Source organism: Balaenoptera musculus, chromosome 3 (genome assembly GCF_009873245.2).
Source record: "Balaenoptera musculus isolate JJ_BM4_2016_0621 chromosome 3, mBalMus1.pri.v3, whole genome shotgun sequence".
In the NCBI taxonomy this organism is placed as follows: Eukaryota; Metazoa; Chordata; class Mammalia; order Artiodactyla; family Balaenopteridae; genus Balaenoptera; species Balaenoptera musculus.
Window position 1 is genome coordinate 163,104,863 of NC_045787.1, and position 124,837 is coordinate 163,229,699.

At 54.7% G+C, this 124,837-nt stretch overlaps 8 protein-coding genes and 1 long non-coding RNA gene across 33 annotated transcripts; 6 read left to right on the forward strand and 3 right to left on the reverse strand.

Annotated features, from left to right (window-relative positions):
* Positions 1–5,151: 5,151 nt before the first annotated feature.
* ELOF1 (elongation factor 1 homolog) lies at positions 5,152–10,111 on the forward strand. Of its 4 annotated transcripts, none has more exons than XM_036848163.1 (4): positions 5,152–5,203; positions 7,685–7,818; positions 8,010–8,080; positions 8,343–9,007. In XM_036848163.1, exons 2-4 carry the CDS (start codon positions 7,703–7,705, stop codon positions 8,405–8,407), a joined length of 252 nt encoding a protein of 83 aa, XP_036704058.1. In that variant the 5' UTR covers positions 5,152–5,203; positions 7,685–7,702; the 3' UTR covers positions 8,408–9,007. The 4 variants fall into 4 exon arrangements, with proteins under 4 accessions (XP_036704058.1, XP_036704060.1, XP_036704061.1 ...); XM_036848165.1 differs by having other exon boundaries at positions 5,164–5,213; XM_036848166.1 differs by lacking the exon at positions 5,152–5,203 and adding an exon at positions 5,272–5,429.
* Positions 10,112–12,149: 2,038 nt separating this feature from the next.
* On the reverse strand, positions 12,150–19,280 carry CNN1 (calponin 1). The gene is made up of 7 exons (XM_036848161.1): positions 19,124–19,280; positions 17,013–17,134; positions 14,163–14,229; positions 13,915–14,052; positions 13,609–13,719; positions 12,978–13,124; positions 12,150–12,897 (listed from the first exon to the last, which is right to left on the reverse strand). Exons 1-7 carry the CDS (start codon positions 19,184–19,186, stop codon positions 12,652–12,654), a joined length of 894 nt encoding a protein of 297 aa, XP_036704056.1. The 5' UTR covers positions 19,187–19,280; the 3' UTR covers positions 12,150–12,651.
* Positions 19,281–31,818: 12,538 nt separating this feature from the next.
* Positions 31,819–47,881, forward strand: ECSIT (ECSIT signaling integrator). 3 transcript variants are annotated; one of them, XM_036847684.1, is made up of 9 exons: positions 31,825–31,904; positions 32,110–32,250; positions 37,176–37,294; positions 41,573–41,990; positions 42,204–42,427; positions 46,383–46,440; positions 46,569–46,717; positions 46,905–47,010; positions 47,538–47,881. In XM_036847684.1, exons 3-9 carry the CDS (start codon positions 37,199–37,201, stop codon positions 47,786–47,788), a joined length of 1,302 nt encoding a protein of 433 aa, XP_036703579.1. In that variant the 5' UTR covers positions 31,825–31,904; positions 32,110–32,250; positions 37,176–37,198; the 3' UTR covers positions 47,789–47,881. The 3 variants fall into 3 exon arrangements, with proteins under 3 accessions (XP_036703578.1, XP_036703580.1, XP_036703579.1); XM_036847683.1 differs by lacking the exon at positions 32,110–32,250 and having other exon boundaries at positions 31,819–31,904; XM_036847685.1 differs by lacking the exon at positions 32,110–32,250 and having other exon boundaries at positions 31,819–31,904; positions 46,953–47,010.
* On the reverse strand, positions 44,107–47,525 carry LOC118892774. The gene is made up of 3 exons (XR_005019342.1): positions 47,186–47,525; positions 46,218–46,448; positions 44,107–44,298 (listed from the first exon to the last, which is right to left on the reverse strand). It is a non-coding gene; the product is annotated as an uncharacterized LOC118892774 (long non-coding RNA).
* Positions 47,882–48,011: 130 nt separating the features above from the next.
* ZNF653 (zinc finger protein 653) lies at positions 48,012–63,223 on the forward strand. 4 transcript variants are annotated; one of them, XM_036847678.1, is made up of 9 exons: positions 48,012–48,673; positions 51,969–52,012; positions 53,920–54,135; positions 59,141–59,752; positions 59,892–60,072; positions 60,177–60,288; positions 61,419–61,533; positions 62,413–62,512; positions 62,796–63,223. In XM_036847678.1, exons 1-9 carry the CDS (start codon positions 48,375–48,377, stop codon positions 62,971–62,973), a joined length of 1,857 nt encoding a protein of 618 aa, XP_036703573.1. In that variant the 5' UTR covers positions 48,012–48,374; the 3' UTR covers positions 62,974–63,223. The 4 variants fall into 4 exon arrangements, with proteins under 4 accessions (XP_036703573.1, XP_036703575.1, XP_036703576.1 ...); XM_036847680.1 differs by having other exon boundaries at positions 62,396–62,512; positions 62,796–62,989; XM_036847681.1 differs by lacking the exons at positions 61,419–61,533; positions 62,796–63,223 and having other exon boundaries at positions 62,396–62,512.
* A 2,513-nt stretch (positions 63,224–65,736) lies between these two features.
* On the forward strand, positions 65,737–81,326 carry ELAVL3 (ELAV like RNA binding protein 3). Of its 3 annotated transcripts, none has more exons than XM_036846141.1 (7): positions 65,737–66,123; positions 73,173–73,392; positions 73,678–73,781; positions 77,312–77,465; positions 77,622–77,847; positions 78,603–78,641; positions 80,408–81,326. In XM_036846141.1, the coding sequence occupies exons 1-7, from the start codon at positions 66,115–66,117 to the stop codon at positions 80,757–80,759; spliced, it is 1,104 nt and encodes a 367-aa protein (XP_036702036.1). In that variant the 5' UTR covers positions 65,737–66,114; the 3' UTR covers positions 80,760–81,326. The 3 variants fall into 3 exon arrangements, with proteins under 3 accessions (XP_036702036.1, XP_036702038.1, XP_036702037.1); XM_036846143.1 differs by having other exon boundaries at positions 80,429–81,326; XM_036846142.1 differs by having other exon boundaries at positions 73,176–73,392.
* Positions 81,327–84,484: 3,158 nt separating this feature from the next.
* On the reverse strand, positions 84,485–100,226 carry PRKCSH (protein kinase C substrate 80K-H). 8 transcript variants are annotated; one of them, XM_036846158.1, is made up of 20 exons: positions 100,128–100,226; positions 98,946–99,008; positions 98,126–98,187; positions 97,649–97,801; positions 97,328–97,444; positions 96,805–96,900; positions 96,651–96,708; positions 95,617–95,734; positions 93,967–94,096; positions 89,011–89,095; positions 88,025–88,103; positions 87,214–87,300; positions 86,756–86,938; positions 86,583–86,679; positions 86,034–86,103; positions 85,661–85,750; positions 85,394–85,468; positions 85,206–85,305; positions 84,937–85,120; positions 84,485–84,811 (listed from the first exon to the last, which is right to left on the reverse strand). In XM_036846158.1, exons 2-19 carry the CDS (start codon positions 98,948–98,950, stop codon positions 84,974–84,976), a joined length of 1,752 nt encoding a protein of 583 aa, XP_036702053.1. In that variant the 5' UTR covers positions 98,951–99,008; positions 100,128–100,226; the 3' UTR covers positions 84,485–84,811; positions 84,937–84,973. The 8 variants fall into 8 exon arrangements, with proteins under 8 accessions (XP_036702053.1, XP_036702046.1, XP_036702045.1 ...); XM_036846151.1 differs by having other exon boundaries at positions 84,485–84,816; positions 84,939–85,120; positions 100,128–100,195; XM_036846150.1 differs by having other exon boundaries at positions 84,925–85,120; positions 100,128–100,195.
* On the forward strand, positions 98,227–107,144 carry ODAD3 (outer dynein arm docking complex subunit 3). Of its 3 annotated transcripts, none has more exons than XM_036846159.1 (13): positions 98,227–99,038; positions 100,015–100,136; positions 100,244–100,321; positions 102,003–102,173; positions 102,261–102,362; positions 102,461–102,586; positions 102,811–102,933; positions 103,460–103,615; positions 104,529–104,689; positions 104,772–104,985; positions 105,595–105,750; positions 106,215–106,299; positions 106,464–107,144. In XM_036846159.1, exons 1-13 carry the CDS (start codon positions 98,798–98,800, stop codon positions 106,580–106,582), a joined length of 1,854 nt encoding a protein of 617 aa, XP_036702054.1. In that variant the 5' UTR covers positions 98,227–98,797; the 3' UTR covers positions 106,583–107,144. The 3 variants fall into 3 exon arrangements, with proteins under 3 accessions (XP_036702054.1, XP_036702055.1, XP_036702056.1); XM_036846160.1 differs by having other exon boundaries at positions 104,772–104,961; XM_036846161.1 differs by lacking the exon at positions 98,227–99,038 and having other exon boundaries at positions 99,675–100,136.
* A 183-nt stretch (positions 107,145–107,327) lies between these two features.
* Positions 107,328–120,784, forward strand: RGL3 (ral guanine nucleotide dissociation stimulator like 3). Of its 6 annotated transcripts, XM_036846145.1 has the most exons (19): positions 107,328–107,409; positions 107,894–108,007; positions 108,625–108,848; positions 109,023–109,076; positions 109,195–109,409; positions 114,027–114,169; positions 114,279–114,494; positions 115,210–115,313; positions 115,420–115,504; positions 116,120–116,164; positions 116,271–116,357; positions 116,560–116,592; positions 116,677–116,798; positions 117,507–117,602; positions 117,703–117,771; positions 117,860–117,956; positions 118,595–118,747; positions 118,836–118,950; positions 120,307–120,784. In XM_036846145.1, exons 1-19 carry the CDS (start codon positions 107,377–107,379, stop codon positions 120,423–120,425), a joined length of 2,124 nt encoding a protein of 707 aa, XP_036702040.1. In that variant the 5' UTR covers positions 107,328–107,376; the 3' UTR covers positions 120,426–120,784. The 6 variants fall into 6 exon arrangements, with proteins under 6 accessions (XP_036702040.1, XP_036702044.1, XP_036702039.1 ...); XM_036846149.1 differs by lacking the exons at positions 118,836–118,950; positions 120,307–120,784 and having other exon boundaries at positions 117,507–117,598; positions 118,595–118,687; XM_036846144.1 differs by lacking the exons at positions 118,595–118,747; positions 118,836–118,950; positions 120,307–120,784 and having other exon boundaries at positions 117,860–118,573.
* The last annotated feature ends 4,053 nt before the right edge of the window (positions 120,785–124,837 follow it).

Here is a 124,837-nt window from a genome sequence, read left to right on the forward strand (position 1 = left end):
GCCTGCGGAAATCTTTTCCAATCATTCCCTCTTACCAACATAGTTGCAGTGGACACGCCCGGACCCATGCTTTTGCACATCTGTGCAAGTACGTACGGAGGAAAACTTCCAGAAGCAGAATTATTTCAGGGCCTGTTGCTGCCGAGGAACGCTGAAAGCAGCATGCTCACCCTGAACTGAAAGCTGCAGAGAAACCCAGTTCCCCTCGGGGCTTGAGTTGACTAACACCCACCACAAACAGCCTGAGCCCGCCAGTCACAGGAACTGCTCTCTTGGCCTGCCCTCAACGGCCACTTCAGCTGCTACGGGGCCAGGGACCCAATTGTTTGGGTCCAGCTGCCTGCCCACCTAAATAGAATGAAATAGCACCCTGGGTAAAATAAGTGAGGTTACTGAGTTCTGGGCAATGGGGGTGCAGCTGTCTCCTGAATCAAGCATCCTTTGGTCACTGCCAAATAGTCAATAAAAGAATACCTGCAGGGCCTCCCTGGTGGCGCAGTGGTTGAGAGTCTGCCTGCTAATGCAGGGGACACGGGTTCGCGCCCCGGTCCGGGAAGATCCCACATGCCGCGGAGCGGCTAGGCCCGTGAGCCACAACTACTGAGCCTGCGCGTCTGGAGCCTGTGCTCCGCAACAAGAGAGGCCGCGATGGTGAGAGGCCCGCGCACCGCGATGAAGAGTGGCCCCCGCTTGCCGCAACTAGAGAAAGCCCTCGCACAGAAACGAAGACCCAACATAGCAATCAATCAATCAATCAATCAATCTTTAAAAAAAAAAAAAAAAAAGAATACCTGCAAAGCCTGAAGGTGTGTCACGAGCATCCCCCGCCTCACCTCTCTGGGGAAAGGGACTTGATGGAAGTGGCACCTTCTGTTTGCTACTTTGTAGCAGTCAACACTGCTGAATTTGTTACAAGGTAACATGTGTTACTATTAAAGTTAAGCAAAGCTGTCTTACCAGAATGCCAGCCCTGAGTTCCTTCCAGCTGACATTACCACCCACCAAGCTCTATGCCAAAAACACCCGCCATCCCTTCTAATCCTGACCCCGGAGGAAAGGGCCAGTGTCATCCTGGCTTCTCAGAGGACAGAAACTCGACAGATTAAGTCAGGTGCCCAAGGTCATATCCAGGAAGCGTCAGACCCTCAATCTTAACCACGACAGTCAAGGCAGCTCACGGCCACCCTGCCTCTTCCCACTGACTCAGAGGCTCCAGGCAGGCAGGGGTCTGAATCAGAAGTCAGCCCAGTGTCCCTGTTTGCAGGGCCCAGAGTGTGGAATTAGCCCAACATCCCAGTTCACAGGGCCCAGAGGGTGGAAAGGAGAAGTGACACATCCAAGCTGACACAGGGAACTAGTGGCAGGGAGGGGGATTGCCCCCCCCCTCCTCCACAATGGCCAAGCACGTCTACCAAGCACCAAGGACCAAGTCCTGTGCCAACTCAAGGAGCACCCAAAGGAATAAGGCAGGGTAGACACATGCCCTCCTAGAGGGCTTCCTTCCAGCTCAGGGGACAATGTCAGCCAGCACACGGCCATGGTTAGAAAGATGCCTTGTAGGAAGCAACCTAAGTGTCCATCGACAGATGAATGGATAAAGAAGATGTGGCACATATATACAATGGAATATTACTCAGCCATAAAAAGAAATGAAATTGAGTTAATTGTAATGAGGTGGATGGACCTAGAGTCTGCCATACAGAGTGAAGTAAGTCAGAAAGAGAACGTAGGGAATGGACTTGAGGACATGGGGAGGGGGAAGGGTAAGCTGGGACGAAGTGAGAGAGTAGCATTGACATATATACACTACCAAGTGTAAAACAGATAGCTAGTGGGAAGCAGCCGCATAGCACAGGGAGATCAGCTCAGTGCTTTGTGACCACCTAGAGGGGTGGGATAGGGAGGGTGGGAGGGAGTCGCAAGAGGGAGGGGATATTCGGATATATGTATGCATATAGCTGATTCACTTTGTTATACCGCAGAAACCAACACAACACTGTAAAGCAATTACACTCCAATAAAGATGTTTTTAAAAAAAAAGATGCCTTGTAAATTACAGGAGCTAAGATGGCAGAATTCCTGAAGACCAGTCACAGAGTCTCATCTCTTCCCGCTTTTCCCGAGCAACTGCATCTGATTCAACCGTCATGGATATTATCACCTCCCCACTCCCCTCCTCACACCAGGTGCTGGGCCTGACACCGGCACCCTCACTCAGCCAGGAGGTTGTCACTGGAGAGTCAGGCCACATCCACCCCCTCAACAGCCTCCAAGGCCAAGACTCATGAATAGCAAGGTGAGAAAGCTGCCTTGCCAAACAGCAAAACGCACTGTCATCAAAACAGCATGACCCTGGCTCCGGGAAAACATCCAGAGGGAATCCAGAAACAAATTCAAGAACACATGAGAACGTGATGTAGGTTAAGGTGGCATTACAACTTCCCAGGAGAGATGTTATCTGCCTTGTCGGTTAGCTCAGAACAAAACACAACCTGAACCCTACTTCAGACCGTATACAAAAATGAATTCCAGAGGAATCACATGTTTTAGTGTAGAAATAAAATACAGTAAATCAACTACCCTCCAAAATAAAATAAAAATTAAATTTAAAAAAATACAGTAGAAAACGAACATCCACACAAAGATCTGAATGAGACAGTACATAGTAGCTTTATTCATAATTGTCCCAAAATGGAAACAACCCAAATGTCCATCAGTAGGTGAAAGGATAAACAAACTGTATCCATCCATACAACGGAATACAACTCAGTGATAAAAAGGAGCAACTACTGATAAACACAACATGGACATAGGGAATTCCTTGGCGGTCCAGTGGTTAGGACTCCACGCTTTCCGAGGACATGGGTTCAATCCCTGATGGGGAACTAAGATCCCACAAGCAGTGTGGCCAAACAAAAACAAAAAAAAAAGGACACATCACAAACGTACTGAGCTGAGTAGAAGAAGCCAAATTCAAAAGGCTACGTTTTGTATGATTCTGTTTATGTGACTTCCTCAAAAACACAAAGCTATAGGAACTGAAAACAGATTAGTTGGTGTCAAGGGCTGGGGGTGGGGTAGGGATTGACTACAAAGAGACATAAGGAAACTTCTTGGGGGGATGGAAACAGTCACTATCATGATTGTGGTGATGGTTTCACAGTTGTATGTATATGTCAAAACGTGCAGTTTATTGTCTGTCAATTATATCTCAATAAAGATGTGAAGGAAGGGAGGGAGGAAGGAAGGGAGGGAGGGAAGGAGAGACAGAGAAAGAAAGAGAGGAGAGAAAGGAAGGAAGGAAGGAAGGAAGGAAAGGGAGAGAGAGAGAAGAAAGGAAAAGGGAAAGAAAAGACACAAAAAACCTATGAACCTGGCAATCATGAGTGAATATAGGATTGTCCATATATACTACGGCAGAGTCACACAATAATTATCTGTATGTGTATTGACCATTAAGTGGAAATAGCAAGGTGCAAGTAACATGTATGGTATGATCCCATCCTGTGTGTATCCAGGTTTGTACAAGCACGGAGAAGGGGTCCTCCAGAGAGGCACTGCCAAGGGTTAAGCTTGGCAGTTCCGAGAGTAACACTGCCCTCTAGAGGACTTCTTGGAGATAGGTCTATTGGAAATACATCGATAGCTCTCTTGACAAGTTACTTTCCTAAACACTCCAATGAAAGAGCTCTTATCAAGATTGCCAGGGACCAAACACTTGCCATAGTCAACGGCCAATTCTCTTTCCTCATCTTACTCAACCTCGCAGCCGCATGTGACACAGCTGATCACTCTCCTCGTCTTGAAATACCTGCCTCTGGAGGCTTCTGGGAGAGGACAACACACGTCTTTCTCCTCCCACCTCACTGTTCTGCCCAGTCTCTTGCTGGCTCCTCCTCCTCCTAACCTCTAAGGCTGGGGAGCCCTGGTGTCCTTCTTAGCCCTCTTCTTCTGCTATACTTTACCCCTTACCCCTGAAACCATGTGACCTCCTCTGGCCCCAAGACTTTAAATAACCTCCATATGCAAATGACTCTCAAAACCACATCCAGATCCTTCTCCTGAGCTCCTGGCTTCCCTTCCAAAGGCCCCTTCCAGAGCCCCTCTTGCTTGTCTCAGACTAATCACAGCGAAACACAACCCTTGACCGCTCCTCCAAATCACCTCTCTTGAGCCTTCCTCATCTGAGTAAGAGGCAGCTCCCAGGGTCTCCACCCTTGACACTCCTCTCTCCTTCACTCCCTCTTAAGTTCTATAGGTGCTACTTCTGTCTGTGTGACTTCCACTCAGGCTTTGGATTCCATCCTGAGCATCGGCCTCCCAGGGAAGCCTTCTCTAACCTCTCGTACTAGTTTGGCAGCCCCCTCCACTATCACATGCTCTGAGATCCACACACTCCCCTCTGCTGCGCTGAACAGTGTAGCAACTGATCCTTTATATGTCTGTCCAGCCTCTTCACTACATCGTGGGAATTGTGGAGCTTTGTTTTCCCCTCCCCCAGTCCCTGCCTGTCCAATCTCATGTGTTATAACTTCGACACTCAACGTGTGGTCCCACAGACCAACAGCACATATGGCACTGGGGACCTAGTTAGAAAGTCAGACTTCCAGGCCCCACTCCTGACCTAATGAACCAGAACCTGAATTATAGTAAGATCCACAGGTTCTTGTTAAAGTTTGAGAAGAGCTTCTTACAAGCTTCCCCCGTTAACTCTGATTCAGCCATACTGGTATCTGCCGTTTCTTAGCACTGAGATATTTGAATGTTCCCGACATCGGGGAGACCCAGGTGAGCTGCGAGGAGCTGGGGCTTGAAGTGGGAGAGAAGGCACGTGAAGATGCTGCAGCCAAGGGAGAGGCTGCCTTTCCAGTGCTGCTATGGCCCGGTCCACCGCTCCTGAAACGCGGGAACTGCCACCGCGGAAGCTCACTACAAGTAGCGGCCACTTGCACACCAACTGTGACATGCGGTCCAGCCCTCGCGCACGCGCACCGCTATCCCGCCTCCGGGCCCGGAATGAGAGTACAGAGAAGACTTACTTTCTGTGCGTGCGCACAAAGACGCTGGAGGAGGCGGGGCTTACTCGCTGGGAGGTCCCGGCCTCGGGTGGGTGAGACTGAAGGGAAGGGGAGGGATTTCCGCTTCCGCCGGGAGCCGGAAGTCACTGTCTCCCGGGTGAACGAGGCAGTCGCAAAGAGCGTCGGTGAGTGCAGGTGAAGGTTCGCGCGGGCGGGCTATGGGGCCGGGTGGGACTGGGCGCTCTAAGACTCCGGGGCGCTGACGGGGTCCTGGAGGAGGCACCGAGGGCCCAGGGCTTGGGGGGCGGCCCATCGGGGGACTTGACTCCCCCGGGTCCCAGCGGGTCCCAGCCCGCTGCTCGGAGGCCTGGCTTCTACCGGCGGCCGGCGGGAGGCGACGCTGAAGCCTCGGTGAGCCTGGAGGGACGGCCCACCCGCCTCCTCTTGAGTCCCGGCAGGGTCGGTGGCTGAGCCCTTTTCCAGCCCCCACCTTGGCGCGCTTTGGACTTAGATCGCCACAGAAGTACAGTCCGAGGCCCCTGGAGTTTCATGTGCAGGCCAGACTCCCTTTTCTGGAGTGTGGTTGGCGGGTGCTGTAGTCACCGGGGAAAATGAGATTCTGGGGTCCACCTGTAGCTTCTGATTCAGGAGGCTTGTTTATATTCAACAGTTATTGAGCTCTTAATGCATACCAGGTACTGTGGGTGCTGGGGATTCAGCAGTGGGCAAATCATGCTCCCACCCGAACCCGCAGAACTGACATTCTAGTGCGGGGAGATCTGGGGTTAGGTTCAGAAATCTGCATTTTTTGAGCACCCCCAGGTGATTCTGGTGCAGGTGGTAACCAGGGCCAGGCTTTGGGGAAAAAAATTCAACAGAACACTACCGCTGTACGCCCGAAGGTGAGAGCCTGGGCTGCAGAACTGGCTACGCCTTACTAAAGCCTACTGGGTCTTGTAGGGTCTAGCTGCTTCTCTTCTGTTGCATCTCACACCCATCTCCCCATTGCTCGCTGGGCTTCAGCTGTACCAGTCTTCTTTCTCTTTCTCAAGAAAAGCTTCTTCTGCCTTGGAGCCTTTGCGGTTGTTATTCCCTCTGCCTGGGCTACCATGCATGGTCGCCTTCTCTTATTCAGGCCTCAGCTTAAATGACTCTTACCCAAGGGTTCTTCCAGCTCCACCCTTAAGTAGCCCCGTCCCAGAAGTGTTCACTTAGCCCTGTTTCATTAACCTCATAGCACTTACCAATATTGGAAATTATCTCCCTTATTAGTTAGCTGAAGGGTCTGTCTTCCTCCGCTACAATATCAGTTGCACAAGAGCAGATACCTTGCCTGCCTTGATTGCAGCAGTGCTGTGGTTTACTGTAGGCCTGGCATTGGTCATTCATTCATTCAGTAAATCTTTGTTGAGAGCCAGCTCTGTGCCACGAGCTGTTCTAGGCGCTGGGGATACAAAGAAAAGACAGAAATCCCTGCCCTCGAGGAATTCACGTTTGGAGGGTGCTGGGCAGAGTTAGAGATGCAGGGAGACCAGTGAGGATGCTGTGGTGATAATACAGGCCAGAGATGACGGGGACTCAAGACTCAGACCACGGAGCTGGCCCTGGGAGTGGTGAGAAGTGGCCAGATGCTGGATGTCTTTTAAAGGTAGAACAGTAGGATCAGGATGGGACAAGGGGTGTGAGAGAGGGCGAAAGGAACTGAGGCTGAGTCTAAGGTTTTTGGAAAGATGGACTTTGCTGCCTGTGGGACAACACATTGAGGTGTTCGGAGCTCGGTTGTGGACAGGTTCTGTTTAAACGTTTGGTAGCACCGGGTAGGAGTGTGGCTGAGGCAGGTGGCCAGGGGAGCCTGCAGTTCAGAGAAGACATCGGTGTAGAGGGGGCATTTGAAACCCTGACGCTGGGTGAGATCTCCATGGAAATGAATGGCGATGGAGAGGGGAGGGGTCCAAAGACTGAGCTTATGGACTCACCATCATTAGCGAATTGACAGGGTAAGGATGGGGTTGCAGCAGCAGCAGAGACTGCAGGAAGCTGCCACTGGGGAGGGTGGGAGAGCCCTGTGAGAACGGTGGCAGGAGGAACCGGTGTGTCCAGTACCCTGAGGAGTGAGGACTGCCCCTTGGGGTGGACAGCATGGAAGGGGCTGGGGAGAGAGGGTAGGAGGGAACGCAGACAGCTCTGCTAGAAAAGCTCACGGAGAACGAAGAGGTGGTTTTTAATGATGGGAGAGGTCATAACAAGTGTGTTTGGTAATGATCCAGTAGAGAGAGAAAATGTGATGTTGGGATCCAAGGCACAAGGTAACAGATTGTTTTTGTGGGGAGCGTGGACGTGCTTCCATAGCAAAGGAGAGAAGGTCGAGGGGGTGGTCCTGGGGACTTGTGGATTGTGGATGTTGTCTGACTGCTTCTGTTTACTCAGTGAATTGGAAGCACCCTTAGTTAAGAACAAGGATGTTGCATAGAGAGTGGTCTTAAGTATAAATGAAACTCTGGTCCTTATCTGGCAGGCTGCTGACCTCCTCTGCCACGGAAGAATGATGCCAGAATCAGGGTGGGGCGGGGTTGGGGGGAGGACCACTTGACCGCTTCCTAGAGCGTCGAGCCGGAGGGACGCGTGGGTCCCACGAGTCACTGACTTCTGCCCCCATCCTCCCACAGGCTTGCCCTCCTGCAGACATGGGGCGCAGAAAGTCAAAACGGAAGCCACCCCCCAAGAAGAAGATGACAGGCACCCTAGAGACCCAGTTCACCTGCCCCTTCTGCAACCACGAGAAGTCTTGCGACGTGAAAATGTGAGCGGGGCCCGGGATCCTGCCTCACGGGTCCTGCCCTCTCCTTCCTCAGTCGGGAGGTGGCTTCCCCCCACCCCACCCCCACCCCCACTGTCCTCCATTCTGTCCCCAGCCTTCCTGGTTAGGGGGATCGTCACCCACAGACACAGGCCCCTTCGTTCACTAAGTCCCTGCATCTCCTCCCGTTCCAGGGACCGGGCCCGCAACACCGGAGTCATCTCTTGTACCGTGTGCCTGGAAGAATTCCAGACGCCCATCACTTGTATCCTTGGGAACCCGGGCTTTTCCCAGGGGATGAGGGCGGGGCGTCAGGGCTGCTCTGCCCAGAGTGGGCTGCTCAAGGGCACCCAGCCCTGCTGTGTGCCCTGGTGGTGTGGCCACCGAGAGGAACCAGTGCCACGTGCTGACTTACATGGGGTGACAGGCTTCAGGGCAGGGGTCTGGCTAACAGTAGCGTGAACAACAGAAGTGTGTATAGGAAAGGGGTCCAATGCTACCAGTTGCCCTTGACCTCAGCGGCTCAGATCTGTCGGAACCAGTGGACGTGTACAGCGATTGGATAGATGCCTGCGAGGCAGCCAATCAGTAGCAACGCAGAGGACCCACTCCCTTGGCAGCCTCACCCGCTGGGTACCAATCCAGAGACATTCCAGGGTCCAGGGTGTGGGTCCAGGGCCTCTGCAGCCCTGTGTGTGTGTGTGGAGTGGGTGTGGGCATGGGTGTGAGTGTGTGTGTGGCTGCAGGTGTGCCTGGGGGTGTGTCCTCGTGGGCATGGGGTAGAGTTGAAGGGTTGCTGGGTCCCAGGGGCCTGAACTGCCTCCCTTGGCTCCGAAAGCCTTTGACTTGCTCCCTCCTCTGGCACCTGGCCCCCTGGCTTTGGGGCCCTGGCCCCTCCAGGGACCTGTGTCCTGATATCGTAGGTGAGGGCAAGCCTAGCAGAGGCTGCCTCGGGACTGTCCAGCGTCTTCCCCCACCTCACCAGCACTTGTCCATTTGAACTGGACCGACTGCCCATCCTCCTTCCCTGCCTTCCAAGGCCTGTGGCCTGGGATTCAAGCCACAGGCCCACAGGCCTCCTGGCAGGGCAGCCTGTTTTCACGTTTGGCCACTTTTGTAGGAGGAGGGAGGGGCTGGGTTGGGGATAGCTGTCAGTCACCAGCCCTTAAATAAAGCAGCCAACGCAAAACTCCCAGCTCTCTGGTTTCCTGGGCTCTGGGTCAGACCCAGGGGCTCAACGAGGGAACGGGGGAGACAGGCATTCAGAGGTGGCCTGGCGGGCCATTGGGAGTGGTCAGTCCTTCAAACTGTCCAGCATTTTATCTACTCTACAAGCATTCAAGGTGAAACCAGGGCAGTGCTGGGCTCAGGGGACAGGGATGAACCCACAGACATCTGGCAAGGCATTTACAGTCACAGCAGAAACCGGGGCCAGCAGAGCCCAGGGTGGGGATTGGGGGGGTCAGAGAAGGCTTCCTGGGGGACAGCCTGAAGGAGCTAAGGCTCAGGGGCCACACTGTGCCAGAGGCCAATGTCAGGTTTACCTGCCTTGCCCCCATGTCGCGACAGCCGCCCTGAGGAAGATGCTCGCAGATGAGGAAACAGGCCCGAGACAGGAGGTCACCGGCCAAAGGTCCCACAGCCAGAAGACTGCACGGCCGGGCCTTGAACCCAGGAGGCCTGGTTTCACAGCCCAGCATCTTACTTCCTCCTGAGTCCAGGGTCCAGGCTAAGGGAACAGCTCCTGGCTTCCTGGGGGCTGGGGGGCGGCGGGGAGCACTGGAGAAGAGTAAGGGACCCTTGTCCTAGGGTCGCGAGGAGTCTCTCGGAAGGCTGGAGGTGGAGCCAGACGCACGTGTAAGGTGTAAGAAGAACTGTTTGGGCTTTGTCCCTGGCTCCTGGCAGGAAGCTTCTAAAACCCTTGGAATTTCCTGAGCAACTGGAGTACTTTTTGTCATCCATAAAGAGCCCCTTTTGATCACAGGTGAGATTATGCTAATGAAGTGACTTAGAGTGGGGCCCTAGATAGTCTCAGGAAGGGGCAGGATGCAGAGTAGGAACTCAGTCAGCCACACCCACCAACCTTCGGGAAGGGGAGGGGACCTACAGATGAAGCGGTTATGAGGACAAGATTTGGTGAGCTTCCACCCTTGGTGAACACAGGGAGGTGCTGGGACACTCGGGAGAGGGCACGGAAGCTCCACCCTCCTTCCCCATACCTTGCCCATGGCATCTCTTCCATCTGGCTCCTCCCGAGTTATATCCTTTTATAATAAACCAGTGATGTAATAAGTAAAATGTTTCTCCGAGTTCTGTAAGCCACTCTAGTAAATTAACCAAATCTGAGAAGGGAGTGGGGGGAACCCCCGATCTCCAGCTGGTTGCTCAGAAGCACAGGTAACAACCTGCACTTGTGATTGGCAGCTTCAGTGGGGGAGGGGCAGTCTTGGACAGAACCCTTATCCCGTGGGATCTGATGCTTTCTCCAGGTAGAGAGTGTCAGAACTGAGTTAATTGCTTGGTGGTATTGGAAAAAACACACCTTCACAAGGCTGATGGTGAGACCCCAGATGGTCTCATGGTGTGGAGGTCCTGACACTCCAGCAGTGTGGGGCAGGTCCATCTCCACCTGGCCTTGTGAGCCTGGGCAGCAAGTGACTTGTGCTTTGGCTTCCTCGTTGGTACAGTGGGAAGGATGATGGAACCTTCCTCCCAGGGCTGCGCTGAGGATGGATGCACCTATCATGATTCCTGGCACGGTTCGAACAGACTCAGACCCACCAGGGCAGCGAGGGATATGAACGGCCGAGAAGATGCTGACCAGGCCAGAAGCCCTGGCCACCAGGCCCAGCCACTGGGTCTGGCATGTGTCCCCAGGGCCCTCTCTACACTGACATACCCCTCCTTGGTGCTCCCACCTCCCCCTCCAAGGCCCCAGGTGGGGTCCCCTGGCCGAGGCAGGACCCAGTGGACACAGAGTGGTGGACAGGCACCGGGGGTGATGCCCTCTGGGGTCCAGGGAAAGGGGGCTCCTGCCAACCAGGGCCCGCCCACCCCAGTCTTACAGACCAAGTGCTAATATGGTGCTGTTTTCCCAAGAAGGCAGGGCCCTAGGCCAGGCGTGTATCCTCCTCAGCATAGCTTCCCCGAGCTGGCCCCGTGGTAGCAGGGCCTTGGGTAGCAGGACTTAGGGTAGCCAGGCCAAGAGCGCCTGGAATCCAGTTTACGAGGCCCCAGGGGCCGTGTGCGTCTGTGCGAGCGGGTCTTCTGATGTCTGTCTCTGCAGGTCCCCACATCCCAGCCTCGCCCCCTGCCCTGGGGAGGGAAGGGGAGAAGACCGCTGTGCCCCCAGCATGGCCACATCCTCTCGTTGGAACCCTGGCAGTTGATAGCTTCCGAGCAGGATAGCTGGGGCCCACATCACTGGGAGAGCAGGGTCCCCTCTGAAATGTGGGGAGGTTGGGACCTTGTCCAGACTTCTGGGATCCTGGGCTGGCAGGCCAGGCGCCTGGGCCAGCTGCATCCTGCAGTCAGCTACTTAACTGCTCTGTGCCAGGTGGTAAAGGGCCATTGCCAAAGTGCCTCCACTGTGCCCATCCAAAGTGGGCACATCTTTCCAAAGTGCCCATCTTTCCCCACTGCCCTGTCCCCTCCCACCTTCCCACAGTCTACTTCAGGGCTAAAGGGTTCTCCCTGCCCACAGGGGCCTCCAGGACCTGGCTGGTTGTCCATTCTCATGGTCAGTACCAAATGTCATCCCCTGTCTGGAGGCATCATTTCATTTAAGCTCCCTGTGACCCCACAAGTTTCCATGTCCTCATTTTCCTAATGGGAAAACAGGCCTAGGGAAGGGAAGTGACTTGCCCAAGGTCACCTAGCTGGCAAGCTGCAGAACTGTGATTTACATCCCATTTAGCCCGTCCCGGCGCTTGGCCTCAACGCAACACACAGGCCCCCAGGGAAGGTACATGGGTGCTGAGCATGTGTGTGTGTGTGTGTGTGTGTGTGTATTGTGTACCTGTGTGAGGGTTTACGTTTTATGTGCCTCGAGTAGGAGTGTGTACTGCATGTGTATCTGTGTGTGAAAGGGTGTGTGCACTAAGGCTGTAGAGAGTGTGTGAACACCATACACACGAAGTGTGCATGCGTGTGGATTTTGTGAGTGGGGGGGGCCCGTCCTGGGTCCAGCGAGCTCTGTGAGCTCTGTGTGTGTATCTTAGGGTGCATGTGAGTGTGTGTGCCTGTGCAGATGTGTGTGTGGGAGATGGGGTATATCTGAGCAAGGCCACTTATGCGTGTGCTAGAGCCACACAGCCTCTGTGACAGAGCAGCCCTGAGTCCTCAGATGACTTTACAGCCATTTATTGTGCTCCAGTGAAGTAGAAAAAGAAAGTGCTCGCGTTACAAACACCGCTGTCACATCCCTTAACGCCAGCTGCAAACCAAACCGCGTGTGTCCGCTGGGGGTCTGGGCATGCAGTTTGCTCCCACTGTGGGAATGGGGCGGGGAGGCGAGCCTGGGCTCTGGGGGCTTCGCTTGGGGGGGCTTCTTGTCCTGGGGGGACCCACCTGTGGGGAGTGGGGGACAGCGGGGTAGCTTTGCTCAGTGCGTCCTTTGGGTGCTGCTGGGAACACCCAGCTCTATGTTGGACCTGGGGAGGAGCCCCCTTTCCCCCCCACAGCCCCCCCCCAGTCTGCTCCCCCCAAACGCTAACCCTGTAGGCAGGTGCCAGCGGGCTGGAGGAACCATGCAGGGGGAGGGGGTCGGCGGGCCGGGCTGGGCCCTGCCAAGAGCAGCAGCCGGCCTCCCCGGGGGAAGGCGGGAGGCCCAGGGCCCTAGGCGGAGTTGTAGTAGTTGTGCGTGTGGTGGTTGTGGGCAGGCTCGCCCAGCTCCGGGTACTCGGGCGTCAGGCAGTACTTGGGGTCGTAGACCTGGCGGGGCAGCCCGTACACCGTCATGCCCCGCTGCGAGGCCCCCTTGTTGCTGCCCATCTGCAGGCTGACATTGAGCGTGTCGCAGTGCTCCATGCCCAGCCCCGGCTCGAAGATCTGCCGCTTGGTCCCGGGAGCGGTCATGCCGGCCTGCGGAGGGCAGTGCGGTCAGGCCGAGGGGACGGCGAGGGGCACAGCCCCACCAGCCCGCCCCATGGCCCCCCACACACCTGGCTGGCTCCCTTGTTGGTGCCCATCTGCAGGCTGATGGTGGCCTGGTCCAGGGGCTGGTCTGTGCCCAGCTTGGGGTCGTAGAGATGGCGCCGGGTGCCGTAGGCTGTCATGCCCTGCTGGCTGGCAAACTTGTTGGTGCCCATCTAGGGAGCCAGAAGGAGAATCACCCCGAGGCTTACAAATCTCACGGTGGGCCACGAGATGTAACTCATGTCAGCAGACACTTAACATGGCCCTCTAATGAGGCACTGTTTCCACCCTCAGGCTACAGACTGGAAACTGAGGTCCAGAGAAGGTGGGTCACATGACTGATAGGTGGCCTGACTTCCAGGGTTCAAGTTCCAGCCCGGCCACTCATCACGTGGCCAATCCTGGCAAGTAAGCTATCTTCTCCAGGCCTCAGTTTTCCCATCTGTATAAAGGGTATGCTGATAACAGTACCCACCCCCTAGAGCTGTCGGAGGAGTGAGTTAGGGTATGGAAAAATGCCAAGCATATAGTAAAGGCCAAATATCCTGCCACCCCCCTGCCGAAGCCTGAAGGGACCAGGGTGCCCTCCCGGCCTCCTCCACTCCCTGACCCTCTGCTCAGCTCAGCAGTGAGACCCGGGTGAAGAAGGGGTAGTACCTGCAGCCCGATGATGTTCCGCCCTTCTCTTAGCTTCCCTGGCTCAAATTTCCGTTCCTGCTTCTCTGCGTATTTCACTCCCACGTTCACCTTGTTCCCTTTCGTCTTGGCCTGGGGAGGGCGAGGGGGGGCAGGGACTGACAAGGAAGCGCCTGGGCCACACTGTCCCCTCGGAGACCCTGAGCAGCACCTGCTTTCCCCCTCCCACCCACGCGGGGCTCAGAGGGCACAAGGGGCCCCACCCGCATCCCAGCCCCGAGCGCCCGCGGCCCCCTGGCCCCATGCCCACCCTTCAGCCACGCTCACCATGCTGGCCAGGGCCAGGAGGGTGGACTGCACTTGGGTGTAGTTGGTGTTCTCGAACAGGTCGTTGGCCTCAAAGATGTCGTGGGGCTTCACCCCGTACTTGGTGATGGCCTTGATGAAGTTGCCGATATTCTCCAGCTGGAGGGGAGCCGGTGGCAGTCAGGGGTGGGAGGGGAGTTGGGGGTCTGGGTGGAGCTCTGAGGGGCTATGGGCCAGGGGTCGAAAGAGTTAAGAGAGTCTGGGCTCACCTGGTGCCAGTTCTGGGTGGACTCATTGACCTTCTTCACAGAGCCTGGCTGGAGCTTATTGATGAACCTGCAAGGTGCAGGGGAGGGCACTGAGGAAGGGGACCCCTACTGCCCCCACCCAAGCCCAGCCCAGCGGGACAAGGGGTCAGGATGACAGTCAGTGGGCGCTATGCTTTTTTCTGTTTCCCACTGCAGTCAGCCCCCAGCTGCAGCCCCACACAGACCATCCGCACACACAGGCAGGACCCAGATGGGAAACCAACCCCGGGGAGCTAGACTCCTTCAGGTCGGAAAGTCTCCCAATGGAGGGTGTAGGGGAGTCTCCTGGGTGCACCTGCCTCGTTCGTGACCATGTTTCAATCTCCTTTTCTTTTGCGAACCGCTATACCTCGGAGAGCCCGCGGCTCAGGACTGGGGCCTCTTCTCTGGCTACACTCACCCCCTTGATCTCATCCAGTCTCTTGGCATTTTATTTTTTTTTTGGCCATGCTGAGCGACATGTGGGATCTTAGTTCCCCGACCAGGGATCAAACCCGTGCCCCCTGCAGTGGAAGCGCAGAGTCTGAACCACTGGACGGCCAGGGAAGTCCTCTCTTGACTTTAAATGCCATTCATATGCCAACAACTCCCCAACATCTTCCTGCAGCCCACCTCTTACTCTCCATTCCAGCTCCCCACATGGGTGTCTCAAATCAAATGAACCGTACCTGGACTCCTGACACCTACTTCCCCCCACAGAACTCCCTCCATCCTCCCCAGCTCAGTAAACCCAGCCTTCCAGGTCTCAGAATCTAAGGAAAAAAAAAAAAAGGTCATGAAGAACCTAGTGGCAAGACGGGAGTAAAGACACAGACCTACTAGAGAATGGACTTGAGGATATGGGGAGGGAGAAGGGTAAGATGTGACAAAGTGAGAGAGTGGCATGGACATATATACACTACCAAACGTAAAATAGATAGCTAGTGGGAAGCAACCGCATAGCACAGGGAGATCAGCTCTGTGCTTTGTGACCACCTAGAGGGGTGGAATAGGGAGGCTGGGAGGGAGGGAGATGCAAGAGGGAAGAGATATGGGAACATATGTATATGTATAACTGATTCACTTTGTTATAAAGCAGAAACTAACACACCATTGTAAAGCAATTACACTCCAATAAAGATGTTAAAAATAAATAAATAAATAAATAAAAATTAAAAAAAAAAAAAAGCCCTCCGCTGCCCTTGACTCTCCTCTCCCTCTCTCTCACCCCCACATTCCATCCCTCAGCAATTCCTTTTACTCTGCCTCCTGAAGACTTCCAGAAGCCCACCTCCGCCCTGCTCTGAGCCATCAGTGTCTCTTTCCTGGGCTCTTGCCTTGACCTCCCCTTGGGCTCCCAGCTTCCACCTCATCCCCTCCAGATGCTTGTCATCCCATGGCTAAAATGGCCTTCTTAAAACAATTCCGTTATGGTTTATCATAGGATATTAAATATAGTTCTCTGTGCTACACAGTAGGACCTTGTATAACTTTGCTGTACAGCAGAAATTAACACAACTGTAAATCAACTATACTTCAGTTAAAAAAAAAAATTTCCAGTTACTCCCCAGTTCAAAGCACTCCCATGGTTTCCTATTGCCTTGAGAATAAAAGCCTAACCCCATAGCATGAAGGACGAAGAGGCCCTGTACCATCTGGCCCCCAGCTAACTCCCTCCACTTTCCCTGATCACTGAGGCATGCTCCCACCCCAGGGCCTTTGCACTGGCTGTCCCCGCTGCCTGGCCCACTCTTCCCTAAGATGTCCTGCCGGCAACTTCCCTCACTTCATCTAAGATTCTGCTTCAATATTACCTCTTCAGAAAGACCTCCCAGACCATTCTGTACAAAGCAGCAACCCTTCGCCCCCTGCCCCCCGCCCCCCCATCCTTCCCAGCTTGACTCTTCCTCATGGCACTTCCCACCACAGGCAAGTATGTGATTATTTCATCAATTCTTTGTTCAATCACCCCCACCAGGACTAAAGGTCTGTAAGCGCCCCAAGTCGAGTCTGTTTTGTTCACTATCCCCAGCGCCTAGACCTGGCTGGCACACAGCAGGTGCTCCATAAATGCACCTCCTCCATAAACGGGTGGGCGGCCCTGCACTCTTTAAGGCCTGGGACACCAGGCCGTCCCCCCATTCCTTGGATATGGTAGAACAACATCCCCCAGCCCCTCTCTTGCCAGCAGCTAGGGCTTGGTAACGCTGTGCCTTTGGGAAGCTTCCCTAGCCCAAGCTCTGGCTCTTAGGGTCACCCTGCCCTGGGTCAGACTCAGAGAAAAAGACAGGACCCCAGCTGGGCTCAGGGCCCCGCCCAGAAATAAGGTTGCAGTGAAATCTAGGAGGTGGAATCTGGAATCGGGGCTTGGGAGCTGTTGAGGGTTTTCCTCTCCCTCAGTGATTAGGTTCTGAGAGGGGGAGAAAATCAGGGCCCACTAAATTACTGTGGCACGTCCCTCAGGTCACCGAGCCAGCAGTGGACAGCTGGTGTGGCCCAGTGCCTTTCCGCCGTGACCTCCCTTTCTTGGGACTCTAGAGACCATACATGTGGCTGCCCCGTATGCGTGGCGGTTCAGACTCTAGATTCGGAAGTCATTTCTGTTGGAACAGCGTGGGACTTTGGGCGACGTGTTTTACCTGAGGCTCAGTTTTCTTTACTGTTAAATGGGCACAGTGATTATCTTTATATCTGATACCTCAAAACAAAGGTATCAGATATAAAGTGCCCAATCCAGCTCTGAGCTCTTGGTCATTTGAGGGGCTCAGGTAGTAGAGATGAGGGGTTGGGGGCAGCCCAAGGCAGAGTCTGGGCCATGAGCGCCCCACTCACTCGCAAAGAATGATGCCATCTTTGAGGCCGTCCATGAAGTTGTTGCCAATGCGGCGCCCTGTCACACCCTCGATCCACTCTCGAAGCTCCTGCTCCCGCTGGTGGTCGTACTTCTGGGCCAGCTGGCAGTGGGGGACACAGAGAAGGTGGTGAGGACGCAGTGGGGAGCAGGGTTGGCTCCCAGGCCCAATCCAAGATTCCCTAGGTCTGATCTCTTCCCTCGTCCCTTCCCAACTAAGGCAATTCTGTCCCAACGTCCAGTTGTGGGGGGGGGGGGTTGCTGAGGGCCAGTGTTGAGGTGGCACCTGCCCAGGGGGCCATTCCAGGCATTCTGAGGTTTGGCACCACAGAATGTGGATTAAGGGGTGGAGAACGAGATACTCAGAGCTGGGGGGCGGCGCCTGGCCTCTTGGTTCCCCCTCCAGACCAAACTTGGGGTTTAGCTTCCCCTGGCCCTGCCCCCGTCCTGGGAGCTTCAGGCAGGGGAGGAGGAGCCCTAAGGAGGTGCCCCTGGATGCCGCCTTGCAGGGGACTGCTCTGTCTTACATCTCTGTCTCAGTGTCTCTCCAGGTCCTCATCCCTGGGGCCCCCTCTCTGGCTCGGGGCGAGGGCCTGTCTTTGCCTTAACTCCTGGCCCCATGCATGTCTGTATTTCTCTGTCTCTCTCCCCATGGCACGATGTCCTCGGTCTCTCTCCCAGCGCTGTCTGTCTTTCCTAGGCCCTGTCATCCTGTCCCCATCTCTTCGTGTCCGGCTGGGGGTGGGGCTCATAGCTCGTCCATCTCTGCTTTCATAGGTCTCTCTCCATCTCTCCGACTCCAGGTTCCCTGCCTCGGGTGAGGATGGGGCTCAGCCGTCTCTCCGCCTCTCCATCCCTGTCTCAGTCTTATCTTGCTCCAGGCTCGCCCTCCCCCATCCGTCCCTCTCAAGTCTCAGGCTTCCAGTATCTCTGCGTCTCTCCCCCACCTCTCCTCTCCCACTTTGCCCCCCTCCGTTTCCCCAGAACTCTCTACCCCAGCCCAGACAGGCTCCGGGCCCCTGGGAGACGCGGTCGCCCCTTCTCCTGGGGGAGGGGACGGCCCCCTCACCTGGCCCCGGCCTTGCCGCCCCCCTCCCCATCAGCCCGGCTTTATAAAGCAAACCGGCCCTTATATAGCGCGGCCCCGCGGGCCGGGCTCCCGAGGCCGCCTTATATGGCGCGGCGGCTCCGCTCGGCTCCTGGGCCGGCGCTGGGGGGAGGGGGGGCGACGCTGGGATCTGTCTCCTGCCCGAGCACCCGCCCCCTCCTCCAGCCCCGAGGATCCCCCCGACTCAGGTTCCCAATCCCAGCTCCCCATTTCCTGCCTGTGGAACCCTGGGAAAAGCCACCCTGAGCCTCAGTGTTGCCCTCTGTCAAATGGGGCTGGGACTCCTCCCCGGGCAGCGCTCAAGGGATTGTTCCAGTGGGTTGGGGACTTCAGGCTCGCTGCCCTGGAGAAGCTGATCCCATGGGGGGCGTGGGCCGCAAGTTCAGGGGCCCAGTTCTGAATCTCTCTTATATAGGACCAGAGCTACTTGCCTCTTCTTTCTGAACCTCAGTTTACCCATCCATAGCATGAAGGCGATGTCCCCATGTCCTCCCACCCCCAGAATTAGGAGACCCCTGCTTTGTCCCTAATGCCCACTCTCTGCCCATCCTCAGCCTCTCCATTTCCTTCACGATCTCCAACACCTTGGGGCCTCACCTCCCAGGAACCCCAGCTCTGGAGCACGCCGCAAATTCTTTGTCAGGCTAGGGGGTGTGGGCAAAATCAAGTCCTTCCTCAGACCCCCAGAAACAAAAAGGGTTAACAGGGGACTCTAATCAAGTGGGGTTTCACAATGGACCAACCGCCTCAGTTTACCTGTGACTGCCTGCATGCCCCCCCATTTCACACCCCAACAGGAGCTGAGGGCTCTGGGATGCTCACGCCGGGAAGGAAGGCAGCCCCTTCCCCATACTCGTCCTTTTTCTCTCTCAGGTTCCAAGTCATATGGGATAGGCAGGAAGGGGGTCCAGGGAACCCCAAGTGTGGGGCCTCTGCCCTGGCAGGGCAAGTGGGCCAGGTCGGGGGGAGGCCCTCCAGCCCTACCTTGTTCTTGACCTCAGCTGACAGCCCGTAGGCGGGGCCTCGGTTGAAGTGAGCAGAGGACATGCTGGCTGACGGTGGACAGCGGTGGCAGCAGCGCTGAAGAAGGCGGCAGCAGCTGAAGCTCCGTCTGCACCCTCTTCCCTCCTCACACGTTTTTGAAGCTCGGGAGGCGGCCCGGGCCTCTTCCAAGGCCGTCCCATTGGCCATAGAGGCCTGCCAAGGGGCGGGGCGCCCCCCACCTTGGCCTGCCCCCCTTCGTGATGTCAGGGCCTTGGTATTGGGAGCTGATTGTGTCATTGTTTCCACCTAGGGGGGCGGCCTGGGTTATTCTTTTTTGGGGCGGCGGGCAGCTTGGCCAGACAGAGACCAACCTTTCCCCACTCACCACTGTTCATTAGGCCTCTGGCTGGGTCTCCTAGGCTCTTTGTGTCTGTCTCTGAGGCCATCTCCCCACACCTCTAAGGTCATCTTTCTTCGTTTCTCTCCTGTCTTGAGGCAGGACTACCACCTGTGGTAGTTTATGGAGCGCCACCCTGGTTTTAAGTCCAGACACCAATAACCTATAAATGTAGGCCAGCCCCTTCCCCTCTCTGAGCCTCTGTTGCCACATCTGTAAAATAGACTAATGATAGTGCCTGTTCATGAGGGTGTTGTGAGGATCAGAAGAAATAAGGCCTGGGACTTCCCTGGTGGTCCAATGGTTAAGACTCTGTGCTTCCACTGCAGGAAGCACGGGTTCGGTCCCTGGTCAGGGAACTAAGATTCCGCAAACCAGGTGGCACAGCCAAAAAAATAATGCCTCCAATATGCCCAGGGCAGTGCCTGGTACAGGGAAAGACAGGGAATAGCAGTATTTCTGCTGAGAATCTGGCACCCCACTTCTGTCCCCTCCATCCCCTCATAAGCACCTGGGGGAGCAGAGACCCTGGATCTCACCCTCCCCATCCACCTGTGGGTTGCCTGAACCACGGAGTGGCTGTGTTAGTGGGTTCCAGGCCATGGACACCCCCATATATTCCTGTCCCAGCCAGGCCGGCCTGGAGGGAACACCTGCAAGCAGCCCTGCCTGCCCAGATCTCACCCTTGTACCACAGGGGTGGATGACATGCCCACGTCATGCCATGTATGTTCAGGCCATGTTAGTGACACTTGGATAACATGTCAGCAACCATATCATACACTAATGATACGTCAAGGACATGCAATTTGCTGGCCACATGCTAAGGGCACAGCCGTGATGTACTGATAATGACAACAGCCCTTATGTTAGGCCCTGGTCCAAATGCTGTACACGTATCCACTCAAACCTCACAACACCCTCAGAAGTGGGTACTGCTATTATATCCACTTTACAGATGGGGAAACTGAGGCACAGGGGTGTGGAATCCCTTTCCCAGTGTCACACAGCTCACTAGTGACAGAGCAGAATTTGAACCCGGGCCTCTGCCCCTAATGCTATGAGGCTAAGGCAGGGTTTCTCAATCTTGCTACTGTTGACATCCCGGCTGGATAAGTCATCGTGGGGGCGGGGGTCTGTCCTGGGCATTGCAGAACTTTAAGCAGCATCCCCAGCCTCTACCTACTCAGTGCCAGAAGCAACGCCCCCCCCCCTCACCTTAGTCTTTATTGTTTTGTTTTGGCCGCACCGCATGGCATGCGGGATCTTAGTTCCCCGACCAGGGATCGAACCCGAACCCCCTGGGGGGTCTTAACCACTGGACCGCCAGAGAAGTCGTTCCTCCCTTCACCTCCCCCCACCTTAGCCTTAACAAACAGGAAAGTCTCCAGAGGTTGCCAAATGTCCCTGGGAAAGCTATGCGGGGGAGGGGTCGCCAGCAGATCGCTCCCATTTGAGAACGACTGGGCTAAGGCAACTACTAAGTTGATAGCGTCTAATGGTGTATTGAAGATACGCTAAAATACATAAAATGAGCAAACAATTAGCTCCTACTACGTACTGAGTGCTTTGGATCTGTTAACTCATTCCTCACAGCAGCCTTATGATGTGGGGTCTAAATGTTGCACAGAGAGGTGAAGCCGACTGCCCGGAGTCACGCAGCTCCAGGGTGGCGGAGCCAGGATTCAAACGCGTAGATTACTGGATCCTGCCCACGCTGAGCGGCCCGCAGCGGGCCACAGGTCGCTACTGCGCATGAGAAGACCCGCGCCTCGGCTGGCTCTCGGCCGGCGCCCCCTGGCGGCCCAGGAGGGCGGGGGCGGGGCCTGGCGGCATCCAGGCGGCGATGACGCAACGCGCTGACTCATTCGGCCCCGCCCCCCGGCCCGCTGTCGCTTGGCCATTTATAGAATCCGCGCTGGCTCTGAAGTCACTGCCCAGGCACGACGGGGGCGGAGTGGGGGAGCACTTGGCTTGCCCCCAGACGGGGCAGCCCGGGGTCTCCCTAGGGAGCAGCCCTTTTTGGGTCCGTTTGTCTCTCCAATTCTGGGTCGGTGTCTCTGTATCTTTTGCAATGTCTTTTGGTCGTTCTGTGCCCGTCTCTCAGCGTCGCCTAGCCTTCTTCTGTCTCAGCCTTTGTCTCTCTCTGCGTCTCTATGAATCTGCCCATCTCACTGTCTCTTTCTCTCTGTCCCCATGTCTCCTCTGTCTTTATCTCGCCGTCTCTGCGTCTCATTTTCTGTTCCGCGCCTCTTGGTCACCGTTTTTCTCAGTGTCTCTGTATTGTCTCTGTTTCTGTCTGATGGATGGAGGTAGAGGCGGAGAGAGGGGACTGATCCCATCCCGAGGCCCCAGCCCCAGGGGACTCCCCCATCACTGGCTGCCCGGTGTGCAGACCCCCCACTCAGCTCCTATTTGGCGCTTCCCAGGCCGCAGCCCCTCTGTGCCTCAGTTTGCCATCTGAATGAGAAGGATGGGCTTTAGTAAGGAATAGAGTTTCTTTTCTCGAAGAGTCCAGGACAGTCATGAAAGAAAAGCTCTGCCTTTCCTCAATCTTAGGAGATCCCCCAGAAACTTTCTGACTCTCAGAACTAACACACACACACACACACACACACACACCTCTGCGCCTGTGTCCGGGAGAGTCTCACCCCCTTCACTTGCCTATCTTGGCAGACCACGTCTGCCAGCACCCCCAAACCCACCCCCTACCTAGCTCTCCCTTCCCCGGATGGCTTCTGTTTCTGGAGGGCTCACTCCATGCCAGGCACTGTGCCAGGCACAATCTCACTTAATCCTCACCACCACCCTCTTGAGGGGGAAAGTCTTAGACCCCTTTTTTGGGGGGAGGGGGGCGGGGCGGTGGGGCATGTGGGATCTTAGTTGCCCCACCAGGGATCAACCGGAGCCCCTTGCTTTGGAAGCACAGAGTCTTAACCACTGGACTGCCAGGGAAGTCCCTTAGACCCTTTTATAGATAAAGAAAAGGTTCAGAGAAACCAAGTCACTCCCCCAGGGTCACGCTGCTCCTGGTGCTCCCACATCCTTCCACGTGTATTTCTTGAGTGCCCAAGCACGCTCTCATCTTTGTAGTCCCTTCCGCCTCGACACATGTCCACAAGATGCCTGTGAGCCCTCTCCCTCATTTCCTCTGCTCAGATGTCCCCTCTTCAGAGAGGCTCTTCCTGACCACCTGCTCTAAAATAATGTATCCCACACCCCCAGACTGTGAGAGGATGGGCAGGAGGGAGCTATTCATTTAAGTGTTTGCACCTGACAGTGGATACGTACGTCTGCCTCCATAAAAACTTCCATTTGAATAAGTGATTTTAAAAAGCCCCCTCGGACTAAGATTCCTCCTCTAGGACTTCTCTGGTGGCGCAGTGGTTAAGAATCCACCTGCCAATGCAGGGGACACGGGTTTGATCCCTAGTACGGGAAGATCCCACATGCCGCGGAGCAACTAAGCCCGTGCACCACAACAACTGAGCCTGCTCTCTAGAGCCTGCGAGCCACAACTACTGAGCCCGCGTGCCACAACTACTGAAGCCTGCGTGCCCTAGAGCCCGTGCTCTGCAACAAGAGAAGCGACTGCAATGAGAAGCTCGTGCACCACAACGAAGAGTAGCCCCCGCTCGCTGCAACCAGAGAAAGCCCACATGCAGCAAGGAAGACCCAACGCAGCCAAAAATAAATAGATTTTTTAAAATAATAATAAAATTTAAAAAATAAAAAGCCCCCTCCACAGGACTTCCCTGGTGGTCCAGTGGTTAAAAGTCCGCGCTTCCACTGCAGGAGGCGCGGGTTTGATCCCTGGTCGGGGAACTAAGATCCTGCATGCCGCATGGTGTGGCCAAAAAAATGAAAAAAATAAAAATAAAAGAGTGGCCCGGACTGGCAAAAATCAGAACACCTCATAACAACAAATGCTGGGGAGGCTTAGGGAACATCGTTGATGGGCATGGGCAGTTTGTTGATAGTTTTCAAAATGATAAGTGTCCTTCCTTTTTCTGGTGGTTACTTTTACGTGTCAAGTCAACTGGGCCAGGGGGTGCCCAGATACTTGGTCAAACATTATTCTGGGTATGTCTTCAAGGGTGTTTTTGGATGAGATTAATATTTGAATTTGCAGTCTGAGTAAAACAGATTGCCCTCCCCAGTATGGATGGGCTTCATCAGATCAGTTGGAGGCTTGAATAGAACAAAAAGGCTGATTCCCCCGTCCAGTAAGAAGGAACTCCTCCTGCCTGACTGCCTTGAGCTGGGACATGGGTCTTTTCCTGCCTTCAGACTGGAACTGAAACACCAGCTTTTCTTTGGTCTCAAGCCTGCCAACTCTTGGACTGGAACTTATACCGTTGATGCTCCTGGTTTTCAGACCTTTGTTCTTGGACTGGAACTACATCATCTACTCTCCTGGGTCCCCAGCTTGCCAACTGCAGATCTTGGACTTGGACTTCTCAGCCTCCATAATCACATAAGTCAATTCCTTATAATAAATCATCTCTCTCATATATATCAATATATATATGTATATGTACATACATTTTTTTTGTTTTTCTGGAGAACCCTACCTATGTAATACACCTTCTGAGCCAGCAAATCTCTTTTTTAGAATATTCCTAAGAAGTACAAGTGTAGGTATGAAGAATCACATTTATTGCAGTGGCCTTTTAATAACAAGTCACCCTGTAGATCTATCAACAGGGAACACGTGAGACAAAGATGACAGCAGAATATGCAGCACTTTGTTTCAATTAAATAAAGGCACTGTGGTGCTGTGGTTAAGAGTGGGGGGGGGGCCTCTGGATCCGTATTCCATGGGTTTGGGGCATACCCTGGTGCTTCCTGGCTGTGTGATCTTGGGCAGGTGTCTTAACGTCTCTGTGGTTGAGTTTCCTCCTCTGGAAAATGGGCATATTAATAGTGTCCGCTTCAGTAGGCTTGTTTCTTTTTAACTTTTTGTTTGGAGATAATTTTAGGCTTACAGAAAAGTTGCAAAAAAAATAGCACAGAGAGTTCCCAAATACCCTTCACCTTCCTGCCCCTACTGTTGACATCTTACATAACCATAGTACGCTTATCAAAACTAAGAAATTAACCTTGGCACAATACTATTAATAAACTACAGACTCCAGTTTTTTAACTCATGTCCTTTTTCTGTTCCAGGACCCAATCCAAGATCCCTCATGGCATTTAGTTGTCATGTTTTCTTAGACTCCTTGGTCTGTGACAGTCCCTTAGTCTTTCACGACCTTGACACTTTTGAAGAGCACTGGTTAGTAATTTTATAGCCTGTCTCTCAATTTGGTTTGTCTTGATTAGAGTGGGGATTTTGCTTTAGTGAGAAGGATACCAGAAAGGTGATGTTCCCTTCCCATACCAAGGGCTTATGATGTCACTATGACTTATTGCTGATGATGTTAACCTTGGCCCCTTGGTTAAAGTGATGTCTGCCAGGATCCTCCACTGTGAAGCTGCTATTTTCTTTGAGTTGTTTTGAGGACTGCGTGTTAAAGGGTCTACATCAGGGCTTCACACATACTATTGTGCTCTGTGTTTAAAAAAAAAAAATCCCCCCCCCAAAAAAAAGTGCATGTCTGTGTTTGAATCAACTACTTCTGGAAGGATAAATTAGAAAATGAGAGCCGCAACTGCCTCACTAGGAAGAGGAACAATGGGAGCTCTAAAGGCTGCGGCCAGGTTGGTGAGCCCACCACCGCCCACGCGTGCCTTCACCCAGACCCAGCTGAGCAGATCGAACTGCGCCTACTCATAGCTGGGCACGCCCAGCAGAGGGCAGTAGCACTCCCAGCAGCTGCCCACGTGGCTGTCAATGTGCTGGGGAGGGTGCGCAAGCCCTTCTGGACCGGCAGTTGATTGGCTGTAGTGCCTCTTAGATCGGCCAATCACAGGAATCTCGATGGCAGATGTGCTGCGGCTGCGCAGAGTCCTGGAGGCATCCTAAGGGTGGCTGTATCTTTCCGTCCCCCTGCCAGCACCCTGTGTCATGGAGGCCAAGGGATTGCAGAAGTGGCTTTATGGGAGCGGAGAAACGTCATCGCCTGGAGCCTCTGCCACTGCCAACCCCCCATTTTATGTGCTAATCTGTTGGGGTAATTAATAGCCTAAAACCAGGGCTTTCTGGGGGAGCCCAGGAGCCCCCCCCCAACTCCACTCTGACCTCCTCGTATTTCCCTCAGTTCACTCCACTCCAAAGGCCTTTGCAGTCGCTCCTTATGCCCAAAGTGTTCCCCAAATCTTCAGATGGTTCACTCACCTCCTTCAGGTCTTTACTCAAAGATCACCTGTTCAGTGACACCTTCTCCTAACCAGCCAGTTTCAAACTGCAAACCCCTCTTGCACCTCCTCCCTTCTTCTGCTTCACTATTGTCTGTTATCACTTATCATTTTTAAGTAGACTTTTTCAAAATTGTGGTAAAATATATAACATAAAATGTACTATTTTTAAGTGTACAGTTCTGTGATATTAAGTACATTCATGTTTTTGTGCAGCCATCACCACCATCCATCTCCAGAACTTTTTTCATCTTCCAGGACTGAAACTCTGCCCCCATTAAACAGTGATTCCCCACTCTCCCCCTCCCCCAACTCCTGGCAACCATCATTCTACTTTCTGTCTCCATGATAATTTGATTACTCTCTAGGTACCTCATATAAGTGGAATCATACAGTATTTGTCCCTTTGTGATTGGTTTATTTCATTTAGCATAAAGTCCTTAAGGTTTATCTATTTGTAGTATGTGTCAGAATTTCTTTCCTTCTTAAGGCTGAATAATATTCCATTGTATGTATATACTACATTTTGTTTATCCATTCATCTGCTGATGGACACTTGAGTTGCTTTGGCTATTGCGAATCATGCTGCTATGAACATGGGTGTGTGAGTATCTGTTCAAGTCCCTGCTTTCAGTCCTTTGGGGTATATACCCAGAAGTGGAATTACTGAATCATATGGTAATTCCATTTTTAATTTTTTTAAGGCACTGCCATACTGTTTTCCATGGTGGCTGAACCAGTTTACATTCCCACCAGGAGTGTACAAGAGTTTCACTTTCTTCACTTGTTAGATTCTATTTTTTTGATAATGGCCACCCTAATGGTTGTGAAGTGTTTACATAGACTTTACAAGTATATCATACATATAGAAAAGTGTACAAATTATAGCTCAATGAATCAATTATCACTTTTAAAGTATTTTTAATTGAGATATTACTTAAAGTAAAATGCACACATCTTAATCGAGGGCTCAGTGAATTTTTATATACATATACACCCATGTAATCACCATGCACAGCTCAAGCTATAAAATATTTCTTTTTAAACAATTCTTAATCTGTTTATTAATATCAGCCCTTTTGTTAATTACACGTAGCATTTTACATTTTTACTTCATGAAAATATACCCTTTCTTGGAAACAGACTCTAAATACTTGGAGAACTTAAATTTCTTTTCCTTTTTCAAATCAATTTCATATTTCCTTCTGGATCTAGCACACAACACGTATTTGTTTTAAGTAATTAATTTGTTGAATTAATGAAAGTATTCTGATGCTTTGTTTGAGATGGCAGAATGACGGAAGGCATAAATCTAAATACCTAAATTAATACACAAAACACAAAGAATCAAGCTCTACCCACAAGCAAAAAAGGGACTAAAAATTGCTGTTAATTACAAAAGGTTACATGTTCTATGTTCAAAATCACTGAAGATTCACAAAATCATATCCTAAACAGTTCTGAAGTTGCACTTAATATTTTTTCAAGCTGCATATAGTTATGAAAATATTTCTATAGAACATGGGTCTTTCGGACTTCTCTGGTGGCGCAGTGGTTAAGAATCCGCCTGCCAATGCAGGGGACAAGGGTTCGAGCCCTGGTCCGGGAAGATCCCACATGCCGCGGAGCAACGAAGCCCGTGTGCCACGCACAGCTACTGAACTTGCACTCTAGAGCCCGCGACCATGTGCCGCAACTACTGAAGCCCAAGCGCCTAGAGCCCGTGCTCTGCAACAAGAGAAGCCACCGCAATAAGAAGCCTGCGCACCGCAACGAAGAGTAGCCCCCGCTCGCCGAAAGCCCGCGTGCAGTAACGAAGACCCAACACAGCCAAAAATAAAAACAAACAAACAAACAAATAAATATTTATTTTAAAAAAAGAAAAGAAAAGAACATGGGTCTTTTTTCTGTCTCCTCCACGAGAATGCCAGCTCCCCCAGGTCAGGAATCTTTTTTTTTTGCTTACTGCTTTTCCTCAACACTTAGAACGGTGCCTGCTACAAAGGAGGCTCTCAATAAATGTTTGTGTTTTGTGTGTGTGTGTGTGTGTGGTTTTTTGTTTGTTTGCTTGTTTTGTTTTGTTTTTTGCCGCCCCACCCAGCTTGCAGAATCTAAGTTCCCCGACCAAGGATTGAGCCTGGGCCCTTGGCAGTGAAAGCGTGGAGTCCTAACCACTGGACAGCCAGGGAATTCCCTCAATAAGTGCTTGTTGAGTGACTCTGAGCCTTCTCGTGATGGGGTGGGCACAGCCTCAGGATCCTATGCACAGCTTCCCCTATTTTGGCCCTGGGTCTGAGGCTGCAGCAGGATTGAGGGAAGCTCTTCCAGATTGCTTCAATCCCTTCCCACACTCTGCTCTGGGGTACTCTGAGATGGCTCCCCTGCCTCAGGCCCCAGACAGGATGCGGTGTATCCGTAGAATGTTAAGGATGTCCAGGACCAGCAATAGCCAAGGTCATCACCCCTCGAATTTTAGAACCGTATCACAGTGGTTTCAGCTATATAGACTCCAGCCATGGCCACACCAGCAAGGCCACTGGTGAGTTTTGGGGGCAGCTCACCATACTCAGGAACCAGCTGTGGACAGGAGAAGGGGGGGAGGGGTCAGGAGTGAAGGAGAGGAAGGTGAATGCAAGAGAGGAGCAGGAAGGCCCTCACATGCCCCCCCAGACTCAAGTGCCCAAAATTGACAAAAGGCTGTGAAAGACACAGATGGGCATAGAATTCTACAAGGTAATGCAGCCTGTCCCGGGGCTGGAGAAAGAGGGGCGAAGGCAGTGGCAGGGTAATTAGTCGGGCATGCCGAAGGCAGTCACATGGGGCTGTCACAAGGGACCGTTTGCAGGCTTTAAAGGTTCGGGTGAGCTTCAGGAACATTCACCCATTCGTTTACTCATTTTTGTAGCCAACATCTATTAAGCACTTCCCATGTTCCAGGCCCCGTCCCTAATGCTGGGGACACCACACCAAACAAACAACCAAAATCTCCCTGTCCTCTTGGAGTTTATGGTAACCAAGCCCACAGGAGATGTTCAACGCATGCGGGCAGGGTAGTGGGAGAGGTGGTGTCTCCAAGGGTCTTTATAGAAGCAGGAGAAGCCAAAGAGAGAAACTGCATGGTAACACGGGAACAACCGATTCCTGTTGTGGAGAATCACCACCAGGTCTGAAGGGAGCAGGGTTCAGAAGTGGGCAGGGGATTGAGGGAATGTGACCCCCAGTCGCACGCAGCTGGATCCCATCTACCACAGACCAGGTCACCAGAGTCACCAGCCACAGTCCATGGGATGGGAGGAATGGGGGTACCACTGGACCCCCACTCTGGATATCTCTGGACAGGGCAGCTGGGGGTCTGGCATGGAGGGGTCAAGGCCCAGGTCTGGGCTCTGCCTGGGCTGAAGTAGAGACAGAGAGTGGGCTGGCCCATGAGGCCCCTTAGCTGGGCCAGCCTCACTCAGAGAACCTTCCTGGAGGGATCTCTCCCTCCTCTGGACATCCTCAGCAGCGTCCACCCCCTTTCTCCATGTTGCCGACTCCCCACCCCTACAGGAGCATAGAATAGGGGTGGAGTGAAGTGGAGAATGTCCACTTGGGCCCAGCTGACCCTTACAGAGTGAGGTTGATGTTAATTGTCTCCACAGAGAGCAGGTTGTACCAGCAAAGGGTACTGATGGCCAGGGAGAGGAGGATGGCTACACATCTGGGGAGGGGGCAAGGCAAATTAGGCCCCGCCCCTCTTCCGCGTGGCCCCGCCCCCTCAAGCCCCGCCCCCGCACCATCTGGAGTCCCACTGGAGGAGTTTGCGTGAGTCCAAACGCGCTCCCAGGCTGGCGGGAGGCTGCTGAACGCGCGCTGGCTGAGCGCCTAGGAGCTCCTTCGGTGCAAGACGAAGCCAGGAGGCTGAACCACGGCGGGTGGAGGGGGGGCCTGCCATAGAGACCGGTAGGGGTGGTTATTGAGCGGTGGCTGTGGCCACGTCCACGCCTCGGGCACCTCCTCTGCCCGGAGGCCCAGCTCCTACAGCCAACGGGGCAGATGCCAGCTGCACCATCTCCAGTGTTGCCATACCCTGAGGCAAGGGAATTATCCAGGGATCACAGTCCTGCCACACACAGGGGAGGAGAAGTAAAATCCGGGGACCCAGACACTGCGTCTCTCACACACACTCGTGGGTACAACCAGCGTGAGTAGACCCTGGGAATCAGACACACAGCCACACACAGATGCACTCGGGGAGCTACAAATACAGCGACAGCCCCCACTATGGTTGGGTGGACAGTCATACACAGAGGCATAGGGACACACCATTGTCACACACACAGACAGATCAACACAGTCATAATCGACCAATATTGAGGCACAGTCACAGACACACACAGTGTCATATACTGTCACTGACACATCGATGGTGGGGGGCACCCATACAAGTCACCCATACAAGTCAGAGACACACAGTGTTACAAACACATACCAATGGTTGGACACAACTACACAATGGAGTCCCACAACGTCAGAGACCATCCCCCGACTTGGCATGGTCAGACCTTTATACCATTGCTGGGACACAGAGTCACACACAGTCAGAGACACACAGGGTGCCATGAGCACAGCCATGTACACATGAAGTCAGAGATTCATACAGTCACAGACACACACTGGTAGACACAATCACACACAGACTGATATGGGGTGTAACAGTCACATGCGTTTTCACAGTGGGACACAATCATTTATCCACAAGTTGGGAACACATGAGGTGTCACAAACACAGTCATCAACCCACTGGTGTTCAGACATGCAATCACACTTGCCTTATTGCATGGAACATCAAAGAAATGTGACACACCTACTCCCAGCCCTCAGAATTGTGGGACAAATTCCACAGCCTTACACACACACAGACGCCCAGAAGCTGGTACAATCACAGATGCACATGCAGCTAATGGCACGTGAACACACAAAGACACCCACACACCAATGTCCCAACTGGCCTGGCTCACACTGACACACACATGGGGACCACCCCTGACCTACGCTCACACAGCCACACACAAACCTACACACCTTTGCTTGAGTTCTGAGACACTACAAAGACACATGAAAACCTCCACACTCTATCACCCCAACATCACAGTCACACACACAAAATCATGAATATGCACACAACACTACAGGACCCTCAGCTCTCCATGAGGGTGGCCCAAGGTGTCAAACCAGCCTCCATGCCCTTCCAGTGAGGGAGGTGGAGGGAGGTGTTAGGGTGAGTCCCCCATACTAACAATAGCATAGGGAATTCCCTGGCGGTCCAGTGGTTAGGATTCCTCGCTTCCACTGCAGGGTGCACAGGTTCCATCCCGGGGGGGGGGGGGGCGGCGGGGGGGGCGTGTGGAACTAAGATACCACAAGCCGTGTGGTAAGGCCAAAACAAAAAAACAAAGATACAAACAAAAAATCCCCAGCATACACTTATATGGCTGTTCTGCATAAACTCAATTAAATCTCAAAAACAAAAAACAAGAAAACCCATGAGGTTATTATAATTGGCCCATTTCAGGGTTGAGACAATCGATGCACAAATGGGTTAAGCACTAGCCCAGACCCATGAAGCTAGATTAGCAGAGCCTGCCACCTTCCCTAATGTTAGTGTCCAATCCTCAGCGCCTGGCTCAAATGTTTCTTGAACAAATGAAGGAATCCACATCACTTCCACCTTTAATATTTCATTCCCACATTTCAGGTGGGAAAACTGGGGCTGCCAGTTGGATTCACAGGCCCCCCCCACCCCCCAAGTCCAGCCTCCCAGCCCGGGAATGGGGCAGTCACTCCTTCCCGGACCAAAACTCCTTAATTCCTAGGTAGGAGGCGCCGCTTGCCTCATTGAGGGCGGGGCCTGGCACATTACGAGGCGGGACCATGGCCTTGCCGCCTTCCTATTGGTGCTCCTCTCTTGGGGGCGGGACCTCTCGAAACCGGTGTTCTTGATTTGCTGTCTCCTTGGCGGCCCGTGACCCGGATAGTGCAACATGGCGGCGCCCAGCGGCAAGGTAGAACCGGCTGGGATTCCGCGGCCAGCCGCGTGAGTAGGTAGGTCGCGCGTGGGGAGGCAAGCGCGAACATCTGGGCCCCGGGGCGGCCCGTTCTGTGCTGGCAGTGCGGAAGAGCGGCCCCGGAGGACCGCGGCTGCAGGGCCAGGGCACCGTGACCTTTCCGGGTACGGGGCGGGGATGTGCCGGAGAAAGCCGCCCCCTCTGTACCCGCCTCCCCACATCCCTGATCTCTAATTTTGCAGATGAGACAGCTGAGGCTCAGAGAGGTTAAAGCCCTCTCCCAAGGTCACGCCGCAAGTCAGCAGCTAGGCTGGAATTCGATCCCGCGTCTGTCCCTTTCTCCGAAGGGACTCAAATTCCTGGCAGCCAGCCTCAGAGCTGCTGTAGGTACACCCTGCCTAGGGGTTCAGATTTTTAGGAATTTTGTAGAAATTTAGCTCTTCCCATTCAACTGATACTTGCTGGGTACCTACCATATACCAGGCACTGTCCCAGGTCCTGGAGACGGAGCAATAAGGCACACAAAAATCCCCAAGTTCCCCGGGAAGCCAGACATTGAACAAATCAGAAGTAAATGAAACATGTGATTTCAGATGCTAATAATTGCTAAAAATGCATTCATCAGGGTGATGGGACTTTAGATTGGGAGTGGGGCGGTGGTCAGGGAAGGCTTCTTATTTGACTATAGACCTGAATGACCAGAGACAGCTCTGGACTGATGGGGGCGGGGGGGGGGCGAGAAATTTACAGAAGGAGAAGCAAGTTCAAAGGCTCTGAGACTAGAATAAAGTCAGCTTAAGAAACGGTGTAGCTGGAGCTGCCAGTACTAAGAGTTGAGTTTGGAGGGGCGGACCCTGTCTGATTTTATCTTGTGTGATATATCATTAGTGATTTTAGGCAGAGAACACTGAATTTAGTTTACATTTAAAAAGCTCCCTCTGACCTGGGAGGCAGACCTGAGTGGAGGCAGGTAAGGAAAGAAGTGTGAGGCTGGGTAGGTGGATAGAGGTCATGGACTGGAGTGGTGGCCTGCAGATGGAGAGAAATAGATGCATTTGAGGTGGATTTGGAAGCAGTCAACAGGAGTAGCTGATGGATTGGATGGGAGAGTGAGGGACACAGTGGACTCAGAATTCCCAGGTTTGTGGTCTGAATGACTAGGAATGGTGATGTCATTGGCTAGCATGAGGAGGAACAAGTTTAAGCAGGGATATAATTTGGAGCAACGTAAGTTTGAGATGGCTGGGGAATACACCACAGTGGCAGTTAGGTATGGAGGCTGGAGCTCAGGGAATAGATCATTATTTCTCAGACTTTAACACACAGAGGAGAAACCTGGGCTTTTGTTAAAATGCAGATTCTGATTCAGCACGTCTGGGTTAGGGCTGAGATTTTGCATTTCTAATAAGCTCCCAGATGATAATACCAATGCAGCTGGTCCCTGGGACACACTTTGAATAGCAAAGGTTTAGATTAAAGTCTTAATCTCAGCTGCATGTTAGAGTCATTGGAGTCCTTTAAAATACTGATACCTGGGCCATGCCTCTAGATATTTTGATTCAGTATATCTGGGGTATGGCCTGGACAAGGGGATTTTTAAAGCTCCCTAGATAATTCCAATATGAACAAAGTTTAAGAACCATTAGAGCTGCCTACAGGAATACAGAGAGGAGAGGAATCTCTCTTGGAAACTGAATGATGCCTTAGGGTAGCAGACATATAAATTCAGAATGTGGGACTCTTTGCAGCCTTATTACTCAAAATGTGGTCTCCAGACTAGCAGTATCAGCATCACTTGGAAGTTTGTTAGAGGTATGGTCTTTGGCTCCACCCCAGACCCACTGAATCAGAATCTGCATTTTAACAAGATCTTTGGTGATTCATCTGCAAACTCAAGTTTGCAAACATTTCAAACTTTAGAGAAGGAAGCAGGTCTTACTGAATGGTTGAGAAATAGACGTGGGTGCTAGGAAGAAAATCAAGAGTGTCAAGGTGGGAGGAGGACCTCACCTATGCCAAATCCTTCTGAGAAACTGAGCAAAATGAGCCAAAGAAATAACCACTGGCTTTGTTAAATGTAGAAGACACAAGGGGTCTTTACAGGAGTGGTGTTAGTGGAGTGGTTGGGGCAGCAGCCAAGTTGGAGAGAGTGAGGAGGGAACACAGCATGTAGACACCTCTTGGGAGAAGCTGTGCTATAAATGAAGCAGAGATGTGGAGCAGAGGCGGAAGAAGATGCTAGAGAAAGTTTAAACGGTGACAAGAGTGATCCAAATACTTCCCAACTCATTTTATGAGGCCAGCATTACCCTGAAACTAAACCAAACAGACACGACAAGAAACGAAAACTACTGACCAATATCTCTTATGAACATGGATACAAAAATCCTCAACAAAATGCTAGCAAACCAATTTTAGCAACATATAAAACGAATTATACACCATGACCGAGTGGAATTTATCCGAGGAATGCAATATGAGTTTAACATTTGAAAATCAGTTAATGTAATACAGCATATTAATAGACTAAAGGACAAAAAACACATGATTAGTTTGATAGAAGCAAAAAAAAAAAAGCATTTGACAAAATCTGATGTCCTTTCTGATAAAAATACTCAGCATCTAGCAATGGAAAGGAATTTCCTCAACCTGATAGGTCATCTGTGAAAAACCTACAGCTGACATCATATTTAATGATGAAAGACTGGATGCTTTCCCCGCTAAGATCAGGAACAAGACAAGGATGTGCACCCTGGCCACTTCTATTCAACACTGTACTGGAGGTCCAGCAAGGACACTTGGGCAAAAAAAAGAAATAAAAGGCATCCAGATTAGACAGGAAGAGGTAAAACTGTCTCTGTTTGCAGATGACATGATCTTGTATGTAGACAATCTCAGGGAATACAATTTTTTTAAAAAAACTATTAGGACTAATGCAAGTTCAGCAGGGTTGCAAGATACAAGATCAACACATAAAAATAAATTGTGTTTCTGTACACTAGCAATGAACAATGTGAAAATGAAATTATACAATAGCTTCATAAAGAATAAGATACTTACAAATAAATTTAACAAAAGAAGTAAAGGACTTCTACACTGAAAGCTGTAAAACATCGTTGAGAGAAATTAAAGAAGATCTAAATTAATGGAGAGGTATCCCATGTTCATGGGTCAGAAGACAATATTATTAAGATACCAGTATTTCCCAAACTGTTCTACAGATTCAACACAATCCCTATCAGAATCCCAGCTGGATTTTTTCCAGAAATTGACAACTGATTCTAAAATTTATATGTAATAGTGAGGGATCCAGAATAGCCAAATAATATTGTAAAAGAAGAACAAAATAGGAGGACTTAACACTTCCCAATTTCAGAACCTACAAAGCTACAATAATCACAACATTGTGGTATTGGCATAAGGCTCAACCTATAGATCAATAGAATTAAATTGAGAGCCCAAAAGTAAACCCTTACATTTATGGTCAATTGATTTTCAGCAAGAGTGACAAGGAGAAAAAATAGTCTCTTCAACAAATAGTACTAGGACAACTGGATATCTACATGAAATGAACCCCTTCCTCACACCATTCACAAAGATTAATTCAAAATGGATCAGAGGGGAATTCCCTGGTGGTTCACTGGTTAGGACTCTGAGCTTCCACTGCAGGGGGCACAGATTCCACCCCTGATGGGGGAACTAAGATCCCCACAAGCCGCTAGGTGTGGCCAAAACAAACAAACAAAACTTCTAGAAGAAAACATAGGAGTAAATCTTCATGACCTTGGGCCAGGCAATGGTTTTTTTAGATAAAACATCAAAAGCACAGCTACAAAAGTAAAACAGAAATTGGATTTCGTTGGAATTAAACATTTCTGCTGCAAACGATAACATCAAGAAAGTGAAAGACAATTCAAAGAATGGGAGAAAGTATTTGTAAATCATAAGCTTCTTGTATCCAGGATATATAAACAACTCAATAATAAAAAGATAAATAACCTAATTTTTAAATGGACAAAGGATCTAAATAGACATTTCTCTGAAGAAGATACACAATGGCCAATAAGCCCATGAAAAGATGCTCATCATCATTAACTTTTAGGGAAATGCAAATTGGAACCACAATGAGATACCACTTCACACCCATTAGGATGTCTGTAATCAAAAAGAAAGACAACAGCAAGTATTGGCAAGAATGCAGAGAAATTGGAACTTTATACATTGCTGGTGGGGATGTAAAGTGGTGCAGCCACTTTGGAAAACACTTTGGCAGTTTCTCAAATGATTAAACATAGAGTTACTATATGTCCCAGCAGTTTGATTTCTAAGTATATACCCAAGAGAAGTGGAAACGTGTTCACACAAAAGCTACACAAATGTTCATAGCAGCAATAGTCATATAGTCAAAAAGTGGGAAGAACTGCAAGTGTTCATCAATTGAATGGGTAAATAAAATATGGTTAAATCCATATAATGAAAAATTTGGGGCAATTAAAAGGAATGAAGTCTGATACATATTACAATGTGGATAAACCTTGAAAACATGTTAAGTGAAAGAAGGCAGTCACAAAAAAGCCCATATTATATGATTCCATTTATATGAAATTCCCACAGTAGGCAAATTTATAGACACTAGATTAGGGGTTGCCTAGGGTTGAGGGTGAGGGGAAATGAGAGGGACTGCTAATGGGTATAGGTGGGGTTTTTTTGGGGGGGGGTGACAAAACTGTTTTAAAATTAGATTTAGTGATGGTTGCACAATTCTGTGAATATACAGTTGACCCTCGAACAATGTAGGGGTTAGGGGTGCCGACCCTCCTCACAGTTAAAAATCCAAATATAACTTTATAGTCCGCCCTCATATCCACGGTTCCACATCCTTAGATTCGACCAACCACAGTTCGTGTAGTACTGTAGTACATATTTACTGAAAAAAAATCAGCATGTAAGTGGACCCATGCAGTTCAAACCAGTGTTGTTCAAGGGTCAAATACTGAAAACACATTGAATTTTATGCTTAGGGTCAACTGTACGGTACACAAATAAAGCTGTTAAACAAAACAGAATGATCTGGTAGGGAGGGGGACGAATGCAGGAGCAAATTCCTCAAGATAGTGAAGGGTTTGGCCCAGAAGAACAGGAACCCTTGATTGTAAGAGTCACTACTCCTCCACCTTGTGCATGAGGAGACCAGTGGAGCTGGTGAGTTAGCCGTGCAGTCTGGGATGTGACCTCTGCCCAAGAGAGGGCTCTCATTGCCTTTAGCGGGTGGGGCACCAGGCTGATGCTCTTTCTTCTCTCTTCCTAGGTGGTTGTCCGACAAGCAAAGGCATGAGCTGGGCCCAAGGCATCCTGCTGGCCCGGGGCCTCTCTCGGGGCTGGGGAGGTATCTGCAGCACCGCCCTCACCGGAGTCCCCTTCTCTCAGGTAACTGCCAGTCATGGGGTGGAGAGAGGCAGGCAGGCCTGGGATTTGCTTACAAGCCCTCCCAGTGAAGCCAGCTCGGGGTGGCGGGGGTGGGGGTGGGGGGGTGGGGTCTGGGCTGGCCTGTCTGCTCTGAGGGCCAGTTGAATGTCTCTTCTCATTTTAAGAAGTGTTGGTGCCCCCATGAGTGAGGGGCTTGAATTTGAAATCAAGAAGGTCTGAGCTAAGTAGATTTGGGTGGTGACTCTGGGTGACTCCTGTATTCACATGTAAAGATGTGAATTGAATTTCGTTCCCTTACCCTAAGTGACCAGGCTGATCAACGTCCATAAGTTATAACAAGGATGGTGATGATGGTGACAATATTAATAGCTCCCTTACTGAGCACTTCCTCTGGGCCAGGCCCTGTGCTATGCATTTCATTTGCATTATCTCATTTGTGGTGTCTCCCCTTCTTTGGAGCATTCTAGAGCTTCTTTTTTGCTTTCTGCCCTATGCACATACCACCTGTAGTATTAGTTGCCTACACTTTCACTTTATTTATTTATTTTTAATGTAAATTTATTTATTTATTTATTTATTTATTTATTTATTTATTTATTTATTTATTTATTTTTGGCTGCGTTGGGTCTTCGTTGCTGCATGCAGGCTTTCTCTACTTGCAGCAAGTGGGGGCTACTCTTTGTTGCAGTGTGCAGGATTCTCATTGCAGTGGCTGCTCTTGTTGCAGAGCATGGGCTCTAGGAGCTGGGGCTTCAGTAGTTGTGGCACACAGGCTCAGTAGTTGTGGCTCGCGGGCTCTAGAGTGCAGGCTCAGTAGTTGTGTCACACGGGCTTAGTTGCTCTGCAGCATGTGGGATCTTCCTGGACCAGGGCTCGAACCCGTGTCCCCTGCATTGGCAGGCGGATTCTTAACCACTGTGCCACCAGGGAAGTTCCACACTTTCACTTTAAATGAATGCCTTTTTTTAAAAAAACATCTCCTTACCTAAGCAGGATATTGGGATGGCTATTGGGTGCAGCAGAACAGAGGGCTCCAATCTCAGCTCTGCTGCTTTGCTGCTGTGTGGCACCAGGCATCTTGTTTCATCTCCCAGGGCCTCAGTTTCCTCATCTGTAAAGTGGGTACACAAAGAGGCACTCCTTCAATGGACAGTTGAAAAGAGTAAATGAGCCTCACTCTCAGAAAGTGCTCAACAATGCCTGGAACATAAGAATATTCCGTAAGGGACTTCCCTGGTGGTCCAGTGGTTAGGACTCTGTGCTCCCACTGCAGGGGGGCCCAGGTTCGATCCCTGGTCGGGGAATTGAGATCCCTCAAGCCACACAGCCCAGCCAAAAAAAAAAAAAAAAAAGAATATTCTGTAAATGTTAGCTCTTATTAGCCATATATTTGAAAAGATGCCTTATGTATAACCATTCTAGTTTAAACATTCAATTTAAATGAAAATAAATCTATTAGGGTACCATCTAGAGGAGGGGTTGGCAAACTTTTTCGTAAAGGGTAAGACAGTAAATGCTTTTGGCTTTGTAGGCCATGTGGTGTCTGTCACAACTACTCAACTCTGCCACTGCAGCACAAAGCAGCCCCAGACCAGACATGATGAAGGCATATGGCTGTGTTCCAATAAAACTTTACTGACAAAGGCAGGCAGCTGATTGGATTTGCCCCACAGACTGTAGTTTGCCAACTTCTGTTCTAGAGGGATCTGACCTGCTCCCAGCATCATGCACTCCCCACTCTGGGGAACAAGATCTCCTTGACCCAAGGGAGGTACCATCATAATAGATGGGGAGAGAGGCCTGAGCAGTGTAGTGGGATGTGGGTATCACCGGGTGGAGGACAGTCAAGCCGAGGCTCCTGCTGACTCCAAAATCTGCATTTTCTTTTTTCAACTCAATTTTTTTTTTTTTTTTTTTGGCCATGCCACGCGGCTTGTGGGATCTTAGTTCCCTGACCAGGGATTGAACCCAGGCCCTCAGCACTGAAAGCATGGAGTCCTAACCACTGAACTGCAAGGGAATTCCCTCAACTCAGTTTTCAAAATCTATCTTTTAAATAGGTAATTACAGGGCTTCCCTGGTGGCGCAGTGGTTGAGAGTCTGCCTGCCAGTGCAAGGGACACGGGTTCGAGCCCTGGTCTGGGAAGATCCCACATGCCGCGGAGCAACTAGGCCCGTGAGCCACAATTACTGAGCCTGCGCGTCTGGAGCCTGTGCTCCGCAACAAGAGAGGCCGCGATAATGAGAGGCCCGCGCATCGCGATGAAGAGCGGACCCAACTTGCCGCAACTAGAGAAAGCCCTCGCACAGAAATGAAGACCCAACACAGCCATAAATAAATTTAAAAAAAAATTAAACTTTAAAAATAAATAAATAAATAAATAAATAGGTAATTACAGCAGACAATATAGTTCAAAATTCAAAAAGTTCTGAGGCTGTACCGTGACAAGGGTCTCTCTCTCTCTTGCCTGGCCACTGCTTAGCTCCCTTCTCTAGAGGCAAGATGTTTCCCGCTTATTGTATTTCCTTCCAGAGATATTTTTCACAAAAGCAAAAAATATGTATCCATACAGTCGATTCTCATTATTCACAGTAACATTCTAGAAAGTCACTGCATACGCTGAATTAGCGAATACCAAACCATTGCTGCCAGGGGAGATACGGGATAGGGTTCCTGTGAGCCTCAGGTCATAACATTTTCATCAACCAATCAATCATAACCTTGTTGTATGTGTGTTTCGGTTTAAAGACATCCTATTTAATATAGATTTTTGATTCATTAACATTGAACTCACGGCCAACAGCACTATAACTCATGCCTGAGCTTACCTATCACATGTATCTTCTCTAAGGAACAGCAGGGCCTTCTTGCACGTAGGAACACTAGGCAGGCTTAGGAGTCCTTTTCAACCACAAATCAACAAAAAAGATGCAGAAGACATGCACTAAATAAACCTCTAGGAACTTTCCTGGTGGCGCAGTGGTTGAGAATCCACCTGCCAATGCAGGGGACACGGGTTTGAGCCCTGGTCTGGGAAGATCCCACATGCCACGCAGCAGCTAAGCCCGTGCACCACAACTACTGGGCCTGCGCTCTAGAGCCCGCAAGCCACAACTACTGAGCCCATGTGCCACAACTACTGAGCCTGCACTCTAGAGCCCGTGAGCCACAACTACTGAAGCCCGCATGCCTAGAGCCTGTGCTCTGCAACAAGAGAAGCCACCGCAATGAGAAGCCCGCGCACCTCAACGAAGAGTAGCCCCCGCTCACCACAACTAGAGAAAGCCCGCGCACAGCAACGAAGACCCAACACAGCCAGAAATAAAATAAATAAATTTTTTAAAATAATAATAAATAAACCTCTAAAAGGACACTTGTTGGGAATTCCCTGGTGGTCGAGCGGTTAGGACTCCGTGCTTTCACTGCCGGGAACCCAGGTTCGATCCCTGGTTGGGGAACTAGTTCCTGCAAGACATGCAGCACGGCCAAAAAATAAAAAAAAATAATATAAAATAAAAGGACACTTGTTGACAGCATGGGAGCCAATACAAGAAGGGCGAGCATTGCCTTGTTCCATCTCAGCTGGGAATATAGGCGCTGGGCAACTCAACTTTCCAGCCCCCTGCACGTGTCTGCAAATGGCCAGAAAGTGCCAAGAGTATTGGCTTTGGGAGCATAAATGAATTTTAGCAAGTAGGCAAATTTGCAAACATGGAATTCGCAAATAATGAGGACCAACTATGTATAAGCTGTTGTTGTTTTCTTTTTTTTTACACAAATGGGAAGCTACTGTACACACCGTTTCACACCTTGCTTTTTTTTCATTTAATGATATACCTTGGAGCTCACTCCAGGTCACACAAGACCTCCTCAGTGTGCCTTACAGCGGTAGGTGCTCCTTGTCCAGGTTCTTGGCCATTTGCTAAATTATTTCCTTGCCGATGCACATATGCGCCATTTCCACTGACGCAGCAGACGCACAAAAGTCATTTGGTGCAGGTGCTTTTAGAGCTATCCGATTTAAATACCAGATGCAGGATTGCTGCGTCAGAGGGTGTGCGTTTGTCATCGTGGTGGACATTGCGTCCGTCGGGGCGTTACCATTGCTCTCTCACACTTTGTGATGGTGCCTGATCATGGGTCTGTAACCAGCGCACCACACTTCTTCAGAGGCCCTTAGGGATGCCTGCTGGCACCTTTCCCAGCAGAGACCCAGCACGGCAGTCCCCCAGGGACACTGGGAGACCCACATTCCAGCAGTGGTTCTCTATCCGCAGGGGCCGCCCCAGGCCCCGCGGGGCCTCCACTGCAGCACAGCCGCCCACAACCCTGATTCGTCGCTGGTCCCACGCCCACCCGAACCCCCGAGGGGGCCGGTCAAGGCCCTGGCACCCCACGTGGAGCTGTTTAGGCAGGCGCCAGATGGGGTGCGGGACAAGGCGAGCTTCGTGCAGGCGGTGCAGAACTTTACGCAGTACAACGTGCACAAGCGGGGCCACGTTGACTTCATCTACCTGGCCCTGCGCAAGATGCGGGAGTACGGCGTCGAGCGGGACCTGGCCGTCTACAACCTGCTGCTCGACATCTTCCCCAAGGAGGTCTTCCGGCCTCGCAACATCTTCCACAGCATCTTCCTCCACTACCCACGGCAGCAGGAGTGCGGGATCGCTGTCCTGGAGCAGATGGAGAACCACGGTGAGGCCAGCAGGCCAGCTCAGGCGGGGGCGGGGCCACCTCCCTCTCCAGGGTCCCGGGGCCCTCCGTGGCTCCTTGGCTCTGACTCCTCTCCTCTCTGTCTGGCTTCCTCCTCTGCCCGCCCACCCCCATCTCCTTCTCATCTCTCTCTCCCGTCATCCCTTCCCTCGTCTGCTCCCTCCCTGAGGCTCAGCCTTCATCTGCCTGGCACAGGGGTGATGCCCAACAAGGAGACGGAGTTCCTGCTCATTCAGATATTTGGACGCAAAAGCCACCCCATGCTCAAGTTCGTGCGCATGAAGCTGTGGTTCACCCGCTTCAAGAATATCGACCCCTTCCCCATATCCCGGGACCTGCCCCAGGACCCAGTGGACCTGGCCAGTTTGGCCCTGCGGCACATGGAGCCCGACCTCAGCGCCAGGGTCACCGTCTATCAGGTATCCTCCCCGTCCACATCCTCGGCCGCCTCTGGGGCAGGGCCCCCTTCAGTAACCCCAAGTGATTGTGGTGAGACAGGCCGTGATTCGCTGGCAGAGCCTCCGCTAGAGTCCAGGGCCCTTGGCACAGCTTGACCTCTGACCTTGGCCCCTCTCCCCACATTCACTGTATTCCGGGCATGGCTTTCTGTTCCTTGAGCAGTCTGTGGCAGCTCCCTCCTGAGGCCTTTGTGCTTGCTGTTCCCTCTGCCAGGAACACCCTTCCTCCGGGACTTCACTTCCTTCAGGTCTGAGTTCCACCGAACTTTCGTCAGGACCCATTTCCTGACCACCCTGGCTGAGCCTGGTTCCCCGTAACTCAGTTTCCCCTGTGTCTCCCAAGGCCCAGCACAGGTTCTGGCACAAAGCACACGTTCCACAGCTGTTTGTCGAATGACTAAATGAAATATTCCCCATATCCTGGGGGTCCCACTCATGCCAGGCCACACGGGGGACCAGAAGAGAGCCCCTCACAGCACTTGTCGTCTGGTCCTGGAGGCGGACCCTCAGAACTGCTGGTTTGGAGATGGAGAAGCCCTGGGGGCTGTGGGAGCCCAAAAGGGAGCAGGGAGGGCTTCCTGGAGGAGGTGAGGGTGAGCTGGGCACAGGCAGAACAGAAGAGGTGAGGAGAGCATTCCAGGCAGAGGGAGCAGCATAGGCCAGGGCTCGAGGGCAGCTGGGAGTGGCTGGAGATGCTGAAAGGGCTTCCTTTGGCCGGAGCAGGGAGTTGGGATGAGAGAGGAGAGGCATATAGGACAACGGGTTAGTGATGAGAGGGCCATGGGGAGGTTTTAAGAAGAGGAGGGTTGGGGTGCAAGTCAAGTTTCTGGAAGGATTTGTGCTTTTGAAGCGCCCCCTGGCGGCCGTGTGGATGGTGTTGGATTGGGGGCAAGGCAAAGAGGACAGAGGGGCTAGGAGAGTGGTGATGTGGTGTCCCAGTGAGAGAACATACTGCAGAGGAAGTGCAGTTTTTAACTCATTTCTTCGTTTTTTAAAGTAATGCATTAAAAGGAATTCCCTGGTGGTCCAGTGGTTAGGACTCTGCGCTTTCACTACTGAGGACCTGGGTTCCATCCCTGGCCAGGGAACTAAGGTTTCACAAGCCGGGCGGCAGGCCGCCCCCAACCAAAAAAAAGTAATGCATTAAAAAGCCAAACAGGGAACTGCACGGGTTCGATCCCTGGTCGGGGAACTAAGATCCTGCAAGCCCACGTGGCGCAGCGGAAAGAAAAAAAAAAAAAAGCCAAACGGTACACAAGAACACACAGTGAAGAGTTCCCCTCTCCTACCCTGACCCTTTAGCCCCCAGGCTACTTCCCCAGAGGTGACCACTTCCATGTCTCCTTCCCAAGAGATCTATGCATTTGCATGCAGATGTATACTTTTTTTTTTGCATATATATCCTTTGTATTTAAATATCCCTTCCCCCCCCCCCCCGTTTCATTATTAAAAGTGCATACAGAAGGGTTGAAAACATGGTAAAATGATCACCTACACCACCTAGGTTTTTTTAAAAACTTTTTCCTTATTGAAGTATAGTTGATTTACAATGTTGTGTTAGTTTCTGGTGTACAGCAAAGTGATTCAGTTATATATACATATGTATACATATATTTTTTTTCAGATTCTTTTCCATTATACTTTATTACAAGATCTTGAATATAGTTCCCTGTGCTATACAGTAGGACCTTGTTTGACACCACCTAGATTTAGAATGGGAACAATCCAGGTATCCATCAAGAGGGACTTGTCCATGTCCACTGTGGCACCTCAATCAAAGACTGGTGAAAAAAGTGAAAGGGTGAGGCATGCGCAGTGGTGCAGTAAGCCACCTAAAGTGTGAGAAGGGAGGAGAAATAAAAAGGCATATAGCTATTTGTTTATTTTCACAAGAATAAATAATGCAGGGAATTCCCTGGCGGTCCAGTGGTTAGGACTCAGAGCTCTCACTGACAAGGGCCCGGGTTCAATCCCTGGTCAGGGAACTAAGATCACGCAAGCCACGCGGCGTGCCCAAAAAATAAAAAAATAAAAAAAATAAGTAATGCAAAGATAAGTCAGATATGGGTAAAAATGGTCATCTCTGGGCGGGCAGAGGAGATGGGGGTAGAGAGAAAAGGAACGGGAGGGAGACACCTATTTAATATGGGTTGGCTTCTAAACTATGGAAATGTGTTTAGACTATCAAAAATATATATAATCAAAAAAGAGGGGAAAGAACCCACCAAAGTTGAAAACAAACATATGTGGCTAAATATCCAATTGACAGCATAACCAGTGAGAGAAAAAAATTCTGAGTCACTGTTGTCTGACATCCTTAGTGGCCTGCATTCTGAGAATCCTGAACTTAATCCCCTAGCGTTATGGTCAGCTGTAATATCAGAATCATTTATGTATATTGATGGATAAGTCAAATAAGCATGTGTATTACTTGTAACAGGAACCAAGATTTTGAGTGTGAGAGAAAAAGATATACAATCGAGATGTTAAAAAAAAAAATCCATAGTGTTAAATTTGAAATGAAAAATCGGTATAAATATATTGTCCAGTAAAAGGACCCAGGAGAAAAACCTACACTTCTAAAGATGTTTCTCCAGTGGCAGCACATTATACATACACATATTCTGCACCTCGCCTTTTGCTGTTCTCACTTAATAATATGGCTGGGAGCCCCGTTTTTTTTTTTTTAATGAAGTATTTTTGGATTTTTTTTTTTTTTTTTTTTTTTTTGCCGTGGACCATTTTTAAAGTCTTTATTGAATTTCTTACAGTATCGCTTCTGTTTTATGTTTTGGTTTTTTGGCCACAAGGCATGTGGGATTTTAGTTCCCCGACCAGGGATCGAACCCGTACCCCCTGCATTGGAAGGCGAAGTCTGAACCACTGGACCGCCAGGTAAGTCCCAAAGGAGTCCATTCTTTTTAACCTGAAAGGGTGGAGGATATGTGTGCCAACAGTTGTCCACTCACAGGTATTTCGGTCAGAGTATGTGCATTTTTTCACAAATGAATTTCATTTAGTTTGGTTTTTGTTTTTTGGCTACGCTGCTTGGCTTGCAGGATCTTGGTTCCCCGACCAGGGATTGAATCTGGGCCACTGCAGTGAAAGTGTCGAGTCCTAACCACTGGACCACCAGGGAATTCCCTCATTTCGTTTTTTTTTTTTTTTTTTAAAGACTTTTTTTTTTGATGTATACCAATTTTTTTTTTAACCTTTATTAAATTTGTTACAATACTGCTTCTGTTTTAGTTTTGATTCTTTGGCCGCAAGGCATGTGGGATCTTAGCTCCCCAACCAGGGATCATCGACCCACACCCCCTGCACTGGAAGGCGAAGTCTTAACCGCTGGACCGCCAGGGAAGTCCCTCATTTAGTTTTTAAAATCACATTTCAGAGTGTAAAATTAGAAAGCTACAAAAGGCTATTCTTTCCCTCCCTGCCCTCCACAGAGGCAAACGCTGTGACTTGCTTCTTGTGTCTCCTTCCTGGCATATTCTGTTTGCATGAAATTCTTTTCCTTTTTAAAATTTCACATGCACTGAGCACTTAGCAAGTGCCAGGCATCGTTCTCGGCATTTTAGAACCATCTCAACTAAGTGCTGTTATTGCCCCCATTTTGAATTGGGGAAACTGAGGCACACGGTGACTTAGCCAAGGTCATGCAGACAGTGGCAGAGCCGGGATTTTAACGCAGGTGGGCCAGCTCCAGGGTTCCCTCCATGTGAGTATCTCCAGGGTCAGTGGCTCTTACCCAGTTAGATAGACGCAAGAAGGCGGTGGGCTCGAGTGATTGTGGGAGGCCCAGTAGACAGACCCAAGAGGGGCCCTGAATTCACTGGAATCCCCATTTCTCTCTCCCGGGCTCCTCCGTAGGGGCTGTGGGGGCCGCAAGCTTCCACCCTGACTTTCCTTGCAGATGCCTTTGTCCAAAGACTCCAGAGATGCCACGGATCCCACGGAGCCCCACATCATAGGTAAGGTCCTGCGGAGGGAGGGAGGGAGCGAGTGCCGGGTTCTCAGCAGGCCTGATGGGTGGGCTCCCTGGGCCTCTGGGCACAGCCCCTCAGCCAGGACGCCCCGGGAATGTGCGTCTCCACACCAGGAATCCAGAGTCCTGATCAGCAGGCCGCCCTGGCCCACCACGACCCAGCCCGCCCGATCTTCGTTGAGGGTCCCTTCTCCCTGTGGCTTCGAGACAAATGCGTCTATTACCACATCCTCAGAGCTGACTTGCTGCCCCCTGAGGAAAGGGTGAGGGCCCAAAGCGGGAGTCGGGGGGTGGGGGTGGTAAGAGTGAGTTGGCTCAAAGGTGGGGAGGGGGGTGGGGGGATGGGAGGGCAGGGGCCGGGGGAGAGGCGGCAGGTGGCTGCAACATCCTGGGCCTCTGACTCTGCCTGCACCTCCCCTCCCCCCCCCCCCCCCCCGCCCCCCGGGTTAGGAAGTGGAGGAGATTCCAGAGGAGTGGAACCTCTACTACCCAATGCAGCTAGACCTGGCCTACGGGAGGAGCAGCTGGGATGACTACGAGTTTAACATCAATGAAGGTAAAAACTGGGATGGGTAGGATTCTGAACACTGCACGGGATGGGGTGCCACCTCTGGAGTCGAGGGATGGGGCCCAGGCCGAGACCTAGTCCAGTTACACACACAGACCCTCTATACACACACACACACACACCACCCCAACACCACCTCCCCCCACGAAAGCACGAAACTCACCACTCAGGGGCTCCAGACCTGTCAGCCCTCAGTCATTTCCTCCTTCAAACACTTATGGAGCACCTCTGTGCTGGCTACTGGGCATGACCAGGACAGGCCCGGTCCCAGCGGAGGAGCACACAACTCAGCCTCAGGTGGGAGTCAGAAGGATTTCCTGGTGGAAACAGGAGGTGTCACCTAGGTGAAGTGTGGGACAGGCAGGCTAGGCAGAGCATGTGCAAAGGCTTGGACACACACAAAAGGCAAAAGGGAGCTTAAAGCCCCCATCCTTGGCCTGGAAGGGGTGTGGGTTTGGGGGGGGGGGCTGCTCCAGTCCCTACTGCACAAACTGAGGGCCTGTCTCTCCCGACAGTGGAGGAAGGCCCTGTCTTCGCCATATGCATGGCGGGTGCCCATGACCAGGCCACGCTGGCCAAGTGGATCCAGGGCCTGCAGGAGACCAACCCAGCCCTGGACCGCATCCCAGTTGTCTTCCGCTTGTCAGGGTCCTCCGGGGAGCTGCTGGCATCCTCCTCAGGGCTGGAGGAGCCACCCCTGACCCCACCCGAGGGCCAGGAAGAAGAGGAAAACAATCAGCAGCGACAGCAGCAGAGCCAGAGCTGAGCCTGAGCAGTCACAGGAGCACAGGCTGTGGACTGGTGTGAAAGCATGAGATGACCTTTTAGTGTACAGCAAATAAAAGTTTTCCGGCTTGGGGCTGTCTTGCCTCCTCTCTGGCAGTGTAGCGTCCCTGCCCCTTTAATGCCTGGTGTCACGTCTTTTCAAGTGATGGAGACATCATCCAGAACTGACGGGTCGAGCCGCTGGCCTTCCGTCTGCCTTTCCTAGACAGCTCCCACCCTTCCCTTGTCATCCCCACAATGCATTCAGGATAAAGGTGCGGAGGAAGAAGCCCCCATCACCCCAGGGTCTACGGGCTCTCCTGGCTTTTTCTTCCCGGATCAGCCTCAAACCTTCAGCTACCCCTTCCGTCTCTGCCTACTCAGAAAGTTTAACAGAGAAGGGAGTAAGGGGAGAGTGGGTTGTTGCTGGCGCTTATTGCGCGCATGCGCAGCTTCCGCTCTCGATCTTCTTTTGGCGCCGCGAGGCAGTGAGAGTCCATGAGAAATTTCCCGTCGGCGCGGAATATGCGCGCCACTTCCGGCCGGGCTCCTAACAACGGGGGAGGCTGGTAACCAGGGAGGGGGGGATGGCGGAGCGGGCGCCGGAGCCCGAGGCGGAGGCGGAGGCTGAGGCGGGAGCGGGCGGGGAGGTAGCCGCCGAGGAGGGCGCGGCGGGCCGCAAGGCGCGGGGCCGCCCGCGGCTCACGGAGTCGGACCGGGCCCGGCGGCGGCTCGAGTCCCGGAAGAAGTACGACGTGCGGCGCGTGTACCTGGGCGAGGCGCACGGGCCCTGGGTGGACCTGCGGCGCCGCAGCGGCTGGAGCGACGCCAAGCTCGCCGCCTACCTCATCTCGCTGGAGCGCGGCCAACGTAGCAGCCGCCACGGGTGAGGGGGCTCGGCCCGACGGAGGGAGGGAGCGAGGGAGGAGACGCCCCCATCCCCCGCTGAGCCTGGTCCCGCCCACTCCGCCCCCACGGCCCCGCCCCTGGCACCTGTGAACCCCGCCCAGCGCCCCGACTGCCGGCCTGGGTCTCCGACTGCTGGTCCTGGGACGCGCCTGGCTCGCGGCCCCGCCTTCCGTCGCTCCGACTGCCCAATCCTAGGATACGCCCAGCCTCTCGACCCGCCTCCTGGGCGCTTGGCCCTGCCCCCTAGAGCTCTGGCTGCCCAATCCTGGTACGGGCCCCACCTCCAAGCATTCTAAAGGCCCAGTCCCTGGAGGGGCGGCCCCGCCTCCTGAGGCCTGAGGGGCCCGAGGTCCCTGCTGGTCCCCGGAATCTCACATGCCTCATTCCCTAAAACTCCCACAATGTAGCCTGGGGCTGTGACTGGACACCCCGGGCCACCCAGCCCTACCCCTCATGAGGTTCCAGTGACCCACCTGGGACTGCGTGTGGCCCCATTCCCACACTGGAATGGGGCCACTGGGGAGGCCCCACACTCCCAGAGCACCCCTCACAATCCAGATCTCACTCCCCTAAATCTCTTGGCTCTTGGGGAACACCTCTGTCCAGGGAGACTCAGGTGAAGAGGAAACCCCGAGTTAGCTGCTCAGGTGGAGGGCAGAGGCCTTTGCATAATCTCAATCTCGAGAACGAGCAGTATGGAAGGAATTTTTCTCTTCTTGCCTTATAGGTTGGTGTGATGATTGAATGAGTTAAAATACAGCAGAGGGCTTCGAAGAGTGCCTGGCACATAGTGAGCAGTCCAGATATTAGCTGTTATGATGATGTTTGTTTCCTGTCACAAACAGTGCTGCAACAAAACCCTTGTTCTGCCCTGGTTTTCACTTGTACACATTCACGTTTCTCTCAGGGGAGATTCTGAGGGCCAAGAATCGACCAGAACCTGCTGAATTGTACCCACCCCCTCCCCAGGGTGGCAGGCTGGTTTATATGCCCAAGAGCAGGGCAGGAAATGCTGGGAGCTTATAAAACTTCAAGCCAGTGTCCCAGCTATTGGAGTTTCTGATTCAGTCAGTCTGGGTGGAGTTGCAGACCCTGTATTTTTTTCTGAAGAGCTTCCAGGGAGACTTGATGCACAGCTGGAGTTGAGAACCACTGACCAGAGGGAGCCCCTGGAGGTTCCGAAGCTGAAAGTGGTATTTACAGAAGCTTGTCTGGCTGAGCTGGAGGTGTGTGGGAGCTGTGCAGGACTGGGGCAGGGGCACTGAGACAACCCAGGCAGTGTGTGGCAAAACCTGACCCCGGGGCACATGAGTAGTCGGGAAAATACACTAAGGGGTATTTATTCCTTCAAACCGCATGGCAGTTCTGTGTGGGAGGCACTGCGGTTATCCCCACTTCACAGATGGGAAAACTGAGGCCCAGAGAGGACCAATCCTGCTTGAGGTCACACAGCCAGTCAGTAGCAGAGATAAGACTTGAACTCGGATCTGACTGACGCCAAGTCTGTCTCCACCACGATGTGGCGTTCCCCGCACCCCAGCCGTGGCGAGGCTATGAATGGGTGGAGATGGTCATGGGTGTTTGGATTTGGGTTTGGGTGAGGATCTAGGCAGCCAGTCTGGCCCCTTGGAGGGGAGGTGGAGCCTTGGGAGGGGACAGAGGCTCCTGGGATGGTACAAGGGGACATGGATTCCTGGGCAGAGGGCAGAGCCTGGGGAGGAGCCCCGAGGAGCTGTCCTGGGCTAGACATGGGGTGTGGGGGCTGAGGATTGCTATCAGGCTGGACAAGAGTCAGTTAGGGTGGGCGGTGGAGCTGAGGAGAGACCCTGGACCGGCTGTCAGGACATTGGTGACAAGAGCGTGGGCCTAGCCACAGCGAGGAGACCCATGTTCCAGTGCCTGGCTCTGTGATAATATTGAGAATCATAATGGTCATCGTTACCATTTGCTGAGTGATTCTTAATTACCAGGCTCTTTACAATGCATATGACCCCACGCCAACCCCATGAGGAAGGTACTGTTATGAGCCCACACTACACATGGGGAAACTGAGGCACAGGGGGCAGGGTTACTCACCCAGGGTCACAGAGCCTGCTGCTGTGGTTTAGAAGAGGAAGAGCAGGGAAGCAGTCTGAGTCAGGTGGGCAGACCCTGAAGCATGGTGGCAGGAAGGCAAAGGGAGGCCCTAGCAGGTCCAGGAGAGATGGCTCCAAAGCACCTGCCTGGAGCCTGTGCTGGGCCACAGCTGAGTGGGCCACGTAGGGTCAGGAACCTGCTTGGCAGATCTGGTGGCCATCCTGGTGTGGGAGGCCATGGGGGCCCCTGGCCTTAGGGTCCGGCCCTGCCCTGGGCTCCCCAAGGCCATGGCTCACTGGGACACACAGTCAGGGTATTGGGACGCAGGCAGAGCAGGGAAGGCCCTAGAGGTAGGCGGACATGATGGCGTGGCCTTTGGGCCTGAGCTGGCTGCAGGGTCAGGACCCTCATAGAGCAGGCAGTTAGGGCCCAACCATCTCCCCAGGGCTCTGGGCCAGCCTCAGGGCCAGGATCTGCAGGTCCTTGGAGGGGGTAGTCCGAAGTCAACTCCATGATTGTTCTACTGGGTAACAAATGACCACAGACTTAGTGGCTTTAAAACCCCACAGATTTATCATCTCACATTTCTGCAGGTCAGGAGTCTGGCACATTTTAGCTGGCTCCTCAGGTCAGGGTCTCAGGAGGCTGAAATCAAGGTATCAGCGCGCCACAACGTCACCTAGAGGCTCGCCCAGGGAAAGATCTGCTTCTAGACTTGTTCAGAGCATTGGCAGAATGCATTTCCTCCGGGCTATACGGCTGGGGTGCCTGCGGTCTTGCTGACCATCAGCTGGGACTGCTCTCAGCTCCGCAAGGTCGTTCTCAGGTCCTGGTCGCTCACAGGCCCCCTCATGCTCTCAGCCCCCAGTCTCTGACTTCAGCAGGGCCCTTTTAAAGGCTCCCCTGATTAGGTCAGGCTCCCCAAATAAGCTCCCTCTTGATAATCCACTCCCCAGCCACGGGACCCTGGGCAGGCAGCTTCACCCTCAGGGCCTCAGTTTCCCACTCCGTGAGGTGGGTGATGATAGTAGACCCCTGCTAGGGCTGCTGTTGGTGCAGGAGAGACCAAGTGAAGGGGCAAGGGAAGTAGACCTGGCCCGGGAAGCAGAAGCCCACATTCTACCCCAGCAGGATTGGCATCTCATCATCCATCAGGCCCCAGGTTCACTCCCCACTGCCCCCTCTCTCTGTTACAGGAAGCCTTGGGAGCAAGTCCCCAAAAAGCCAAAGCGGAAGAAAAGTAAGTGGGGCTGCAGCCAGGGTGGAGGTGGCGTTGGGAGTAAGTGGCTTTGTGGTTGGTTCCCTCCCTCCCTCTGGGACCACTTGTGGAGGGTCCGCGTGTGCCAGGAGCCGTGCAGGCCGGGACAGACCCAGCCCTGCCCTCCCAGAGCCCACAGTCTCATAGGAAAGACGGGGGAGGGGACAGGCTGAGCAGGGCTGTGGTGGGGAAGTAGAGGCACCGGGGGGCCCAGAGGAGGGGTCTGACCCAGCCTGGGTCGGGGGTGGGGATGGGATAGGAAGGGTTGGACGGGACCCGAACCTGTGCTGTGCCCACCGGGGGTGCTCTCATCATCCCCATCTGACACAAAAAGTCTGAGTCACTGCCCCAGGCTGCACAGCCAGAAAGTGGCCGGCCAGACTGCAAACCCAGGACCATGTGTCGCCCGAGGGGTCCCCTTTGCTCCTCTGCTCTCCTGCCCGGTGCGTGGGAGTCAGCCGGGGAAGAGCCAGGCAGAGCAGAGGGAACAGCTTGTGGCCAGGCCTAAAGGGCGTGTGGTGTGCCAGGCTCAAGGGGAGCCGGGCGTGGGCAGTCGGAGCAGAGGCTGGAGTGCGTCTTCCCACCCCCTGACCACGACCCCTGAGCCCCGGGCTGTGGGTCCCAGGCCATGTCCAGCAGGGTGAGGGCCGGTGGTCCGGGGACGGCCGTCTGATGGCAGTGAGCCCCTCTACTTATCACGGTGCTCAGAGGCAGAAGCTGAGCTAAGACTGAGACGCCCAGTCCGAGAGGTGTGGGGAGGGAGATGAGGGGCCGGAGAGTGGCTGCTGGTGTCCCGTGGTCGTCACTGGGTGGCGGCCCCAGGCACCATCCCTAGACCCAAGGACCTCTCCTGGGCCCCCTCGCCATCTCCCAGCCCGGAAGGTCAGGGGCACACCTTCAGAGCTGAGTGAAGGGCGAGGGGCGAGGCAGAGGTCCTGGGGCAGGGCCATACTTCCCTAGTTGAGGAACAGGGAGGAGGCCCTGAGGCTAGAGTGGAGTGATCCAGGGGAGCAGTAGGAGGAGGTGAGCGCAGGAGGTGACAGGGCAGAACACACAGGGCCTGGTGAACCTCAGGGAGGACTTGGGCTCTTACCCCCCATTGAGGTGGGAGTCCTGGTGGATTTTTTTCTTTTTTTCTTTTGGCTGCGTTGGGTCTTCATTGCTGCACGCGGGCTTTCTCTAGTTGTGGTGAGCGGGGGCTACTCTTCGTAGCAGTGCGCGGGCTTCTCGTTGCGGTGGCTTCTCTTGTTGCAGAGCACGGGCTCTAGGCGCACGGACTTCAGTAGTTGTGGTGCGTGGGCTCAGTAGTTGTGGCGCGTGGGCTTAGTTGCTCCGCGGCACGTGGGATCTTCCCGGACCAGGGCTCGAACCCGCGTCCCCTGCATCGGCAGGCAGATTCTCAACCACTGCGCCACCAGGGAAGTCCGCCCTGGTGGATTCTGAGTAAGAAGGGATGTGGCCCGACTCAAGTGTTCAGAGGCGCCCTCTGTCAGCTGCCGGGGGCAAGGGTGAGAGCTGGGAGAGTAGGGCCGAGGGACTAAGCTGGTGCAGGCGGGAGACGCTGAGTTGATGAGGACGAGTATAACCGTAACTGGCAGCTGACAGTCGTTGCGTGAGCACCCGCCATACGCCAGGCTTTACTATGTATACGACTTGACTCGAACAGCAAGGACATTCCCTGCCAGTCTCTGTTGTCTCCAGGGCGGGTCTCACATCTCTGAGCCTCAGTTTCTTCATCTGTAAACTGGGGACAGGCCTGGATAATACTCAGGAGGGTGTCTCAACCCCCAGAGCTATAAGACCCATGTGGTTCTGGGGGCCGTGCTGCCCGGAGATGGGGGTAGGGGTGAGCCCTGCCCCTCATGCCTGCCCGTGCCCCGCATGCGCAGGGCGGCGACGCAACGTGAACTGCCTGAAGAACGTGGTGATCTGGTACGAGGACCACAAGCACCGCTGCCCCTACGAGCCGCACCTCGCCGAGCTGGACCCCACCTTTGGCCTGTACACCACGGCTGTGTGGCAGTGCGAGGCTGGGCACCGCTACTTCCAAGACCTGCACTCGCCCCTGAAGCCGCTCAGCGACTCAGACCCTGAGAGTGACAAAGGTGGGTCTGCGGGGGGAGGGCTCACAGTAGCCTCCGGTGTTTGGGGCTCTACAGCCCCTCCTGGGCCCTGCCAGCCTCAGGCCAGCGTCGCGGAACTCACAGCAGCTGACGTGGCCCTGGTGCTGGATGGCCTTGCAGTCTTTGAGTCCTTGCAGAGCCCAAGAGCTGGTCCCCATTTTGCGGAGGGACAGCCAAGGTGCGGCGCGGTTTGCCCATCTGGGCCTGAGGTCAGTCGCAGGCAGGGCTGAGGTCCAGGAACCTGGCTCAGCGGCTGGAGGGACAGGCAGGTGCTGGGCCTCTCCTGGCCTCTTTGTCCTCCTTTACTTCCTCCGGCTCTCTCTCAGGTTCTGGACTGTCTCTGCAGCCTCATCCTCTTTCCCTCCCTCCAGCCTGTTCTCCTTCTCCCTACACCCCATTCTCTGCTCTTGAGCTTTCTCTTGTTCCTGAGCCTCCCCTTTCATCTTTCTGTGTTTCATCCTCTCTCTCTCTCTCTCTCTCTCTGTCTCGCATCTCCTTTCCTTTTCTCTCTTCTTCCCACTGTCTCTCCTCCATCTCACTCTCTCACTCCCATTTCCATCCCTTTCTCTCTCCTCCACACCATGGCCCCACCCTCGCCATCTCTCACTGCCCCAGCCCCTCCCCTGCCATCCCACATTGCTCACACACACACACGTGAGCTGGAGTCCTTCTCAGGACTGGGAGGGACTCATTTATGAAGGTCCAGTTGGCCCTGGTAGGGGAGCAGAGGAGATGCCATGGGTGGTGAGGGGCTGCCCGCCTGCCTCGGGGGCTTGGCATCAGGGGGAGCATGGGGCCCTCTGCCAGGCACCCTGCCGGAGCTGAGGGTGGGGTCAGTCACCAGGGCTGAGCCCGCGCTGGCAGGCATCTCTGAGCAGGTGGCATCCCAGCTGGCCAAGGGGAAGCCGTGGGCGAGAGGTGTTCCAGGTGGGCACCCCAGCCAACGGCTGTCCCGTTGTGTGTCCGCCGGGCTCCCAGTGTGCAGCCAGCCCCTCGGCCATCTTGTCCTCCCGACTCCAGGCCCTGCCCCAAACCAACCTGAATCCTCCTCACAGCCCTGTCATTAGCAGTCGAGGAAACCAAGGCCCTGGGAGTAATGGGACTGGCCCTTCTGGCACTGGGTCTGGCTGGGATGGGGGGGGCACCCAGAGGAGTCCCCTGACAGCCCAACCCAACTCTGATACCAGTGGCCTCTGGATCTGGGCTCTCAGGAATGAGTGCTGGGATCAATTAACCAGATCTGCTTTGGGCACTGGCGGGGGGGGTTGCTGTGAGGGAGTGGCTGTGTCCCTGTCCCAGCCTGGTCCCTCAGCAGCTCCCTTATCAGCTCTCTGCCGAGGGCGGCCCTGCCACCTCGCACTCAGTAAGAAGACCTCGCACCAGGACTGTGGGAGGCCGGTGGGTGCCCTGCCAATTCTGTCATTAATGTCATTATCAACTGGCAAGAAGTCCAGTGTCGGCTTAACAGCTGGACACTGTAACTGGGGATCCAGGCACGGGCCCTGGCCATGCCCCCAACTCACTAGGCAACTGCCCCCTCCTTCAGGGTGGAGCCACGGGGCTCAATCCACCCTGCAGATTACAGGGTGTTGGAAGGAGGGGCAATCCCCCTACCCTGCCCCTGCTGCTGCCCCAGGGCTGAGTCAGGGATGGGGCGTTAGGATAATAACGATAATGGGAAACATTGATAGGGTGCTTACTGTAAGTCCTACTGTCCTATTTACTCATTAAATACCCCAAACACCCCTTGAGTAGGTACCAAGTTATCCCCAGGCCCAGAGAGGTTATAAGGCACCCCCCCTTCACACAGCCGGAGGAGTGGGCACCAGGATCCCACCCCGGCAGTCAGGCTCCAGAGCCTGCACTCTCCATGTGACCCTCTGGGAGTGTAGAACACGTAGTACCCAGACAGCATACCCCAACTGTGTCACGAGTGTGTAACTTAAGGGACAGTCATTCACTTTTCCCGTCCCCAGTTTCTCCCTGCTTGCGGACATTAGCACCAAGCACCTGGGTAAGATGCCAGCCCTCTTGGCCTTCATCACAGCCTTGGTCATGGGTTCATGCATTTTTATAAACATGCACTCAATGTGTACCAAGCAGCACTGTGTACCTGGGCACTGGGGTCTGTGCACAGGGACCCCCATCCTTGTGGAGTTTACGGTATAAAGGGGAAGCAGACAGTAAACAAGATAAACAAGTAAAATCTAGAGTGCAGTGGAAAGCGGTAAGTATTGGGGGGAAAATAAAGGAGAGAAAAGGGTGCTATTTGAGACCAAGTGGTCAGAGGCCTCCCTGAAAAAATACCATTTGAGGAAGGGTCTGATGGAGGTGAAAGAGGGAGCCCACGCAGGTGTCTGAGAAAAGAGGGTTCAGGCAGAGAGAGTGGCGAGTGCAAAGGCCCTGAGGCAGAAACCTGCCTAGTGTCCCTGGGCACAGAAGGGAGGTCAGTGGGGCTGGAGAGGAGGTGACAAGGGCACATGTTCAGGCTGTGTGGCCATGGTGAGAGCTTTGGCTGCTACACCAAGTGAGTTGGGAAGGGCATTAACTGAGGTAAGGCCAGCTGCCGAGATAGACGCACCCCAGCTCCTGTGACCTAACACAGCTCACTTCCCCCCGCATTACGGTGAGACTCAGCTGTATCGCACACCTAATGGCAAAGGATGCTGGGACATGTAGTCCACCAGGTGTCAGGAGGAAGAGACAGGGGTTTGGTGAGCAGCTGGCCTATCTCTTCCACAGGAAGCAATGAGCAGATGCTCAAAGAGGGACGTGACCTGAGCAGGTGTTCACAGGCTCCCCCTGGCCAGTGAGGGGAGGACAGACTTGGGGGTGGGCAAGGATGGGAGCGGGGACACCCAGGAGAAGGAACTGCACGGTCCTGGCAGAGGGCTGGCGGGGCCGTGACCAGGGTGTGCGGGGGAGGTAGGAGAAGCCGTCAGCCTGGGGATGTATTTTGGAAGCAGCGCCAACAGGTTTTGCTGACAGATTGGAAGTGGGTGTGAGAGAAAGGGAGAAGTAAGGAGAGCCCCAGGACTTTGGCCTGAGCAACTGGAAGGGCAGAGCTGCCGCCTGCTGAGACGGGGTTGTCTGTGAGCCATGCAGCCTTTCTCTGAGGGAAGATTCGGAGCGCAGAGTCTGAGATGCCTGTAAGACCCCTCAGAGGGAGCAGTGGGGCGTGATGGGCTGCAGCTCCGCGGGAGGTCCAGGCGAGGACTGTCCACTGGAGACACCGGGGTATGGGTGGTGACAGTATAATAAAAATAGATGCAGGCAGACCTAGGCGATATTGCAGGTTTGATTCCAGACCACCGCAATAAAGTGAATATCGAAATAAAAGGAGTCTCACGAACTTTTTGGTTTCCCAGTGCATATAAAAGTTATGTTTACACTATACTGTGGTCTATTAAGTGTGCAATAGCATTGTGGAAAAAAAAAAAAAAGGTACATTCCTTAATTTAAAAATACTTTGTTGCTGGGGAATTCCCTGGCTGTCCAGTGGTTAGGACTCTGCACTCCCACTGCAGGGGGCACGGGTTCGATCCCTGGTCAGGGAACTAAGATCCTGCATGCCGAGTATGCTGCTCAGCCAATGATTGATAGATAGATAATAAAATTTTTAAAAATAAATAAATAAAAATACTTTATTGCTAAAAAAATGCCACCATCATCTGAGCCTTCAGTGAGTGGCAATCTTTTTGCACTATTAACATCAAAGATCATTGATCACAGGTCACCATAACAAATATAATAATAATGAAAAAATTTCAAGAATTACCAAAATGTGACCCAGAGACACAGAGTGATCAAATGCTGTTGGAAGAATGGCGCCAATAGACTTGCCTGAGGCAGGGTTGCCACAGACCTTCAGTTTGTAAACAGTGTTTGTAATGAGCCCCTTTCGCAAGATGCCCCTTGGGAACACACCTGAGTCTAATGAAGTGACTCAGGGAGGGGCCCCTAGATAGCTTTACGATGGGGGCTGGTCCGCAGAAAGCAAACCCAGGGTTAGAGGGTGGCAGCTCTCAGCCCCACCCCCAGCCCCCAGGAGCAGATGGGGGCTAGTAACTGGGTTATAAAAACTCTTTTATTTATTTATTTATTTTTTTTTTTTGGCCACGTCGTTCGGCATGCAGGATCTTAGTTCCCCGACCAGGGATCGAATCCGTGCCCCCTGTTTTGGGAGCGTGCAGTCTTAACCACTGGATCGCCAGGGAAGTCCCTATAAAAACTCTTAAACAGTGACCCGAGAGCTTCCAGGTCGGTGGACACATTGAGGTGCTGGGAGATTGACGTGTCTGTAGAGAGCATGGCAGCTCCGTGGCAACCCCCAACCTCCCCCCGCCCCCCCACCAATTACCTTCCCTTGTGTATCTCTTCATCCGGCCATTGCTGAGTTGTATCCTTTATAATAAAACTGTAATCAGAAGGAGAGCACTTTCTTGAGTTCTGTGAGTTGTTCTAGCAAACTACCAAAGCTGAGGAGGGCGCTGTGGGAACCTCCACTTCATAGCCAGAAGTATGGGTGACCCGGGACTTGTGACTGGCATCTGAAGTGGGGGCAGTCTTGTGGGACTGAGCTCTTTCACCCTCAGGGTCTGACACTGTCTCCGGACAGATAGTGTCAGAACTGAATCGAATTGTTGGACACCCAGCTGGTGTCAAGGATGAGGGTGGTATGAGCCTGGTGGATACCCTGGGATGAGCGGAGCGCTGAGGAGAGGCCCCAGTGAGAGCCTCCCAGGCCCGTAAGAACAGAAGAGGCTGAGAAGGGGCCACCAGGGAGGAGCCAGGGACCTGAGTGCGGGTCTAGAGGCTGAGTCAGGAGAGCATCTCAAGGAGCAGGGGCAGCTGTGGAGGATATGGACCGAGCTGACCGCTCTTATGGGGGTAGGGGAGTCACGGTGCTCAGCCCCTGGGGAGCCTTCAAGAAATACCAGCTGCTGCCGCCACTGTCATAACTGTCCCCTCTCCTCTGTCACCACAGTGGGCAATGGCCTGGTGGCCGGCAGCTCTGACTCGTCCAGTTCCAGCTCCGGCTCCGACTCTGAGGAGCCCCCCGAGGGCCAGCAGGCCAAGGCGACAGTGGCAATGGCGGCAGTTACCCCCACCAGCCCAGCGGGCAGCAGCGGGCTCATCACACAGGAGGGCATGCACATCCCCTTCGATGTCCACCACGTGGAGAGCCTGGCTGAGCAGGGCACCCCACTGTGCCCCAACCCGGCCAGCAGCGGGCCCGAAGCCCTGGAGACAGTGGTGTGCGTGCCAGTGCCCGTGCAAGTGGGCCAGGGTCCTAGCACCCTCTTTGAGAACGTGCCCCAGGAGGCACTGGGTGAGGTGGTGGCCAGCTGTCCCATGCCAGGCATGGTGCCCGGTTCGCAGGTGATCATCATTGCCGGCCCCGGCTATGATGCCCTCACGGCCGAGGGCATCCACCTCAACGTGGCAGCAGGCAACGGTGCCCCCGGAGGGGGCCTGGGTGACGAGGTGCCCTGCGCCATGATGGAGGGTGTGGCCGCCTACACCCAGACAGAGCCAGAGGGCAGCCAGCCCAGCACCATGGACCCCGCCGCCATGACAGGCATTGAGACCAAGAAAGGTCTGGGGGGCCGTGCCAGTCTGGGGGGTTGGGGGGGCCATGATGGGACCTGGGAAGGGGAGGGCGAGTAATGGCCCCAGAGGAAGCTCCTCAACAGCCTTAGTCCCCACGGACACCCACCCTGTGTCCACCCCCGTAGAGAAGGAGGACCTGTACGTGCTCAAGAAGGAGGAGAAGGAGGAACCGGTGGCCCCAGAACTGACAGAGCTGGCTGCGACGGTGCCTGAGAGCGCAGAGCCCGAGGCAGAGGCAGACGGGGAGGAGCTGGACGGCAGCGACATGTCAGCCATCATCTATGAGATCCCCAAGGAGCCCGAGAAGTGGGTGCCGGGGCAGGCGGGGGAGAGGAGGGACGAGGAGCGGCCCTTGGGCCCGCAGCCCTCCTGGTGTCAGAGCCCCGACGCCATGGGCCCTTCCCCTCCAGGAGGCGGCGAAGCAAGCGATCGCGGGTGATGGACGCCGATGGCCTGCTTGAGATGTTCCACTGCCCTTACGAGGGCTGCAGCCAGGTCTACGTGGCCCTCAGCAGCTTCCAGGTGAGGCCGCCATCCAAGTGGGCCGGGCGGGACTGCTTCTGTGTCGGGCTGCCTGCGCGCTGGGTCTGGGCAGTGCGGCTCGTGGAGGGCCCCACCCGGCCCCTCCAGGTGCCACTGGCCTGCCTGCCGTGCACCCACCCAGCCCCAGCTGATCTCAGCCTCAGCCACAGAGAGGCAGCCGTCACCTCTGTGCCCTCCCCTCCTGCTCTCCAGCCCCAGCCACCCTGCCTCCTCAACCAGCCACGGCCTCTCTCTGCACACCCCGGGGGCCTGCCTGGTCCTGGTGGCTCCCCATAAACTACCCCTCTTCCAGCCGCCTGAACTCTTCCTGCCTTTGCCCAGGCCGCCCTGTCAGCTCACGATGCTTCCTCTCCAAGCTCAACTGAGGACGCCCCTCTGCCAGGAAGCCCACCCTAGTCCCCCCAGCCCCGGGTCACTGCACTACCAGGACATACCTGCCGTTTGCCCGCTGAGGTTTGGACAGGGTGCCCTGAGAGCAGAGACAGGGTCCCGTCACACCCCCACTCCTGGCGCAGGATGTGGCACCAGAACTTTGAATTTGTCAAGTCATGTTTTCATTAAGCACATGTTGAGCACCTACCGGGTGCCAGGCCTGGTGCTGGGTGCTGGAGCAGTTGTGCTAGTGAGTTAAAGAATGAAAGAACAAAAGAATGAATGACTTGAGGGCTGCCTGCTCCAGGCGCTAGGGGCAGCTTAGCACTATGCAAAGTGCCGCTGTGGGGCTGACAGCCCTGGACTCCGGTCCTAGCCCTGCCACTGCCCACCTGTGAGACACGGGCCAAACCACTAAGCCTCCAGAGCCTTAGTTTCCCCATCCACAAACTGGGCTCATGGCTGAGCCCCTTCCCATGGTTCTGACAAGGCTGACTGATGCCCCAGCCCAGAGCCTGGCTGGAGTAGGTGCTCAGTAAGCTGCTCTTGGATCCCAGTTGTGCCCCTGACCCCCAGCTCGGATCTGGGAGTCCCTGCCCAAGGGCAAGGGCACCCCTCTTCCTCTTCCTCTTCCAGGGAGGCCGGCCCTAGCTGGCCCTCATCTGTCCCCACCCTGGGGAGCTCCAGAGGCGGGCCCATGGCACCCGCAGCCCCACTCCTGCCCCTCTTGCCCCCAGAACCACGTCAACCTTGTGCATCGGAAAGGGAAGACCAAGGTGTGCCCTCACCCCGGCTGTGGCAAGAAGTTCTATTTATCCAACCACCTTCGGCGGCACATGATCATCCACTCAGGTCAGGCCGGGGAGGGGCTGGCAGCTTGAGCCAGAGGCACGGTGGCCTGGGCCTGGGAGCTGGGGCCGGGGCTGGGGCAGGCAGGGGGTGAAACCCAAACACGGGCTGCCCCTCCCTGAGCCTCCTCCATGCCCACCACAAGGGCTGGTGTGAGATGGTGGAAGTAAAGTGGTTGACTTAGTGCCCACTGGGCACCTCCCAAGTAGACAGTAAGCTGTCTACACGGGTCACAGGGACATCTGCTATTCTCAGTCATGTGGAGCTGGGCAGGGGTTGGCTGTCTCTTCCCCAACTTGGCCCTTGGCCTCCCCACTTCGATGAGCAATTCTCATGTGGGACTCAGTTCCAGGACTGAGGGGGGGACAGTGAACCACTCCAGGTGGGCAGTGGGGGGAAGTGAACTTGGGACAGGATTTCTGTTCCGTCTGCTCCAGGCGCCTCCTTAACCCAGGACACAGGGTGCAGGCCTCACAGGGAGCGCTGGTGCCTATGCCCAGCAGGAGGGCACGGCCTCAGATTTTTCGAGAGGCCAGAACTTTGGATTTTTATGTGAGATCGCCCCAATACGTGAAACATTAGAGTCAAATTCAGGCCCACTTTAGCTTGGCAGTTTGCACCCTGTGCACCTCAGGGATCCGAGTTCGCATTCCTGCTCTGCCCAGCCGCGTTCCTGGGCAGCCTCCGAGCCTCATGCGAGGCCGTAGCTCTCCTTCGTTCTAGCTGCCTTAGTTATTATAGTCGGCATTCGCGCCCAGAGGATGTGGGCTTTAGTCTGCCTGCGCCCAGAGACCTTGCGCACTACTGGGTCTCGGCAGTGCCGCAGTGACCCCACAAACCCCTCTCTCGACGGCGGCCTGCTCAGCCCCGCGTCTCCCCCAGGTGTCCGTGAATTCACCTGTGAAACCTGCGGCAAGTCCTTTAAGAGGAAAAACCACCTGGAGGTGCACCGGCGCACGCACACAGGCGAGACGCCTCTGCAGTGAGTGATGGGCTTCCCGCCAGGGACTGGGAGGGAGGGCATCCGGGCCTGGACTCTCACAGGGCAGCTCCCAAGAGCGGGCGACGCCCCCAGCGTTGCATCCGTGGGGTTTCCAGAGTGCTCCCACCCCAGATGGTGCCCCCCCTTTCAGGGGTCTGCCCAGCCTTAGTGGTTGGGCCCCGCCCCCGAGGCGGCCCCTCCCCGGTGCTGCTCCCTTTTGCCCCGCCCTCTCTGACCCCGCCCCCCACCCCCTACCCCGTGCCTCCCGCGTGCTCCCTGGCAGGTGCGAGATCTGTGGCTACCAGTGCCGACAGCGCGCGTCGCTCAACTGGCACATGAAGAAGCACACGGCCGAGGTGCAGTACAACTTCACGTGCGAGCGCTGCGGGAAGCGCTTCGAGAAGCTGGACAGCGTCAAGTTCCACACGCTCAAAAGCCACCCGGACCACAAGCCCGCCTGATCCACCCAACCACTGAACGCCCCTATTTATTCATCCGATCGGACACCATGCCCGAGTCTGCCAGGGCCGGGACAGCCGCGGCCAGCCGCCAGGACCTCGGGCCAGAAGGAGGCGCCCCTGCCCCGCTCCAGGGCTGGGCCCTCAGGGCAGGTCCCCCCCCACCCCGACCGAGTTTTGGAGCTGGCACTTGGGGCTGCACTGCTGGGACTGTGTCAAGAGAGCAGAACGAGATTAAAGAGCGAGAAAGGAGCTGCTCTTCCCCTAGGCCTGGATGATTGGGGGAAGGTGGGCCCCTCTCTGTCTCCAACCTGCTTTCTTCCCGAGCAAGGCGGGGGCAAGGGCAGATGCCCCTACACACCAGGCAGCGCTCCTGCCCTCTCCTGTCAACCTCCGCTCTGCCTCGGCTACCTGGGCCTGGCAACCCTAAACACCCCCTGCTCTGACAGGGTCAGTTGTGGAAGGTTGGGGGCCCTGGAGGCTACTGAACATCTCCCAGGTATCAGGATCCTGACTCCCTCTCCTAATCCCTCATAGAACAGTCATTCCTCATCCTCAGAGAGCTCAGGAAGCAGTTGGGGAGATGTCCAGTAAACCCCTAAGTAAAACATCTACAGCTATGACAAGCGCCGTGCAGAAAATAGAGTGATATGCTAGTTCCTGGGAGTGCTGTTTAGGTTGGTGGTCAGGGAGGGCCTATCTGGGGAGGCCTTTGAGCATAGACCAGAATGACAAAGAGGTTCCATCCCTGAAGAAAGACGGGGGCGGAAAATCCCAGGTCGAAGGAGCAGCCAGTGCCAAAGCCCCGAGGTGGAACGGGCTCGGCGTGTTCCTGGAACAAGAAGAAAGACGGGGGAGGGGATTTGGCAGCGGCGGGGCGACTGCCCTGGCCCCATTTCCCGGAGGATGATGCCGAGGCCGCCTCCTCCTCCTTATGCGGGCCTCCTGGGAGAGGGACGGGGAGCGATTCCAGGCCACGCGGCCGCCAGATGGCGCGCAAACCTCGTGGGCCCTGGTGGCCGCAGCCACGTGACTCCGGGGACCGCAGCCGCGAGCCAGGGCACGTGCCCTGGGGAGCTCTATGGCGCCACGCGCAGAATGGCCCCGCCGGCCCCTCACCAGCTCGTGGGGGCGGGGCCGCAGCTAGGCCTCATTTTATTTTTCGGACTGGGAGCTACCCCAGCCGGGGATGGATGAGTTGGCGAGGATGAGCGAGTCCGGCTACTTGGGCCGCCCCCGCGAGCCTCCCCGCAAGGCTCAGTCCCCTTTCGCTATCCCCGCACAACCGGGAGCCAGCAGTTTCCATGGGAACTGCAGCCTGGTCTGCGCGCCCAGGAAGCTTCCTTCCCGGCACAAGCACAGTTTCCGATCCGACAGGAGCGGGATGGGGAACAAGCCATCGCTCGGGGTCCCCGGGGTCGGGAGCCAGGTCGCCCTGGCAAATCCAAGAAGGGCCAACGGGGGATCCGCATCGCCACCGCCCAGATTGCGCGGGCCATTATGATTGGCCTTCCCTTTCCATCGTCGTGGCAGCGCTGGCTGCTGCTCGCGCTCCCATTGGCTCAATCTCGAAGGCATCTTCCCTCAATTGGTCCTCTTGGGGGCCATCCCTGATTGGTCAAATTAGGCTTTCCTCGCCGGGTTTGATGGCACTCTCGGACAGTCTGGAGCTTAAAAGGGCGTGCACGGACGAGGATAGAGTTTGGATTGCGACTCTCGGGTTCGGGGACCCGGGCTACGCAGCCCGCAGCGCCCTGGACAGGGCCGTCGGACCGCTGTCTGTGGTGCTGAAGCCTCACTCAAAGGCTCCCCTAGTGTTCTAGTGAGAACACCTCCTCGCGCCTGGTGGCCGCCCCGACAAAAACGTGCACTCGCGCCCGCACACCAGAGGAGACTGCGCCACCCCCTATCGCCTGACAGAAAGGCCAGGTCCCGCTTAGCAGAGAGGGAGCGGGACTCCACAGGCGGACCAATCACCAGCCCGGGAAGCCAGGACATTTGCATGGCAAAACCGTCCACCCGAAGTTTATGGGGTCCGAGATGGCCCGATGGTTTCCTGGGTCTGCAGGGCACCAAAGGAGTTTGCCTGGAACCCTGAGCCCCAAACTTCTTCACTCCCTTTGGAGCAGTGCCCCTGCACTGTGGGATGCCCATTCCCCACCCCCTTTAAACCTAGCCTGCTCAAAATCCACAGGGTCCCAATTCCTTCTGCAGGCTGACTAGGTCCCCAGCCACCCCCACCTTCCTCCCTTGGTCTTGGGACTACATATGGTCCTCCCAAATGTGGGGACCCAGGCATCTGCTCATTGAAGTCTAGGTTCCTCGTCCCTCTGCAGTGCTCTTGGTGGACAGCACCTCCTGAAGGTAGTACAATCGAGCCATCAGTACCTCCTCGCCCCTTTGCTCCTCCAGCTCTGGGTGCTGGACAGAGGGGAACCCTTCCTGTCTTCTGGGCAGAAAGCCCGCCCAAGAAAGGGCGCCAACGCAGGAAGTAGGATCCGTGAGGGCAAAAGGGCCCGAATCTGGCAACCCGAGCCCCCAGGATGTGCCTTCTGGGCGTGCGAAGTCCTGGCCAGCGCGCCCTCTCTTCCACCTGCCGCGCCGTCGGGCGCCGCGAGGAGGCGGGGCTCGGTTGCCGTAGCCAATAAGCGACGCCGGCTCTGGCAGCTGCTGCTATAAAGGGCTGGGGGCGGCGGCGGCGCGGCCCAGAGCGCGGAGCGCGCAGCGCGGGCCGGAGGGAGGGAGGGAGGGCGGGCGAGGGGAGAGGACTGAACACCGGGGACCAGACGGGCCGGGCCGAGGGGCGGCGGCGAAAGGCAGAGCGCAGCGATCTCTGTCGGGAAGCGCAACCTCCTCGGGCCCCGCGGGGCCGCGCAGGGGGCGTTCTCAATCCCGCGCCCGCTCCCTCTTTCCATCCCCTGCCGCCCGCAGGCCACCCCGGGGCCCGGTTATCCGCGCGCGCGTACCCGGGCTCGGGCCCGTCCCCGGCCCTCGAGGGAGTCGCTGCCCTCACCGAGACCTCTGCAGCGGCCGCACCAGAGGCCGCCCGGGCAGGACCCCGGCGTGAGCATCGAGCGCCCCCCAAGGAGTGCACGACCCCCGGAGCCACCCTCAACACGGACCGCGCCCGCCGGGCACACAAGAATGGTCACTGTAGGTATTCCCCTGTCACTGAGAGGGAACCTGGTCGGAGAGGGGTTAGGCACAGGCTCCGAAGAGATGGGAGGGGGGGTAGGACCAGGCCTAGCTAGGCCCGGGTGGGGGGGTAGGACCGAGCCTCGGGGCCTGAGAGTGGACAGAGCCGCGCCCAGAGTGCTGGGGGCTCTTAGAGTCTGGCTTGAGAGGCCTTAGGGAATCGAGCTGCGATTCGGGGGACATCCTACGGCGCCCTGGGGGCGGGATTGCCCCCCCTTCAGCAGGCCTGATGGGGGAGGGGACGCCGCGGCGTAGGATGCCTCCTCCATCCAGGCCCGGACCCAGCAGGCCTCCCAGGCAAACGCAGGGCCCCAATCACTGGTGCTGGGCCAGGACAAGGCGGCAAGGAGTCCCCGAGAGCCCCAGGGAAGGGGTGGCGTCGGATCGCGCGCCCTGGGCCTCGACCGCGCCCTGGAGCCGAGCGTCTCGTCCTCAAGCCCGTCGACCTTGCGGCAAGCGGGGAGGGGAGAGGAGGGGGCGCGCCCGGCGGCCCCGCGGGCCCGCCGCCACCGCCGCCGCGTCCCTTTGTTTCTCGGCGCTTCTTCGCGGGCCGTAGCCTCGCGCGGGCGCCTCAGGCTGCGGGGAGGGGGAGGGGAGAAGAGAGCTCGTAGGGGGTGCTCCGCCGCTCCTGGGCCCCCGCCCCCAGGGGATGGGGTAAGGGGCTCAGGCAGGCCCCCTAGGCCAGGTTCAGGTGCCCCACCCCGCCAGAGCTCTGGGCCGCGGGATGACCTTGAGCGCGCCCGCCCGCCCGCGCCACTCGCCCCGCGCTCGGGGCTTTCAGCAGCCACAGAGCTGGTCAGCTCCCGAGCGCCCGGCCACGCCCGGCCACGCCCTTAATAACCACGCCCCTGCCCCGCCCATCTAGGCCCCGCCCCAGGGGCCCCAGGGGCCCTGCCTCTTCCGAGCCCTCGGATTTCCACTGGCAGCCCGGGCGTATCCCGGGGGCGGGGCTGGCCAATTCTAGACCCACCCCAGCTCCACCCCCGCCCCCGCCGCGCGACTCTGCTCCCCGCGCTGCCGAGCGTCCTTTGTCTGGTCCTGGCGCCGGGGCCTCCTTCTTCTGCTCTTTCTGTCTCTCGGGTCTCTGTGTGTGTGTCTCTGTACACTGTGCCTCTTTCTGGATCTCTTTTTCGAGTAGTAACGAGCATGGTGGGTGGGGGGATGCTCAGCACTCCCTCCACGCCTGGGCCTCTCCCCTACTAGACCCTGGGACCCACCCACCTGGCTCTGAGAAAGGCCTGAGAGAGACCACCCTTTTCTGCTGTGTGACCTCAGGGCAGCTCCTTCCCCTCTCTGTGCCTCACGCTGCTCACCCTGATCTAGGAACGTGAGCGAGGCCTCCTGAGGACCCTCAGCACCCCCATAGCAGTCCAGCATACATTGCTCCGATCTGTGCCCGCATTTGAGAAAGGGAAGCTGATGCACAAAGGGGAGAGGGTGTGGTCAGAGGTCACACAAGGGCCTTGAAGCCCTTGGAGTCCTGGTCACTCCAATGGAGAGTACTCAGGCAGAGACCCATCATGGGGACAGGCTGGGAGGAAGTGAGGGGATGAGTTGAGACAGTGAGGGCCCTGCATGGAGGGAGAAGGGCCCAGAAGTAGGAGGCTCACTTAGCACCACGTGGTGGCCCAGCCTTACCATGCATAGCCACTCAATGCCCTATTGTTGCCAGTACCCAAGCATCTGTCACTGTGACTAGGGCCAGGGGGCACAGCTGGGGGCCAAGGGGGTCTGACACAGCAAGTAACCTCAGGTGCGTTCATCGCAAAATCCATATGTCAGATGTGTGTATAATGGTGCAAAAGAGTTGGAGAAAGGGTGAGAGAGAGGGAGGGGGAGAAAGAGAAGCGTTCAGAGGGGAGAGATGGACAGAGGGGAGAGATGGGGACAGAGGAGAAAAGAGAGGAACTGAGGGGAAAAAAGGGAAAGAGAAACAGAAAGAGGGAGAGACCCAGAGGAAGAGCTGGAGAGAGTGGGAGGGGAGGTTCCCTTGCTCCATCTTTGATCTGCCTTCCTCTCCTCTGAATTCACCTCTCTATCCCTGTTCTGGGATAGCCCTCGAAGGTCCCTGTGATCCCTGTGTCATCCCAGGCCACGCATTTGCTGTGGGCTGAGGCAGGGCGGGTGTGGCCTCCACCAATCCGATCCCCATTAGCAGCTCAGCCGGCTCAGCCTCGGAGGAAATGCGACACTGATCCCTCTAAGCTCTGGCACAGATGGGAGGGAGATGGGGTGGTGGTGAGATTAGCGGGCTGGGCCTCAAGATCCCGAGTGGGAACCCCCCAGTCACCTCTTAACCCCACACAAGTTGAGGACAGCATTTCTGGGGGTGGAGGACCAGTAACCCTGTAGGCTCTAGGGTCATCAGATCAAGGGGTCAAACCCTAACACCATCACTACTACTTCCCTCTGTCATCCTGGGCAAGTCACAGGTCCCAGTTACCCTCAATTTCTCCATCTGAGAAATGGAGATGATCTCCAGCTTTCAGGGTGGTTGTAGAAAGGCAATGAAAACAGCACAGGCTCAGGGCCTGGCACATAGTAGGGCTTCCAAAGCTGGAATCTGATGTGTCCTGAAACAGTAGCTTATGTACTGCTGATTGCTTTTGGGGCTCCCATAATAGACATTATCAACCAATCACAGAATTCTAGCTCGTTGAGCCCAGACAGGAATTCAGACGCCATCTCCCCATACATGGGGGACCTCTGTGCCATATCTTTAGTAGTGGGGCAGAGACCTAGAGAGGCAACATGAGTGTCAGAGGACACATAGGAGGGTGGAGCCAGCAGCTGGCATATGGTGGCACCTAGTAAATATTTGTTGAGTTGAATGAGCAGACTCGGCCAACAAAGTGGGTTTATTTTTGTTTGTTTGTTTATTCTTTTTGGTTTATTTATTTATTTATTTATTTATTTATGGCTGCGCTGGGTCTCCATTGCTGTGCACGGGCTTTCTCTAGTTGCAGCGAGCGGGGGCTGCTCTGCGTTGCAGTGTGTGGGCTTCTCATTGCGGTGGCTTCTCTTGTTGCAGATCATGGGCTCTAGGTGCACAGGCTTCAGTAGTTGTGGCGCACGGGCTTCGTTGCTCTGCAGCATGAGGGATCTTCCCGGACCAGGGCTCGAACCTATGTCCCCTGAAATGGCAGGCGGATTCTTAACCACTGCGCCACCAGGGAAGCCCCCAAAGTGGGTTTAAATGTAGTGTTGCCCGGGGCTTGGCATAAAGTGGGTGCTCAGTTTTGCTTTGCTTTGTTATTATTATTATTTTTTAATTGGCCTTTTCATTGAGAGTGGGCTCTAGAGTCTAAACCCTGGATTGGAATTCTTGGTCCACATTTTACATGCTACCCAAATTTGTGCAAATCCCTCCTCCTTCAGTGAGACTCAGTTTTCTCATCTGTTAAATGAAGAAAAGAGTCCCATAACATTCAATTTTGGGAGAACTGCCTGGAAATTTTCACATAAAGAATTTTGGCTGGCACATAGGAGGCCCTCAATACATGGCCATGTTGTTCGTAAAGTATTCATGTTACAAGACCAGGATGCAGATGTGTGGAGGGTACATTACTGCTATATTTCAGGCGCCTGTGGCAGACACTGCTAAGCAATCCAGTTTGTGTTCCTGGTGAGCCTGGTTGTGGCTTCAGCATAATCCTCCAGGGAATTCTCCCGGTGGTCCAGAGGTTAGGACTCCACACTCCCACTGCCGAGGGCCTGGGTTCAATCCCTGGTCTGGGAACTAAGATCCCATAAGCCACATGGCGTGGCCAAAAATGGAAGAAAAAAAGAAGAAGAAGAAGAAGAATCCTCCAGGCAGCTCCCCAAGACAGCCACTCCCAGCCAAATGGAGCTGCAGGGGAGTTGACCCTCTGTACTATCCTTTAAATAAGAATAAATGACAAGGAAACAGAAGCCCAATGAAGAGCTAAGATTGTCCCTGAAGACATACAGCTATATGGTGGCAGAGCTGCCCCCAATGTATTGGCCAGTCGTTAAAAACGGCTCTGAAGTCCAACATATCCAGGTTTGAAATCAATTTCCCCATTTATATCACCCAACGTCTCTTGAGTTATTTCCCTGGTACCTGACACGGTAGGTGTCAATGGAGCGGGATGATTATTAACAGCAGCATTATGAGGCAGGGCTTGTCTTGCGGACAAGACAAGCCCGCTTCCACTTCTCATGACTGCCTGTGTCAGACATTGCTAACTGATCCCAGAATGCTTTCCAGCTGCACCCACAGTTGGCTTTAGATGGGTCTCTGGTCACTATGCTGGTGATTTGGAGTTTTCAACAAAGTGGAGCAGAGGTCGTAGCATAAAGTGCGTTAAGTAGCATACCTGAGGACACACAGCTGGGAAGTGTTAGAGCCAGCACTAGTCTTGGTTGGCAGTGGAAGTTGGAAATACAGATGCCCAATCAGAAAAACTCATGCGCAAATCCCTGTTTCACCATTTATGGGCTGCATGATCTTTGGTAATTTTTCAAACATCTCTGAACCTCACTTTCCACATCTGTTGTCTTACTCAGCTCAGGCTGACAAAAATACCATAAACTGTGTAGCTTAAACAACAGACACATATTTCTCATAGCTCTGGAGGCTGAGAAGTCCAAGATCAAGGTGTGGGCTGATTCGGCTCCTGGTGAGGGCCGGCTTCCTGGTTTGTAGACAGCTGTGTTATCACTGTCTTCATATGGTGGAGAGAGGGAGATCATCTCTCTCCCGTCCCTTTTTATAAGGCTCCACCCTCATGACCTAATAACCTTCCAAAGGCCCCACCTCCAAATACCACTGCACTGGAGAGCAGGGTTTCAAGATATGAATTTGGAGGGGCACAAGCATTTAGTCCATAGCGTCTGTTAAGCAGGGGTAATAAAACCCTCCTCCTTTCAGAGTGGTGAAAAAGAAAAGAAACATTGCCTGTAGAGGGCCTTGCACTGTGCCTGGCACATAGTATGCACAATATTTGGGAACAATTATGGTATTGAATTTTGGGGCAGGGATGGCTGAGATGATGTGTACCTGCTGGCTCTTTCTAATTCTGTGGCCACAACAGATATTGCTAATCAATCACAGTCATCTTTCCTGCTGAAACTGAATATAGCTTTAAATCCTTCTTAATTCATCCATCTAGGAAGACTCTACCAATCTATTTGGGTTTCTAGGTAAGGGCAACCTATTCACCAACTGTGACATAGGAGAAGACCTAAGGAAATGCTGGCTACTTTCCCTTCCCGTGCCCATGACAGACAATACCAATCAATCCCAGCACTCTTTCGTTCTGAGCCCAGATATGGCTTTAAAATTCTTCTCTACATGGCCCTTAAGATAGCCATTACTAATTGTTTTGAATTTTCGGCAAGTGAACCAGAGGCCCCAGGAGGATAAGGAACATATCCAAGGACACACAGCGAAGAGTTATCAGAGCTGGTACCTGCCTGGTTGACTGTCATAGAGAATGGTAGAGTGGTCTTCAGGTCTAGACAGGTCTGCATTTGCATTCCAGTGCCACCACTGATATGCTGTGTGACTTCAACAAGTTCCTTAACGTCTCTGAGCCTCAAATTCCTTATTTGTCATAGCATAATAAACTTCTACCTGAGCCTCTGTGTGAATTAAATTTTAAAAAAGCATATCTTCCTGAATATAGAGGTTAAAAATCCTAAACAAAGTACCATAAAAAATTTGGCAAATCAAATCAAACAACGTATATAAACAAAACTGCAACATGACCAAGTTTAGTTTAGCTTAGGAAAGTTGACTTAATACTGGAAAATCAATTAATGTAATTTATTACATTAACATATTAAAGCAGACTTCCCTGGTGGTGCAATGGTTAAGAATCCGCCTGCCAATGCACGGGACACAGGTTTGATCCCTGATCCGGGAAGATCCCACATGCCGTGGAGCAACTAAGCCCGTGCGCCACAACTACTGAGCCTGCGCTCTAGAGTCCGCAAGCCACAACTACTGAGCCCGCGTGCTGCAACTACTGAAGCCGCGCGCCTAGAGCCCGTGCTCCACAACAAGAGAAGCCACCACAATAAGAAGCCCGTGCACCGCAACCAAGAGTAGCCCCTGCTCGCCACAACTAGAGAAAGCCGCACACAGCAACGAAGACTGAACGCAGCCATAAATTAATTAATTAATTAATTTTAAAAAATAAAAATAAAAAGGCCTCTTCCCTATCTGTTAAAAAAAATATTGAAGCAAAAAAATCATCTCAATAGATGCAGAAAAAGATATTCAATAAAATTCAATATCCGTTCCTTAAAAAAATATCTTGTTAGGATACTAGGAATAAAATTAAACATTCTTAACTTGATAAAGGCCATCTGCCAAAAAACCTACAGTGAAGATCATATTTAGCTGTGAAATGTTTAAAGCATTTCCTTTAATGTCAAGAATAAAGAAGCCAATGTCACAATGTATCCCCTGCCATAAGACAAGAAAAATAAATAACAGGTATAGATTGGAGATAAAGAAATAAAACTGTCATTATATTTGCAGGTGTTATTATGATATACATAAAAAACCCAAAATGGCTCAGTGGAAAACCTGTGGGGGTAAATTATGCACGAAGCAAAAGAAATATTAATACATTTGGGATAGGAATTACATTTGGTGGGAAGGGCAAAGTACATGGTCAGGGTTGGGATTATGAGGGCTTCAAAGCTAATAAAAATGTTGTAATTCTTTTTCTGAATACAAAGTATTAATTTCATTATTCTAAAAATGCAGATTGGCTTTAGACAAACAGGCAAGCATACGTGCAAATGGGCATACATGGCATTAATATATGGACTTTTTCAGAGTAAAATCACCTGTAAAGTACTTTGCCCAGTGCTCAGGAAGTGGAAGGGACTATAAGAATAATACCTTATCCCCTCTGTATGTTCAAGCCTATGCAGACCTGATTGATCTGTCGCCACCAAGCCCCTCCTCACTCCCACTGGTCCCTGGTGTGGGAACTGGGCCGTGAGTGGGTGCGGCCTGTTGTCTCCAGCAGATACTCGGGGCCATGGAGTCTCAGGTGGCGGGGGGCCCGGCTGGCCCGGCCCTGCCCAACGGGCCACTCCTTGGTACAAACGGAGCCAGTGATGACAGCAAGACCAACCTCATCGTCAACTACCTGCCCCAGAACATGACCCAGGATGAGTTCAAGAGTCTCTTCGGCAGCATTGGTGACATTGAGTCCTGCAAGTTGGTTCGGGACAAGATCACAGGTGTGGCTGCTGGCAGGTGGGGGGTGGGGATAGGGGACAGAGGTGGTAGCCTCAGGAGTACAGGTGTGGTGTAGAGACAGGTGTGACCCCAGGTGGGAGGTGATGGGAGCAGGTGGGACCCTGGGGGGTCTGAGCTGTCCTCGGGATATGGTAGTACTCTGGGGGAACAAATAAGGGTGGAATCTTGGTTCTCATAACCTTGAGGGGGGTGGTCAGTCTCTCAGGCCTGGGTCTGGGAGGACAGTGGCAGGTCCAGGGAGGTCATCGTCCTGGTCCCGCCTGCAGGGCAGAGCCTCGGCTACGGGTTTGTGAACTACTCTGACCCCAACGATGCAGACAAAGCCATCAACACCCTCAACGGCCTCAAACTGCAGACGAAGACCATCAAGGTCAGCGCCCTCGTTCCCCACTGCCACCCATCCCTGTGACTTCCCATCTTGGCTGTGCCCATTTCCTCTTTATTACCGCCCACCTGGACTGACCCTTTCACGGCCACCCAGCCCCCCACGACCATACCCTCCCCATACATCCATTCCCCCCACTGCTGCCCATCCTCCCCCATGGCTCATCCCCTAAGGGGTTCAAATCAATCCCCAAAGGCTTTCTGGCTGGGGCCCTGGGGCCAATGGCTCTGCCTCTCTGAACCTCAGTTTCCTCACTTGTCAATGGGGAGATGATCAGCCCCACATTCTCTGGCAACTCAAGGAGTCAGCCAAGCCCTGGAGGTACCCACCCCCTCAGCAGTAGGAGAGAGTGACCAGGGTCTGGTGGGCAGCCCTCTCCTTGCCTTTGTCATGGAAATGGGGGAGAGGTGGGGGCCCATCTGCCATCTGGAGCCTAACTAGGGTCTGGGAGGGTGGGATTAGGGGTGGGCCCTTCCCCCACCTTTGTACAATGCCCCTCCCCCTATGACCTCCCCTCTCGGCAGCTGCAGCTGGGACCCTGCGAGCCCAGGTTCCCTGGGGGCCATGGGGGGTGCGGGGAATCACCATGGAAACCCCCTCTCTAGGTTTGCCTGGGGGTGTCTGGGCTCCGCCCCACAAATCTGCTCCTGAACCCTGGGGGAGGCTGGGCTGGGGAGGACGCCCATCTGGCCCCCAGTTCGCCATGGGAACAGAGGTGCCGGAATCTCTTCCTCTCCCTGGTGTGGAGGCTGACAAGGGCCTGATGGGTCCCTCCATGGCCAAGTAGACCCAGAAGCCCCCAGGTTGTGAGAGTGGACCCTAGTGATGAACTGTATGACCCAGAGGGCCACTGTGTGCGTGTGATGTGGCGTGTGTGTGTGTGGGGGGGAGACCCTGAGCTATAAGACATGGTGTTTGTGGGACCCCGTGGCTACGTGAGTGGCTGTTATCATGTGGGTCTGGCTGTTACAGACAAGGGTGTGTCACCTTGTGTCAGTGAGACGTGTTTATTTGACAGGTGCTTTGTGATGCACTGCGACTCCAGCTGTGACCTGGTGGGGCTGTGTGGGTGTGTCTGGCTGTGACAGGGTGTTTGTGTATTACAGTGAAGTTGTGTGGGTGTGTCTACTTGTGCCCCATTCAGGATGGAACGTGTGTGACATTGAGGGCTTGTGTGGTGGTGTGACAGGTGTGCGGTTCTGCGACTCTTACTGCAATTATCCCAGACCCCCAGAGTCACCGTGAATGTGGTGGTGGCCTTGTGTCACCCTCCTGCTGGTGTAGTCACCATAGCTGTGCAGTGAATACCACAGCGTGGCCCTCTGTGTGTGTGTGTGTGTGTGTGTGCGTGCGTGTGCATCTGCCTGGGTGGCTGTGGTGTGTGGTTGGTCCTGACTAGGTGTTCCAGCAGATTCTGCCCAAAATAGTTCCAGCCACTCATCGTATGCCAGGCCCCATCCTAGTGAGGGGCTGTGGGAGGAGCCCATACCCAGGTGAGGGACCTGGGTCAGCCCATGTCATGGAAGGATGGGAAAGGCCCCTGAACATTTACTCTGTGCCTCAGATGACCCCTGACCCCAAAACCCACCCAGGAGCTGAGCCTCCCCTCCCCTCTCCCCCAGCTCCAATCCATCAACAAGTCCTCACCCCTCAAAACTCACAGCCCCACGGGGTAGGGGAGAGTGGAAACCATCAAATACATGGCCATGAGTTTTAATTATTATTACAGAAATAATAGCAGCTGTGGTGTCTGTTTTTTCTGGAGGACCCCAGGTGTGCACAATTGCATCAATTAGAATCCCCCTGCCCCCACCCCATGAACACCCTGACCCCCATCCGCCCTTGGCCCAATTTATTCATTTTGTTCGTTTTTTAATTAGTTATTTCTAATGAAGTAATATGCCCTCACAACTCACCACCCCAAACAAAAGCCAGACCCTTTACAATGACCCCCATCTACCCAGAGGTTAATTTAGAAGAAACAGAAAATAGACATCAGCAGAAATAAGGAGGAACGGAGCTTATCCCACCTCGCCTCCCCCGTCAGCTCTAGGTCGCCCTGTTAGCGTTTAGGGGTGGGCCCTCCAGACCATGTTTCCAGGACATTGATAAACACACAATGAGATGGGGTCACACAATACTCGCTGCTCTGTAAATGGACTTTTCTTTCCCCCACTTTACAATACTCACCACTGTTTCAGGAAAATAAATATACACGTCCACCATTTTTTAAACAGCTGCAGAGAGTTTCATTGTTGGGCTGGACCATAATTAATGACATGAACTGAAGGATCGTACTAAAACGTGTCTAATTCACAGCTGAGAGAAGGGCTTTGACAGAGAGTAACAGGGATAAGGGTGGAGGACCAAATTCAGATGGGAAAGGACAGGAAGGATATTTCAACTGAGACCTGGAGAAGAAAACCAAGGAAGAGAGTTGCAAGCACAGGGAACAGCAAGTGCAAAGGCCCTGAGGGTGAAGCACACCTAGTGTGTTTGGGGAATGTAGAGGAGGCCCGTGTGCCTGGAATAGAGATGTTGAGGGGGACAGTGGGCAGAGATGAAGGAAGGGGGGTGATGGGGCAGGTCGTGCAGGGCCTTGTGGCCCTGGGAAGCACTTTAACTCAGGAAGGTGGGAGCCATGGAGGGTTCTAAGCAGAGGAGGGATGTGACCTGACTCAGATGCTCACAGGTGCCCCCTGGCTGCTGTGGGGGGAACAGACTGTGGGGGGCGAGGGTGGAGCAGGGAACCAGGGCAGAGACTGCTGCACTGGTCTGGGTGAGCAGTGGTAGAGCAGTGGAAATGGGGAGAAGTGTGTGAATTCTATCCAGATAATGAGGAAGGTGGAGCTGACAGGAGGGATGGTGGTTGGATGCGGGTGTGACAGACAGAGGCATCGAGGACAACCCGAGGCTGGGGACCTGAGCACCCAGGAGGACAGAACTGTCATTACTGAGTTAGGGCAAGTTGGGGGTGCTGAGTGTGATCCCCCATGAGGCCTCCTCGTGGGGTACCTGAAGGCAGGTGTCACGCAGGTGTGCAGCTCAGGGGCCAGGCCCATGCTGGGCTCGGACATTTGGAAGTTGTCAGGGTTGAGCTGGGCGCTAAAGATCTGAGGGGCCCAGTGTAGCCGGGAAGAGAAGGGGCCAGCATGCCAGGTTCACTTTCCAAGGGAGTGGGACGTGTCAATGTTGATGGAATATCCAGCCTGAGAACATTAGCTAGAGATGTGAGGGTCCCTGAGGCCCCCAGGGAGACATGTGACCCCAAGGGCGCAGCTCCTTTGACCTCCTCGGATGACAGGTCCCTCTCACCGCTCTCCGCGGCCAGGGCCACATCCCCTCCCCCAAGCCCTGGTTGACCCCACCCACCACCCATGGTGACTACTCGCGGTATTTGTTGAATAAACGGATGAGGGATTTCTGTTGCTCAGTGGCGGTTTGAATGTGGCCTCTCCTTCCCCATTTGAAATGGGTCTTGCCCTCACCCCTGTCCGCCCGACCCCCTCCCCCAGGTGTCCTATGCCAGGCCCAGCTCCGCCTCCATCCGGGATGCGAACCTGTACGTCAGCGGGCTCCCCAAGACCATGAGCCAGAAAGAGATGGAGCAGCTCTTCTCCCAGTACGGCCGCATCATCACTTCTCGCATCCTGGTGGACCAGGTCACAGGTCAGGCTGCCGGGGAGAGTGCACGTGGGGTGGGGGGGGCGCTGGGCTAAGGCACCCAGGTGGGACCAGAGTGGAGAAACCGGAAATAGCAGCGAGGAGGGGGGCGGGGTCACGCAGGAGGGGGCGGGTCCCCATGACGCCCTCGCGCCCCGGCAGGTGTCTCTCGGGGTGTGGGATTCATCCGCTTTGACAAGAGGATCGAGGCCGAGGAGGCTATCAAAGGACTGAACGGGCAGAAGCCGCTGGGTGCGGCCGAGCCCATCACGGTCAAGTTTGCCAACAACCCGAGTCAGAAGACCGGGCAGGCCCTGCTCACTCACCTCTACCAGTCCTCCGCCAGGCGCTACGCAGGCCCCCTGCACCATCAGACACAGCGCTTCCGGTGAGCCCCCTGCCGCTCCCTGCCCTCCAGGCGTCCCAGACCCCCAGGGCCGGGTGCCCTAGGCTTGCAGGTGCCCTCGCCGAACCCCATTCCTGCAGGGCGGAGAGACACCAGGGCGAAAGGGGAAACGTGGGGGTCTGTCAGGTGCTGAGGCCAGACCCTCGTATACAGCAGGCGCTCAATGTGTGCAGGCCACTAAGAGTGGCATTATTGGCGTCAGTAGTTTTAGAATCACCTGACCAGGCCCAGCTCTGACTGCCAACCCACCCCCTCCCCAACCCCGCCAAGGGCACGTGGCTTCAGCTCCCTGCTGGCCAGGCACCCTTACTTTTTCTGCGCAGCGACCCCGTGAGGACAGAACTTGTCTTGTCCTCATTTTACGGACGGGGCCCCGGAGGCTCAGAGAGGCATTGTCACTTGCCTGGCCCAGGCATTTTGGAGAAGAGATTTCCCTTCTCGGGACCCAAGCCCCGGATTGGGGGGTGGGGGGCAGGCGAGCGGGGCTGGGTGGGCGGGAGGGGGAGGACGAGGATGCCAGTGCCGGCTGGGCAGCAGCAGGGCAGGCAAGAGGCGGTGCCCGAGTGACCACGGTTCCGTGCCAGGCGGTGTCCAGCCTGGCGGGGAGCAGGCAGGCGGGGGCAGGGCTGGCACTGCTGGACTGCTGGGTGGGGGCGGGGAGGGCAGGCTGGCTGCCCGGCGTCACAGCCGGGGGTGTGCCCAGAAGCCACCAGTGACCACCCCTTCTGCCTCCACAGGCTGGACAATTTGCTCAACATGGCCTACGGAGTCAAGAGGTAACAGTGCCCCCGCCCCGCTGCCCCCAGCCCCTCGCCGTCCCTCCTTGGACCCTTTTGCCCTTATGGCCCCCCTCCCCCACCTCACCCCCCAGGACCGCCCCTGTCTGGGCATAGTGTGGCCATTAAGAGATCTGGGGGCTCTTGAGCCTACTAAATGCCTGGAAAGTGCTACTACAGAATCTGGACTTGGGGGGCCTGTCTGTGGCCTTCTCCACCCCATTGAAAGGCAGGCAGTGTTGCCTGGGTCACAGCTGTGCCCCCACTGGCCACTGTTGATCATCTTTGCTGAGGGTCACAGAATGCCCCCTTCTGCCTCATAGCTGGGGGTGAATCTTGAGGCCCCCCACCCGCTCCATTGTCCACATCCCTGATCCTCTGAAGGTCCCCGCGTTTATAGCATCAAGAGCTGTTGAGCACATGCTGAGAGCCAGGAGCTTGGCTCGGGGCTGGGGACCCAGCGTGGCCCGGCCAGACTTGGCCCCTGGTGGAGATGGAATGATACTGAGCATGGTGCTTGGCACGGAGTGCGGGCTCACTCAGTTTAAAAGGCAGTGTCTCTTACGATTATGGTTACTGTTATTACTTATTTCAGTCCACTGGGGAAGGAGACAGATGAACCGTGATCTGAGCTGTGAAGGGGGCAGGAGACGGGGTGATAAGGATCCAGCGGAGACATCACTCAGGAGACAGGGCCAGAGCAGAACTGGAGTTCCTGGCAGCAAGAACGGCTTGTGCAAAGGCCAGGAGGAGGGAGTGAGCCCAGTGATCAAATGAACGGCTCAGGCCCTCGGGGTCCTGGGGTGCTGAGGAGTAAAGGAGCCTCAGGAAGGCAGGGAGCCAATACCCCTTCACTCATTCGTTCACTCCACAAACCCCACCCCCACCCCCCGAGGGCCTACTGGTGCTGGGAGCTGTTCTGGGCCGGGACATCGAGGGAATAGAACCTTGCAGGGAAGATGGAGCCGAGAATAAATACATGGTTTAAATAGAAAAAGGCCGGGGGACTTCCCAGGTGGTCCAATGGTTAAGGCTCTGAGCTTCCACAGCAGGGGGCGCGGGTTCGATCCCTGGTCAGGCAACTAAGATCCCACATGCCGCGTGGTGAGGCAAAAAAATACATACATACATACATAGGAAAAGGCCAGAGAGGGCCAGAGGGAGGAGGTGGCCACTTTATGAGTCGAAGGAGGCCACCCCAGGGAAGTGACAGCTGAGCTGAGACCTGAATAACAAGAGGGGGCGCTTAAAGGCCTCGCTCGCACCCTGGTTCCAGCGCTGCCCTTCCGGGTGGGCCTCCGCCTGGCAGGATGGCCAGTGGGGCAAAAGGGGCAGCACTGCCAAGGGCGGGATCAGGGTGGTGCCCAAGTCGGGGTGAGGGCAGGAGTTGGGTGGGAAGAGGCGTCAAGGGAAGGGTGGTGGACAGGTGTGGGGAAGGGGTCAGGGTCAACAGGGCTGAGGACCAGGTAGGTAGGGTCCAAGGTCAGGGAGTCGGGGTGGATAGGGGCTCAGGGCAAGATCGCAGGTGAGGACCTAACGTTCAGGAAGGGTCAGAGGTCAGGACAGGGCTCCAGGTCAGGACGGAGATCAGGGGCTGGTGTATCAGAGTGGCTCAGAGTCTGGGGCTTCAGGCGGGGTCACAGATGGAGGTCACGGGGCCAAGGCAGGGGTCACATAGTCCCGAGGTCTCCGCACGGTCAGAGGTCATGACAGGGTCAGGGGGCATGCCGGGGGTAAGGGCAGAGCCCGCGTGACCCCCAAAGTAGTCCCCTGTCGCTCATCGCCAGGTTCTCACCCATCGCCATCGACGGCATGAGCGGCCTCGCGGGTGTGGGCCTGTCAGGGGGCGCGGCGGGCGCTGGCTGGTGCATCTTCGTGTACAACCTGTCTCCGGAGGCAGATGAGAGTGTGCTGTGGCAGCTGTTCGGGCCCTTCGGGGCAGTCACCAATGTCAAGGTCATCCGCGACTTTACCACCAACAAGTGCAAGGGCTTTGGCTTCGTCACCATGACCAACTATGACGAGGCGGCCATGGCCATCGCCAGCCTCAACGGCTACCGCCTGGGCGAGCGCGTGCTGCAGGTGTCCTTCAAGACCAGCAAACAGCACAAGGCCTGAGCCACCGCCGCCCTCCCCACCCTTCCCGGGCAGCAGAGACAGAGAGAGAGAGAGAGAGAGAGAGATTGAGAGAGAGAGAGAGAGAGACAGGGGCCCGAGAGAGACAGCGCAGGCAGACCACGGACGGCACGAGGGCCCCGTGTCCCTGCAGAAGCCACAGGGTGAGCACTCGGTGGGAGGGTCTGCAGGGAATGGGAGGGCTCCTGGGGGTCCCCCACCCCGTCCTCCTGCCCCTCCCCCCGAGGCTGGGCTGTTCACTCTCTCGTCTTGGTTTTGTTCATGGTGAAGGTTTTTGTTTCCTTTTTCGGCTAAAGTGAAAGCAGAGATGTGCCCCCAGCCCACCCTCAACCACCCTCCGTGGATGGCTTGGGGAAGGGGTGCTGGGGGTGCCCTCCCAGGCCCCCTTGCCCAGGCCTCCCCAACACCTAGGTGAGCCTGAGAGGGGGGAACAGGTTTAAAAATCCCCAAAAAAGCGAAACGTGAGAGGGGTGTGGGCATCCCTGGCCCAGAGCCCCTTGGAGGAATGTGAGGAGCAGGGGGAGGGGCTGGAAGCAGAAACACAATGAAAAAAAGGGGGGGGTGGGAGGGGAAGAAAAACTCTATTTTTGTAAAAAGGGAAAAAAGACCTCGTGGAGAATTTTTACTGGGGATTCTTGAACTTGAAAAAAAAAAAAAACACAAAAAAAGACAAAAAAAAAAAAAGAAAATATTTTGGCAGGTTATGTTTACCAACTGGGGCAGGAACAGGGAGCAGGGCTTAGGAGCTGAGGGTCCACAGGGCCACACTGAGAAACACAGCCACGCAAAGACACACAGGGACACACACACACACACACACACACACACACACCCCAGGGATACACAGCAGCACAGACGGACCCAGAGACATGCCTCAGGAACTCCCTGGCCCAAGTCAGACACGTAGACAAACACATGTATAAACAACAGAAGACTGAAGTATGGGGCTATGTAAATGTGGCCATGGTGGACGTGGGCAAATGCGGCCACAGGCAGATGTGGACAGTGGTGAATGTGGCCGGGGACAAATGTGGACACGTGCACACGTGGACATGGGAACATTTCCACACGTGCATGTGGCCACATGGAAGTGGAGACAGTTACATTTGGACACACAAATCTAGACACCCAGTCATGGAGAAACATAGTCACAATACCCAGAGACACACAGACATGCCCACAGCATCCCTCAGGCCCAGGCGAGAGGTCACAGCCCAGACCCCAGCCCAGTCCATAGCCCACTTCCTCCAGCGAGGCCGGCCCGCCCCTCCTCCTGGCACTCAGCCCCACTCGCCCCTGCCCCAGGTTCTCTGCAGAGCTCTCTCCTGGCTCCTCAATGGTCCCTGCCGCCCACGAACACAGGCGTGCACACACAGCGTCCATGCATCCAGACACACGATACCTCGTTGTCCTTTTGGCGTCATGGTGGGCTGGAGGCAGCCCGCCCAACGCTTGAGGCCAAAGGACCCCCATCCCTGGGGCTGAGCCTCCCTGGGCCGAGGCCCTGGCCCACGAGGCCGAGGGGGAGGCCAGGCCCTGAGCCTCTCCTCTCCAGGGCCTCCCCAGCAGCAAGTGCCCCGACACTCCCCGCCAGGCCCGGGGTGGATGGGCCCAGGGGCCCAGCCCCGCATTCCCTTTCCGTCCACTCGTCACCCCCTTTCAGTTTGTTGGGTTTTTCCGTCTTTCCAGATCAGTGAGGGCAGTGGACGCAGCCCCTATCCCAAGCCCCGGCCTCGGCTTCTGTCTGGACTTTCCATCCCCCTAGTTTTCACTCTTTGTAAAAAAAAAAAAAAAAAAAAAACCAACAGAAGCCAAAAGCCGGAGCCCCCCGGGAGCCCTTGAAGCCCCCACCCCCGCAGTGGGCCCAGTCAGAACTGAGAATGGCGAACCCCGATTTTAGCCTCAGTGCCCTTTCTGTGGTGTCCCTGCGTTTGGTGTCTGGCCATGGCCCCATCTGACTGCCCAGCTCTCTCTCCCCCACCCCTCCCGGTGTTGTTATTAAACGTCTGTGGAGCTTCTGCTGCAAGGAACAAAAAGAAAAAAAAAAAAAATCAAAAAAGCGACAAAAAAACACAAACAGAAGAGAAAAAAAGCGACAAAAAAAGGAAGAGAAAAAAAAAACAAAACCACACACACAGAAGAGATTTAAAAAAAAAAAAAGGAAAAAAAAAAAACAAAAACAAAACAGACATAAACTGGCACCAGTTAACTTTCTTGTACTTTTTTGCCGAATTGAGCTTCTTGTAGTTTTAACTTATTGCTATGTTAACTATTTATCCTCCTTGTTGCCCTGTAAGGACATTTGTGTATATTTCTGTTCCTTCATCCAGTTTGCAAGTTTAAAGGAACCACGATGTTCTCTTTGTTTCTTTAAGTTTTGCCGAGACGTGGTTATGCCTAATTTATTTATAAAAGGGGAAGTGGAATCATTAAAGTAATAATAATTATTAATAACAGTAATGGTAGCCGAGCGGCGCCCTGGGGGACCTGTGCTCTGCAGGGCGGTCCCCACGGCCAGCGACGTCCGGGGTCTTAATGGGATTATTTTTGCTCGTCTTGAGAATTTTTTCAGTCCTATTTAGCTGGTGAAACCCTAGCTTGTTCTTGATACACAAACCTATTTATTCTTGTGGTTTTTAAGTCCTCCCCAACCTCCCCGCTCCCCTCCAGCAGGGCAGGCCCCGCAGCGGGTCCATCCCTCTCCCTCTGTTTTCTTGGGGCTTTCTCCCCTCTGCACTCTGCGCACGGTGACACGTGTCCGCACGTGGGCAGCGTGGCGGAGGCATCTGTGAGCAATAAGGGCTGGGTTTGTCCCTCACCCTGGGGGGGGCCGGGCTCTGGAGAGGGGGCACCTCCCCACACCCCCTCACAGAGGCCTGAGCCCCTGCCACCCCCAAGACTGGGAGGGGACTCCTTTTTCTAAAACACAGAACTCAGCCCAGCCAGCCAGGCCCCTTTCCTGGAGGCCAGCCCCTCACCCCAGGGGAGGGGGCCTGGGGTCTTCCACATCCCTGGGAGGCAGGGGCAGGGCCCATGGGGAAGGGGCTCAGCCCCTCCAGCCCTCCCTTCATCCTGTTATTTATTTGGATGGTTTCAAATCAAGACAGAGTCCATGTTGGAGGTGATAAAGAACTGTTTAAAAAAAAAAAAAAAAAAAAGACAAAAAAAAAAAACCAAACCCAAAACCCAACAACAAGAACACTTTGCGTTGAGTTTAGACACTATTTATTACCGGGATTACAGGCCTGGCCGCGGTAACAGACTTTTACATGGAATTGTTTAATTATTTGTACTTTTCATGCCAGAAAATAAAAGTTCAGAATCTTATGGCCTCAGATGTATGTACAACGGCGTGCGGGGAGTGTTGCCGCACGTGTCAACAGCCCCGCTGTGTGGTTGAGTGCAAGCTGCTATCCCTCTCTGGGCCTGAATCTCATCTGGAGCCTCTTGGCCTTCCTACAGCACTCTTGTGATTAGCGGGTGGGAGACAAGTCCAGGCGGAAACCCAGACAGAAGTGGCCCAGGGGCCGTCTGTCCCGTGGTGCCAGGCTGTGCTGTCCACGGGGCATCTCAGGTGAGACCCCCAACTGTGGAGCCAGCCTGATGGGGGAGGAGGCCCGCACAGGATCTGCACAGCTGCTTCCCCTGCATTTAGCCCTCTCGCACCCCTGGCTGATTCCACACCCGAGCAAAGACAGACAGACAGATGAGTTGGGGAGATCACGTTTATTGTTTAGAGGTCATAGATCAAGTCACTCTTCCACACCAGGAGGGGAGGCAGATGCCCTGGGTAGTGGGGGGCCAGCAGGGCGGGGGGCCCAGGGAGGGCAGGCTCCTTTATTCCACCTCTGGAGGCACCCAGGGCCGGGGGGGAACGTGGCTCTGCCCCGCCTGCCCCCAGAGCAAGGGCGTGGAGCCCCACCCGGTTCCTGCCCGCTGGGGAGGGCAAGGAGACCCAGAGGGGCAAGTCTTGGTCTACAGACTGAGGGGCAGGCGGGCAGCACCGCTGGGGGCTGGTTCCACGTCTTGAGGTTCTGGGGCCGCAGAGAAACCAAATGAGACAGAGACGTAGGGAGATGGGTGGGGGAGCATCAGTGCGACCTAGACCACCCCCTGCATCCCCCAGCCGAGGCGGTAGGGGTCTCACCTCCCCACCCACCTCTGGGCCGGGCCGGGCCAGGCGGGGCAGGACAGGGCTAGAGCTCATCGTGGTTGCCCTCAGCAGGCGGTTCCGGTGGTGGCTCTGGGCAGGCGGCCGGTGTCATCAGCTCCATGAGGTACTCGCAGCGGCTGGGCTCCGTGGTGCTAGTCACCACTGTCTCCTTCCCACACAGCAGGCGCACCTGGGGCGGGTGGCGGGCAGGCGGGGCTCGGGCAGGCTCGGCGGGCCTGGGTCCCCCGTACCGGCCCCACCCACCGGGCACTCACAGTGGTGGAGCGGTTGGGACCCTGCCAGCAGCCCGTGCCCTGCTCATACTTCATGGCGCTGAACTTGTCGTGGTCGGGGCCAGCCCACGAGCCCCAGGTGCTGCGGGAGAGTGAGGTGCTGAGGGGGACCGGCCGGGCGGCCGGGGGGACCAGGGGCTGAGAGGGGGGCCCAGCCTGAGGCCACTCACCCGAGGCTGGTGGGGGAGCCACCGAGTTTGGGTTTCTGCGAGACGAGCTTGAAGGGGCAGAGCCGGTAGACGTACCTGTCACGGGATGGGGTGCGTGGGTGGGGAGGACCCGGCCCCAACCTCCATGACATCCCCCCCCGGCAGGGGGCACACAGGTACCTCAAACTCCAGTGACTGCTCCTAAGCCCACCCCCCTCACTCCCCCCATCCTTGCTCAGGCCCAGGACCTCCCAGCCCCCCGACCCCGCCTGTCCGTGGGGGACGCACTCATTGGTGGTGAGCTCGTAGCACTGGCTGTACAGGTAGGCAAACTCGCCGTTGGGACCAAAATCAAAGGAAATCTCCTGCTCCAGGTTCCTAAAAGGCGAGGCCGGGAGCTTAAGGAGCAGCTGGGGACGCCCCAGCCCAACTCAGGACAACACAGGAAGGCCCGCTCCGGTGGCAGAGGGCCTCTTGGGGGCTGGGCTCTGCTCCCCATCACCTGGGGACCCTCCCAGCAGGAGCCACTGCCACCTTGCCCGAGGTTGCCCGGGCGACTCCCCATTACCACCTCCCCTGGGGAGCCCAGCAGCAGGCAGCTGTGGCAGCTGTGGGGCCAGTGGAGACATGGCCTTGCTGCGGCCACACAGGCACCCCGTACCTGATGGACTCCTCCACGTCCTTCAGGGACCGCTCGGCCTCTTCAAACTTGTTGCGGGCCTCCTGGGCAGCTGGTGGGGGCAGGGAAGGAGGTCAGAGGTGCCCCGACTCCCAGCCAGGAAGAGAGGGAAGGGGATGCCGCAGACACGCCGGCTTCCCCCAGCCCCCGGGCCTGCTCTGGGCGAGGACTGGGCCCAGGAAGACCCTGTGGGCCTCGCCAGCCCCAGGGCAGACCCCACCCCACTGCCTGGGCTCTCGGCTCCCGAGGGAGCAGGGCCGGGGCTCCCGGGGCCCAGCCCCGGCTCCTCACCTGCCAGGGGTGAAACAAACAAGCAACAGCCCGTGAGGAGGCAGGAGGGCCCCTGGGGCCAGTGGAGGTGGTGCTAGCCCTCCCCCAGGCCCCAGAAGCCCCCTCCAGGCCACCCGAAGTCCCCCGGGCTTGCTCGGGGCCAGCCCCAGCCCGCCTCTGGGAGCAGGTAAGGCCTTTTCTTGGGCCCCTGCAGGTGCAGGCGATGCGGAGGCGTTCACCCCTCCCAGGCTCCACCCTCACCGTTGATGAAGGCCTGTGTCTGCTCATCGTAGGGCGGCATTTTGTCCTCCTCTGTGGGGCTGGCTGTCTGGGGGGGCACGACTGGGGATGGGGTCTCCTGGGGGGTGGGGGGGACACAGTCAGCGAGTGATCCCACCCCGACCCCATCACTCCTTTCTCCCCTGAACACACACCTTGGGCTGCTCCCCCTGCACCTGGGAATCCTCTTCCTCCCCCTCCTCCCCCTCCTCCTCCTCCTCTGTCTCCTCTTCTTCCTCGTCCTCCTCCTCTGTGGGCTGTGAGGGCACCGGGGGCTGCTCCTCCTTGGGCTCCGTCAAGTCGGGTGCAGAAGGCGACGGCGGGTCGGTGGGCAGCACCTGGCACACATGTGGAGCGGTCGGTCCTGTGGACTCGGGAGTCCACCTCCCATCCCCAGGGCTTGGGTCCAGGCCTCGTGTCTCTAGCCCTTCCCAGGAGCCTGGCGGGAGGGAGGGACAGACAGCTGGGGGCGGGGCGGCCTCTGTGGAGGGGGTGGGGTTGCCCAGCTGGCCAGGGTGGCCCGGCGCCAGAAACAGAGGCTGTTCCCTCTTGAGGCATCGAGGGGCGGGGGGAGGGGGGGCAGGACCACATCCCTTCCCCTCCCCCCACTGACCTCGGACCGGTACTTGTCCCGGATGGCAGCCCAGATGCGGTCAGAGAAGGAAGCGGCATCTGTCTGCGTGTCTCCCCCGAGGAGGGTCTGTGTGCGTTATGTTGGGGTGGTGTCAGGAGCAGGACCTCCACGTGCCCCCCTGCACCCCAGGCACTCTCGGAGGGGGTGGGGGGGGCCCTCAGGCCGTGGTGCCAGGCACAGCACGCCCTGACCTCCCATGGCCAGGCCGGGGCCAGGCCGGGTGAGGCGCGGCGGCCAGGAGGGGGCAGCACAGGCCTGTGGGAAAGGAGGGGGGCCAGAGAGGTGTCGGGTGGGCACTGGAGAGACCAGGGAGGGAAACTGAGAGGCAGGGGCACCAGAGGTGCCCAGGCCCTCGGAGACAGAGGCAGAGGGGCAAGGGGGCGCAGTGGGGACCAGCAGGGCAGCGATGGACGGGGGACCAAACCAGCAAAGACAAAGAGCTACAGGCCCAGCCGTGAGGAAGGTGAATCAGGTACGGGCGCTTGGCAGAGCAGGTGGGGCACGCGTATGCAGAACCTGGTCCATCCCGATCAGACAGCCCTGGGCACCTGCGTGACCCCACCAGGTCCCAAAGGGCAGGGAGAAGCGGCCCCGGGCGTCTGCCCTCCTGCTCGCTCACAGGGCCTGGCCGCGTCAGCCACGGTGGGCACCCCAGCAGCCCTGGCCTGCGGCCAGCGGGGCACCATCCATGGGAGTAGCCCACGGCCAGCCTGTCTTGGGGCCCCTGGCCCTGAGGTCACCGTGGGGCAATCCCCTCCAGGAGTCCCAAGTGAAGGGGCCGGATGGGTACCTGGGCTTCCCCTTCTGATAATGCCCCGTCCCCATCTGTGTCCAGCTCCGGGTGGGTCTGCAGCTCGGCCACGGAGACCCTGCAGGGGCACAGGCAGAAGCCAATGGAGGGGTGAGCCCACTGGCTCCTGGCCAGCTGCCCGCCTCCCCCTGCCAGGGCCCCCCCCCCCCCGCGAGAACTTGCTTCAGGACCTTGGGGCAGGGAGGGGAGAGCAGCAGGAAGCTGAGAAAAGATGAAGTCTGGGGTTCGGCCCCCTCTGGCCCCCACCCCCCAGGAGAAGCAGCCCCCCAGTCCCCACCCTCCTACCCCCTCCTGAGGCTCCACAACCCTGAGGGGCTCAAGGGAGGGAAGGACACAGGGGTGGGACTAGGAGATACCTGGACAACCCTGTGTCCCCCACGACCCAGCTTCCACTTCCTTTCACCCTTAGAGCCCAGCACATCGAAACTGCCCTTGGCCTGGCGCCCTCCCCCCAGCCAAGCCCCAATACCCACAATGGCCCAGGCACCACATCCTGTCCCTCCACCCGCACCATCGCCAACCAGGGTGTGGACTGCCCCCCCCCCATTCTGCCCCCTTGGTCCCTCCGAAGTCCCATGCCTCCCACCAGGGGGCTGCCCAGCCTCCTCGTTCCCGACAGCCCACCGTCCACCGAGCCCTTTGCCTGGGGTCAGCCGGCAAGTTCAGGGGCGCAGGTGGGACTCTGACTTTCACCAAAGTGTCCCAGGCCACAGAGTAGGCTTGTGAAAAGAAATGGGATCCCTAGTCCCCTCGCCCAGCTCCTTGAGGGGGTGGTTTCCCTCATCTCCTCCTCCTGGGGTTGCTCTAGACCCATCCTATACATGAGCAAGCAGAGGCTCCTTTAGAGAAGGCCTGGGACCAGCTCGGGCGCTGGGGGCCCCAGGGCGAGGAGGTGGGCTCCGGCTGGCCTCTAAGGCGGGGAGTGGGAGGAGGGAGCCCAGGGCAGGCGGCGCCGGCACACTCACGCCCCGTCCATGTCATCGTCCAGCTCCTGGAAGGCACTGGTCGCCAGCTCCTGCTCCCGCTGGGCCTTGGAGGCGGCCAGCTGCTCTGTGGAGGGACCAGCTCCATCATCCTCTGCACCGCCTACAGCTCCCGCCACCCCAAACTCTGCCCTCCCCAATGCCCCAGGGGGGCCGCTGTATGCCCGGCCCTCCACTGGGTGCTGGGGCCCTGAGTCAGGCCGCTATGGGGGTGGGAGCAAGGAGAGGACAAGGGCTGGCCGGTGCAGGGGCAAGGGGGCCAAGGAGGTAGGAAGTGCCAGATTTGGGGGAGATCCTGAGGGGCTCTGCAGATGGTTTGAACGATCGGTGACTGTGAGGGGCAGGCGGGGGACCGTGCATTAGGTTTGCCATGTCCGGGAGGCCCCCACGGGAAGAGGCCAAGCAGGAAAAAGGTCAGGGGACGGAGACTGGGGTGGGGGGGCAGCCAGGCGAGGGAGATGTCCTGGGGGCCCAGGGGAGTGTCTCGGGAGAGGGGAGAGGCCACCTGCACGGAGAAGGGGAACTGGGCGCGGCCAGTGGACACAGGGCCTCAGCCCCATATCTGCTCTGATGGTCCCTCCTCTGCCTGTCTGTCTCCTCACCAGCCGGCTCAGGTGGGGTTCAGGAAAGCAGCCACAAGGGCAGCTCTATTATGAAGCTCAGCCCTCTACATCAGGACAAGTGGCCTGTGTCCCAGGAGACCCCACAAGACCCTAGCAGACTCAGCCGACACCGTCCTCACAGATGAGGGCCTGAGGCTCAGGTGGATGAAGGGACCTGCCCATGGGCGCCCAGCTGGCGAGGGGCAGAGGCGGGGCCCAAGCCGGGCCGTCTGCCTCCAGGGCCCGTGCTCATCCCCACCACCCTCTGGAAATCTGGGTCAAACCCTGGCATGTTACCCTTGAACCTGAGTCGGCAACTCCATGCTGAGAACTCGGGCTAAGGGAAACGGCGCACGAGTACACCCAGCCTTGTGTAAAAGGACGCTCGCCGTGGTGCAAAACAGTGGAAACAGAAGCAAAGAAAGGGCAAGAGTGAATTCACTTTTTTTCTTCTTTTTTTTTTTTTTTGGGCCGCTCTGCGGCATGCAGGATCTTAGTTCCCCAACCAGGGATCGAACCCACAACCCCCTACAGTGGAAGCGCAGTTTTAACCACTGGGCCACCAGGGAAGTCCCTGAATTCACTTTCTAACACATGGCCCAGCAAGAAAACACCAGGAACCTGGCACCAAAGATGAATGATAAGAAAACACCGGCAACTTCAGTCACAAAGGGCCAACACCCTAATACACAACAGGCGTTTACAAACAATGAAGACCAGCACTGAGAACCTGATAGAAAAAAATGGCACCTGGATTAAATAAATCCTGCCAGGGTCATACACTGGAATAGACACAACTGTTAAAAGGAAGTAGAAAAAAAATAATAAAAAAAAAAATTTTTTTTTAAATAATAAAAAAATTAAAAAAAGGAAGTAGGGTCCAGACACAAGGCTACAATGTGGGTGATCCTTGACAACACGATGTTCGGGGAAAGAAGTCAGTCACAAAGGCCACACACTGCCTGGTTTTGTTGATATGAAACGTCCAGAACTGGCAAATTCATAGAAACAGAAAGCAGATGAGTAGTTGCCAGGGGCTGGGGGTGGGGGGATGGGGAGGGACTGCTTGATGGGCATGGGATTCCCTTTTGGGGTGATGGGAATGTTCTGGAACTAGATAGCAGAGATGGTTGCACATTGTGGATGTACTTGATGCCACTGAACTGTACTCTTCAAATTGGTTGAAATGGTAAATTGTACATTTTGTGGATTTTACCACAATAAAAAAAAAGTGAAGGGTCAGAGTGAAAAAAAAGGAAATGAGGTACACGTAGACATAGCACAACACCCATACACCATGTAGACCAGTGCTGTCCAAAAGAACTTTCTACAAAGATGGACATGGTCTACATCTGCTGGCCAAAACGACAGCCACCAGCTACACGTGGCCATTGAGCACTTGAAGTGTGGCTTTGGGGTCGACACCCAGAGTTACTACCCTCTGAAGAATTGCATCTCTGCCTGGGATGGACAAGAAAGGTCTGGAAGGTTTCACATCTCCTGGTAGAGGTTAACCTGGAGGAAAACTCTCTCCCTTTCTACTTTACTACTTTCAGGATTGTTACCCCAAAAAATCTTTTTCACGGAGAATATGGAAGTCAGATGGAATATTTTAAATCACATGGAAACTAGGAAGAAATAGAGCAGGGAACTCCCAGCCTTCTTTCAAGGCCCCAGTCACATCCCACGTCTCTCACACACACTCACACACCCCACCTCCGATGATCTGGCCTTGGAACTCATACCACCCTTAAAAGTCCGAGCTGGGTGACCCCATGTTGTGCCTGGCCCTTGACAGGTCTGACTTGGTCACCAGCTACTCACTCCAAAACTCAAGAGGGCAGAGAAAGTAGAAGCAATAAGACCCCAGCAAAGGAGGGTGATTCCAACCCTCAGCTTTACCTTTCCAGCAAACAACCCCACCTGCTTACAATACCCCTCCTCTATTTCCCTGTGAGCAACCACCCACCGACTCTCAGGCCTGACCAATCAGAACCTGTGCTGCACCTCCTGGCTCCAGGGATTGGTTCATGGGCAGCCACGTGACCTGGGACGAGCCAATAGGAGCGTGCCCTGAAATTTGTGTTGGGACTTGTGGGAAAGTGGTATTCTCTACTTGCTGGGGCTGCTGAGCCAGAAGGAAATAAACCTAGTGCTGCCTGTGGTTGTGCTGGCACAGGAGGGCAGAGCCTGCCTGGAAGGGAAGCCCACAGAGAAGGAGGCAGAGCCCAGAGGTGGAGGGAGGACTCGTGCCATCCAGGGAGCCTAGGGTCCCACTGGGCCTAAAGCTTCCACTTTTTATGAAGTGGGTTCAAGTTGGGTTTTTGTCACATGTGATCAGAAGGGCTGATCTCAGGAAGGAAGCTGGAAAGTCTTTGTGGAGGCAGTGCCATCTGAGGGCTTGGGGCACAGTGGGACTCACTGATCTGCTGCTCCCATTTCAAGGTGAGCAGGGCTGCAGGACGGGGCCTCATGTGTCACTGCTGAGCACTGGGCCTAGAGCCCTCTAGACACCTCTGTGTTTGCAGTGGGAATGGCTGGAGCAGAGGCCTGGGAGCAATAAAGGGCAGCAGTTTCAGGGAAAAGGCAATCAGAGCCATGTGGTGAGTGCACAGGGTGCAGCGCAGGGAGAAGTACTCGACTTCTCGACGCAGGGGGCATAACCAGGCAGTGGTGGCCCAAATGCTGTCCCACCCAAGGCACTGGGGAGCCAGGAAGACTGCTGGGCAGAAGAATGGCTTGGCCTGATGGAGGGAGGCCATCAGGAGGCCAGGGCAATGCTGGGTCCTGAGCCAGGCAGGAACAGGCAGATGACTCAAGCCTGCAGTTAAGGGACAGGGTCTGCAATCAGAGAGATTTGGGCATCAACCTAGCCGGGCGAGGCCTCAGCTTCCTCATCTGTGAAACAGGGCTACGTCTGGGTGCAGTTCATAGGGAAGGGAGGCAAGTGCAACACGATGATCCTGATGAAACAAGCACTGGGTGCTCTGGTCCAGCTATCATCAGTGTGGGAGAGAATATCAGTGTCTTTATCAGGAGTCGCAAAACTTTACTGTAAAGAGCCCAGTGCTAAATATTTTAGGTTTGGCCACCCATAAGATCTCTGTTGGCAACCACTCGGCTCTGTAGCTGTATCACAAAAGCAGCTGATGTTAGGTAAATAAAAGGGAGAGTCTCCTCTCACTCCCCCACATGGCCTCCTTGCTGCTCCTTAAAAACTAGACAAGATGCTGCCTCAGAACCTTTGCACCTGTTCCCTCTGCCAGTACTCCCTCCCTCCCTCTGCGGGCAGAGGGCTTTCTCTGTCTTGTTCAATCCTGTATTGCTGGCACCTGGGGTGTACTTGGCACATGACAGGTACACAGCAAATGCTTGTTAGATGAATGACTGAATTACTGATTACGAGAAATCAGAGCAGAGATAGGAAAGGAAGGGAGAACACAGCAGATGCTCAAAGAGATGGATGAGATCACAGAATGGCCTGAGAGAGAAGACTGCCAGTTCCTGGTCACCAGCCCGGTGACCAGCTGGAGCCACGCCTCCAAATCCTCCCAGCAATGCTTGCTCTTTTAACTGGCCTGGAATGGGTTTCTGTCCCCCCTCTCCCTTCTATCCTCCTTCCACCATGTGCCCCTGCACAGAGCAGACTGAGAACAAATGCCAAAGCTTCAGATTTCCCATAACGGCAGCACAATCTACCAACAGCAAGGAAATGCTGGACAAAGCATAAGAAAATCATCTTAAAACCAACCAAGACAGTAGGAGTTTCCAGGGCCAAGAGGAAATCAAGAAGGTAAGAGAGTATGGAAGCCGCTTTCACCCTAAGGGATTTTGCCAATCCTGGCAAATGTGGATGTCCATTTTGATAACTTGTGAGGGAAGAGAAATGAAAATCAAAGTCCAAGGTGACCCCCTCCAGCATAACTGTGACCCCACGGGGCTCCCCTCAGGGATAAGCTGGGCCAGAAATTACCCAGCCTATGCTCAGACCTCAGCTCACACTGCCTGAGAGGCTGGAAGAATCTCCAGCCTTGAATTTGGATTCAAGGGATCCCTGAATGGTAGTGCTCAGAGATGGCAGAAAAAAAAGCCCCTCCTCTCTAGAGAAGGACCTCGCATCCTAGACTGCAAGTTACCCCTATTAATGACTTTTATTAAACACAGTGACCAACACACAGTCAAAGATAACTGGGCACGCGGGGAACTAAAGTGCCATGATTTAAAAAATCAGCAAAACCACAGACGAGAGATAACAAGCAAGAGGCTCCTGGGCCCAGACTCTTCCCAGCCAGGAGCCCAGGGCAAGTCACGGCCACCCTGGGACATAGTGATGTACCTTCCCACAGCTTCCGGTGCTGGTCCTTGGCCTCCTTCTCTGGCTTCTCAGCTTCTTCCTTCAGTGTCCGCAGCAACTCCACCTGGTCCTCCAGTGACTTCTTTCCAGCCTGCAGCTCAATGAGCTTTTTCTGGGTAGGCAGAAGACAGGGGCCAGCTCTCTTCCTGTTCCACCCTCTTCCTCATAGACTGCCATCTCCCTGCCTCTATTTCACAGGGTGGCCACAGAATCTTTTCAAAATACACACCCCTCTCTGGGTCTCCCCCTTGCTGTGGTTCCCTGCAGCCCACTGGAGAGAAACCCAAAGATGTCAATGTAGCCCCCGAGGCCCTGCATGACCAGGCCCCTGCTCACCTCTCCAGCCCCATTCACCCCATTGCTATCTTAAACTCTAAGATCCAACTGCCCTGACAACATTCAGAGCCCCACTCTCTGCCTCCAGTTCTTCACACATGCTTTCCTTCTGTCTGGAACACTCTGCCTGGCTAACTCTGAATTACCCAACAGATTTCAGTTTAGATGGAGGCCTCCTCCTCCAGGAAGTCTTCCCTGCTTCCTACCCCCAAGACGGGTTCGGGGAACAGAGGGACCAGGCAAGAGTCTTCTCTATGCCTTACAGCCCCGAACATCCCTTCTCCCCTCAGCCCTGGCTATCACTTTGTCTGTGTGTCCCTCCCACTAGCTGATGCACTCTTGAGGCAGTTCCACCTCTAGTTCCACGTTTGCTTCTAGTCATGATGCACGAGCCCAGTGCATCCTGGGCTTCTGTGGCTATTTCAAAAAGGAATGTGTGTGCTGGGTGGACTCCAGCCTAGGGATGGGGGTCCCAAGCTGTAGGGTCTCAGCCCAAGCCCGCACGGGATCACTTTCCTCCCAAGACCTCAGCCTGGTCTGCTGCCAGGATCCTCCCACCTGCCCAGGAGGGCAAAGATCACCTGGAGCCAACCTCACCATGTGGCTCCCCCAGTATCCCCTAAACTCGGGAAGTATCTCAGTGGCCCTGAATTCACTGCCCCACGAATTTGGGAGGTACCGCACTAGCCAGGCCATGGGGGTGGGAGAGAAAAACCTGGAAGCTGCCCAGGGCAGAGAAACAGAGCTGGAGCCCTTACTCCAGCTCCTGACTCCTGGGTCAGGCAAGAGCCCAGGAGGAGTGTTGAGGACTCTGACCCATCAAACAGCCAAGGGGGTGGCAGACAGGGGAGGGAGAGACACACCCCTGGGGGTACACCCTCTTCTGGCCCCCCCAGCACCCACCCTATTGAACTAACCTGACTGCGACTGACTGACCCCCATCTCGAGTCCTCCCCCAGACTGGCAAGCCATGTAGCCATTAGCCCTAACTTACAGACGAGAGAACCCCGGGACCGGGATGCAGAGGTGTCCCTCCTGTCCTAGGGGCAGCAGAGCTCCTCCGAGCCCACTTCAGTCTGCGCCCAAGGCCCAGGTCGATGCCTGTACTGGCTGCCGCCCACTTGGTACCCGCTTAAGCGACGACTAAACACCAAGTGGACAAACGAGTGAATCAAGGCGCAGAGAGACAGTAACCGGCCCCAGGACACCACGAGTCGGGAGCAGACGTCAACCCCAGCCGGCCTCCTCAGCCCACACCTCCAGGTTGTCCTGGGTCAGCCCCACCGGGCCCCTCACCTGCTTCTCCTCTCGGGCCTTCTTCCAGTCCTCAATTAGGATCTTCTTCAGGCGGAACCCCTCGCGGGTCACCTCCGCCATCTGCTGTAGAGTCTCTCTCTCCTTACGGCCCTTCTCTCTGTGGGGAGGGGACACACGGGCACGATGGGGTCGGGGGCACTTAGCATCCACCAGGTCTGCTTCTTCCATAAGGGTTCAACCCCCATGCCTTCACACCCCCTATGCGGGCAAAGACAGGAGAGCCAACCCTCCTCCCCCCACCTCCCCAGGCTCTCTTGGCCTCAGGGTCCCTCATCCCTGTCCTTGTGGGGAAGGACAACGCACAGGGTTCGTCCACCCTCAGGGTCGGGGAGGGACTGGGGGGTGCTGGGATGTGGGGCTGGAAGGTGGCTCCCAAGAGAGGGAGGAGAGAAAAGCACAGAAGTCCTGCATGACCCTGCAGACCCCCAGACACAAAGGGCAATCTGGCCGGTAAGCACTGTTCTGCTTAATCCACTCTCTATTTAAAAGATCTTCCATCAAAAGAGTTTACATGAGTATTGGGACTCTCAGCTTCTTTGAAAAACAAATCCAGCCCTGCCACCTGCCCTCAACTCACAGGAGTGGAGGGCAGCTGTGCCTTTAGATGTCACAATCCCACCACTCCCTACTGCCTTATACGCAGCCTGTTTAGATTACCCGCCTGTGGGCATTTCAGTTTTCAGGTCCTGCTGCAGAGCGGAGCAGTTATAAGCATGCAGTCTCAAGTTAGACCGACCTGGGTTCGAGTCTCGGCTCTGCTATCTCCTAGCTATGTGACCCTGAGGAAGCCATTCTCCTTTCTAAGCTTGAGCTTCCTCATCTGTTGTTACGCATACTGCACCTGCTTCCAGGCCAGAGAGGAAATTGCTGATGGAGCATTCACAAGGCACCTGGCACGGGGTGAGCACTCAGTACACAAAAACAGAAAAGAGAAGGAACCTGATTCACCCAGTGGGGCAAGGCAAGGTCTGGGGTGGGGGGGATGGGGAGGTGGGGGGGTGTCACCTACGTACTTGCAGGTGTTCTCACAGACGATCCCGCTGTTGTATTCGTCCGTCCCATCACAGCAGTCTGAGGGCAGAGGTGTGGGCACCATCGGACCCGGCAGTGCCTCTTCCCTCCCTCCACCCAGCACCCTGTTCCCAACCCCAGGGTGAGCTCATTCACCACAAACTCCATCGTTGACCCATCTGGAAGAGATGTACAGGGGCTTGTAGCCAGTGTTGGTGCAGTGGAAGCTGCCGTTGGGACAGGCGGCTGTGCCTGGGGGGAAGAAGGGAGGGAGGGTTTGTGGGGTGTGCTCAGACTCCAGCGTGTCACACCCACCGCGTACACAGAAGGAACAAGAAATGTGAGAGTAACTGATCCCAAGTAAGAGGAGCAAAGAGAGCTGCACGCTCGGGGCCTGAAACAAAACTCTCCAGTGCTCCCTCCTGCCTCTCCTCCCTGAGGCCCTCAGAACAGGGCCCAGCCAACCCCCTCCCCCTCCCCCTCCCCCTCCGGGGTCCCACAGCACCTCCCGCTCTCCTCACCAAACTACTGACCACTCACATCTGCACCCGCTTCCCCCCACTCAACAGGGAGCTGTCTGAGGACAGGACTGGGTCTGCTTTGCTCACCGCACAGGACCTGGCACTCACCAGCTGCTCAGTAAATGCATGATGAATGAACGAAGGAAGAAAGAGCTCACCTGGTTCATCTGAGCCATCCTTGCAGTCACAGTAGTCGTCATTGACCTGATCAAAAGGGACACTGGCAGAGCCATCCAGGCAAGTGAAAGGCTTGGATTCGTCGTAGAAATGATGGTCTGGGGAGGGGGGCAAGGGGCTCAGCCCAGAGCAGGAAGAGGCCCTTTCCACCCAATGGCTCCTCTCCCCCCACCCACCAGTTGAGCATTGCCACCTTCCCTGCCCAGAGACCAGAACACTGAGACCGAAGGCTGTTAAGTGCCTCTCCCAGGAGCCTCCCACACCCCACCCCGACCTCTGGCCACCTCCAGTAGCCGACTCACTGGTGAGGGAGACGCCCCGGGGTCGCTTGACCTCCACGGCCCAACACATGGGCAGCAGCAGCAGCACTAGTAACATCTCGCTGGAGCCTCGGAAGCCGGAAACGGGTTCTGTCAGAGGAAGGAGGCTGCTGGGAGATGCGCTGTGCCCTCGCGCTGCAGCAAGAAAGGGGCGGCAGGTCAGTGGGAGAGGGCGACCTCCAGCCGAAGGAAGGCACCTCTCCCTCCAGCCAACTGGATTCCTCCATCACTTCCGCACAATGAGGGCTCATTTTGCTTCCCATACTGGGGGCGGGGGGGGGGTGGTCTCCCCAGTCCTGCCCAGCGGAGGGGAATCTCACTTGGCCCAAATCAATGGTGGGGGGGATCTCAAAACCTCCGCTCCCCAGGAGTAGGGGGTGGTTAGCTATCCAATTCCCGCCTTCGACTGCCCCCAAGAGGAAATTGGGGTGCCCTCCCGCCCACTAGTTCACCACCTACACGAGGCTGGGGCAAAGGTCAATATCCACCGCGCCCCCCGACCCAGCAGCCAACTGTTCCTCCTGCAGAAAGAAAGCGGAAATGTGTGGAAGCATCACTTCCGGTATCACGCTGCGCTCCCTGAACGGCGGTTCGTGGCCGCCATGTTGTGAGTGGCAAGTGGCGGGGCCGGAACCGAGACGGCCATCTTGGATAGGACTGTGAAGCCTTAAAGGGAATAGTTCTGAAGGTTAGCGCTTAATGGCGGCGCAAGGGGCCTCCATCTTGGGAGTGTCGGGTTCTGCAGCCGGAACAGAAAGTTCCTGAAAAACGCCCGCGAACCGCCTCGGCGGGGTTGGGGTGGAGGGGTGGGGAGGAAAAGGGATGAGCACGTGACTCCAAAGTACCCTCCCCCATCTTTCTGAGGAGCTGGTCCGCTCTGTCCCCTATTGGGACCGCCCCTCAGCTCGGCGTCAGCCAATGAGAGCTGTAGATTGGAATGCAGGTGATTTCCTCGGGAGCGCTGGAGGGAGGCGGAGAAGGTTACCTAGCAACCGGAGATGCTGCGAGGCCCCGCCAAGCGGTAGACAAGTGCATTCCCAGAGCCCGAGGAACAGGAGCTGACGGATCCCGGACAGAGGCAATTCCTAGTGGATCCCCTAACCCCCAGGGATTCTTGGCCTCAACCCAATCATGACGTCTCCCCTGTGCTGGGGGGCCTCCGCCAACGCCATGCCTTCTCAGGACCAGATTGCAGCTCCCTCCAAAGTCAAGGGCAGTCAGGCTCAGATCAAGCCCTACCACCCTCGAGGCAAGGGCTCAGTGCAGGCCTGGCACTCACTCCATTCCAAGGCGGCACCTTTCCACGCCAGCGAGGGGAAGTCCGCTGTGCACACGCAGGTGGCTGAGTTACAAAGGAAGATACAACTGTTAGGTAAGATGGCTCCAGAGGGCACAGAAGGGTCAAGAGTCAACAGTCCTCCGACCTGGCAGGAGCGTTTCACTGGCGTTCATCCAGTGGCCAGTTTCTGGAGGCAAAAACTCATATTTGTTCATGGTTTTCTTCATCTTTCTTGTAAAATTTTTCCTGAGCTCAGAACTGACTGGACTGCATTTCATACTTTTATGTAATTTCAACTCTTCTATCATACATGGAGTGGTAAAGAATATAGATTTCTAGAGCTGGATTTTCTGGGTTCAAATCCTGGCTCTACATATACTAATTGTTTGACTTTCAGGGACTAAGAGTAACCTAATTGCTCTCAGTCCAACCATGAAATGGGGATAATAACAGTACAACCTTATAGGTAGTTGAAATGTGTAAGGTGCTTAGAACAGTGCCTAGCACATAGTAACACTATAAAGTGTGAACCGGTAGTTCTCAACGGAATAGGGCTATTTTGCAATGTCTGGAGACATTTTGGTTTGTCACATTGCTGGGGGGAAGGGGGTTACTGGCATCTAGTGGGTAGAGGCCAGGAATGCTGCTCAACATCTGACAATGCACAGGACAGCTCACCACAGCAAATAATTATCCATCCCAAAAGTCAGTTGTGCCAAGGTTGGGAAATCCTGGTATAAACCATTATTGTTTTATTATTAGGAGATAATTTTGCATAGTGGTTGAAGGTATGGGCTGGGGAGTCCAACTGCTTGTGACCTTGAACAATCTAAAAAGCCTGAGTCTCCTCATGCGTAAAATGGGTATAATATGTATATAGATATGTACCTATTGGCACACGCTGTTTGATACCTAGAAAATTATTAGTCCAGCATCCAACACATAACAAATGCTCAAAGTGAAATACTGTTACAATGTTAGGTTGACAATTACTAAAAGGTCTTCCCTCTGGGAAGTCCCCCCTTCCCATGATGCTCTGCTTCTGCCTGCCCACCTAACATGACCCCAGAGGGTGACCGGAAGGCTTTTTATGAGAGCACCCAGTGGAACATCAAAAAGAATCAGGAGACCATCAAGCAGCTCCATGAGGAGACCAGGGCGCTGCAATTACAGTTGACAGACCTGCTCCAGGTGAGGTTGAAGAGGCTCCAGGGGACGGGAGCAGCTCCAGGGGCAGAGCAACACCCCAAGTAGAAGTGGCCTGAATCAGTAGTGTGACTGGGCTCTTCTCTCTGCAGGGAGATGAGAAAGTGATCCAGGCAGTGATTCGGGAATGGAAATCAGAGAAGCCATATCTGAAGAACAGGACAGGCCAGGTTTGCCCCACTCCCATTCCACTGACCATCTCCCTTCATTTCCAGCCTGGGTCCCCACCCGACTGGCCTCCCTGCCCACTATCTCGCCTCTCCAATCCCTTCTCCACGCCTGGCGCCACTCATTTATTTCTAAATCTTTATCACGCACCTACCATGTGCCTGGCATGGTTTTAGGTGTTGGCCACCGTGAGGTGAAAAAAACAGACCATGTCCCCACTCCCCAAAATCTCATATCTTGGTGGAGAAAACAGACCCCCCCACCAAAAAAAAAAAAAAAAAAAAACAAGAACAACAAATATAGAAACAAAGTAATTCCCAGTGGTGACAAGAGAAACAAATAAAATAAAACAGACTGACTTAACTAGAGATGGATGGGGGCAGGGGTTTGCCTTTTAGACTGCAGGATGGGGGTCTTTACTTTCTCTAAGAAGGTGATATTTGAGCTGAGAATGGGACAGGCAGGTAATGATCTGGGGAAAAGCGTTCCAGGCAGATGGAATAGGAAGTGCAAAGTCCCTAGGGTAGGAACAAAAGTAGAGTGTTGGAGACACAAAGGAGGTAAGTGTGGCGGGATGGTAGTGAGTGAGCGGGGCTCTGTAGGAGGTGAGGTCAGGGAGGTCAGCAGGGGCAGAACTCTGCAGCAGCCTTCACTGCAAGAGTGCAGATTTTATACTAAGAATCAGAGAAATGGAAGATGGGCTGTGAGGAGGCAGGAATAGAAGCCAGGAGGAGGTCAACCAGGTGAAAGATGGGGTTGGCTGCACTAGGACAAAAGGGGTAGAAATAGGAAGAAAGAGATCTCTCTGGAGGAACCTTTGAAATAGAACAGAGAATTGCTAACAAACTGGGTGCGGGTGGGAGAGAAAAAGAGAAGGTGAGGATGACATCAAGGTTTGGGACTTGAGCACCTGGAAGGGTGGAGCTGCCATGAGCTGAGATGGGGAAGATTCAAGAAGGGCAGGTTTGGGGAAAGATCAAGGACATAGTTTTGGACACGATGGTTTTCAGCTGCCTGTGGAAACATCTGGAAGGCAGTGTAGATATGGATATACGAGCCTGCAGTTCAGGAGGGAGGCTGAATTGGGGTGTCTTCAGTGTGTATGTGACTTTTGAAACCCTGAGACTGGATAGGATCCCCAAGGGGCTAAGGTTGGTCAGAGGAGAGAAGAGCCTCTTCAAAGGCAAAGGAGATGGAGAAGGGGCAACCAGGGAGGTGGGTGGAAAACCAAGGAGTGGGGGTCCTGGAAGCCACAAAAAAAGAGAATCTGCAGGAGGAGGGGGATCAACCAGGTCAGACGCTACTAAGAGTCAGGGGAGATGAGAACCAAGATATAGGAGAAGGGGGACTTCCCTGGTGGTGCAGTGGTTATGAATCTGCCTGGCAATGCAGGGGACACGGGTTCGATCCTTAGTCCAGGAAGATCGCACATGCCACGGAGCAACTAAGCCCACAAGCCACAACTACTGAGCCCGCGCACCACAACTACTGAAACCCACGTGCCTAGAGCACATGCTCCATAGCAAGAGAAGCCACCGCAATGAGAAGGCCACGCACCGCAACAAAGACCCAACACAGCCAAAAAATAAATAAAATTAAAAAAAAAAAAAAAGAAAGATATAGGAGAAGGAAGGAAGGACTAGGTGAGGGGTTCAGGCCCCTGCTCTTACTCCCCTCCCTCAGCAGGCGCTGGAGCACCTGGACCGCCGGCTGAATGAGAAGGTGAAGCAGCTGAATGCTCTTCGGTACCAGCTGGGGCTGCGACAGAAGTGGCTGGAGGAGCTCCAGCTGCAGCACAGTCTGCGTGAGCTGGAGATGGCAGAGGCGAAAGATAGCAACACAGAGGTGGCCAAGGTGGGGCCAGTGAGGTCTGCAGAGGCCTTGATCCTGGGGGAGGAATTGAGGGGGGAAGGGACCCAGCCCAGCCTTGCTTCTCTCTAGACCATGCGGAACCTGGAGAACCGCCTGGAGAAGGCCCAGATGAAGGTGGAGGAGGCCGAACACATCACCAATGTGTACCTGCAGCTCAAGGCCTATCTACAGGTAGGGACCAGGGCGACTGGGGGTGGGAGGTGGCAAGTGGGAGGGCCAGCCTTGTTAGGGACAGCGGTCACAGGCCTGCCTCATCCCTCATGCCCCAGGAGGAGAGCCTCCGCTTGGAGAACCGGCTGGACTTCATGGAGGCTGAGGTGGTGAGAACGAAACACGAGCTGGAGGAACTGAACCTAGTGAATCAGGAGGCGCTTAATGCGAGGGACATCGCCAAGGTGCCAGCCCGTTGGGTCCTGGGGGGGGGTCCTGCCCCCCGACCCCCGATGCCGCCATGGTCTTCTGGCCCCAGCATCTGAACCTCAGCTGTCCCGGAACCCGTCCCATCTCTCTCCCAGGACCCCACAGCCTGACCCAGCTGTCTAGAGTTGGGCCTGCGGCTCTGGCCCAGAGCCCGGATAGGTGCCAGCAGGTCCTGCTGTCCCCCTTTCCCACCCTCTAGAACCAGCTGCAGCATCTGGAAGAGACAGTGTTCCGAGAGCGCAAAAAGCGCGAACGCTACCTAACAGAGTACAAGAAGCGCGCGGAGGAGAGGAAACTGCAGAACGAACGCATGGAGCGCAAGGTGGGCGCACCAGGGGTACGGGGCTGCGACGACCCCAGCCTGCTCCTGCTTAGATGCGGCCCTACTGGGTCCGGGGCCGCGCCACAACGTCGGCCCAGGCCCTAGACCCTAGACCCTTCGGCAGTTCTGAAGTTTCTCCTGACTCCGCCCCCATCTCCACTAGATGCCAGGGCTCGTCTCACATCCCTGACCCCGCCCTCCAGCCCTCCCCTTACTCTCAGGTCGATCCTCCTCCTTCCCCACAAGACTTGCCTGTGTCGGAAATTTGATCCTGCCTCTAACCCGCCCCTTACCCGACAGGCCCCGCCCCCGCACCCTGGACCCCCGTCCCTCTGCGCTGCTTCTGAGGCCTCCCTTTCTCGACCAAGGCCCCGTCAAGCACTCCTGACCCCTGCCTGGGTGCCCTTACCCACGCCTGGGCCCCACCCCCTCCCGTACTCCAGTGCGGATACTTCCCCAACCCCCGCGGCCTCGGCCCTAAGCCCTTGTCTGCGAGTTGACGCCGGCCCTGACCTCAACCCACCAGCAGACCCAGCGCGAGCAGGTGCTGCTGCAGTCCGACGACAGGCTCCAGGACAGCGTGCGCTCCAAAGAGGAGGAGCTGCGGCGGCGCTGGGACATGTACCAGATGGACGTGCTCTTCGGCAAGGTCAAGGACGCCACCGGCGTGGCGGAAACGCACGTGAGTGCTGCCCTCGGCCCTCCCAGCTCCCAGACGCCCGAGCTGAGCCTGGGAAGCCAACACACCCAGCCTCGCCTTTTTGCCGGGTCAGTTCCTCAGCACACAAAAGACACCCCTTCTTCCTCCAGCTACTGCCTCATTTCTCCGCTACCTCTCTCAGCAAAACCCACACGAGTTATCTACACTGGCCATCGTCCTCTTCTGTTCCTGCTTACACTGGTGCTGACGTCTTTGACATATCAGCTCTAGGAGAACTATGAGTGTTTTCTCTCTGCTGTGTCTCCAGCACCCGTAGCAGGGTCTGGGCGCAGTAAAATGCCCAGTGCCAGCCTCAATCCCAGAGAAACTGGGCCCTTGCTCTGGGGCCCACGCTTGGCAGCGTCTTCCTTGAAATTTTCTAAGACTTTATGTCCCCAGCTGGTGAACACTAATTCCCCTGGATCCCTGTCGGGTTTCTCCACTTACGGCGCTCTCCAACCCACTCCTCCCCCTATGGGGTAGCCTCCGAGGAGTTCCAGGACTTGGACATATGGGGTCATCTGGAGCACTGTGGCCAGACGCCTTTCCCGGCCGTATTTCCTCACGGGAGTGGGCAAGATTCGCTGCCAGAACGTTGCTGATGTTGATTTTGGAAAACAGCTGTGCTCACTATCACTGCCCCGCAATCCGATTTTGGCTGATTCAATTTCCTTATATAGACAAGGAAGGGCCCGCAAAAATCATTTCTTCGGGGTTGCACCCCCTCGAGGCAGCCCTGGGTCAGACTCACAGAGCGTCTAAACACCATTATGCAGAAGCCATCATCTCAGCCACTTGTCCTGCGTGCCCGGGGGAAAGAAGGGGGGGGAAAGAAGGAGGAGTGCACCCCTGCCTGCCCCAGCCCTGGCTCTGACTCGGGCTGCGCGGCCCCCAGGCGGTGGTGCGGCAGTTCCTGGCACAGGGCGACACCTTCACGCAGTTGGAGACGCTCAAAAGCGAGAACGAGCAGACGCTGATGCGACTGAAGCAAGAGAAGCAGCGGCTGCAGCGGGAGCTCGAAGACCTCAAGTACTCAGGGGAGACCGTGCTGGTGAGGTGAGGTCCTGGGTGCCCGAGGGCGAGAGTGGGGCCGGCGGGGTCGGTGGAGCTCCAGTGGCGGCCTCCCTGCCCCCCGCAGCGCGCAGAAGCTGCACGTCGAGTTGCAGGGGCGCATCAAGGCGGAGGAGCAGCGGTGCGCTGACACACAGGATCGGCTGGAGCTTGCCATGCGGGCAATGCAAATGACCAAAGAGGGCCTGGAACACCTGGCTGGCAAACTGAACCGCGTCCTAGTGGCAGGCCCCGCCCACGAGGAAGCCCCGCAAGACGTGAGAGGCGGTGCCAGCACGCACGTGTGGGGTTCTGCCCCGTAGCCCACTCAAGAGAACCCACCACAGGCCCTGTCCAGGACATGAGAGGCCTGGACACAGGGGAAGCCTCAACCCACTCCTGAGTCTCCACCCCACGTCTCAGGGGGCACCCCCTTACTCCTCAAGAGGCCCAGGACTTTAGAGACCCTGTCCCATTTCAAGTCCCGCCCCCATGGGAAAGTCCCACTTAGCCCCCCCCCCACATACACACACCCACCCAAAACTTCAGAGACCCCGCTCCAATCCTGGAGCGACCACAGACAAGAGAAGCCCCACCCTGCCCGCAGCAGAATCCCATTTCTTAAGGTCATCCGGCAATGGCCTCTCTCCAGTTAGTATCCCTGCCCTCCCACTAAAAGACTCCCCCCGCCCCCCATCCCTTGGCTTGGGTCTCTGGAATTCAGAGGCAATTGCCTCATAAGCATGGCCCTTGACCACAGAGTCCCGACCCCACAGAGGATAGCACCACTCTGGTTGGTGGCCCCTAACTTCAAAGGCCTGGTTCCTGAGGAAAAGCCCCGCCCCTGGGTGGAACCTGCCCCCAGAGGCCCCGCCCCCTCCCAACTCACCTGGTTCCGCCCCCGGCTGCAGGAGGCCGGCCGCTTCGCAGGAAAGGAGCTGGATCCCAAGGCAGGTGACTATCTGCCCAACCTCCTGGGCCTCGTGGAGGAAAAACTGTTGAAGCTACAGGCGCAACTCCAGAACCACAACGTGCCAGAGATGCTGCGCCACATCGCCGACCGCGAGGTACTCCTTCAGCCAGGGGGTGGGGCTGAGGGTGCAGGGGCTGGGGCGGAATACCAGGGGGTCGGGGCATCCCCCTGGAGACCAGAGAGGAGGCCGAGGGGCCGGGAACGGGCCTTAGGGACAAGGCGTGAGGTTTAAGGAGCTAGGGATGAACCACGAGAGTTTCCAGAGGGCCCTGGCGGGCCAGAGGTCAAGGCTGGGGGGATCAAGGGTCGGGCCTCGAGAGGACAAGAGGTGGGACCTAGAGACCACGAGCGGGCCTGGGGGGGGGAGGGGGGGTGGGTATCAGGATGCACGCTGAGAACAAATGACGCAGCAGCGACCAAAGAAAACCTTACAGGAGTGGGCAGAGGTGCTGAATGGAATCAGGTTATGTCTCAGAGTGGGGTGGGGAGGAGGGGGGACGGACTTCGCTGCAACCTCTGCCCACTCACACTCTTCTTTCCCGCTCCCCCCTCCCCCAGTTCTACTCCAGCCTAGAGGGAAAGCTGCCGATGTACAACACCCGCATCGCCCTGCCTGTTGCCGGTCGCAAGGACAGGTTCTTCGGTCAGTACGGGCAAGGAAAGGGGGCGGGGCCGGGGGCCCAAGCAGAGCATTGGGAGGTGGTCAGGGGCCGGACCTAGGGCCAATGTGGTGGTGGGATGGTAAAGGCTGGGAAGGAACATCTGAGCCGGGAATGGGAACCTTGATCCCCTCATCGCCCTTTGCAGACGAAGAGGAGAGTGAGGACGAAGACAACGACGTGGTGACCCGCGCGGCGCTCAAGATGCGTTCCCAGAAATTAATAGAATCCCGCAGCAAGAGGCGCGGTCGTTCGCGGAAGTCCTAGACTCGCCCTCGCGCCCACCTGGCGTTTCCGGGCCCTTGCGGAGCCCCCAAACCCCTCTGGGCCCAGCGGCGGGCCCACAGGGCCCCTTCAAGGGCTGAACGCGGCCCGGACAAGGGAGCAGAGCGGGCGGGCGGGCGATGCCCGGAGTAGAGAAGGGGGCTGGGCTGCCGGACGTTCCCACAGTAAATCTCCCCATGCTGGTCCGCGCCGGCCTCGGAATCGCGCATTAAAGGTCAACCACCAGCCCCCTGAGTATTCGCCTCTCCTTGATCCGGCACCACCCCATAAACGGCTGCCCCTCAAACCAGGGCCACAGATTCAGCCCCCTCCGACCTGGGGAGTGATGACTCCCCTAAGCTAGGGACACAGATTGAGCTCCCTCCGCCCCTCCAGAGAAATGAGAAATACCTCCACACCTGGGGAGGACCAGCCCTCCCCGTCTGAGCAAGCGGACTCTCCTTCTGAGGACGCAGACCTGTACCCCACTTAGCTATACACATTAGCTCCTCCACACCTGGGGACCCAAAAAAGAGCCCTCCCCTGGGAGAGAGAGAGGTGTCCTTTCTCCCGGGCTCAGACTGATACACATTTATCCGGAGAGCTCGGACCTCTTCCCCAGGGCCCTGGGCCGGGCGCTGGGGTCTGGCAGGGGCAACCGCGAGCCGTGGGTCCACCCCGCCCCGCCCCCGCGCTGCCCGGCCGCCCCGCCCCGCCGGCCCGACTCCCGGCCACTGCTCCCCGACCGGCCCTTCCGCCTCACTCAGCCGCGCGGCAGAGCGGGACGGGAGCGGACCATGGAGCGGACAACGAGCAAGGAGCTCGCCCTGGTAAGGGGACCTGGGGTCCCAGGACCCCACATCCCTGGCGACCCTCAAGTCCAGAAACTCCAGGTCCCCGACCGCCCCTTGGATCCTCTCTCCCCTCAAATCGGACCCTTCGGAACAACAGCCTGGGAGTCCCTACCTCTGGCCTCCCGGCCCCTGACCCAGTGAAGTGGCTGGTTCCTTTTAGGGATGATTGGTGGGGGGAGTGTCTCTGAGCGCATCTGCGGGAGGGACTAGAGACAGACTCAGTAAGACTGGACCCTGGGACGTCCCCAAATGCCACCCCATCCTCCCAATGACTAGGTAGGAGGGTACCCGCCACGCCGAGGGGACTTCCCGAGCCCGGGCCCCTGCCCCGAGTCTCACTGACTCTGGCCGGCAAAGGGGGATAAAACCGGAGGGATCAGGCTTGAGTCCGCGGAAGAGGCGGGGCCCTGGTCCCGGGACCCTTCCCCCTGCGGCGTCCTGAGCCCGCCTCCGCGTCCAGGCGCCGCTGCAGGACTGGGGCGAGGAGACCGAGGACGGCGCGGTGTATAGTGTCTCCCTGCGGCGGCAGCGCAGTCAGCGCTTGAGTCCGGGAGCAGGGCCTCGGGGCACCCAGGTGAGGAAGGGGTAGGAGGCTGGGGCTGAGCGGAAGGCGACCAGGTGAGGGCGGGGCTGAGTGGAGGGGAGGAACTGGGGCCCGAAGGAGGGGCGGGGCTTAGAGGCGACCGGGTAAGAATGGAGTGGAGCCTGGGGGCGGCCAGGTGAGTGGGGTAGATGAGGAGGCGGAGCCAGGTGAGGCCGAGGTGACTAGCAGGACCTGGGGACGGAACTGGACGGCAGGGCCTAGGTAAGCCAGGTTTAGTGGGGCGGAGCTGGAGAAGGAGGAGTGGTCTTTAGAAGAGACCGGGCGAGAGCGAGGTGGGGCGGAGAGCCTGGGAACGGGCCAGTGAAGCGCGGCAGGAGAGCTGGGAGCAGCCTGGGGGCGGAGGTGGGGGTGAGGTAGGGGTGGCTTGTAAATGGGGCAGAGGGCAGGGCGGGGCCTGGGCGGATGAGGATATTCCAGGCGGGTTTCGGGGGTCGATTGTGCAATGGGGGAGAATAATGAACTCAGGGGGCAGGATGCAGAAGAATGGACAGGATCAGATGCAAGATCGGTGCTTCCCAAAGACATGATTGGAATGGGATGCTGGGGCCCACTCCTCTGTGTCTCATTGCGGTCACCCTGCCCCGCAGGCCCCCAGCCCCGGTGCCGACACCTTCCTCCATTACCGCACCAGCAAGGTGCGGGCGCTGAGGGCAGCGCGGCTGGAGCGGCTGGCGCGGGAGTTGGTGTCTGGAGACCGCGAGCAGGACCCAGGCTTCGTGCCTGCCTTCCTGGCCACCCACCGGGCCTTTGTGCCCACTGCCCGCGTGCTGGGCCTTCTCCTGCCACCGCCGCCGCCGCCCCTGCCGCCGGGGTCAGTACCAACGGGAGACTCTCATGTTCCCACCCCAGACCTTCACCTGGATACTCCGTCTGCTCCCTCCGGTTTAGAACTAGGACCCCACCCTCCAACCCCAGAATCTTCCTCCTGAGTCCCCTCCAGCCGCCCTCTTCTTCACCTGATGGCGGAGGGGGGATGTCTTTCCAGGGTAGAGATCAAGAAGACAGAGGGAAGAGATCTGACCTTCAACAAGAACCTGAGGTTTGTCTCCCGTCGGGTGTGGGCAGGGGGGGCATAGAGGTCAAAAGGATCTGAAGTGTAGGGGCTCCAGAGGTCCAGAACTCTGGGCTGGGCTCTGAGGCCCCACCCCTCTGGCCAGGGCTGTGGTGTCAGTGCTGGGCTCCTGGCTGCGGGACTACCCTCAGGATTTCTGGGACCCCCCTGCCCACTCGGACCTAGGCAGTGTTTGCACCTTTCTGGGCTGGGCAGCCCCATCAGGGGCTGAGGCCCGGGAGGCAGAAAAGCTGCTGGGAGATTTCCTGAAGGATGCTGAGCCACAGCAGGAAGAAGAGGAGCAGTCCCAGACATGGGCAGGTGAGCGGGTTGGGGAACTGATAGTGTCCAGAACAGGCATTCTCCCTCCCCCAGGGGTCTTCTCCCCTCACGGAGGAGCTACAGATCTTGGGCAAGGTTCTTAACCCTGTCTGAGCCTCAGTTTCCCCACCTGTAAAATGGGGATAATAGCCCTTTGTTTAAAGTATTGGCATTTGTCTATCACCTCCCCCACACAACACATCCCAACTACAAAGATAGTCCCTCATTGGGTCAGAGTACCCTGTGTTTTTGGCTACAAATCATCTATTACTACTTGCCTTAGGAGCTACAGAGACCTGGGTTCAAATCCTAGTTCTGCCATTTGCTGACTGTGCGACCTTGGAAAAATCACCTCTCTGAGCCTCAGTTTCCTTATCTGCAAAATGGGGACAATGACAGTACTTACCTCATTGGCTTCTTCATTCATTCAACAAATATTTAGCCACTGGCTCTGGGCACATAACAGTGGACAGGAGCTCCCTGTTCCCTGGGGAAGACAATTAGTGGACAAGTAAATAAACAAATAATGAGGGCTTGGCAAATTATTTTTAATATTTAACAGTATTATTTTCATTACTGTTGTTATCACAGATTCTTACTTATTAGAATCTACCACTTATAATGAAATCGATACAATAAATCATACTGATATTTTCTAGTAAAGTGGGTGTCGGCAAACTATCTAGCCCTTTATAGAAAAGTTTGCTGGGACTTCCCTGGTGGTCCAGTGGTTAAGACTCTGCGTTTCCATTGCAGGGGGCATGGGTTCAATCCCTGGTTGGAGAACTAAGATCCCACATGCCACGTTTGCCAGCCTCTGTTGTAGAGAGCTTTGGGGGGAAGGAAAAATATCCACATGCTTCATTCAGATCTTTTTTCAGTTGTCATCTCCTCAGACATGCCTTCTCACATCCCCTCCCAACAAATACAGCCTCCCACTCTGAGTGCTATTACCTGCCTTATTTTTCTGCATAGAGCCCATTGGTCTTGTCCCCAACTCTATCTCCAGGGTCAGTTACAACACGGATTTGTCTACTGAATAATTGCATCCTGCTTATAAAGTATCATCTTTCACCCATCTGTGTTTGATCTGATCCCTGTCACAAGAGCTTTATATCCCTAATCCATTCTTTAATCCTTAAACTGGCCACATTTCTCTCTGCTTTACAAAGTAGCAACCACTTCTCTCCCCTGGTGAGAGTTATTTATATACATTTTATCCCTTCATCTTCCCTCCTGGTTACCAAGTATCTTTCTTCCTCTGCCTTCAAGATTTCACCGGCTGATTCCAAGTCATCAGAGCTGCACAGGGCAGTGGGGTAGCCACTAGCCCCATGTGGCTATTAAAATTGAACTTAATTAACATTAAATAAAAATTAAAATCAGTTCTTTGGTCACAATGGCCACATTTCTAGTGCTCAGTAACCACATCGGGCAGCACAGGTAGAAAATATTTCCACCACTGCAGAGAATTCTATTGAAAGTGCTGCCCTAAGCTATGAGTTCTTGAGGTAAGAGGAGAAAATGAACAGTTTATTGAACACTGACTTTATGCCAGGATCTGGGAACCTTAACATCCTTGTTTGGGGGTTACTTTTTACCATGGAAAATTTCAGACATATAGAAAAGTAGAGAGAAATAATATAAAGAACACTGAAACACCCATCACTCATCTTCAACAGTTATCAATTTGACCAAAAAAAAAAATTTTTTCAGGATGATTTGAAGGCAAATCCCAGACTTACGTCCCTTCACACACAAATACTTCGGTTCGCACCGGTAATTGACAAGGACTTTAAAATATATATAACCTTCATGCCCACAATCTTTTCCAACGAAATCAGCAATAATTACTCAATATCAAAAAATACTCAAGTCAAATCCCCCTATTGTTCCCAAGTTGTCTTCTTAGTAGTTCTTTCTTTCAAAACCAAAGATCCATTTAGGGCTTCCCTGGTGGCGCAGTGGTTGAGAATCTGCCTGCCAATGCAGGGGACACGGGTTCGAGCCCTGGTCTGGGAAGATCCCACATGCCGCGGAGCAACTAGGTCCGTGAGCCACAGTTACTGAGCCTGCGCGTCTGGAGCCTGTGCTCCGCAACAAGAGAGGCCGAGATACTGAGAGACCTGCGGCCTGTGCACCGCGATGAAGAGTGGCCCCCGCTTGCCACAACTAGAGAAAGCCCTCGCACAGAAACGAAGACCCAACACAGCCATAAATAAATAAATAAATAAATAAATGAAATTTAAAAAAAAAAAAGTTACTCACTTAAAAAAAAAAATCCATTTAAAGTGTTCTTTTTTAAAAAAATAAATTTATGTATTTTATTTATTTACTTTTGGCTGTGTTGGGTCTTCGTTGCTGCACACGGGCTTTCTCTAATTGAGGTGAGCGGGGCCTACTCTTCGTTGTGGTGTGCGGGCTTCTCATCGAGGTGGCTTCTCGTTGCAGACCACGGGCTCTAGGTGTGCAGGCTTCAGTAGTTGTGGCACACGGGCTCAGTAGTTGTGGCTCTAGAGCACAGGCCCAGTAGTTGTGGCGCACGGGCTTAGTTGCTCCGCAGCATGTGGGATCTTCTTGGACCAGGGCTCAAACCCGTGTCACCTGCATTGGCAGGCAGATTCTTTACCACTACGCCACCAGGGAAGTCCCAAGTGTTCATTTCTTAGATCTCTTTTTTTCTATGACAGTTCCTCTTTGTCTTTTGATTAATGGCATTAGGAAGAAATAATGGGTCATTTGTCCTGAGGAATGTCTCACATTCTTCTCCATTTACCTGTTAGCTTTCTCATGGTGACATGAAGCATGTTCCTCTATTCACCATATTTGCTGTAAGAGCTAAAGGTTTGATTAGATTTATGTGCAATTTTTTTCCCCTATGCTCACTTTTTTTTTTTTTTTTTTTTTTGGTGCTCAAGTTGTGGGATTTTTTAAAAATTTATTTTATTTATTTTTTATACAGCAGATTCTTACTAGTTGTCTATTTTATACATATTAGTGTATATATGTCAATCCCAATCTCCCAATTCATCCCACCCCACTCTTTCCTTCCTTGGTGTCCATACGTTTGTTCTCTACATCTGTGTCTCCATTTCTGCCCTGCAAACAGGTTCATCTGTACCATTTTTCTAGATTCCACATATATGCGTTAATATACGATATTTGTTTTTCTCTTTCTGATTTACTTCACTCTGTATGACAGTCTCTAGGTCCATCCACATCTCTACAAATGACCCAATTTCGTTTCTTTTTATGGCTAATTTTTCCCCCTATGCTCACTTTTAAAAACTAATATTTTGCAGGACTTCCCTGGTGATCCAGTGGTTAAGACTCTGAGCTCCCACTGCAGGGGGCACAGGTTCGATTCCTGTTCCAGGAACTAAGATCCTGCATGCAGCATGGCACAGCCAAAAAATAAAAATAAAGTAATATTTTGCAATGGCCACCTGTCCTAATACGAAATGAAAGACAGATAATTAAACAGACTTACACAGATAATTTTAAAATAATAATGTGATGCTGGAATTGTAATAGGAAGGAGAAATAAAACAAAAGCAATTTACACAACAATCAACTATACTTGTTGGTATGTCAATGTCTGGGCATGCCTCACCAGGAGACACGATGAAGTTGTTCAGTGCCTTCACCTGCCATAGCATCATGGTGAATATGGCAGCCAGAAACTAATGCAGGGGAGTGCACTGGCGACACAGACGCAGCAGCATAGATGTTGGTGACATCAGTTTCCAAAGTGGTGAACAACACTTGCCATTTCCGTACAAAACAAAGTCCACACTTAAACAGTCCTTGCCTTTCTAGACCAAAATAATTAGTGTTTATGAGCAAGATAGTTGAGTTCTAGGTGTCAAGTATTGTAAACAGGTTTTTCAAGGACACAAATTTCTTGGAGGGACATTTGGAGACTGGTGGCACAATTCTTCACTATGCGTGCCTAGCCCCTCTTGTGGCAAGATTTCAACTTCCAAAATGTCCCCTAGGGGGCGCCACCATTGAACGCCACCTCGGAAAAATCATTCGTATTTATTGAGTACTTTATAGCCGTCTGGTATGCGTGATTTCATTTGATTTAAAAAAAATCCAGGTGAAGAAACCAAGGCACAGAGAGGTTTAAAGTCTTGCTTAATTCGCACAGCACCCCGGTGGACCAGTTTGGATTTGAACTTGGGACGTTAAGACGATAACCTTTCCTTAACCACAAGGTTATACCACCTCTAACCACCAGAAAAGGGCAGATGGATCCTATCTTAATACAGGTTCAAAGTCGAAAAGCTCTATTTTCTATTCTAGCCTTTGAGCACCTGGCTTCAGATCCCTGCCATTTACTGAAGATGTGAGTTAGAGCAAATTCCTGCCTCAGTTTCCCCCTTAAAAAAGGTGCATAATAGTACCTCCCTCGCAGGGTTAGTGTATAAATTTCCCCGTTAATCCACCCAGGATGCTCAATGAACAGTTACTGCTGCTCTCACGTTCTTAAAAACACTCAAGGAGATCTCTGTTTCACAGATGAGAAAAGTGAGGATCACAGATGCCCAAGGTCACGCAGCCAGTCCTGGATTCAAACTTCAGAGTTTTTAACCCCCTCTAATGCTCCCTCAGGACATCCAGGGGTTGACCAGATACCCCGTCCAGACTCCCCGGTAGGCTGCTTGGAAGAGGTGGAAGGACTCGTGCGGGAAGGTCCTGAGCTCCTGGACTTCAGTGTAGACGACGTGGCCGAGCAGCTGACCCTGATGGATGCGGTGAGGATCCCGGCTGGGCGCGGCCGGGAGGGGGCGGGGCGTAGGGGAGGGGGAAGGGGGAGAGGCCCAGCTGAGCACAGATCCTACCCACCCCAACCCCCGCGCGCAGGAGCTCTTCTCGCGCGTGCGGCCCTTCGAGTGCCTGGGCTCCGTGTGGTCGCAGCGGGACCGGCCGGGGGCCACAGGGACCGCCGCCACTGTGCGCGCCACTGTGACCCAGTTCAACACAGTGACCGGCTGCGTGCTGGGCTCGGTGCTCGGGTCGCCGGGCCTAGCCGCCCCGCAGAGGGCGCAGCGGCTGGAGAAGTGGATCCGTATCGCGCAGGTGCCTGTCGGGGGTGGTGGTTGGAAGGGGGCGTGGGGCACCGAGGCCAGAGAGAGGTCGGGGGCGGGCTGAAGGCCGAGGACTGGGGTCTGGGGATACTCGGAGGATTGGGGCTTGGAGGTGCCTAAGGGAAAGCCTAGGACGTGGCTGGGCGGGACTGGCGCCTGGGACCGCAGAGGGACGCAGGGCTGGTCTAGGAATAAGGATGGGATGGGGGCACTAGGGAGGGGATAGGCTTGGAGGAGGGACCAAAGCCAAGAGACGGAGGCAGAGGTCCTGAAAGAGACTGGATGGAAGCGGGGCAGATGCCTGAGCAGAGAGGAAGAGTAGAAATGGGGGCCGGGAAAGAGAGTGGGGGCGTGGCAAGGCGAAGGGGGAAGAAGGTTGACACCTGGGGTGAGACTTGGGCTGGGGAGGAGTGTGGGTCTAGGAGAGATGCTACGGGTCCGTCTGGGGCCCGGGGAGAAGTAAGGAGTGGGGACACGGGAAGCCAAGGTCAGAGGAAGGGAATAGAGGGGCAGCTGGGGGAGGGGCTGGGACTGCAGGTTGGGGAGGGGGAGGGGGCCCCTGGGGGAGGAGGCTGAATCTGGGTAGCTCGTCAGATATGGGGCTGTTAGGATCTAACCTGGGGTCACAAGTCACGGGATCAAAGGTGGATCATACTTGGGGATCAGGCTTGGGGATGTGACCAGCCGTCCCCCACCCCGCTCCCCAGCGCTGCCGGGAACTGCGGAACTTCTCCTCCCTGCGCGCCATTCTGTCCGCCCTGCAGTCTAACCCCATCTACCGGCTCAAGCGCAGCTGGGGTGCGGTGAGCCGGTGAGCAAGGTGGGGGGGGGGGGCGCTGGCGCGGGACCTCTTGCCCACCTCATCCCAGCTCTGACTCTCCCCGCGGCCACCCCTGACCCCTCTCCTGTCCCCCCAGGGAACCGTTATCCACTTTCAGGAAACTTTCGCAGATTTTTTCCGATGAGAACAACCACCTCAGCAGCAGAGAGATTCTCTCCCAGGTACAGATGGGTGAGGACCCCTCAGATCCCAGGCCCAGGAAGGGGACTCAGGGCCCGGCAGGGCCCGGCAGGGCATTGCCTGTCATTGTCATAACATTCAGTGTCCTTTCCCTATGCCTCGAGAATGACCTTCCTCTTGTCTGTGGGCAGCCCTGTGTTTTTACTCCCTCTGCTGCCCTCATTATAGCTCACACTTGGTGGCTGCCTTATTTATTCATTCAACAAATACCAGAAGTTACAGGGGAAAGGTCACTGAAGGCCAGAGTCAGAGCAAAGTGTGAAAAAAAAAAAAAAATTCTGCTAAGGACTTGACTTTGATAAAAAAAACTGAAAAAAAAAAAAATTGTGCCAACAAGGTTCAGGGCATTTCTGGGGGATCTCCAGGTACAAGGATTCTCACCTGTGTTAAGGCCAGCCTTGGGGGCCAAGGCACCCACAAGCCCCACCTCCCATCATCCCCAGTGAGCCCTGCCCCCTGCTGCTTATCTGTTCTCTCCCCCTCCCTGTTCGCTTTCCCTTGGGTATGGCCTTTACAACTGCTTGTGATGGAGGCATCTTCCCCGAGGGAGGGGTCACAGAGACCCCAGGACTGCTCAGTTCTTCCCCTTCCCCCAGGAGGAGGCAACCGAGGAGAATGCTCCCCCAGGAAGCCTGCCCTCAGTGAGTGATGTGGTTTGGGATGAGGGACAAGCAGGATCCTGGGTGGGGGGTGGAGCCTGATGGGGTCGGTGATGGCTGAGAGTGACTGGAGCTCTGGGGGCCACAGAAACCGCCCCCAGGCCCCATCCCCTACCTTGGCACCTTTCTCACGGACCTGGTTATGCTGGATACAGCCCTGCCGGACATGCTGGAGGTCTGAGCCCTGACCCTTGACTCCTGACCCCAGCCTCACTCACCCTCAGCACAGAGGGCCTCCTGACCTCACACCCGTGACCCTGCCTGTGCTCCTGACCCCAGCCCCCTAAGTGCAGTGGGGCTCCTGACATCCCAACCCCTGACCTTGACCCTTGATCCTTGACCCTGGAGGCTCCAGTTGAGACAAAATTTGCCCCCAGGGGGATCTCATCAACTTTGAGAAGAGGAGGAAGGTAAGTGGGCACTGGGGTGGGCATGCGGGAGTGGTCCAGGATGGGGGTTGAGCATGGGCGGGGTCTCAGAGGCCACCCCCTCAGGAGTGGGAGATCCTGGCCCACATCCAGCAGCTGCAGAGGCGCTGTCAGAGCTACTGCCTGAGCTCCCACCTGCCCATCCTGGCTGCCCTGCGCACCCAGCGCCAGCTCAGCGAGGAGCAGAGGTGACCAACATGTGGCCTGGCCTGACCACCCCCCCACCCGCTGACCCTGGATCACACACTGGATCCACCTCCCCCATGCACCTCTCCAGCTCCTCCTAAGACCCCCTCCTGAGCCCTGACACCCCACCACCCAGCCTGTCACTTTGCATTGTCTGTGGCCCAGTCGAGGGCCCCAGTTGACCTCTGACCCCAAACTTTGACCCATCTGACTTTCTGACTTCAACCTTTAACATGCAGCTGGCCATTCCATTCAACCATCCCATCTTTTCTTTTCCCCCACCTCTGGCCCGATCTGACCCATGACCCCCTTCATAACCCCCATCTGACTCTCTGAGCCCAATCATTGACCCCCAATTCTGAGCAACTGACTCTTACGTCAGAGCATCCAACTCAACTGTCCCAATGGTTTCTTTTCATTCTACTTAATCCATGATCCTAACAACTGACCTCAGTGATTATCTGACCTTGAACTCTATCCTTGACCCAATTTGACTCCTCAGTCCCACTCTGTAAACCCCTGTGTGACCTGCCAACCAAGCCATCTTATCTCATCCCTGATAAGACCCTGCAGCTGTAATGACCCTGACCCCAACATTGGCTGCCCAACCCCTGGCTGTTCCCACACACACACACACCCAAAACCCAGCTCCCAACTGATTCTAACTCATTTCCCAACCCCCCCATCCCGTCTGCATCTTGACCCTTCAGCTACCGCATCTCCCGGGTCATTGAGCCACCGGCCGCCTCCTGCCCCAGCTCCCCACACGTCCGGCGGCGAATCAGCCTCACCAAGCGCCTCAGTGCGTGAGTCTCAGGGAGTATGTGGGGAGTGACGTGGGCAGAGATGGTATCCGCTCCTGGGACTGAGTGTGGTCTCAACCTCATCCCCTGTCTCTATTTTCAGGAAGCTGTCCCGAGAGAGAGGCTCATCCCCTGGTGGGAGTCCCAAGGATCCCTCATCTTCCACCTCCAGGTGAGAATCCCGTTTGGTAAAGGGGCTGCAGAGGACAGGATCAGAGATCAGGGCAGCCACCCCACTTCAGACTCTGTGTCTCCCCCAGTCTGTCCCCAGCGTCCCCCCCATCCAGTCCTAGAACCAGGGACCCTCCTCCCGGCAGTCCTCCGGCCTCTCCAGGGCCCCAGGGCCCCAGCACCAAGGTACCAGGACTATGTGTACATGTGGGACTGCGGGCACCCAGGGCTCTGTGTGTGTGTGTGTGTGTGTGTGTGTGTGTACAGGATTTGGGGGCTAGGTATGTACACAGGAGACTATGCACACAGTTGGCTGAACACTCTAGGGATACGTCCAGGAAGCCATGTGCATTTCCATGGCCCCTTTTGAGGGACTGTCCATCAGTTATGCTCAGATCTGGACCAGAGCTTCCACTTACCCACAAGGCACTCTGGGGTGCAATCACCCACTTTTGCACAGATATGCATTTTCCTAGGAATTTGCATACCTGGAGGGGAAATGCGGGCATGAACATCCACAATATCCACAGGACCATGTGCAGGGTTTTTCATGGACATGGGCTTGTGCGTATCCAACAATTGTGAGCAAATGGGTGCAGTCGCTGCTCTCTGGTTACACAGGGTTTCTTGTATGTGAACATGAGTCATGTGTGAATTCGTGTAACGGCATGAAAGTCTGTATGTGATGGGATCGCATAGATGTGGGCTTGTGTATGTACCCTAATTGCATGTCCCAGGCTTGGGGTGTGCAGGAAGACGTGTTGAGTACAATGAGGGAGGGGCCTCGTGGCCTCACCGCTCAGCCCCCACCCCACTGCCTACAGCTGCCACTGAGCCCAGACCTGCCAGGCCCCCGGACCCTGGCCTTGCCCTTGAGTGGCCCTCACATCGCCCTCCCGGGGCAGCAGGGCTCAGAGGCCTGCGTCATCCGAGTCAGCATCGACAATGACCGTGGAAATCTGTATCGGAGCATCCTGGTGAGGGGCTGTGCCTGGGACCTGCTGGTGGCAGCCCTGCCCTTGGGGCTTGGGCTGTCATCCCTCACCTCCCGCCCTCTCTTCCCAGCTCACTAGTCAGGACAAGGCCCCCAGCGTGGTGCAGCGAGCCTTGGAAAAGCACAATGTGGCTCATCCCTGGGCCCGGGACTATCAGCTCTTCCAAGTCCTTCCTGGGGACAGGGGTGAGCAGGGACAGCTTGGAGCCAGAGCTGGGGGGCAGCTTCAGGAGGGGGGGGTGGCAGACTGACCAGGGTGGTTCTGGCACAGAGTAGGGGTGAGATGAAGCAGGGTTGGGGTAAGAGGCAGAAAAATATTGGTGCCTCCATTAGGTGGGGTCATGAGGTTGTCCTGGCTCAGTGTGAGGGAAGCGGGCACCAAAGGTGACTTCCTAGGATTTATGGGGAAATGAGATGGTCCAGGGTCCAGTGGAGAGGGAGTGTAGAAGGTCATCCGGGCTTAAATTTGTAGAATCATGAGGTTATTCAGGCTCAACCTGGTGGAGCACAAGACTGAAGCAGGGTCTGGGCTTGCATCTGAGGGGAAATGAGTTTGTCCAGGCTCAGCATGGGGATCTGAATTTACCTGAACTTGGCCTAGGAGAGGGCCACATGGTACTGAAATTCAGGGTAGGGAAGCATGAGATCGTGCAGTGTACAGGTGAGTAGGAGGCTGTCCAGTTTTCAAGAGGGAGAGGCAACAGGGAACTATATTCAGTATCCTGTGACAAACCATAATCGAAAAGAATATGAAAAAGAATACATATACATATGTATAACTGAGTCACTTTGCTGTACAGAAGAAATTTAACACAACATTGTAAATCAACTATACTTCAATTTAAAAGTTTTTTAAATGGAGGAAAAAATGTAGGAATAAAAAAGAGAGAGAGGCAAGAGATTGACATGCTAGGGAATTCTCTGGCAGTCCAGTGGTTGGGATTCTGTGCTTCCACTGCAGGGGGCATGGGTTCTGTCCCTGGTCGGGGAACTAAGATCCCACAAGCCCTACAGTGTGGCCAAAAAAAAAAAAACCAGAGAGAGAGTGACATATTAAAGGGCATGACGTGAAGTTGGCTGGACATTAGGAAGGATACATGAAGTTGTTCACGTGTCAAGTGTGAGGGTTGTACAAGCTGGAAGTGGGAAGTCAGAAGTTGTCCAAGTTCATGGTGAGAGCAGCATGAACTTGGCTGGGAGTTGGCTGCGGGGGAAGGGTGGGGTGGGCAGGAAATTGATTGGGCTGGGTGGCCTGACTTTGTTCAAGCTTGTAGTGCAGGTTGTCTAGACTCCAGGGAGAAATAGCAGGAGGTTGCCCAGGTTCACGGGGTTGGAGGTGGGGGGAGACATGAGGTTGTGCAGGCTTTGAGTGGGAAGTGGTCTAGGTTCACAAAGAGAGGAGAATGAGGTTGGCTTAGCACTAGCTGAAGGGACCCACGTTTGTTCAGGCTCCAAGGTGAATGGTGGAAGGTTACCTAGGTCCTTTGTGAGGGAAGTATGAGGTTATGTGGGCCTTTCACCATCATCTCCACACCTGGTCAGAGCTCCTGATTCCTGACAATGCCAATGTCTTCTACGCAATGAGCCCAGCCGCCCCTGGAGACTTCGTGCTGCGGCGGAAGGAGGGGGCCCGGCACACAACCTCAGTCTCCCCAACCTGAGGTGGTCCTCCCCCTCCTCCAGGACATGGGCCCCATGGGCAGCAAGGGGCCTGGCTTCTCTCACCAGGGGGCAGGGAGGGAGCTCTTCTCTGGAAATCTCTCATTCCCCAGTTGAGGCCATTGTCCTCCATACCCTGTAAACTCCCCCCCCAACTTTATTGGACCTCATCTCTCTGACCCTTTTGGCACCAGACCCCTATTCCAAAGACATCAGCCCATGGGTGGCTGGTGGAGAGCTTCATCCCATAAACATAGAAAGGGGTGCGGTGTCAGGGGTCAGACCCTCCCCCAGAGAAATCTTGTAACTGTTGGAGACACATTTGAAGCGATAGAAGTGGATGAAAATAGTGATCAAAGTTATGAAACAGGAGTCAGTCTTGTTTGTTCTGCGCCTGTGCTTCATGTTCACTTTTCATCAAGATAAGAATTGAAAGAAAGAAAAAGAAAAAAAAAAGGAAAAAAAGAAAAAAAGAAGGAAGGAGGGAAGGAAGGAAGGAAGGAAGGAAGGAAGGAAGGAAGGAAGGAAGGAAAGAAAGAAAGAAAGAAAGAAGAAAGGAAGGAAAGATAAAAAGAAAAAAAGAAAGAAAGAAAGAAAGAAAGAAAGAAAGAAAGAAAGAAAGAAAGAAAGAAAGAAAGAAAAAGAAAGGGAGAAAAACTTAAGAGCCCTAAGAAAGGGGTTGGGTGAGGCATGACTTGAATCCAAGGGGGTCTCTGTCACAAACAGAGGGTTCAGGACTCCCTCCCTCAACATTGTTGGGGTGGTATGATTCTTTTCTGCCATGTATATGGGAGAGTGAAGAAGAAATTCCATTGGAATCAGAGACAAATAACATCATCACCCATGAGTCATTAAGGGCTGTGAGGATGAGAGGGGTGAGCTAGCGGTACTGGGGTAGGATGAAGAAACAGGTAGAGAAGGCACAGACGAAGTGAGCTGTAGGGCCACCCGCAACATAATCATAACAACAACAGCAACAACAATAATGATACTGACTCATGAACTCCCACTCTGCTAGACATCAACTAGGAGCTTTATATCTAACTGTATTAATCAGAGTTCTTTCTGTTTCAAGTGGTCAAAAACCCAAATCAAACAGGTATGTGCAAAAAAGGAAATGAATGCCCATGTCATTGAAAAGTTCCATGCGTCCAGCTTCAGGCACAGTTGGATCCAGGGACTCAAAAGATGTCACCAGGACTTTGTAACAAAATCTCTTGCCTCTGATTTGCTCTGAGAATGAGACTGTCCATTGTCTCCCTAAATCCATTCACCTTCTTCTATGGTAATGGAAACACTGGTTTTTAGCTGGCTACCCAGAGTAGAAACCACATTTCCAGTCTCCCTTGCAGCAAAATGTGATCATATGACAAAGTCTTAGCCAATGAGATGTAAAGGGAAAGGATGTGGGTAAATTCCAGGCTCTGCCCTTGAAGAGAAGGGTTGTGTCCTCTCCTTCTCCCTTTTCTGCCTCCTGGTGGTTAGAATGAAGACGTGGAGTGGGTCATCTTGCAGTAGGTGGTTCATACCCTCTGAATAACTGAGCCACAAACTGGAAGGAGTGTGGCCCTCTGAGACCAGGGAGCAACCATATTGTATTGCTGCTACTTGGATTGTTACAAAAGAGAGAACTAAATGCCTATCTTATTTAAGCCATCACATTATGGTTTGGGTCTCTATTACAGTAGCCAAAAGAACATTTAAATGACTACTGCCCCACTCCAAGTCAGCCTCACCCTCGTTGGGGCAGTGCCAGGCTTACATCCCACCAGCTCCACCTTCCCATGCAAGGAAAATCCCTTCATCCCATCAGCTCCAGCAAAAGTCCCAGAGCAGAAGCTGACTGGACCAGCGTGTCTTGTAGCCACCCCTGAGCCAATCACTGTGTTCAGGGGGAATGTGATATGTTCATTGGCCAGGCCTGGGTCCTGTGCTCATTCTGTCAGCTGGCAGAGACATTTCAAATCACAGGAATGGAGTGGGGGAGGGCATGTAAATAGAAATTACATTTGCTGTTACTAGGAAAAGGGAGAATTCTGGTGAACATGCAGAAAAAAAAAAAAAACAATCCCTAGGGTTCTAAACATTGTCCCTGGAACAATAATGGGGGATGCCCAGGCATTGTCTGGAGTGGGAGAGGAGCTAGAAGAATCTAGGTATCATGTAGGGCCTCATGAAAAACAGAGTTAAGCACACAGCACACTACTTTACAGGATTTTTTTTTTTTCTCTAAGTATTAAGACATTAAGACCAATCGGGACTTCCCTGGTGGCACAGTGGTTAAGAATCCGCCTGCCAATGCAGGGGAAATGGGTTCGAGTCCTGGTCCGGGAAGATCCCACATGCCGCGGAGCAATTAAGCCCGTGCGCCACAACTACTGAGCCTGCGCTCTAGAGCCCCCGAGCCACAACTACTGAGCCTGCGTGTTGCAACTACTGAAGCCCTCGCGCCTAGAGCCCATGCTCCACAACAAGAAAAACCAGCACAATGAGAAGCCCACGCATGGCAATGAAGAGCAGCCCTCACTCGCTGCAACTAGAGAAAGCCTGCATGCAGCAACGAAGACCCAACACAGCCAAAAAAATAATAATAATAAAAAATAAATATAAAAATTTTTTTAAAAATTTTAATTAAAAAAAAAGACCAACCAGATGTAAGTAACAGCATCCTTCTTAAGTTAGTTTAAGCAAATAATTGCTCTCCTTACTGAGTGCTTACAATGCACCAGGCATGTTCTCAGAAGTTGACATAATCTATCTCATAATCTTCACAATAGCCTTATGTGGGGGGGGAGGGGTGCACTATTATCATGCCCATTTTATACACGAAAAACTGAGACTAGGGAGGGTTAAGTAACTTATCCAAGGTGGCATGGTAAGTGGCAAGGTTGGGGTTCAAACCTGAATGGTCTGCAATACATCAGAACACATGCACTTACCAACAGGGCTAGTTTGCCTCTCATAATCACAGTTTACAGTTTCTCTCCCTCTCTCTCCCTCTTTCTCTCTCTCTCTCTCTCACACACACACACACACACACTCAATCCAAATGCCAATTTCCCGAGGAAGAGATTCTCATTGACTTCTGTTTTTTGTTTGTTTGTTTTTTGTCCACACTGCCCAGCTTGTGGGATCTGAGTTCCCCTACCAGCGACAGAACCCGTGCCGCCTGCAGGGGAAGCATGGAGTCCTAACCACTGGACCACCAGGGAATTCCCCGACTTCTGTTTTTAAAAGTGCAGGACAGAACTTCCCTGGTGGCGCAGTGGTTGAGAATCCGCCTGCCAATGCAGGGGACACAGGTTTGAGCCCTGGACCGGGAAGATCCCACGTGCCGCGGAGCAACTAAGCCCCCGAGCCACAACTACTGAGCCCAAATGGCACAACTACTGAAGCCTGCACACCAAGAGCCCAGTGCTCCGCAACTAGAGAAGCCACCGCGATGAGAAGCCCACGCACCGCAACGAAGAGTAGCCCCGCTCACCGCAAGGAGAGAAAGCCTGCGTGCATCAACAAAGACCCAACACAGCCAAAAATACATAAATAAATTTATTTTTTTTTAAAGTGCAGAAGTACTCAGGAACAGCTCTATCCAGCGGCTAACACAAAGTCAACTGTTTCTCTACATCTCTCAGCTTGGTTTTTCACTAATCTTTTACTCCACAAATATTTCCTGACCTCCTACTGTATGGCAGGCCCTGTTCTAGGTGCTGGGGATACAGAAATGAATAAAACGGACTAGTGAAGGTGGTGAATCAATAACAAAGCATCAAATACGTATTAGATATAATAAGTACAGGGAATGCAAAATGCTACTACTACTACTACTACTACTAAGCCGTTTAAGGGCTGATGGGGAGTGTGGGGCTAGAGGGTTGCTATTTTATTTATTTATTTATTTATTTTTACTTTTGGCTGTGTTGGGTCTTCGTTGCTGCATGCGGGCTTTCTCTACTTGCGGTGAGCGGGGGCTACTCTCCATTGCGGTGGGCGGGCTTCGCATTGCAGTGGCTTCTAGGCGCATGGACTTCAGTAGTTGTGGCACGTGGGCTCAGTAGTTGTGGCTCGCGGGCTCTAGAGCTCAGGCTCAGTAGTTGTGGCGCACGGGCTTACTTGCTCTGCGGCATGTGGGATCTTCCCAGACCAGGGATCGAACGTGTGTTTCCTGCACTGGCAGACGGATTCTTAACCACTGCGCCACCAGGGAAGTCCCGGAATGGAGCTCTTTGATTGGCTAATCTGGGGCAGGCTGCCGCAATGAGGTAAGTATCACCACCACCCCCTCCGCCTTCCCCAGGCATGTACCTCTGTGGGGAGGCTGTTTACCCCAGTTTAAGCTCAGCCCACGTGAAAAGCTTTTATACTTTGTTCTATACTTTCCAGATTATTAAAAGAACTGCACACTCCTTGTAAA

Bases quoted from the DNA above. Each gene is read 5' to 3' on its own strand.
- ELAVL3 (XM_036846141.1), top strand. The intron at 77,466-77,621 runs GTCAGGCTGCCG...GCGCCCCGGCAG, and splicing joins CCTGGTGGACCAGGTCACAG to GTGTCTCTCGGGGTGTGGGA. The intron at 77,848-78,602 runs GTGAGCCCCCTG...CTGCCTCCACAG, and splicing joins CATCAGACACAGCGCTTCCG to GCTGGACAATTTGCTCAACA.
- RGL3 (XM_036846144.1), top strand. From the start codon at position 107,377: ATGGAGCGGACAACGAGCAAGGAGCTCGCCCTG. The intron at 115,505-116,119 runs GTACAGATGGGT...CCCTTCCCCCAG, and splicing joins GCAGAGAGATTCTCTCCCAG to GAGGAGGCAACCGAGGAGAA. The intron at 117,772-117,859 runs GTGAGAATCCCG...TGTCTCCCCCAG, and splicing joins CCCTCATCTTCCACCTCCAG to TCTGTCCCCAGCGTCCCCCC.
- CNN1 (XM_036848161.1), bottom strand. From the start codon at position 19,186: ATGTCCTCTGCTCACTTCAACCGAGGCCCCGCCTACGGGCTGTCAGCT. The intron at 14,230-17,012 runs GTGAGTGGGGCG...TGCACCTTGCAG, and splicing joins GATGGCATCATTCTTTGCGA to GTTCATCAATAAGCTCCAGC. The intron at 13,125-13,608 runs GTACTACCCCTT...CTGGCTCCCTAG, and splicing joins GGAACATCATCGGGCTGCAG to ATGGGCACCAACAAGTTTGC.
- ECSIT (XM_036847683.1), top strand. From the start codon at position 37,199: ATGAGCTGGGCCCAAGGCATCCTGCTGGCCCGGGGCCTCTCTCGGGGC. The intron at 37,295-41,572 runs GTAACTGCCAGT...CTCTATCCGCAG, and splicing joins CCGGAGTCCCCTTCTCTCAG to GGGCCGCCCCAGGCCCCGCG. The intron at 42,428-46,382 runs GTATCCTCCCCG...CTTTCCTTGCAG, and splicing joins CCAGGGTCACCGTCTATCAG to ATGCCTTTGTCCAAAGACTC.
- PRKCSH (XM_036846158.1), bottom strand. The intron at 96,709-96,804 runs GTGAATGAGCTC...CTCTGCCCTCAG, and splicing joins GGTCAACGATGGAGTTTGTG to ACTGCTGTGATGGGACGGAC. The intron at 85,751-86,033 runs GTACGGGGTGCC...CTCGCCTTTTAG, and splicing joins GACGTGGAGGAGTCCATCAG to GAACCTGGAGCAGGAGATTT.
- ZNF653 (XM_036847678.1), top strand. From the start codon at position 48,375: ATGGCGGAGCGGGCGCCGGAGCCCGAGGCGGAGGCGGAGGCTGAGGCG. The intron at 59,753-59,891 runs GTCTGGGGGGCC...CCACCCCCGTAG, and splicing joins AGGCATTGAGACCAAGAAAG to AGAAGGAGGACCTGTACGTG. The intron at 60,289-61,418 runs GTGAGGCCGCCA...TCTTGCCCCCAG, and splicing joins TGGCCCTCAGCAGCTTCCAG to AACCACGTCAACCTTGTGCA.
- ODAD3 (XM_036846159.1), top strand. From the start codon at position 98,798: ATGACGTCTCCCCTGTGCTGGGGGGCCTCCGCCAACGCCATGCCTTCT. The intron at 102,934-103,459 runs GTGGGCGCACCA...TCAACCCACCAG, and splicing joins ACGAACGCATGGAGCGCAAG to CAGACCCAGCGCGAGCAGGT. The intron at 106,300-106,463 runs GTCAGTACGGGC...CGCCCTTTGCAG, and splicing joins TCGCAAGGACAGGTTCTTCG to ACGAAGAGGAGAGTGAGGAC.
- ELOF1 (XM_036848163.1), top strand. From the start codon at position 7,703: ATGGGGCGCAGAAAGTCAAAACGGAAGCCACCCCCCAAGAAGAAGATG. The intron at 7,819-8,009 runs GTGAGCGGGGCC...CTCCCGTTCCAG, and splicing joins AAGTCTTGCGACGTGAAAAT to GGACCGGGCCCGCAACACCG. The intron at 8,081-8,342 runs GTATCCTTGGGA...TCAGCGGCTCAG, and splicing joins ATTCCAGACGCCCATCACTT to ATCTGTCGGAACCAGTGGAC.